Genomic DNA, 144,179 nt, shown 5'->3' on the forward strand with positions numbered 1-144,179 from the left:
GGCCTGGGTCATAGTTTATAATCAATAAATAGAATGAGCTTCAAGTGTCTAGGCAGAGTAGCTGCTCTTGGAAATGGATGTGCTGATTTGGGTAGCTGAGTCAGTGGCTCTACTCCTCGGGTGTGATGCTCCTGGAAGCGGGTTGTGAAATGTTTTGAGATGTAGGGAGGTTTGGGGCTGTGTAGTTGCATAGTATTATACGTCAGAGGTCTAGCGAATCCACAATCAGTTTTTATGATCAATAAATAGTGGCTTGTAATAGCGTCCAGGATTTAGGCATAATCAACTCACAATGGCCGCTCTTCTTGGAGATAGAGTGCCTTATTTGGGTTGCTGAGTCAGTGACTCTGCTCTTTGTATGAGATTGGGCTATGAGATGATTCAGCAGTGGATTGTGATGCACAGGGTTGAGTACTCCCAGTTGCATTTATGTGGGAAGTTGAATTGGGCCTGGATCATAGTTTATAATCAATAAATAGAATGAGCTTCCAGTGTCTAGGCAGAGTCTCTGCTCTTGGAAATGGAGGTGCTGATTTGGGTAGCTGAGTCAGTGGCTCTACTTCCTGGGTGTGATGCTGCTGGAACCAGGCTGAGAAGTGTTTCAAAATGCAGGCACGGTTGTGGCTGAGTAGTCGCATAGTATTATACGTTAGAGGTCTAGCGAATCCACAATCAATTTTATAATCAATAAATAGTGGATTGTATTAGCGTCTGGCATTTAGGCAGAATCAACTCACAATAGCCGCTCTTCTTGGAGATAGAGTGCCTGATTTGGGTTGCTGAGTCAGTGACTCTGCTCTTTGTATGAGATTGTGCTATGAGATGATTCAGCAGTGGATTGTAATGCACGGGGTTGAGTAGTCCCAGTCGCATTTAGGTGGGAAGTTGAATTGGGCCTGGATCATAGTTTATAATCAATAAATAGAATGAGCTTCGAGTGTCTAGGCAGAGTAGCTGCTCTTGGAAATGGAGGTGCTGATTTGGGTAGCTGAGTCAGTGGCTCTACTCCTCGGGTGTGATGCTCCTGGAAGCGGGTTGTGAAATGTTTCGAGATGTAGGGAGGTTTGGGGATGTGTAGTTGCATAGTATTATACGTCAGAGGTCTAACGAGTCCACAATCAGTTTTTATGATCAATAAATAGTGGCTTGTAATAGCGTCCAGGATTTAGACAGAATCAACTCACAATGGCCGCTCTTCTTGGAGATAGAGTGCCTGATTTGGGTTACTGAGTCAGTGACTCTGCTCTTTGTATGAGATTGGGCTATGAGATGATTCAGCAGTGGATTGTAATGCACGGGGTTGAGTACTCCCAGTTGCATTTATGTGGGAAGTTGAATTGGGCCTGGATCATAGTTTATAATCAATAAATAGAATGAGCTTCGAGTGTCTAGGCAGAGTAGCTGCTCTTGGAAATGGAGGTGCTGATTTGGGTAGCTGAGTCAGTGGCTCTACTCCTCGGGTGTGATGCTCCTGGAAGCGGGTTGTGAAATGTTTCGAGATGTAGGGAGGTTTGGGGATGTGTAGTTGCATAGTATTATACGTCAGAGGTCTAGCGAATCCACAATCAGTTTTTATGATCAATAAATAGTGGCTTGTAATAGCGTCCAGGATTTAGACAGAATCAACTCACAATGGCCGCTCTTCTTGGAGATAGAGTGCCTGATTTGGGTTGCTGAGTCAGTGACTCTGCTCTTTGTATGAGATTGTGCTATGAGATGATTCAGCAGTGGATTGTAATGCACGGGGTTGAGTAGTCCCAGTCGCATTTAGGTGGGAAGTTGAATTGGGCCTGGATCATAGTTAATAATCAATAAATAGAATGAGTTTCCAGTGTCTAGGCAGAGTCGCTGCTCTTGGAAATGGAGGTGCTGATTTGGGTAGCTGAGTCAGTGGCTCTACTCCTCGGGTGTGATGCTCCTGGAAGCGGGTTGTGAAGTGTTTCAAAATGCAGGGAGGTTTGGGGCAGTGTAGTCGCATACTATTATAGGTTAAAGGTATAGCGAATCCACAATCAGTTTTTATCATCAATAAATAGTGGCTTGTATTAGCGTCCAGGATTTAGGCAGAATCAACTCAAAATGGCCGCTCTTCTTGGAGATAGAGTACCTGATTTGGGTTGCTGAGTCAGTGACTCTTCTCTTTGTATGAGATTGTGCTATGAGATGATTCTGCAGTGGATTGTAATGCACGGGGTTGAGTACTCCCAGTTGCATTTATGTGGGAAGTTGAATTGGGCCTGGATCATAGTTTATAATCAATAAATAGAATGAGCTTCGAGTGTCTAGGCAGAGTAGCTGCTCTTGGAAATGGAGGTGCTGATTTGGGTAGCTGAGTCAGTGGCTCTACTCCTCGGGTGTGATGCTCCTGGAAGCGGGTTGTGAAATGTTTCGAGATGTAGGGAGGTTTGGGGATGTGTAGTTGCATAGTATTATACGTCAGAGGTCTAGCGAATCCACAATCAGTTTTTATGATCAATAAATAGTGGCTTGTAAAAGCGTCCAGGATTTAGACAGAATCAACTCACAATGGCCGCTCTTCTTGGAGATAGAGTCCCTGATTTGGGTTGCTGAGTCATTGACTCTGCTCTTTGTATGAGATTGGGCTATGAGATGATTCTGCAGTGGATTGTAATGCATGGGGTTGAGTACTGCCAGTTGCATTTATGTGGGAAGTTGAATTGGGCCTGGATCATAGTTTATAATCAATAAATAGAATGAGCTTCCAGTGTCTAGGCAGAGTCTCTGCTCTTGGAATTGGAGGTGCTGATTTGGGTAGCTGAATCAGTGGCTCTACTTCCTGGGTGTGATGCTGCTGGAACCAGGCTGAGAAGTGTTTCAAAATGCAGGCACGGTTGTGGCTGAGTAGTCACATAGTATTATACGTTAGAGGTCTAGCGAATCCACAATCAATTTTATAATCAATAAATAGTGGATTGTATTAGCGTCTGGGATTTAGGCAGAATCAACTCACAATGGCCGCTCTTCTTGGAGATAGAGTGCCTGATTTGGGTTGCTGAGTCAGTGACTGTGCTCTTTGTATGAGATTGGGCTATGAGATGATTCAGCAGTGGATTGTAATGCACGGGGTTGAGTAGTCCCAGTCGCATTTAGGCGGGAAGTTGAATTGGGCCTGGATCATATTTTACAATCAATAAATAGAATGAGTTTCCAGTGTCTAGGCATAGTCGATGCTCTTGGAAATGGAGGTGCTGATTTGGGTAGCTGAGTCAGTGGCTCTACTCCTCAGATGTGATGCTCCTGGAAGCGGGTTGTGAAGTGTTTCGAAATGCAGGGAGGTTTAGGGCAGTGTAGTCGCATACTATTATAGGTTAGAGGTATAGCAAATCCACAATCAGTTTTTATCATCAATACATAGTGGTTTGTATTAGCATCCAGGATTTAGGCAGAATCAACTCAAAATGGCCGCTCTTCTTGGAGATAGAGTACCTGATTTGGGTTGCTGAGTCAGTGACTCTTCTCTTTGTATGAGATTGTGCTATGAGATGATTCAGCAGTGGATTGTAATGCACGAGGTTGAGTACTCCCAGTTGCATTTATGTGGGAAGTTGAATTGGGCCTGGGTCATAGTTTATAATCAATAAATAGAATGAGCTTCAAGTGTCTAGGCAGAGTAGCTGCTCTTGGAAATGGATGTGCTGATTTGGGTAGCTGAGTCAGTGGCTCTACTCCTCGGGTGTGATGCTCCTGGAAGCGGGTTGTGAAATGTTTTGAGATGTAGGGAGGTTTGGGGCTGTGTAGTTGCATAGTATTATACGTCAGAGGTCTAGCGAATCCACAATCAGTTTTTATGATCAATAAATAGTGGCTTGTAATAGCGTCCAGGATTTAGGCATAATCAACTCACAATGGCCGCTCTTCTTGGAGATAGAGTGCCTTATTTGGGTTGCTGAGTCAGTGACTCTGCTCTTTGTATGAGATTGGGCTATAAGATGATTCAGCAGTGGATTGTGATGCACAGGGTTGAGTACTCCCAGTTGCATTTATGTGGGAAGTTGAATTGGGCCTGGATCATAGTTTATAATCAATAAATAGAATGAGCTTCCAGTGTCTAGGCAGAGTCTCTGCTCTTGGAAATGGAGGTGCTGATTTGGGTAGCTGAGTCAGTGGCTCTACTTCCTGGGTGTGATGCTGCTGGAACCAGGCTGAGAAGTGTTTCAAAATGCAGGCACGGTTGTGGCTGAGTAGTCGCATAGTATTATACGTTAGAGGTCTAGCGGATCCACAATCAATTTTATAATCAATAAATAGTGGATTGTATTAGCGTCTGGCATTTAGGCAGAATCAACTCACAATAGCCGCTCTTCTTGGAGATAGAGTGCCTGATTTGGGTTGCTGAGTCAGTGACTCTGCTCTTTGTATGAGATTGTGCTATGAGATGATTCAGCAGTGGATTGTAATGCACGGGGTTGAGTAGTCCCAGTCGCATTTAGGTGGGAAGTAGAATTGGGCCTGGATCATAGTTTATAATCAATAAATAGAATGAGCTTCGAGTGTCTAGGCAGAGTAGCTGCTCTTGGAAATGGAGGTGCTGATTTGGGTAGCTGAGTCAGTGGCTCTACTCCTCGGGTGTGATGCTCCTGGAAGCGGGTTGTGAAATGTTTCGAGATGTAGGGAGGTTTGGGTATGTGTAGTTGCATAGTATTATACGTCAGAGGTCTAACGAGTCCACAATCAGTTTTTATGATCAATAAATAGTGGCTTGTAATAGCGTCCAGGATTTAGACAGAATCAACTCACAATGGCCGCTCTTCTTGGAGATAGAGTGCCTGATTTGGGTTACTGAGTCAGTGACTCTGCTCTTTGTATGAGATTGGGCTATGAGATGATTCAGCAGTGGATTGTAATGCACGGGGTTGAGTACTCCCAGTTGCATTTATGTGGGAAGTTGAATTGGGCCTGGATCATAGTTTATAATCAATAAATAGAATGAGCTTCGAGTGTCTAGGCAGAGTAGCTGCTCTTGGAAATGGAGGTGCTGATTTGGGTAGCTGAGTCAGTGGCTCTACTCCTCGGGTGTGATGCTCCTGGAAGCGGGTTGTGAAATGTTTCGAAATGTAGGGAGGTTTGGGGATGTGTAGTTGCATAGTATTATACGTCAGAGGTCTAGCGAATCCACAATCAGTTTTTATGATCAATAAATAGTGGCTTGTAATAGCGTCCAGGATTTAGACAGAATCAACTCACAATGGCCGCTCTTCTTGGAGATAGAGTGCCTGATTTGGGTTGCTGAGTCAGTGACTCTGCTCTTTGTATGAGATTGGGCTATGAGATGATTCTGCAGTGGATTGTAATGCATGGGGTTGAGTACTCCCAGTTGCATTTATGTGGGAAGTTGAATTGGGCCTGGATCATAGTTTATAATCAATAAATAGAATGAGCTTCCAGTGTCTAGGCAGAGTCTCTGCTCTTGGAAATGGAGGTGCTGATTTGGGTAGCTGAGTCAGTGGCTCTACTCCTCGGGTGTGATGCTCCTGGAAGCGGGTTGTGAAGTGTTTCAAAATGCAGGGAGGTTTGGGGCAGTGTAGTCGCATACTATTATAGGTTAAAGGTATAGCGAATCCACAATCAGTTTTTATCATCAATAAATAGTGGCTTGTATTAGCGTCCAGGATTTAGGCAGAATCAACTCAAAATGGCCGCTCTTCTTGGATATAGAGTACCTGATTTGGGTTGCTGAGTCAGTGACTCTTCTCTTTGTATGAGATTGTGCTATGAGATGATTCTGCAGTGGATTGTAATGCACGGGGTTGAGTAGTCCCAGTCGCATTTAGGTGGGAAGATGAATTGGGCCTGGATCATAGTTAATAATCAATAAATAGAATGAGTTTCCAGTGTCTAGGCAGAGTCGCTGCTCTTGGAAATGGAGGTGCTGATTTGGGTAGCTGAGTCAGTGGCTCTACTCCTCAGGTGTGATGCTCCTGGAAGCGGGTTGTGAAGTGTTTCAAAATGCAGGGAGGTTTGGGGCAGTGTAGTCGCATACTATTATAGGTTAAAGGTATAGCGAATCCACAATCAGTTTTTATCATCAATAAATAGTGGCTTGTATTAGCGTCCAGGATTTAGGCAGAATCAACTCAAAATGGCCGCTCTTCTTGGAGATAGAGTACCTGATTTGGGTTGCTGAGTCAGTGACTCTTCTCTTTGTATGAGATTGTGCCATGAGATGATTCTGCAGTGGATTGTAATGCACGGGGTTGAGTACTCCCAGTTGCATTTATGTGGGAAGTTGAATTGGGCCTGGATCATAGTTTATAATCAATAAATAGAATGAGTTTCGAGTGTCTAGGCAGAGTAGCTGCTCTTGGAAATGGAGGTGCTGATTTGGGTAGCTGAGTCAGTGGCTCTACTCCTCGGGTGTGATGCTCCTGGAAGCGGGTTGTGAAATGTTTCGAGATGTAGGGAGGTTTGGGGATGTGTAGTTGCATAGTATTATACGTCAGAGGTCTAGCGAATCCACAATCAGTTTTTATGATCAATAAATAGTGGCTTGTAATAGCGTCCAGGATTTAGACAGAATCAACTCACAATGGCCGCTCTTCTTGGAGATAGAGTGCCTGATTTGGGTTGCTGAGTCAGTGACTCTGCTCTTTGTATGAGATTGGGCTATGAGATGATTCTGCAGTGGATTGTAATGCAAGGGGTTGAGTAGTCCCAGTCGCATTTAGGCAGGAAGTTGAATTGGGCCTGGATCATATTTTACAATCAATAAATAGAATGAGTTTCCAGTGTCTAGACATAGTCGCTGCTCTTGGAAATGGAGGTGCTGATTTGGGTAGCTGAGTCAGTGCCTTTACTCCTCGGATGTGATGCTCCTGGAAGCGGGTTGTGAAGTGTTTCGAAATGCAGGGAGGTTTAGGGCAGTGTAGTTGCATACTATTATAGGTTAAAGGTATAGGGAATCCACAGTCAGTTTTTATCATCAATAAATAGTGGCTTGTATTAGCGTCCAGTATTTAGGCAGAATCAACTCAAAATGGCCGCTCTTCTTGGAGATAGAGTACCTGATTTGGGTTGCTGAGTCAGTGACTCTTCTCTTTGTATGAGATTGTGCTATGAGATGATTCTGCAGTGGATTGTAATGCACGGGGTTGAGTACTCCCAGTTGCATTTATGTGGGAAGTTGAATTGGACCTGGATCATAGTTTATAATCAATAAATAGAATGAGCTTCGAGTGTCTAGGCAGAGTAGCTGCTCTTGGAAATGGAGGTGCTGATTTGGGTAGCTGAGTCAGTGGCTCTACTCCTCGGGTGTGATGCTACTGGAAGCGGGTTGTGAAATGTTTCGAGATGTAGGGAGGTTTGGGGATGTGTAGTTGCATAGTATTATACGTCAGAGGACTAACGAATCCACAATCAGTTTTTATGATCAATAAATAGTGGCTTGTAATAGCGTCCAGGATTTAGACAGAATCAACTCACAATGGCCGCTCTTCTTGGAGATAGAGTGCCTGATTTGGGTTGCTGAGTCAGTGACTCTGCTCTTTGTATGAGATTGGGCTATGAGATGATTCAGCAGTGGATTGTAATGCACAGGGTTGAGTACTCCCAGTTGCATTTATGTGGGAAGTTGAATTGGGCCTGGATCATAGTTTATAATCAATAAATAGAATGAGCTTCCTGTGTCTAGGCAGAGTCTCTGCTCTTGGAAATGGAGGTGCTGATTTGGGTAGCTGAGTCAGTGGCTCTACTTCCTGGGTGTGATGCTGCTGGAACCAGGCTGAGAAGTGTTTCAAAATGCAGGCACTGTTGTGGCTGAGTAGTCGCATAGTATTATACGTTAGAGGTCTAACGAATCCACAATCAATTTTATAATCAATAAATAGTGGATTGTATTCGCGTCTGGGATTTAGGCAGAATCAACTCACAATGGCCACTCTTCTTTGAGATAGAGTGCCTGATTTGGGTTGCTGAGTCAGTGACTCTGCTCTTTGTATGAGATTGTGCTATGAGATGATGGAGCAGTGGATTGTAATGCACGGGGTAGAGTAGTCCCAGTCGCATTTAGGTGGGAAGTTGAATTGGGCCTGGATCATAGTTAATAATCAATAAATAGAATGAGCTTCCAGTGTCTAGGCAGAGTCGCTGCTCTTGGAAATGGAGGTGCTGATTTGGGTAGCTGAGTCAGTGGCTCTACTCCTCGGGTGTGATGCTCCTGGAAGCGGGTTGTGAAGTGTTTCAAAATGCAGGGAGGTTTGGGGCAGTGTAGTCGCATACTATTATAGGTTAGAGATATAGCGAATCCACAATCAGTTTTTATCATCAATAAATAGTGGCTTGTATTAGCGTCTGGGATTTAGGCAGAATCAACTCAAAATGGCCGCTCTTGTTGGAGATAGAGTGCCTGCTTTGGGTTGCCCAGTCAGTGACTCTGCTCTTTGTATGATATTGTGCTATGAGATGATTCTGCAGTGGATTGTAATGCACAGGGTTGAGTACTCCCAGTGCATTTAGGTGGGAAGTTGAATTGGGCCTGGATCATAGTTTATAATCAATCAATAGAATGAGCTTCCAGTGTCTAGGCAGAGTCACTGCTCTTGGAAATGGATGGGCTTATTTGGGTAGCTGAGTCAGTGGCTCTACTCCTCGGGTTTGATGCTCCTGGAAGCGGGTTGTGAAAAGTTTCGAGATGTAGGGAGGTTTGGGGCTGTGTAGTTGCATAGTATTATACATTAGAGGTCTAGCGAATCCACAATCAGTTTTTATGATCAATAAATAGTGGCTTGTAATAGCGTCCAGGATTTAGGCAGAATGAACTCACAATGGCCGCTCTTCTTGGAGATAGAGTGCCTGATTTGGGTTGCTGAGTCAGTGACTCTGCTCTTTGTATGAGATTGGGCTATGAGATGATTCAGCAGTGGATTGTAATGCACGGGGTAGAGTAGTCCCAGTCGCATTTAGGTGGGAAGTTGAATTGGCCCTGGATCATAGTTAATAATCAATAAATAGAATGAGCTTCCAGTGTCTAGGCAGAGTCGCTGCTCTTGGAAATGGAGGTGCTGATTTGGGTAGCTGAGTAGGTGGCTCTACTTCTCGGGTGTGATGCTCCTGGAAGCGGGTTGTGAAGTGTTTCAAAATGCAGGGAGGTTTGGGGCAGTGTAGTCGCATACTATTATAGGTTAGAGATATAGCGAATCCACAATCAGTTTTTATGATCAATAAATAGTTGTTTGTTATAGCGTCCAGGATTTAGGCAGAATCAACTCACAATGGCCGCTCTTCTTGGAGATAGAGTGCCTGATTTGGGTTGCTGAGTCAGTGACTCTGCTCTTTGTATGAGATTGGGCTATGAGATGATTCAGCAGTGGATTGTAATGCACGGGGTTGAGTATTTCCAGTTGCATTTATGTGGGAAGTTGAATTGGGCCTGGATCATAGTTTATAATCAATAAATAGAATGAGCTTCCAGTGTCTAGGCAGAGTCGCTGCTCTTGGAAATGGAGGTGCTGATTTGGGTAGCTGAGTCAGTGGCTCTACTCCCTGGGTGTGATGCTGCTGGAACCAGGCTGAGAAGTGTTTCAAAATGCAGGCACGGTTGTGGCTGAGTAGTCGCATAGTATTATACGTTAGAGGTTTAGCGAATCCACAATCAATTTTATAATCAATAAATAGTGGATTGTATTAGCGTCTGGGATTTAGGCAGAATCAACTCACAATGGCCGCTCTTCTTGGAGATAGAGTGCCTGATTTGGGTTGCTGAGTCAGTGACTCTGCTCTTTGTATGAGATTGGGCTATGAGATGATTCAGCAGTGGATTGTAATGCAAGGGGTTGAGTAGTCCCAGTCGCATTTAGGCAGGAATATGAATTGGGCCTGGATCATATTTTACAATCAATAAATAGAATGAGTTTCCAGTGTCTAGACATAGTCGCTGCTCTTGGAAATGGAGGTGCTGATTTGGGTAGCTGAGTCAGTGCCTTTACTCCTCGGATGTGATGCTCCTGGAAGCGGGATGTGAAGTGTTTCGAAATGCAGGGAGGTTTAGGGCAGTGTAGTCGCATACTATTATAGGTTAAAGGTATAGCGAATACACAATCAGTTTTTATCATCAATAAATAGTGGCTTGTATTAGCGTCCATAATTTAAGCAGAATCAACTCAAAATGGCCGCTCTTCTTGGAGATAGAGTACCTGATTTGGGTTGCTGAGTCAGTGACTCTTCTCTTTGTATGAGATTGTGCTATGAGATGATTCTGCAGTGGATTGTAATGCACGGGGTTGAGTACTCCCAGTTGCATTTATGTGGGAAGTTGAATTGGTCCTGGATCACAGTTTATAATCAATAAATAGAATGAGCTTCGAGTGTCTAGGCAGAGTAGCTGCTCTTGGAAATGGAGGTGCTGATTTGGGTAGCTGAGTCAGTGGCTCTACTCCTCGGGTGTGATGCTCCTGGAAGCGGGTTGTGAAATGTTTCGAGATGTAGGGAGGTTTGGGGATGTGTAGTTGCATAGTATTATACGTCAGAGGTCTAGCGAATCCACAATCAGTTTTTATGATCAATAAATAGTGGCTTGTAATAGCGTCCAGGATTTAGACAGAATCAACTCACAATGGCCGCTCGTCTTGGAGATAGAGTGCCTGATTTGGGTTGCTGAGTCAGTGACTCTGCTCTTTGTATGAGATTGGGCTATGAGATGATTCTGCAGTGGATTGTAATGCATGAGGTTGAGTACTCCCAGTTGCATTTATGTGGGAAGTTGAATTGGGCCTGGATCATAGTTTATAATCAATAAATAGAATGAGCTTCCAGTGTCTAGGCAGAGTCTCTGCTCTTGGAATTGGAGGTGCTGATTTGGGTAGCTGAGTCAGTGGCTCTACTTCCTGGGTGTGATGCTGCTGGAACCAGGCTGAGAAGTGTTTCAAAATGCAGGCACGGTTGTGGCTGAGTAGTCGCATAGTATTATACGTTAGAGGTCTAGCGAATCCACAATCAATTTTATAATCAACAAATAGTGGATTGTATTAGCGTCTGGGATTTAGGCAGAATCAACTCACAATGGCCGCTCTTCTTGGAGATAGAGTGCCTGATTTGGGTTGCTGAGTCAGTGACTCTGCTCTTTGTATGAGATTGTGCTATGAGATGATTCAGCAGTGGATTGTAATGCACCGGTTTGAGTAGTCCCAGTCGCATTTAGGTGGGAAGTTGAATTGGGCCTGGATCATAGTTAATAATCAATAAATAGAATGAGTTTCCAGTGTCTAGGCAGAGTCGCTGCTCTTGGAAATGGAGGTGCTGATTTGGGTAGCTGAGTCAGTGGCTCTACTCCTCGGGTGTGATGCTCCTGGAAGCGGGTTGTGAAGTGTTTCAAAATGCTGGGAGGTTTGGGGCAGTGTAGTCGCATACTATTATAGGTTAAAGGTATAGCGAATCCACAATCAGTTTTTATCATCAATAAATAGTGGCTTGTATTAGCGTCCAGGATTTAGGCAGAATCAACTCAAAATGGCCGCTCTTCTTGGAGATAGAGTACCTGATTTGGGTTGCTGAGTCAGTGACTCTTCTCTTTGTATGAGATTGTGCTATGAGATGATTCTGCAGTGGATTGTAATGCACGGGGTTGAGTACACCCAGTTGCATTTATGTGGGAAGTTGAATTGGGCATGGATCATAGTTTATAATCAATAAATAGAATGAGCTTCGAGTGTCTAGGCAGAGTAGCTGATCTTGGAAATGGAGGTGCTGATTTGGGTAGCTGAGTCAGTGGCTCTACTCCTCGGGTGTGATGCTCCTGGAAGCGGGTTGTGAAATGTTTCGAGATGTAGGGAGGTTTGGGGATGTGTAGTTGCATAGTATTATACGTCAGAGGTCTAGCGAATCCACAATCAGTTTTTATGATCAATAAATAGTGGCTTGTAATAGCGTCCAGGATTTAGACAGAATCAACTCACAATGGCCGCTCTTCTTGGAGATAGAGTGCCTGATTTGGGTTGCTGAGTCAGTGAGTCTGCTCTTTGTATGAGATTGGGCTATGAGATGATTCTGCAGTGGATTGTAATGCATGGGGTTGAGTACTCCCAGTTGCATTTATGTGGGAAGTTGAATTGGGCCTGGATCATAGTTTATAATCAATAAATAGAATGAGCTTCCAGTGTCTAGGCAGAGTCTCTGCTCTTGGAACTGGAGGTGCTGATTTGGGTAGCTGAGTCAGTGGCTCTACTTCCTGAGTGTGATGCTGCTGGAACCAGGCTGAGAAGTGTTTCAAAATGCAGGCACGGTTGTGGCTGAGTAGTCGCATAGTATTATACGTTAGAGGTCTAGCAAATCCACAATCAATTTTATAATCAATAAATAGTGGATTGTATTAGCGTCTGGGATTTAGGCAGAATCAACTCACAATGGCCGCTCTTCTTGGAGATAGAGTGCCTGATTTGGGTTGCTGAGTCAGTGACTCTGCTCTTTGTATGAGATTGTGCTATGAGATGATTCAGCAGTGGATTGTAATGCACGGGGTTGAGTAGTCCCAGTCGCATTTAGGTGGGAAGTTGAATTGGGCCTGGATCATAGTTAATAATCAATAAATAGAATGAGTTTCCAGTGTCTAGGCAGAGTCGCTGCTCTTGGAAATGGAGGTGCTGATTTGGGTAGCTGAGTCAGTGGCTCTACTCCTCGGGTGTGATGCTCCTGGAAGCGGGTTGTGAAGTGTTTCAAAATGCAGGGAGGTTTGGGGCAGTGTAGTCGCATACTATTATAGGTTAGAGATATAGCGAATCCACAATCAGTTTTTATCATCAATAAATAGTGGCTTGTATTAGCGTCTGGGATTTAGGCAGAATCAACTCAAAATGGCCGCTCTTCTTGGAGATAGAGTACCTGATTTGGGTTACTGAGTCAGTGACTCTGCTCTTTGTATGATATTGTGCTATGAGATGATTCTGCAGTGGATTGTAATGCACGGGGTTGAGTACTCCCAGTGCATTTAGGTGGAAAGTTAGAGGTATAGCGAATCCACAATCAGTTTTTATGATCAATAAATAGTGGCTTGTAATAGCCCCAGGATTTAGGCAGAATCAACTCACAATGGCCGCTCTTCTTGGAGATAGAGTGCCTGATTTGGGTTGCTGAGTCAGTGACTCTGCTCTTTGTATGAGATTGGGCTATGAGATGATTCAGCAGTGGATTGTAATGCACGGGGTTGAGTACTCCCAGTTGCATATATGTGGGAAGTTGAATTGGGCCTGGATCATAGTTTATAATCAATAAATAGAATGAGCTTCCAGTGTCAAGGCAGAGTCGCTGCTCTTGGAAATAGAGGTGCTGATTTGGGTAGCTGAGTCAGTGGCTCTACTCCCTGGGTGTGATGCTGCTGGAACCAGGCTGAGAAGTGTTTCAAAATGCAGGCACGGTTGTGGCTGAGTAGTCACATAGTATTATAAGTTAGAGGTCTAGCGAATCCACAATCAATTTTATAATCAATAAATAGTGGATTGTATTAGCGTCTGGGATTTAGGCAGAATCAACTCACAATGGCCGCTCTTCTTGGAGATAGAGTGCCTGATTTGGGTTGCTGAGTCAGTGACTGTGCTCTTTGTATGAGATTGGGCTATGAGATGATTCAGCAGTGGATTGTAATGCACGGGGTTGAGTAGTCCCAGTTGCATTTAGGCGGGAAGTTGAATTGGGCCTGGATCACATTTTACAATCAATAAATAGAATGAGTTTCCAGTGTCTAGGCATAGTCGCTGCTCTTGGAAATGGAGGTGCTGATTTGGGTAGCTGAGTCAGTGGCTCTACTCCTCGGATGTGATGCTCCTGGAAGCGGGTTGTGAAGTGTTTCGAAATGCAGGGAGGTTTAGGGCAGTGTCGTCGCATACTATTACAGGTTAGAGGTATAGCGAATCCACAATCAGTTTTTATCATCAAAAAATAGTGGTTTGTATTAGCGTCCAGGATTTAGCCAGAATCAACTCAAAATGGCCGCTCTTCTTGGAGATAGAGTACCTGATTTGGGTTGCTGAGTCAGTGACTCAGCTCTTTGTATGAGATTGGGCTATGAGATGATTCAGCAGTGGATTGTAATGTACGGGGTTGAGTACTCCCAGTTGCATTTATGTGGGAAGTTGAATTGGGCCTGGATCATAGTTTATAATCAATAAATAGAATGAGCTTCCAGTGTCTAGGCAGAGTCGCTGCTCTTGGAAATGGAGGTCCTGATTTGGGTAGCTGAGTCAGTGGCTCTACTCCCTGGGTGTGATGCTGCTGGAACCAGGCTGAGAAGTGTTTCAAAATGCAGGAACGGTTGTGGCTGAGTAGTCGCATAGTATTATACGTTAGCAGTTTAGCGAATCCACAATCAATTTTATAATCAATAAATAGTGGATTGTATTAGCGTCTGGGATTTAGGCAGAATCAACTCACAATGGCCGCTCTTCTTGGAGATAGAGTGCCTGATTTAGGTTGCTGAGTCAGTGACTCTGCTCTTTGTATGAGATTGGGCTATGAGATGATTCAGCAGTGGATTGTAATACACGGGGTTGAGTAGTCCCAGTCGCATTTAGGCAGGAAGTTGAATTGGGCCTGGATCATATTTTACAATCAATAAATAGAATGAGTTTCCAGTGTCTAGACATAGTCGCTGCTCTTGGAAATGGAGGTGCTGATTTGGGTAGCTGAGTCAGTGCCTTTACTCCTCGGATGTGATGCTCCTGGAAGCGGGTTGTGAAGTGTTTCGAAATGCAGGGAGGTTTAGGGCAGTGTAGTCACATACTATTATAGGTTAGAGGTGTAGCGAATCCACAATCAGTTTTTATCATCAATAAATAGTGGCTTGTATTAGCGTCCAGGATTTAGGCAGAATCAACTCAAAATGGCCGCTCTTCTTGGAGATAGAGTACCTGATTTCGGTGGCTGAGTCAGTGACTCTTCTCTTTGTATGAGATTGTGCTATGAGATGATTCTGCAGTGGATTGTAATGCACGGGGTTGAGTACTCCCAGTTGCATTTATGTGGGAAGTTGAATTGGGCCTGGATCATAGTTTATAATCAATAAATAGAATGAGCATCGAGTGTCTAGGCAGAGTAGCTGCTCTTGGAAATGGAGGTGCTGATTTGGGTAGCTGAGTCAGTGGCTCTACTCCTCGGGTGTGATGCTCCTGGAAGCGGGTTGTAAAATGTTTCAAGATGTAGGGAGGTTTGGGGATGTGTAGTTGCATAGTATTATACGTCAGAGGTCTAGCGAATCCACAATCAGTTTTTATGATCAATAAATAGTGGCTTGTAATAGCGTCCAGGATTTAGACAGAATCAACTCACAATGGCCGCTCTTCTTGGCGATAGAGTGCCTGATTTGGGTTGCTGAGTCAGTGACTCTGCTCTTTGTATGAGATTGGGCTATGAGATGATTCAGCAGTGGATTGTAATGCACGGGGTTGAGTACTCCCAGTTGCATTTATGTGGGAAGTTGAATTGGGCCTGGATCATAGTTTATAATCAATAAATAGAATAAGCTTCCAGTGTCTAGGCAGAGTCTCTGCTCTTGGAAATGGAGGTGCTGATTTGGGTAGCTGAGTCAGTGGCTCTACTTCCTGGGTGTGATGCTGCTGGAACCAGGCTGAGAAGTGTTTCAAAATGCAGGCACGGTTGTGGCTGAGTAGTCGCATAGTATTATACGTTAGAGGTCTAGCGAATCCACAATCAATTTTATAATCAATAAATAGTGGATTGTATTAGCGTCTGGGATTTAGGCAGAATCAACTCACAATGGCCACTCTCTTTGAGATAGAGTGCCTGATTTGGGTTGCTGAGTCAGTGACTCTGCTCTTTGTATGAGATTGTGCTATGAGATGATTCAGCACTGGATTGTAATGCACGGGGTAGAGTAGTCCCAGTCGCATTTAGGTGGGAAGTTGAATTGGGCCTGGATCATAGTTAATAATCAATAAATGGAATGAGCTTCCAGTGTCTAGGCAGAGTCGCTGCTCTTGGAAATGGAGGTGCTGATTTGGGTAGCTGAGTCAGTGGCTCTACTCTTTGGGTGTGATGCTCCTGGAAGCGGGTTGTGAAGTGTTTCAAAATGCAGGGAGGTTTGGGGCAGTGTAGTCGCATACTATTATAGGTTAGAGATATAGCGAATCCTCAATCAGTATTTATCATCAATAAATAGTGGCTTGTATTAGCGTCTGGGATTTAGGCAGAATCAACTCAAAATGGCCGCTCTTCTTGGAGATAGAGTGCCTGATTTGGGTTGCTGAGTCAGTGACTCTGCTCTTTGTATGAGATTGGGCTATGAGATGATTCAGCAGTGGATTGTAATGCACGGGGTTGAATACTCCCAGTTGCATTTATGTGGGAAGTTGAATTGGGCCTGGATCATAGTTTATAATCAATTAATAGAATGAGCTTTCAATGTCTAGGCAGAGTCGCTGCTCTTGGAAATGGAGGTGCTGATTTGGGTAGCTGAGTCAGTGGCTCTACTCCCTGGGTGTGATGCTGCTGGAACCAGGCTGAGAAGTGTTTCAAAATGCAGGCACGGTTGTGGCTGAGTAGTCGCATAGTATTATACGTTAGAGGTTTAACGAATCCACAATCAATTTTATAATCAATAAATAGTGGATTGTATTAGCGTCTGGGATTTAGGCAGAATCAACTCACAATGGCCGCTCTTCTTGGAGATAGAGTGCCTGATTTGGGTTGCTGAGTCAGTGACTCTTCTCTTTGTATGAGATTGTGCTATGAGATGATTCTGCAGTGGATTGTAATGCACGGGGTTGAGTACTCCCAGTTGCATTTATGTGGGAAGTTGAATTGGGCCTGGATCATAGTTTATAATCAATAAATAGAATGAGCTTTGAGTGTCTAGGCAGAGTAGCTGCTCTTGGAAATGGAGGTGTTGATTTGCGTAGCTGAGTCAGTGGCTCTACTCCTCGGGTGTGATGCTCCTGGAAGCGGGTTGTGAAATGTTTCGAGATGTAGGGAGGTTTGGGGATGTGTAGTTGCATAGTATTATACGTCAGAGGTCTAGCGAATCCACAATCAGTTTTTATGATCAATAAATAGTGGCTTGTAATAGCGTCCAGGATTTAGGCAGAATCAACTCACAATGGCCGCTCTTCTTGGAGATAGAGTGCCTGATTTGGGTTGCTGAGTCAGTGACTCTTCTCTTTGTATGAGATTGTGCTATGAGATGATTCTGCAGTGGATTGTAATGCACGGGGTTGAGTACTCCCAGTTGCATTTATGTGGGAAGTTGAATTGGGCCTGGATCATAGTTTATAATCAATAAATAGAATGAGCTTTGAGTGTCTAGGCAGAGTAGCTGCTCTTGGAAATGGAGGTGTTGATTTGCGTAGCTGAGTCAGTGGCTCTACTCCTCGGGTGTGATGCTCCTGGAAGCGGGTTGTGAAATGTTTCGAGATGTAGGGAGGTTTGGGGATGTGTAGTTGCATAGTATTATACGTCAGAGGTCTAGCGAATCCACAATCAGTTTTTATGATCAATAAATAGTGGCTTGTAATAGCGTCCAGGATTTAGGCAGAATCAACTCACAATGGCCGCTCTTCTTGGAGATAGAGTGCCTTATTTGGGTTGCTGAGTCAGTGACTCTGCTCTTTGTATGAGATTGGGCTATGAGATGATTCAGCAGTGGATTGTAATGCACGGGGTAGAGTAGTCCCAGTCGCATTTAGGTGGGAAGTTGAATTGGGCCTGGATCATAGTTTATAATCAATAAATAGAATGAGCTTTGAGTGTCTAGGCAGAGTAGCTGCTCTTGGAAATGGAGGTGCTGATTTGCGTAGCTGAGTCAGTGGCTCTACTCCTCGGGTGTGATGCTCCTGGAAGCGGGTTGTGAAATGTTTCGAGATGTAGGGAGGTTTGGGGATGTGTAGTTGCATAGTATTATACGTCAGAGGTCTAGCGAATCCACAATCAGTTTTTATGATCAATAAATAGTGGCTTGTAATAGCGTCCAGGATTTAGGCAGAATCAACTCACAATGGCCGCTCTTCTTGGAGATAGAGTGACTTATTTGGGTTGCTGAGTCAGTGACTCTGCTCTTTGTATGAGATTGGGCTATGAGATGATTCAGCAGTGGATTGTAATGCACGGGGTAGAGTAGTCCCAGTCGCATTTAGGTGGGAAGTTGAATTGGGCCTGGATCATAGTTAATAATCAATAAATAGAATGAGCTTCCAGTGTCTAGGCAGAGTCTCTGCTCTTGGAAATGTAGGTGCTGATTTGGGTAGCTGACTCAGTGGCTCTACTTCCTGGGTGTGATGCTGCTGGAACCAGGCTGAGAAGTGTTTCAAAATGCAGGCACGGTTGTGGCTGAGTAGTCACATAGTATTATACGTTAGAGGTCTAACGAATCCACAATCAATTTTATAATCAATAAATAGTGGATTGTATTAGCGTCTGGGATTTAGGCAGAATCAACTCACAATGGCCACTCTTCTTGGAGAAAGAGTGTCTGATTTGGGTTGCTGAGTCAGTGACTCTGCTCTTTGTATGAAATTGGGCTATGAGATGATTCAGCAGTGGATTGTAATGCACGCGGTTGAGTAGTCCCAGTCGCATTTAGGCAGGAAGTTGAATTGGGCCTGGATCATATTTTACAATCAATAAATAGAATGAGTTTCCAGTGTCTAGACATAGTCGCTGCTCTTGGAAATGGAGGTGCTGATTTTGGTAGCTGAGTCAATGCCTTTACTCCTCGGATGTGATGCTCTTGGAAGCGGGTTGTGAAGTGTTTCGAAATGCAGGGAGGTTTAGGGCAGTGTAGTCGCATACTATTATAGGTTAGAGGTATAGCGAATCCACAATCAGTTTTTATCATCAATAAATAGTGGCTTGTATTAGCGTCCAGGATTTATGCAGAATCAACTCAAAATGGCCGCTCTTCTTGGAGATAGAGTACCTGATTTGGGTTGCTGAGTCAGTGACTCTTCTCTTTGTATGAGATTGTGCTATGAGATGATTCTGCAGTGGATTGTAATGCACGGGGTTGAGTACTCCCAGTTGCATTTATGTGGGAAGTTGATTTGGGCCTGGATCATAGTTTATAATCAATAAATAGAATGAGCTTCGAGTGTCTAGGCAGAGTAGCTGTTCTTGGAAATGGAGGTGCTGATTTGGGTAGCTGAGTCAGTGGCTCTACTCCTCGGGTGTGATGCTCCTGGAAGCGGGTTGTGAAATGTTTCGAGATGTAGGGAGTTTTGGGGATGTGTAGTTGCATAGTATTATACGTCAGAGGTCTAGCGAATCCACAATCAGTTTTTTTGATCAATAAATAGTGGCTTGTAATAGCGTCCAGGATTTAGAGAGAATCAACTCACAATGGCCGCTCTTCTTGGAGATAGAGTGCCTGATTTGGGTTGCGGAGTCAGTGACTCTGCTCTTTGTATGAGATTGGGCTATGAGATGATTCTGCAGTTGATTGTAATGCATGGGGTTGAGTACTCCCAGTTGCATTTATGTGGGAAGTTGAATTGGGCCTGGATCATAGTTTATAATCAATAAATAGAATGAGCTTCCAGTGTCTAGGCAGAGTCTCTGCTCTTGGAATTGGAGGTGCTGATTTGGGTAGCTGAGTCAGTGGCTCTACTTCCTGGGTGTGATGCTGCTGGAACCAGGCTGAAAAGTGTTTCAAAATGCAGGCACGGTTGTGGCTGAGTAGTCACATAGTATTATACGTGAGAGGTCTAGCGAATCTACAATCAATTTTATAATCAATAAATAGTGGATTGTATTAGCGTCTGGGATTTAGGCAGAATCAACTCACAATGCCCGCTCTTTTTGGAGATAGAGTGCCTGATTTGGGTTGCTGAGTCAGTGACTCTTCTCTTTGTATGAGATTGTGCTATGAGATGATTCAGCAGTGGATTGTGATGCACAGGGTTGAGTACTCCCAGTTGCATTTATGTGGGAAGTTGAATTGGGCCTGGATCATAGTTTATAATCAATAAATAGAATGAGCTGCCAGTGTCTAGGCAGAGTAGCTGCTCTTGGAAATGGAGGTGCTGATTTGGGTAGCTGAGTCAGTGGCTCTACTCCTCGGGTGTTATGCTCCTGGAAGCGGGTTGTGAAATGTTTCGAGATGTAGGGAGGTTTGGGGCTGTGTTGTTGCATAGTATTATACGTCAGAGGTCTAGCGAATCCTCATTCAATTTTATAATCAATAAATAGTGGTTTGTATTAGCGTCTGGGATTTAGGCAGAATCAACTCACAATGGCCACTCTTCTTGGAGATAGAGTGCCTGATTTGGGTTGCTGAGTCAGTGACTGTGCTCTTTGTATGAGATTGGGCTATGAGATGATTCAGCAGTGGATTGTAATGCACAGGGTTGAGTAGTCCCAGTCGCATTTAGGCGGGAAGTTGAATTGGGCCTGGATCATATTTTACAATCAGTAAATAGAATGAGTTTCCAGTGTCTAGGCATAGTCGCTGCTCTTGGAAATGGAGGTGCTGATTTGGGTAGCTGAGTCAGTGGCTCTACTCCTCAGATGTGATGCTCCTGGAAGCGGGTTGTGAAGTGTTTCGAAATGCAGGGAGGTTTAGGGCAGTGTAGTCGCATAATATTATAGGTTAGAGGTATGGCAAATCCACAATCAGTTTTTATCATCAATAAATAGTGGTTTGTATTAGCGTCCAGGATTTAGGCAGAATCAACTCAAAATGGCCGCTCTTCTTGGAGATAGAGTACCTGATTTGGGTTGCTGAGTCAGTGACTCTTCTCTGTGTATGAGATTGTGCTATGAGATGATTCAGCAGTGGATTGTAATGCACGAGGTTGAGTACTCCCAGCTGCATTTATGTGGGAAGTTGAATTGGGCCTGGGTCATAGTTTATAATCAATAAATAGAATGAGCTTCAAGTGTCTAGGCAGAGTAGCTGCTCTTGGAAATGGAGGTGCTGATTTGGGTAGCTGAGTCAGTGGCTCTACTCCTCGGGTGTGATGCTCCTGGAAGCGGGTTGTGAAATGTTTTGAGATGTAGGGAGGTTTGGGGCTGTGTAGTTGCATAGTATTATACGTCAGAGGTCTAGCGAATCCACAATCAGTTTTTATGATCAATAAATAGTGGCTTGTAATAGCGTCCAGGATTTTGGCATAATCAACTCACATTGGCCGTTCTTCTTGGAGATAGAGTGTCTTATTTGAGTTGCTGAGTCAGTGACTCTGCTCTTTGTATGAGATTGGGCTATGAGATGATTCAGCAGTGGATTGTGATGCACAGGGTTGAGTACTCCCAGTTGCATTTATGTGGGAAGTTGAATTGGGCCTGGATCATAGTTTATAATCAATAAATAGAATGAGCTGCCAGTGTCTAGGTAGAGTCTCTGCTCTTGGAAATGGAGGTGCTGATTTGGGTAGCTGAGTCAGTGGCTCTACTTCCTGGGTGTGATGCTGCTGGAACCAGGCTGAGAAGTGTTTCAAAATGCAGGCACGGTTGTGGCTGAGTAGTCGCATAGTATTATACGTTAGAGGTCTAGCGAATCCACAATCAATTTTATAATCAATAAATAGTGGATTGTATTAGCGTCTGGGATTTAGGCAGAATCAACTCACAATGGCCGCTCTTCTTGGAGATAGAGTGCCTGATTTGGGTTGCTGAGTCAGTGACTCTGCTCTTTGTATGAGATTGTGCTATGAGATGATTCAGCAGTGGATTGTAATGCACGGGGTTGAGTAGTCCCAGTCGCATTTAGGTGGGAAGTTGAATTGGGCCTGGATCATAGTTAATAATCAATAAATAGAATGAGTTTCCAGTGTCTAGGCAGAGTCGCTGCTCTTGGAAATGGAGGTGCTGATTTGGGTAGCTGAGTCAGTGGCTCTACTCCTCGGGTGTGATGCTCCTGGAAGCGGGTTGTGAAGTGTTTCAAAATGCAGATGGTTTGGGGCAGTGTAGTCGCATACTATTATAGGTTAAAGGTATAGCGAATCCACAATCAGTTTTTATCATCAATAAATAGTGGCTTGTATTAGCGTCCAGGATTTAGGCAGAATCAACTCAAAATGGCCGCTCTTCTTGGAGATAGAGTACCTGATTTGGGTTGCTGAGTCAGTGACTCTTCTCTTTGTATGAGATTGTGCTATGAGATGATTCTGCAGTGGATTGTAATGCACGGGGTTGAGTACTCCCAGTTGCATTTATGTGGGAAGTTGAATTGGGCCTGGATCATAGTTTATAATCAATAAATAGAATGAGCTTCGATTGTCTAGGCAGAGTAGCTGCTCTTGGAAATGGAGGTGCTGATTTGGGTAGCTGAGTCAGTGGCTCTACTCCTCGGGTGTGATGCTCCTGGAAGCGGGTTGTGAAATGTTTCGAGATGTAGGGAGGTTTGGGGATGTGTAGTTGCATAGTATTATACGTCAGAGGTCTAGCGAATCCACAATCAGTTTTTATGATCAATAAATAGTGGCTTGTAATAGCGTCCAGGATTTAGACAGAATCAACTCACAATGGCCGCTCTTCTTGGAGATAGAGTGCCTGATTTGGGTTGCTGAGTCAGTGACTCTGCTCTTTGTATGAGATTGGGCTATGAGATGTTTCTGCAGTGGATTGTAATGCATGGGGTTGAGTACTCCCAGTTGCATTTATGTGGGAAGTTGAATTGGGCCTGGATCATAGTTTATAATCAATAAATAGAATGAGCTTCCAGTGTCTAGGCAGAGTCTCTGCTCTTGGAATTGGAGGTGCTGATTTGGGTAGCTGAGTCAGTGGCTCTACTTCCTGGGTGTGATGCTGCTGGAACCAGGCTGAGAAGTGTTTCAAAATGCAGGCACGGTTGTGGCTGAGTAGTCGCATAGTATTATACGTTAGAGGTCTAGCGAATCCACAATCAATTTTATAATCAATAAATAGTGGATTGTATTAGCGTCTGGGATTTAGGCAGAATCAACTCACAATGGCCGCTCTTCTTGGAGACAGAGTGCCTGATTTGGGTTGCTGAGCCAGTGACTCTGCTCTTTGTATGAGATTGTGCTATGAGATGATTCAGCAGTGGATTGTAATGCACGGGGTTGAGTAATCCCAGTCGCATTTAGGTGGGAAGTTGAATTGGGCCTGGATCATAGTTAATAATCAATAAATAGAATGAGTTTCCAGTGTCTAGGCAGAGTCGCTGCTCTTGGAAATGGAGGTGCTGATTTGGGTAGCTGAGTCAGTGGCTCTACTCCTTGGGTGTGATGCTCCTGGAAGCGGGTTGTGAAGTGTTTCAAAATGCAGGGAGGTTTGGGGCAGTGTAGTCGCATACTATTATAGGTTAGAGATATAGCGAAACCACAATCAGTTTTTATCATCAATAAATAGGGGCTTGTATTAGCGTCTGGGATTTAGGCAGAATCAACTCAAAATGGCCGCTCTTCTTGGAGATAGAGTACCTGATTTGGGTTACTGAGTCAGTGACTCTGCTCTTTGTATGATATGTTGCTATGAGATGATTCTCCAGTGGATTGTAATGCACGGGGTTGAGTACTCCCAATGCATTTAGGTGGAAAGTTAGAGGTATAGCGAATCCACAATCAGTTTTTATGATCAATAAATGGTGGCTTGTAATAGCCCCAGGATTTAGGCAGAATCAACTCACAATGGCCGCTCTTCTTGGAGATAGAGTGCCTGATTTGGGTTGCTGAGTCAGTGAGTCTGCTCTTTGTATGAGATTGGGCTATGAGATGATTCTGCAGTGGATTGTAATGCATGGGGTTGAGTACTCCCAGTTGCATTTATGTGGGAAGTTGAATTGGGCCTGGATCATAGTTTATAATCAATAAATAGAATGAGCTTCCAGTGTCTAGGCAGAGTCTCTGCTCTTGGAATTGGAGGTGCTGATTTGGGTAGCTGAGTCAGTGGCTCTACTTCCTGGGTGTGATGCTGCTGGAACCAGGCTGAGAAGTGTTTCAAAATGCAGGCACGGTTGTGGCTGTTTAGTCGCATAGTATTATACGTTAGAGGTTTAGCGAATCCGCAATCAATTTTATAATCAATAAATATTGGATTGTATTAGCGTCTGGGATTTAGGCAGAATCAACTCACAATGGCCGCTCCTCTTGGAGATAGAGTGCCTGATTTGGGTTGCTGAGTCAGTGACTCTGCTCTTTGTATGAGATTGGGCTATGAGATGATTCAGCAGTGGATTGTAATGCACGGGGTTGAGTAGTCCCAGTCGCATTTAGGCAGGAAGTTGAATTGGGCCTGGATCATATTTTACAATCAATAAATAGAATGAGTTTCCAGTGTCTAGACATAGTCGCTGCTCTTGGAAATGGAGGTGCTGATTTGGGTAGCTGAGTCAGTGCCTTTACTCCTCGGATGTGATGCTCCTGGAAGCGGGTTGTGAAGTGTTTCGAAATGCAGGGAGGTTTAGGGCAGTGTAGTCGCATACTATTATAGGTTAGAGGTATAGCGAATCCACAATCAGTTTTTATCATCAATAAATAGTGGCTTGTATTAGCGTCCAGGATTTAGGCAGAATCAACTCAAAATGGCCGCTCTTCTTGGAGATAGAGTACCTGATTTGGGTTGCTGAGTCAGTGACTCTTCTCTTTGTATGTGATTGTGCTATGAGATGATTCTGCAGGGAATTGTAATGCACGGGGTTGAGTACTCCCAGTTGCATTTATGTGGGAAGTTGAATTGGGCCTGGATCATAGTTTATAATCAATAAATAGAATGAGCTTCGAGTGTCTAGGCAGAGTAGCTGCTCTTGGAAATGGAGGTGCTGATTTGGGTAGCTGAGTCAGTGGCTCTACTCCTCTGGTGTGATGCTCCTGGAAGCGGGTTGTGAAATGTTTCGAGATGTAGGGAGGTTTGGGGATGTGTAGTTGCATAGTATTTTACGTCAGAGGTCTAGCGAATCCACAATCAGTTTTTATGATCAATAAATAGTGGCTTGTAATAGCGTCCAGGATTTAGACAGAATCAACTCACAATGGCCGCTCTTCTTGGAGATAGAGTGCCTGATTTGGGTTGCTGAGTCAGTGACTCTGCTCTTTGTATGAGATTGTGCTATGAGATGATTCAGCAGTGGATTGTAATGCACGGGGTTGAGTAGTCCCAGTCGCATTTAGGTGGGAAGTTGAATTGGGCCTGGATCATAGTTAATAATCAATAAATAGAATGAGTTTCCAGTGTCTAGGCAGAGTCGCTGCTCTTGGAAATGGAGGTGCTGATTTGGGTAGCTGAGTCAGTGGCTCTACTCCTCGGGTGTGATGCTCCTGGAAGCGGGTTGTGAAGTGTTTCAAAATGCAGATGGTTTGGGGCAGTGTAGTCGCATACTATTATAGGTTAAAGGTATAGCGAATCCACAATCAGTTTTTATCATCAATAAATAGTGGCTTGTATTAGCGTCCAGGATTTAGGCAGAATCAACTCAAAATGGCCGCTCTTCTTGGAGATAGAGTACCTGATTTGGGTTGCTGAGTCAGTGACTCTTCTCTTTGTATGAGATTGTGCTATGAGATGATTCTGCAGTGGATTGTAATGCACGGGGTTGAGTACTCCCAGTTGCATTTATGTGGGAAGTTGAATTGGGCCTGGATCATAGTTTATAATCAATAAATAGAATGAGCTTCGATTGTCTAGGCAGAGTAGCTGCTCTTGGAAATGGAGGTGCTGATTTGGGTAGCTGAGTCAGTGGCTCTACTCCTCGGGTGTGATGCTCCTGGAAGCGGGTTGTGAAATGTTTCGAGATGTAGGGAGGTTTGGGGATGTGTAGTTGCATAGTATTATACGTCAGAGGTCTAGCGAATCCACAATCAGTTTTTATGATCAATAAATAGTGGCTTGTAATAGCGTCCAGGATTTAGACAGAATCAACTCACAATGGCCGCTCTTCTTGGAGATAGAGTGCCTGATTTGGGTTGCTGAGTCAGTGACTCTGCTCTTTGTATGAGATTGGGCTATGAGATGTTTCTGCAGTGGATTGTAATGCATGGGGTTGAGTACTCCCAGTTGCATTTATGTGGGAAGTTGAATTGGGCCTGGATCATAGTTTATAATCAATAAATAGAATGAGCTTCCAGTGTCTAGGCAGAGTCTCTGCTCTTGGAATTGGAGGTGCTGATTTGGGTAGCTGAGTCAGTGGCTCTACTTCCTGGGTGTGATGCTGCTGGAACCAGGCTGAGAAGTGTTTCAAAATGCAGGCACGGTTGTGGCTGAGTAGTCGCATAGTATTATACGTTAGAGGTCTAGCGAATCCACAATCAATTTTATAATCAATAAATAGTGGATTGTATTAGCGTCTGGGATTTAGGCAGAATCAACTCACAATGGCCGCTCTTCTTGGAGACAGAGTGCCTGATTTGGGTTGCTGAGCCAGTGACTCTGCTCTTTGTATGAGATTGTGCTATGAGATGATTCAGCAGTGGATTGTAATGCACGGGGTTGAGTAATCCCAGTCGCATTTAGGTGGGAAGTTGAATTGGGCCTGGATCATAGTTAATAATCAATAAATAGAATGAGTTTCCAGTGTCTAGGCAGAGTCGCTGCTCTTGGAAATGGAGGTGCTGATTTGGGTAGCTGAGTCAGTGGCTCTACTCCTTGGGTGTGATGCTCCTGGAAGCGGGTTGTGAAGTGTTTCAAAATGCAGGGAGGTTTGGGGCAGTGTAGTCGCATACTATTATAGGTTAGAGATATAGCGAAACCACAATCAGTTTTTATCATCAATAAATAGGGGCTTGTATTAGCGTCTGGGATTTAGGCAGAATCAACTCAAAATGGCCGCTCTTCTTGGAGATAGAGTACCTGATTTGGGTTACTGAGTCAGTGACTCTGCTCTTTGTATGATATGTTGCTATGAGATGATTCTCCAGTGGATTGTAATGCACGGGGTTGAGTACTCCCAATGCATTTAGGTGGAAAGTTAGAGGTATAGCGAATCCACAATCAGTTTTTATGATCAATAAATGGTGGCTTGTAATAGCCCCAGGATTTAGGCAGAATCAACTCACAATGGCCGCTCTTCTTGGAGATAGAGTGCCTGATTTGGGTTGCTGAGTCAGTGAGTCTGCTCTTTGTATGAGATTGGGCTATGAGATGATTCTGCAGTGGATTGTAATGCATGGGGTTGAGTACTCCCAGTTGCATTTATGTGGGAAGTTGAATTGGGCCTGGATCATAGTTTATAATCAATAAATAGAATGAGCTTCCAGTGTCTAGGCAGAGTCTCTGCTCTTGGAATTGGAGGTGCTGATTTGGGTAGCTGAGTCAGTGGCTCTACTTCCTGGGTGTGATGCTGCTGGAACCAGGCTGAGAAGTGTTTCAAAATGCAGGCACGGTTGTGGCTGTTTAGTCGCATAGTATTATACGTTAGAGGTTTAGCGAATCCGCAATCAATTTTATAATCAATAAATAGTGGATTGTATTAGCGTCTGGGATTTAGGCAGAATCAACTCACAATGGCCGCTCCTCTTGGAGATAGAGTGCCTGATTTGGGTTGCTGAGTCAGTGACTCTGCTCTTTGTATGAGATTGGGCTATGAGATGATTCAGCAGTGGATTGTAATGCACGGGGTTGAGTAGTCCCAGTCGCATTTAGGCAGGAAGTTGAATTGGGCCTGGATCATATTTTACAATCAATAAATAGAATGAGTTTCCAGTGTCTAGACATAGTCGCTGCTCTTGGAAATGGAGGTGCTGATTTGGGTAGCTGAGTCAGTGCCTTTACTCCTCGGATGTGATGCTCCTGGAAGCGGGTTGTGAAGTGTTTCGAAATGCAGGGAGGTTTAGGGCAGTGTAGTCGCATACTATTATAGGTTAGAGGTATAGCGAATCCACAATCAGTTTTTATCATCAATAAATAGTGGCTTGTATTAGCGTCCAGGATTTAGGCAGAATCAACTCAAAATGGCCGCTCTTCTTGGAGATAGAGTACCTGATTTGGGTTGCTGAGTCAGTGACTCTTCTCTTTGTATGTGATTGTGCTATGAGATGATTCTGCAGGGAATTGTAATGCACGGGGTTGAGTACTCCCAGTTGCATTTATGTGGGAAGTTGAATTGGGCCTGGATCATAGTTTATAATCAATAAATAGAATGAGCTTCGAGTGTCTAGGCAGAGTAGCTGCTCTTGGAAATGGAGGTGCTGATTTGGGTAGCTGAGTCAGTGGCTCTACTCCTCTGGTGTGATGCTCCTGGAAGCGGGTTGTGAAATGTTTCGAGATGTAGGGAGGTTTGGGGATGTGTAGTTGCATAGTATTTTACGTCAGAGGTCTAGCGAATCCACAATCAGTTTTTATGATCAATAAATAGTGGCTTGTAATAGCGTCCAGGATTTAGACAGAATCAACTCACAATGGCCGCTCTTCTTGGAGATAGAGTGCCTGATTTGGGTTGCTGAGTCAGTGACTCTGCTCTTTGTATGAGATTGGGCTATGAGATGATTCTGCAGTGGATTGTAATGCATGGGGTTGAGTACTCCCAGTTGCATTTATGTGGGAAGTTGAATTGGGCCTGGATCATAGTTTATAATCAATAAATAGAATGAGCTTCCAGTGTCTAGGCAGAGTCTCTGCTCTTGGAACTGGAGGTGCTGATTTGGGTAGCTGAGTCAGTGGCTCTACTTCCTGAGTGTGATGCTGCTGGAACCAGGCTGAGAAGTGTTTCAAAATGCAGGCACGGTTGTGGCTGAGTAGTCGCATAGTATTATACGTTAGAGGTCTAGCGAATCCACAATCAATTTTATAATCAATAAATAGTGGATTGTATTAGCGTCTGGGATTTAGGCAGAATCAACTCACAATGGCCGCTCTTCTTGGAGATAGAGTGCCTGATTTGGGTTGCTGAGTCAGTGACTCTGCTCTTTGTATGAGATTGTGCTATGAGATGATTCAGCAGTGGATTGTAATGCACGGAGTTGAGTAGTCCCAGTCGCATTTAGGTGGGAAGTTGAATTGGGCCTGGATCATAGTTAATAATCAATAAATAGAATGAGTTTCCAGTGTCTAGGCAGAGTCGCTGCTCTTGGAAATGGAGGTGCTGATTTGGGTAGCTGAGTCAGTGGCTCTACTCCTCGGGTGTGATGCTCCTGGAAGCGGGTTGTGAAGTGTTTCAAAATGCAGGGAGGTTTGGGGCAGTGTAGTCGCATACTATTATAGGTTAGAGATATAGCGAATCCACAATCAGTTTTTATCATCAATAAATAGTGGCTTGTATTAGCGTCTGGGATTTAGGCAGAATCAACTCAAAATGGCCGCTCTTCTTGGAGATAGAGTACCTGATTTGGGTTACTGAGTCAGTGACTCTGCTCTTTGTATGATATTGTGCTATGAGATGATTCTGCAGTGGATTGTAATGCACGGGGTTGAGTACTCCCAGTGCATTTAGGTGGAAAGTTAGAGGTATAGCGAATCCACAATCAGTTTTTATGATCAATAAATAGTGGCTTGTAATAGCCCCAGGATTTAGGCAGAATCAACTCACAATGGCCGCTCTTCTTGGAGATAGAGTGCCTGATTTGGGTTGCTGAGTCAGTGACTCTGCTCTTTGTATGAGATTGGGCTATGAGATGATTCAGCAGTGGATTGTAATGCACGGGGTTGAGTACTCCCAGTTGCATATATGTGGGAAGTTGAATTGGGCCTGGATCATAGTTTATAATCAATAAATAGAATGAGCTTCCAGTGTCAAGGCAGAGTCGCTGCCCTTGGAAATAGAGGTGCTGATTTGGGTAGCTGAGTCAGTGGCTCTACTCCCTGGGTGTGATGCTGCTGGAACCAGGCTGAGAAGTGTTTCAAAATGCAGGCACGGTTGTGGCTGTTTAGTCGCATAGTATTATACGTTAGAGGTTTAGCGAATCCGCAATCAATTTTATAATCAATAAATAGTGGATTGTATTAGCGTCTGGGATTTAGGCAGAATCAACTCACAATGGCCGCTCCTCTTGGAGATAGAGTGCCTGATTTGGGTTGCTGAGTCAGTGACTCTGCTCTTTGTATGAGATTGGGCTATGAGATGATTCAGCAGTGGATTGTAATGCACGGGGTTGAGTAGTCCCAGTCGCATTTAGGCAGGAAGTTGAATTGGGCCTGGATCATATTTTACAATCAATAAATAGAATGAGTTTCCAGTGTCTAGACATAGTCGCTGCTCTTGGAAATGGAGGTGCTGATTTGGGTAGCTGAGTCAGTGCCTTTACTCCTCGGATGTGATGCTCCTGGAAGCGGGTTGTGAAGTGTTTCGAAATGCAGGGAGGTTTAGGGCAGTGTAGTCGCATACTATTATAGGTTAGAGGTATAGCGAATCCACAATCAGTTTTTATCATCAATAAATAGTGGCTTGTATTAGCGTCCAGGATTTAGGCAGAATCAACTCAAAATGGCCGCTCTTCTTGGAGATAGAGTACCTGATTTGGGTTGCTGAGTCAGTGACTCTTCTCTTTGTATGTGATTGTGCTATGAGATGATTCTGCAGGGAATTGTAATGCACGGGGTTGAGTACTCCCAGTTGCATTTATGTGGGAAGTTGAATTGGGCCTGGATCATAGTTTATAATCAATAAATAGAATGAGCTTCGAGTGTCTAGGCAGAGTAGCTGCTCTTGGAAATGGAGGTGCTGATTTGGGTAGCTGAGTCAGTGGCTCTACTCCTCTGGTGTGATGCTCCTGGAAGCGGGTTGTGAAATGTTTCGAGATGTAGGGAGGTTTGGGGATGTGTAGTTGCATAGTATTTTACGTCAGAGGTCTAGCGAATCCACAATCAGTTTTTATGATCAATAAATAGTGGCTTGTAATAGCGTCCAGGATTTAGACAGAATCAACTCACAATGGCCGCTCTTCTTGGAGATAGAGTGCCTGATTTGGGTTGCTGAGTCAGTGACTCTGCTCTTTGTATGAGATTGGGCTATGAGTTGATTCTGCAGTGGATTGTAATGCATGGGGTTGAGTACTCCCAGTTGCATTTATGTGGGAAGTTGAATTGGGCCTGGATCATAGTTTATAATCAATAAATAGAATGAGCTTCCAGTGTCTAGGCAGAGTCTCTGCTCTTGGAACTGGAGGTGCTGATTTGGGTAGCTGAGTCAGTGGCTCTACTTCCTGAGTGTGATGCTGCTGGAACCAGGCTGAGAAGTGTTTCAAAATGCAGGCACGGTTGTGGCTGAGTAGTCGCATAGTATTATACGTTAGAGGTCTAGCGAATCCACAATCAATTTTATAATCAATAAATAGTGGATTGTATTAGCGTCTGGGATTTAGGCAGAATCAACTCACAATGGCCGCTCTTCTTGGAGATAGAGTGCCTGATTTGGGTTGCTGAGTCAGTGACTCTGCTCTTTGTATGAGATTGTGCTATGAGATGATTCAGCAGTGGATTGTAATGCACGGGGTTGAGTAGTCCCAGTCGCATTTAGGTGGGAAGTTGAATTGGGCCTGGATCATAGTTAATAATCAATAAATAGAATGAGTTTCCAGTGTCTAGGCAGAGTCGCTGCTCTTGGAAATGGAGGTGCTGATTTGGGTAGCTGAGTCAGTGGCTCTACTCCTCGGGTGTGATGCTCCTGGAAGCGGGTTGTGAAGTGTTTCAAAATGCAGGGAGGTTTGGGGCAGTGTAGTCGCATACTATTATAGGTTAGAGATATAGCGAATCCACAATCAGTTTTTATCATCAATAAATAGTGGCTTGTATTAGCGTCTGGGATTTAGGCAGAATCAACTCAAAATGGCCGCTCTTCTTGGAGATAGAGTACCTGATTTGGGTTACTGAGTCAGTGACTCTGCTCTTTGTATGATATTGTGCTATGAGATGATTCTGCAGTGGATTGTAATGCACGGGGTTGAGTACTCCCAGTGCATTTAGGTGGAAAGTTAGAGGTATAGCGAATCCACAATCAGTTTTTATGATCAATAAATAGTGGTTTGTAATAGCCCCAGGATTTAGGCAGAATCAACTCACAATGGCCGCTCTTCTTGGAGATAGAGTGCCTGATTTGGGTTGCTGAGTCAGTGACTCTGCTCTTTGTATGAGATTGGGCTATGAGATGATTCAGCAGTGGATTGTAATGCACGGGGTTGAGTACTCCCAGTTGCATATATGTGGGAAGTTGAATTGGGCCTGGATCATAGTTTATAATCAATAAATAGAATGAGCTTCCAGTGTCAAGGCAGAGTCGCTGCCCTTGGAAATAGAGGTGCTGATTTGGGTAGCTGAGTCAGTGGCTCTACTCCCTGGGTGTGATGCTGCTGGAACCAGGCTGAGAAGTGTTTCAAAATGCAGGCACGGTTGTGGCTGAGTAGTCACATAGTATTATAAGTTAGAGGTCTAGCGAATCCACAATCAATTTTATAATCAATAAATAGTGGATTGTATTAGCGTCTGGGATTTAGGCAGAATCAACTCACAATGGCCGCTCTTCTTGGAGATAGAGTGCCTGATTTGGGTTGCTGAGTCAGTGACTGTGCTCTTTGTATGAGATTGGGCTATGAGATGATTCAGCAGTGGATTGTAATGCACGGGGTTGAGTAGTCCCAGTTGCATTTAGGCGGGAAGTTGAATTGGGCCTGGATCACATTTTACAATCAATAAATAGAATGAGTTTCCAGTATCTAGGCATAGTCGCTGCTCTTGGAAATGGAGGTGCTGATTTGGGTAGCTGAGTCAGTGGCTCTACTCCTCGGATGTGATGCTCCTGGAAGCGGGTTGTGAAGTGTTTCGAAATGCAGGGAGGTTTAGGGCAGTGTCGTCGCATACTATTACAGGTTAGAGGTATAGCGAATCCACAATCAGTTTTTATCATCAAAAAATAGTGGTTTGTATTAGCGTCCAGGATTTAGCCAGAATCAACTCAAAATGGCCGCTCTTCTTGGAGATAGAGTACCTGATTTGGGTTGCTGAGTCAGTGACTCAGCTCTTTGTATGAGATTGGGCTATGAGATGATTCAGCAGTGGATTGTAATGCACGGGGTTGAGTACTCCCAGTTGCATTTATGTGGGAAGTTGAATTGGGCCTGGATCATAGTTTATAATCAATAAATAGAATGAGCTTCCAGTGTCTAGGCAGAGTCGCTGCTCTTGGAAATGGAGGTCCTGATTTGGGTAGCTGAGTCAGTGGCTCTACTCCCTGGGTGTGATGCTGCTGGAACCAGGCTGAGAAGTGTTTCAAAATGCAGGAACGGTTGTGGCTGAGTAGTCGCATAGTATTATACGTTAGCAGTTTAGCGAATCCACAATCAATTTTATAATCAATAAATAGTGGATTGTATTAGCGTCTGGGATTTAGGCAGAATCAACTCACAATGGCCGTTCTTCTTGGAGATAGAATGCCTGATTTAGGTTGCTGAGTCAGTGACTCTGCTCTTTGTATGAGATTGGGCTATGAGATGATTCAGCAGTGGATTGTAATACACGGGGTTGAGTAGTCCCAGTCGCATTTAGGCAGGAAGTTGAATTGGGCCTGGATCATATTTTACAATCAATAAATAGAATGAGTTTCCAGTGTCTAGACATAGTCGCTGCTCTTGGAAATGGAGGTGCTGATTTGGGTAGCTGAGTCAGTGCCTTTACTCCTCGGATGTGATGCTCCTGGAAGCGGGTTGTGAAGTGTTTCGAAATGCAGGGAGGTTTAGGGCAGTGTAGTCACATACTATTATAGGTTAGAGGTGTAGCGAATCCACAATCAGTTTTTATCATCAATAAATAGTGGCTTGTATTAGCGTCCAGGATTTAGGCAGAATCAACTCAAAATGGCCGCTCTTCTTGGAGATAGAGTACCTGATTTCGGTGGCTGAGTCAGTGACTCTTCTCTTTGTATGAGATTGTGCTATGAGATGATTCTGCAGTGGATTGTAATGCACGGGGTTGAGTACTCCCAGTTGCATTTATGTGGGAAGTTGAATTGGGCCTGGATCATAGTTTATAATCAATAAATAGAATGAGCATCGAGTGTCTAGGCAGAGTAGCTGCTCTTGGAAATGGAGGTGCTGATTTGGGTAGCTGAGTCAGTGGCTCTACTCCTCGGGTGTGATGCTCCTGGAAGCGGGTTGTGAAATGTTTCAAGATGTAGGGAGGTTTGGGGATGTGTAGTTGCATAGTATTATACGTCAGAGGTCTAGCGAATCCACAATCAGTTTTTATGATCAATAAATAGTGGCTTGTAATAGCGTCCAGGATTTAGACAGAATCAACTCACAATGGCCGCTCTTCTTGGCGATAGAGTGCCTGATTTGGGTTGCTGAGTCAGTGACTCTGCTCTTTGTATGAGATTGGGCTATGAGATGATTCAGCAGTGGATTGTAATGCACGGGGTTGAGTACTCCCAGTTGCATTTATGTGGGAAGTTGAATTGGGCCTGGATCATAGTTTATAATCAATAAATAGAATAAGCTTCCAGTGTCTAGGCAGAGTCTCTGCTCTTGGAAATGGAGGTGCTGATTTGGGTAGCTGAGTCAGTGGCTCTACTTCCTGGGTGTGATGCTGCTGGAACCAGGCTGAGAAGTGTTTCAAAATGCAGGCACGGTTGTGGCTGAGTAGTCGCCTAGTATTATACGTTAGAGGTCTAGCGAATCCACAATCAATTTTATAATCAATAAATAGTGGATTGTATTAGCGTCTGGGATTTAGGCAGAATCAACTCACAATGGCCACTCTTCTTTGAGATAGAGTGCCTGATTTGGGTTGCTGAGTCAGTGACTCTGCTCTTTGTATGAGATTGTGCTATGAGATGATTCAGCACTGGATTGTAATGCACGGGGTAGAGTAGTCCCAGTCGCATTTAGGTGGGAAGTTGAATTGGGCCTGGATCATAGTTAATAATCAATAAATAGAATGAGCTTCCAGTGTCTAGGCAGAGTCGCTGCTCTTGGAAATGGAGGTGCTGATTTCGGTAGCTGAGTCAGTGGCTCTACTCTTTGGGTGTGATGCTCCTGGAAGCGGGTTGTGAAGTGTTTCAAAATGCAGGGAGGTTTGGGGCAGTGTAGTCGCATACTATTATAGGTTAGAGATATAGCGAATCCTCAATCAGTATTTATGATCAATAAATAGTGGCTTGTATTAGCGTCTGGGATTTAGGCAGAATCAACTCAAAATGGCCGCTCTTCTTGGAGATAGAGTACCTGATTTGGGTTACTGAGTCAGTGACTCTGCTCTTTGTATGATATTGTGCTATGAGATGATTCTGCAGTGGATTGTAATGCACAGGGTTGAGTACTCCCAGTGCATTTAGGTGGGAAGTTGAATTGGGCCTGGATCATAGTTTATAATCAATCAATAGAATGAGCTTCCAGTGTCTAGGCAGAGTCACTGCTCTTGGAAATGGATGGGCTTATTTGGGTAGCTGAGTCAGTGCCTCTACTCCTCGGGTTTGACGCTCCTGGAAGCGGGTTGTGAAAAGTTTCGAGATGTAGGGAGGTTTGGGGCTGTGTAGTTGCATAGTATTATACATTAGAGGTCTAGCGAATCCACAATCGGTTTTTATGATCAATAAATAGTGGCTTGTAATAGCGTCCAGGATTTAGGCATAATCAACTCACAATGGCCGCTCTTCTTGGAGATAGAGTGCCTGATTTGGGTTGCTGAGTCAGTGACTCTGCTCTTTGTATGAGATTGGGCTATGAGATGATTCAGCAGTGGATTGTAATGCACGGGGTTGAGTACTCCCAGTTGCATTTATGTGGGAAGTTGAATTGGGCCTGGATCATAGTTTATAATCAATTAATAGAATGAGCTTTCAATGTCTAGGCAGAGTCGCTGCTCTTGGAAATGGAGGTGCTGATTTGGGTAGCTGAGTCAGTGGCTCTACTCCCTGGGTGTGAGGCTGCTGGAACCAGGCTGAGAAGTGTTTCAAAATGCAGGCACGGTTGTGGCTGAGTAGTCGCATAGTATTATACGTTAGAGGTTTAGCGAATCCACAATCAATTTTATAATCAATAAATAGTGGATTGTATTAGCGTCTGGGATTTAGGCAGAATCAACTCACAATGGCCGCTCTTCTTGGAGATAGAGTGCCTGATTTGGGTTGCTGAGTCAGTGACTCTTCTCTTTGTATGAGATTGTGCTATGAGATGATTCTGCAGTGGATTGTAATGCACGGGGTTGAGTACTCCCAGTTGCATTTATGTGGGAAGTTGAATTGGGCCTGGATCATAGTTTATAATCAATAAATAGAATGAGCTTTGAGTGTCTAGGCAGAGTAGCTGCTCTTGGAAATGGAGGTGTTGATTTGCGTAGCTGAGTCAGTGGCTCTACTCCTCGGGTGTGATGCTCCTGGAAGCGGGTTGTGAAATGTTTCGAGATGTAGGGAGGTTTGGGGATGTGTAGTTGCATAGTATTATACGTCAGAGGTCTAGCGAATCCACAATCAGTTTTTATGATCAATAAATAGTGGCTTGTAATAGCGTCCAGGATTTAGGCAGAATCAACTCACAATGGCCGCTCTTCTTGGAGATAGAGTGCCTTATTTGGGTTGCTGAGTCAGTGACTCTGCTCTTTGTATGAGATTGGGCTATGAGATGATTCAGCAGTGGATTGTAATGCACGGGGTAGAGTAGTCCCAGTCGCATTTAGGTGGGAAGTTGAATTGGGCCTGGATCATAGTTTATAATCAATAAATAGAATGAGCTTTGAGTGTCTAGGCAGAGTAGCTGCTCTTGGAAATGGAGGTGCTGATTTGCGTAGCTGAGTCAGTGGCTCTACTCCTCGGGTGTGATGCTCCTGGAAGCGGGTTGTGAAATGTTTCGAGATGTAGGGAGGTTTGGGGATGTGTAGTTGCATAGTATTTTACGTCAGAGGTCTAGCGAATCCACAATCAGTTTTTATGATCAATAAATAGTGGCTTGTAATAGCGTCCAGGATTTAGACAGAATCAACTCACAATGGCCGCTCTTCTTGGAGATAGAGTGCCTGATTTGGGTTGCTGAGTCAGTGACTCTGCTCTTTGTATGAGATTGGGCTATGAGATGATTCTGCAGTGGATTGTAATGCATGGGGTTGAGTACTCCCAGTTGCATTTATGTGGGAAGTTGAATTGGGCCTGGATCATAGTTTATAATCAATAAATAGAATGAGCTTCCAGTGTCTAGGCAGAGTCTCTGCTCTTGGAACTGGAGGTGCTGATTTGGGTAGCTGAGTCAGTGGCTCTACTTCCTGAGTGTGATGCTGCTGGAACCAGGCTGAGAAGTGTTTCAAAATGCAGGCACGGTTGTGGCTGAGTAGTCGCATAGTATTATACGTTAGAGGTCTAGCGAATCCACAATCAATTTTATAATCAATAAATAGTGGATTGTATTAGCGTCTGGGATTTAGGCAGAATCAACTCACAATGGCCGCTCTTCTTGGAGATAGAGTGCCTGATTTGGGTTGCTGAGTCAGTGACTCTGCTCTTTGTATGAGATTGTGCTATGAGATGATTCAGCAGTGGATTGTAATGCACGGGGTTGAGTAGTCCCAGTCGCATTTAGGTGGGAAGTTGAATTGGGCCTGGATCATAGTTAATAATCAATAAATAGAATGAGTTTCCAGTGTCTAGGCAGAGTCGCTGCTCTTGGAAATGGAGGTGCTGATTTGGGTAGCTGAGTCAGTGGCTCTACTCCTCGGGTGTGATGCTCCTGGAAGCGGGTTGTGAAGTGTTTCAAAATGCAGGGAGGTTTGGGGCAGTGTAGTCGCATACTATTATAGGTTAGAGATATAGCGAATCCACAATCAGTTTTTATCATCAATAAATAGTGGCTTGTATTAGCGTCTGGGATTTAGGCAGAATCAACTCAAAATGGCCGCTCTTCTTGGAGATAGAGTACCTGATTTGGGTTACTGAGTCAGTGACTCTGCTCTTTGTATGATATTGTGCTATGAGATGATTCTGCAGTGGATTGTAATGCACGGGGTTGAGTACTCCCAGTGCATTTAGGTGGAAAGTTAGAGGTATAGCGAATCCACAATCAGTTTTTATGATCAATAAATAGTGGCTTGTAATAGCCCCAGGATTTAGGCAGAATCAACTCACAATGGCCGCTCTTCTTGGAGATAGAGTGCCTGATTTGGGTTGCTGAGTCAGTGACTCTGCTCTTTGTATGAGATTGGGCTATGAGATGATTCAGCAGTGGATTGTAATGCACGGGGTTGAGTACTCCCAGTTGCATATATGTGGGAAGTTGAATTGGGCCTGGATCATAGTTTATAATCAATAAATAGAATGAGCTTCCAGTGTCAAGGCAGAGTCGCTGCTCTTGGAAATAGAGGTGCTGATTTGGGTAGCTGAGTCAGTGGCTCTACTCCCTGGGTGTGATGCTGCTGGAACCAGGCTGAGAAGTGTTTCAAAATGCAGGCACGGTTGTGGCTGAGTAGTCACATAGTATTATAAGTTAGAGGTCTAGCGAATCCACAATCAATTTTATAATCAATAAATAGTGGATTGTATTAGCGTCTGGGATTTAGGCAGAATCAACTCACAATGGCCGCTCTTCTTGGAGATAGAGTGCCTGATTTGGGTTGCTGAGTCAGTGACTGTGCTCTTTGTATGAGATTGGGCTATGAGATGATTCAGCAGTGGATTGTAATGCACGGGGTTGAGTAGTCCCAGTTGCATTTAGGCGGGAAGTTGAATTGGGCCTGGATCACATTTTACAATCAATAAATAGAATGAGTTTCCAGTGTCTAGGCATAGTCGCTGCTCTTGGAAATGGAGGTGCTGATTTGGGTAGCTGAGTCAGTGGCTCTACTCCTCGGATGTGATGCTCCTGGAAGCGGGTTGTGAAGTGTTTTGAAATGCAGGGAGGTTTAGGGCAGTGTCGTCGCATACTATTACAGGTTAGAGGTATAGCGAATCCACAATCAGTTTTTATCATCAAAAAATAGTGGTTTGTATTAGCGTCCAGGATTTAGCCAGAATCAACTCAAAATGGCCGCTCTTCTTGGAGATAGAGTACCTGATTTGGGTTGCTGAGTCAGTGACTCAGCTCTTTGTATGAGATTGGGCTATGAGATGATTCAGCAGTGGATTGTAATGCACGGGGTTGAGTACTCCCAGTTGCATTTATGTGGGAAGTTGAATTGGGCCTGGATCATAGTTTATAATCAATAAATAGAATGAGCTTCCAGTGTCTAGGCAGAGTCGCTGCTCTTGGAAATGGAGGTCCTGATTTGGGTAGCTGAGTCAGTGGCTCTACTCCCTGGGTGTGATGCTGCTGGAACCAGGCTGAGAAGTGTTTCAAAATGCAGGAACGGTTGTGGCTGAGTAGTCGCATAGTATTATACGTTAGCAGTTTAGCGAATCCACAATCAATTTTATAATCAATAAATAGTTGATTGTATTAGCGTCTGGGATTTAGGCAGAATCAACTCACAATCGCCGCTCTTCTTGGAGATAGAGTGCCTGATTTAGGTTGCTGAGTCAGTGACTCTGCTCTTTGTATGAGATTGGGCTATGAGATGATTCAGCAGTGGATTGTAATACACGGGGTTGAGTAGTCCCAGTCGCATTTAGGCAGGAAGTTGAATTGGGCCTGGATCATATTTTACAATCAATAAATAGAATGAGTTTCCAGTGTCTAGACATAGTCGCTGCTCTTGGAAATGGAGGTGCTGATTTGGGTAGCTGAGTCAGTGCCTTTACTCCTCGGATGTGATGCTCCTGGAAGCGGGTTGTGAAGTGTTTCGAAATGCAGGGAGGTTTAGGGCAGTGTAGTCACATACTATTATAGGTTAGAGGTGTAGCGAATCCACAATCAGTTTTTATCATCAAAAATAGTGGCTTGTATTAGCGTCCAGGATTTAGGCAGAATCAACTCAAAATGGCCGCTCTTCTTGGAGATAGACTACCTGATTTCGGTGGCTGAGTCAGTGACTCTTCTCTTTGTATGAGATTGTGCTATGAGATGATTCTGCAGTGGATTGTAATGCACGGGGTTGAGTACTCCCAGTTGCATTTATGTGGGAAGTTGAATTGGGCCTGGATCATAGTTTATAATCAATAAATAGAATGAGCATCGAGTGTCTAGGCAGAGTAGCTGCTCTTGGAAATGGAGGTGCTGATTTGGGTAGCTGAGTCAGTGGCTCTACTCCTCGGGTGTGATGCTCCTGGAAGCGGGTTGTGAAATGTTTCAAGATGTAGGGAGGTTTGGGGATGTGTAGTTGCATAGTATTATACGTCAGAGGTCTAGCGAATCCACAATCAGTTTTTATGATCAATAAATAGTGGCTTGTAATAGCGTCCAGGATTTAGACAGAATCAACTCACAATGGCCGCTCTTCTTGGCGATAGAGTGCCTGATTTGGGTTGCTGAGTCAGTGACTCTGCTCTTTGTATGAGATTGGGCTATGAGATGATTCAGCAGTGGATTGTAATGCACGGGGTTGAGTACTCCCAGTTGCATTTATGTGGGAAGTTGAATTGGGCCTGGATCATATTTTATAATCAATAAATAGAATGAGTTTCCAGTGTCTAGGCATAGCCACTGCTCTTGGAAGTGGAGGTGCTGATTTGGGTAGCTGAGTCAGTGACTCTACTCTTTGTATGATATTGTGCTATGAGATGATTCTGCAGTGGATTGCAATGCACGAGGTTGAGTACTCCCAGTTGCATTTATGTGGGAAGTTGAATTGGGCCTGGATCATAGTTAATAATCAATAAATAGAATGAGCTTCCAGTGTCTAGGCAGAGTCGCTGCTCTTGGAAATGGAGGTGCTGATTTGGGTAGCTGAGTCAGTGGCTCTACTCCTCGGGTGTGATGCTCCTGGAAGCGGGTTGGGAAATGTTTCGAGATGTAGGGAGGTTTGGGGCTCTGTAGTTGCATAGTATTATACATAAGAGGTCTAGCGAATCCACATTCAATTTTATAATCAATAAATAGTGGATTGTATTAGCGTCTGGGATTTAGGCAGAATCAACTCACAATGGCCGCTCTTCTTGGAGATAGAGTGCCTGATTTGGGTTGCTGAGTCAGTGACTCTGCTCTTTGTATGAGATTGTGCTATGAGATGATTCAGCAGTGGATTGTAATGCACGGGGTTGAGTAGTCCCAGTCGCATTTAGGTGGGAAGTTGAATTGGGCCTGGATCATAGTTAATAATCAATAAATAGAATGAGTTTCCAGTGTCTAGGCAGAGTCGCTGCTCTTGGAAATGGAGGTGCTGATTTGGGTAGCTGAGTCAGTGGCTCTACTCCTCGGGTGTGATGCTCCTGGAAGCGGGTTGTGAAGTGTTTCAAAATGCAGGGAGGTTTGGGGCAGTGTAGTCGCATACTATTATAGGTTAGAGATATAGCGAATCCACAATCAGTTTTTATCATCAATAAATAGTGGCTTGTATTAGCGTCTGGGATTTAGGCAGAATCAACTCAAAATGGCCGCTCTTCTTGGAGATAGAGTACCTGATTTGGGTTACTGAGTCAGTGACTCTGCTCTTTGTATGATATTGTGCTATGAGATGATTCTGCAGTGGATTGTAATGCACGGGGTTGAGTACTCCCAGTGCATTTAGGTGGAAAGTTAGAGGTATAGCGAATCCACAATCAGTTTTTATGATCAATAAATAGTGGCTTGTAATAGCCCCAGGATTTAGGCAGAATCAACTCACAATGGCCGCTCTTCTTGGAGATAGAGTGCCTGATTTGGGTTGCTGAGTCAGTGACTCTGCTCTTTGTATGAGATTGGGCTATGAGATGATTCAGCAGTGGATTGTAATGCACGGGGTTGAGTACTCCCAGTTGCATATATGTGGGAAGTTGAATTGGGCCTGGATCATAGTTTATAATCAATAAATAGAATGAGCTTCCAGTGTCAAGGCAGAGTCGCTGCTCTTGGAAATAGAGGTGCTGATTTGGGTAGCTGAGTCAGTGGCTCTACTCCCTGGGTGTGATGCTGCTGGAACCAGGCTGAGAAGTGTTTCAAAATGCAGGCACGGTTGTGGCTGAGTAGTCACATAGTATTATAAGTTAGAGGTCTAGCGAATCCACAATCAATTTTATAATCAATAAATAGTGGATTGTATTAGCGTCTGGGATTTAGGCAGAATCAACTCACAATGGCCGCTCTTCTTGGAGATAGAGTGCCTGATTTGGGTTGCTGAGTCAGTGACTGTGCTCTTTGTATGAGATTGGGCTATGAGATGATTCAGCAGTGGATTGTAATGCACGGGGTTGAGTAGTCCCAGTTGCATTTAGGCGGGAAGTTGAATTGGGCCTGGATCACATTTTACAATCAATAAATAGAATGAGTTTCCAGTGTCTAGGCATAGTCGCTGCTCTTGGAAATGGAGGTGCTGATTTGGGTAGCTGAGTCAGTGGCTCTACTCCTCGGATGTGATGCTCCTGGAAGCGGGTTGTGAAGTGTTTTGAAATGCAGGGAGGTTTAGGGCAGTGTCGTCGCATACTATTACAGGTTAGAGGTATAGCGAATCCACAATCAGTTTTTATCATCAAAAAATAGTGGTTTGTATTAGCGTCCAGGATTTAGCCAGAATCAACTCAAAATGGCCGCTCTTCTTGGAGATAGAGTACCTGATTTGGGTTGCTGAGTCAGTGACTCAGCTCTTTGTATGAGATTGGGCTATGAGATGATTCAGCAGTGGATTGTAATGCACGGGGTTGAGTACTCCCAGTTGCATTTATGTGGGAAGTTGAATTGGGCCTGGATCATATTTTATAATCAATAAATAGAATGAGTTTCCAGTGTCTAGGCATAGCCACTGCTCTTGGAAGTGGAGGTGCTGATTTGGGTAGCTGAGTCAGTGACTCTACTCTTTGTATGATATTGTGCTATGAGATGATTCTGCAGTGGATTGCAATGCACGAGGTTGAGTACTCCCAGTTGCATTTATGTGGGAAGTTGAATTGGGCCTGGATCATAGTTAATAATCAATAAATAGAATGAGCTTCCAGTGTCTAGGCAGAGTCGCTGCTCTTGGAAATGGAGGTGCTGATTTGGGTAGCTGAGTCAGTGGCTCTACTCCTCGGGTGTGATGCTCCTGGAAGCGGGTTGGGAAATGTTTCGAGATGTAGGGAGGTTTGGGGCTCTGTAGTTGCATAGTATTATACATAAGAGGTCTAGCGAATCCACATTCAATTTTATAATCAATAAATAGTGGATTGTATTAGCGTCTGGGATTTAGGCAGAATCAACTCACAATGGCCGCTCTTCTTGGAGATAGAGTGCCTGATTTGGGTTGCTGAGTCAGTGACTCTGCTCTTTGTATGAGATTGTGCTATGAGATGATTCAGCAGTGGATTGTAATGCACGGGGTTGAGTAGTCCCAGTCGCATTTAGGTGGGAAGTTGAATTGGGCCTGGATCATAGTTAATAATCAATAAATAGAATGAGTTTCCAGTGTCTAGGCAGAGTCGCTGCTCTTGGAAATGGAGGTGCTGATTTGGGTAGCTGAGTCAGTGGCTCTACTCCTCGGGTGTGATGCTCCTGGAAGCGGGTTGTGAAGTGTTTCAAAATGCAGGGAGGTTTGGGGCAGTGTAGTCGCATACTATTATAGGTTAGAGATATAGCGAATCCACAATCAGTTTTTATCATCAATAAATAGTGGCTTGTATTAGCGTCTGGGATTTAGGCAGAATCAACTCAAAATGGCCGCTCTTCTTGGAGATAGAGTACCTGATTTGGGTTACTGAGTCAGTGACTCTGCTCTTTGTATGATATTGTGCTATGAGATGATTCTGCAGTGGATTGTAATGCACGGGGTTGAGTACTCCCAGTGCATTTAGGTGGAAAGTTAGAGGTATAGCGAATCCACAATCAGTTTTTATGATCAATAAATAGTGGCTTGTAATAGCCCCAGGATTTAGGCAGAATCAACTCACAATGGCCGCTCTTCTTGGAGATAGAGTGCCTGATTTGGGTTGCTGAGTCAGTGACTCTGCTCTTTGTATGAGATTGGGCTATGAGATGATTCAGCAGTGGATTGTAATGCACGGGGTTGAGTACTCCCAGTTGCATATATGTGGGAAGTTGAATTGGGCCTGGATCATAGTTTATAATCAATAAATAGAATGAGCTTCCAGTGTCAAGGCAGAGTCGCTGCTCTTGGAAATAGAGGTGCTGATTTGGGTAGCTGAGTCAGTGGCTCTACTCCCTGGGTGTGATGCTGCTGGAACCAGGCTGAGAAGTGTTTCAAAATGCAGGCACGGTTGTGGCTGAGTAGTCACATAGTATTATAAGTTAGAGGTCTAGCGAATCCACAATCAATTTTATAATCAATAAATAGTGGATTGTATTAGCGTCTGGGATTTAGGCAGAATCAACTCACAATGGCCGCTCTTCTTGGAGATAGAGTGCCTGATTTGGGTTGCTGAGTCAGTGACTGTGCTCTTTGTATGAGATTGGGCTATGAGATGATTCAGCAGTGGATTGTAATGCACGGGGTTGAGTAGTCCCAGTTGCATTTAGGCGGGAAGTTGAATTGGGCCTGGATCACATTTTACAATCAATAAATAGAATGAGTTTCCAGTGTCTAGGCATAGTCGCTGCTCTTGGAAATGGAGGTGCTGATTTGGGTAGCTGAGTCAGTGGCTCTACTCCTCGGATGTGATGCTCCTGGAAGCGGGTTGTGAAGTGTTTTGAAATGCAGGGAGGTTTAGGGCAGTGTCGTCGCATACTATTACAGGTTAGAGGTATAGCGAATCCACAATCAGTTTTTATCATCAAAAAATAGTGGTTTGTATTAGCGTCCAGGATTTAGCCAGAATCAACTCAAAATGGCCGCTCTTCTTGGAGATAGAGTACCTGATTTGGGTTGCTGAGTCAGTGACTCAGCTCTTTGTATGAGATTGGGCTATGAGATGATTCAGCAGTGGATTGTAATGCACGGGGTTGAGTACTCCCAGTTGCATTTATGTGGGAAGTTGAATTGGGCCTGGATCATAGTTTATAATCAATAAATAGAATGAGCTTCCAGTGTCTAGGCAGAGTCGCTGCTCTTGGAAATGGAGGTCCTGATTTGGGTAGCTGAGTCAGTGGCTCTACTCCCTGGGTGTGATGCTGCTGGAACCAGGCTGAGAAGTGTTTCAAAATGCAGGAACGGTTGTGGCTGAGTAGTCGCATAGTATTATACGTTAGCAGTTTAGCGAATCCACAATCAATTTTATAATCAATAAATAGTTGATTGTATTAGCGTCTGGGATTTAGGCAGAATCAACTCACAATGGCCGCTCTTCTTGGAGATAGAGTGCCTGATTTAGGTTGCTGAGTCAGTGACTCTGCTCTTTGTATGAGATTGGGCTATGAGATGATTCAGCAGTGGATTGTAATACACGGGGTTGAGTAGTCCCAGTCGCATTTAGGCAGGAAGTTGAATTGGGCCTGGATCATATTTTACAATCAATAAATAGAATGAGTTTCCAGTGTCTAGACATAGTCGCTGCTCTTGGAAATGGAGGTGCTGATTTGGGTAGCTGAGTCAGTGCCTTTACTCCTCGGATGTGATGCTCCTGGAAGCGGGTTGTGAAGTGTTTCGAAATGCAGGGAGGTTTAGGGCAGTGTAGTCACATACTATTATAGGTTAGAGGTGTAGCGAATCCACAATCAGTTTTTATCATCAAAAATAGTGGCTTGTATTAGCGTCCAGGATTTAGGCAGAATCAACTCAAAATGGCCGCTCTTCTTGGAGATAGACTACCTGATTTCGGTGGCTGAGTCAGTGACTCTTCTCTTTGTATGAGATTGTGCTATGAGATGATTCTGCAGTGGATTGTAATGCACGGGGTTGAGTACTCCCAGTTGCATTTATGTGGGAAGTTGAATTGGGCCTGGATCATAGTTTATAATCAATAAATAGAATGAGCATCGAGTGTCTAGGCAGAGTAGCTGCTCTTGGAAATGGAGGTGCTGATTTGGGTAGCTGAGTCAGTGGCTCTACTCCTCGGGTGTGATGCTCCTGGAAGCGGGTTGTGAAATGTTTCAAGATGTAGGGAGGTTTGGGGATGTGTAGTTGCATAGTATTATACGTCAGAGGTCTAGCGAATCCACAATCAGTTTTTATGATCAATAAATAGTGGCTTGTAATAGCGTCCAGGATTTAGACAGAATCAACTCACAATGGCCGCTCTTCTTGGCGATAGAGTGCCTGATTTGGGTTGCTGAGTCAGTGACTCTGCTCTTTGTATGAGATTGGGCTATGAGATGATTCAGCAGTGGATTGTAATGCACGGGGTTGAGTACTCCCAGTTGCATTTATGTGGGAAGTTGAATTGGGCCTGGATCATAGTTTATAATCAATAAATAGAATAAGCTTCCAGTGTCTAGGCAGAGTCTCTGCTCTTGGAAATGGAGGTGCTGATTTGGGTAGCTGAGTCAGTGGCTCTACTTCCTGGGTGTGATGCTGCTGGAACCAGGCTGAGAAGTGTTTCAAAATGCAGGCACGGTTGTGGCTGAGTAGTCGCATAGTATTATACGTTAGAGGTCTAGCGAATCCACAATCAATTTTATAATCAATAAATAGTGGATTGTATTAGCGTCTGGGATTTAGGCAGAATCAACTCACAATGGCCACTCTTCTTTGAGATAGAGTGCCTGATTTGGGTTGCTGAGTCAGTGACTCTGCTCTTTGTATGAGATTGTGCTATGAGATGATTCAGCACTGGATTGTAATGCACGGGGTAGAGTAGTCCCAGTCGCATTTAGGTGGGAAGTTGAATTGGGCCTGGATCATAGTTAATAATCAATAAATAGAATGAGCTTCCAGTGTCTAGGCAGAGTCGCTGCTCTTGGAAATGGAGGTGCTGATTTGGGTAGCTGAGTCAGTGGCTCTACTCTTTGGGTGTGATGCTCCTGGAAGCGGGTTGTGAAGTGTTTCAAAATGCAGGGAGGTTTGGGGCAGTGTAGTCGCATACTATTATAGGTTAGAGATATAGCGAATCCTCAATCAGTATTTATCATCAATAAATAGTGGCTTGTATTAGCGTCTGGGATTTAGGCAGAATCAACTCAAAATGGCCGCTCTTCTTGGAGATAGAGTACCTGATTTGGGTTACTGAGTCAGTGACTCTGCTCTTTGTATGATATTGTGCTATGAGATGATTCTGCAGTGGATTGTAATGCACAGGGTTGAGTACTCCCAGTGCATTTAGGTGGGAAGTTGAATTGGGCCTGGATCATAGTTTATAATCAATCAATAGAATGAGCTTCCAGTGTCTAGGCAGAGTCACTGCTCTTGGAAATGGATGGGCTTATTTGGGTAGCTGAGTCAGTGCCTCTACTCCTCGGGTTTGACGCTCCTGGAAGCGGGTTGTGAAAAGTTTCGAGATGTAGGGAGGTTTGGGGCTGTGTAGTTGCATAGTATTATACATTAGAGGACTAGCGAATCCACAATCGGTTTTTATGATCAATAAATAGTGGCTTGTAATAGCGTCCAGGATTTAGGCATAATCAACTCACAATGGCCGCTCTTCTTGGAGATAGAGTGCCTGATTTGGGTTGCTGAGTCAGTGACTCTGCTCTTTGTATGAGATTGGGCTATGAGATGATTCAGCAGTGGATTGTAATGCACGGGGTTGAGTACTCCCAGTTGCATTTATGTGGGAAGTTGAATTGGGCCTGGATCATAGTTTATAATCAATTAATAGAATGAGCTTTCAATGTCTAGGCAGAGTCGCTGCTCTTGGAAATGGAGGTGCTGATTTGGGTAGCTGAGTCAGTGGCTCTACTCCCTGGGTGTGATGCTGCTGGAACCAGGCTGAGAAGTGTTTCAAAATGCAGGCACGGTTGTGGCTGAGTAGTCGCATAGTATTATACGTTAGAGGTTTAGCGAATCCACAATCAATTTTATAATCAATAAATAGTGGATTGTATTAGCGTCTGGGATTTAGGCAGAATCAACTCACAATGGCCGCTCTTCTTGGAGATAGAGTGCCTGATTTGGGTTGCTGAGTCAGTGACTCTTCTCTTTGTATGAGATTGTGCTATGAGATGATTCTGCAGTGGATTGTAATGCACGGGGTTGAGTACTCCCAGTTGCATTTATGTGGGAAGTTGAATTGGGCCTGGATCATAGTTTATAATCAATAAATAGAATGAGCTTTGAGTGTCTAGGCAGAGTAGCTGCTCTTGGAAATGGAGGTGTTGATTTGCGTAGCTGAGTCAGTGGCTCTACTCCTCGGGTGTGATGCTCCTGGAAGCGGGTTGTGAAATGTTTCGAGATGTAGGGAGGTTTGGGGATGTGTAGTTGCATAGTATTATACGTCAGAGGTCTAGCGAATCCACAATCAGTTTTTATGATCAATAAATAGTGGCTTGTAATAGCGTCCAGGATTTAGGCAGAATCAACTCACAATGGCCGCTCTTCTTGGAGATAGAGTGCCTTATTTGGGTTGCTGAGTCAGTGACTCTGCTCTTTGTATGAGATTGGGCTATGAGATGATTCAGCAGTGGATTGTAATGCACGGGGTAGAGTAGTCCCAGTCGCATTTAGGTGGGAAGTTGAATTGGGCCTGGATCATAGTTTATAATCAATAAATAGAATGAGCTTTGAGTGTCTAGGCAGAGTAGCTGCTCTTGGAAATGGAGGTGCTGATTTGCGTAGCTGAGTCAGTGGCTCTACTCCTCGGGTGTGATGCTCCTGGAAGCGGGTTGTGAAATGTTTCGAGATGTAGGGAGGTTTGGGGATGTGTAGTTGCATAGTATTATACGTCAGAGGTCTAGCGAATCCACAATCAGTTTTTATGATCAATAAATAGTGGCTTGTAATAGCGTCCAGGATTTAGGCAGAATCAACTCACAATGGCCGCTCTTCTTGGAGATAGAGTGACTTATTTGGGTTGCTGAGTCAGTGACTCTGCTCTTTGTATGAGATTGGGCTATGAGATGATTCAGCAGTGGATTGTAATGCACGGGGTAGAGTAGTCCCAGTCGCATTTAGGTGGGAAGTTGAATTGGGCCTGGATCATAGTTAATATCCAATAAATAGAATGAGCTTCCAGTGTCTAGGCAGAGTCTCTGCTCTTGGAAATGTAGGTGCTGATTTGGGTAGCTGACTCAGTGGCTCTACTTCCTGGGTGTGATGCTGCTGGAACCAGGCTGAGAAGTGTTTCAAAATGCAGGCACGGTTGTGGCTGAGTAGTCACATAGTATTATACGTTAGAGGTCTAACGAATCCACAATCAATTTTATAATCAATAAATAGTGGATTGTATTAGCGTCTGGGATTTAGGCAGAATCAACTCACAATGGCCACTCTTCTTGGAGAAAGAGTGTCTGATTTGGGTTGCTGAGTCAGTGACTCTGCTCTTTGTATGAGATTGGGCTATGAGATGATTCAGCAGTGGATTGTAATGCACGCGGTTGAGTAGTCCCAGTCGCATTTAGGCAGGAAGTTGAATTGGGCCTGGATCATATTTTACAATCAATAAATAGAATGAGTTTCCAGTGTCTAGACATAGTCGCTGCTCTTGGAAATGGAGGTGCTGATTTTGGTAGCTGAGTCAATGCCTTTACTCCTCGGATGTGATGCTCTTGGAAGCGGGTTGTGAAGTGTTTCGAAATGCAGGGAGGTTTAGGGCAGTGTAGTCGCATACTATTATAGGTTAGAGGTATAGCGAATCCACAATCAGTTTTTATCATCAATAAATAGTGGCTTGTATTAGCGTCCAGGATTTATGCAGAATCAACTCAAAATGGCCGCTCTTCTTGGAGATAGAGTACCTGATTTGGGTTGCTGAGTCAGTGACTCTTCTCTTTGTATGAGATTGTGCTATGAGATGATTCTGCAGTGGATTGTAATGCACGGGGTTGAGTACTCCCAGTTGCATTTATGTGGGAAGTTGATTTGGGCCTGGATCATAGTTTATAATCAATAAATAGAATGAGCTTCGAGTGTCTAGGCAGAGTAGCTATTCTTGGAAATGGAGGTGCTGATTTGGGTAGCTGAGTCAGTGGCTCTACTCCTCGGGTGTGATGCTCCTGGAAGCGGGTTGTGAAATGTTTCGAGATGTAGGGAGTTTTGGGGATGTGTAGTTGCATAGTATTATACGTCAGAGGTCTAGCGAATCCACAATCAGTTTTTTTGATCAATAAATAGTGGCTTGTAATAGCGTCCAGGATTTAGAGAGAATCAACTCACAATGGCCGCTCTTCTTGGAGATAGAGTGCCTGATTTGGGTTGCGGAGTCAGTGACTCTGCTCTTTGTATGAGATTGGGCTATGAGATGATTCTGCAGTGGATTGTAATGCATGGGGTTGAGTACTCCCAGTTGCATTTATGTGGGAAGTTGAATTGGGCCTGGATCATAGTTTATAATCAATAAATAGAATGAGCTTCCAGTGTCTAGGCAGAGTCTCTGCTCTTGGAATTGGAGGTGCTGATTTGGGTAGCTGAGTCAGTGGCTCTACTTCCTTGGTGTGATGCTGCTGGAACCAGGCTGAAAAGTGTTTCAAAATGCAGGCACGGTTGTGGCTGAGTAGTCACATAGTATTATACGTGAGAGGTCTAGCGAATCTACAATCAATTTTATAATCAATAAATAGTGGATTGTATTAGCGTCTGGGATTTAGGCAGAATCAACTCACAATGCCCGCTCTTTTTGGAGATAGAGTGCCTGATTTGGGTTGCTGAGTCAGTGACTCTTCTCTTTGTATGAGATTGTGCTATGAGATGATTCAGCAGTGGATTGTAGTGCACAGGGTTGAGTAGTCCCAGTCGCATTTAGGTGGGAAGTTGAATTGGGCCTGGATCATAGTTAATATTCAATAAATAGAATGAGTTTCCAGTGTCTAGGCAGAGTCGCTGCTCTTGGAAATGGAGGTGCTGATTTGGGTAGCTGAGTCAGTGGCTCTACTCCTCGGGTGTGATGCTCCTGGAAGCGGGTTGAGAAAAGTTTCGAGATGTAGGGAGGTTTGGGGCTGTGTAGTTGCATAGTATTATACGTTAGAGGTCTAGCGAATCCACAATCGGTTTTTATGATCAATAAATAGTGGCTTGTAATAGCGTCCAGGATTTAGGCAGAATCAACTTACAATGGCCGCTCTTCTTGGAGATAGAGTGCCTGATTTGGGTTGCTGAGTCAGTGACTCTGCTCTTTGTATGAGATTGGGCTATGAGATGATTCAGCAGTGGATTGTAATGCACGGGGTTGAGTACTCCCAGTTGCATTTATGTGGGAAGTTGAATTGGGCCTGGATCATAGTTTATAATCAATTAATAGAATGAGCTTTCAATGTCTAGGCAGAGTCGCTGCTCTTGGAAATGGAGGTGCTGATTTGGGTAGCTGAGTCAGTGGCTCTACTCCCTGGGTGTGATGCTGCTGGAACCAGGCTGAGAAGTGTTTCAAAATGCAGGCACGGTTGTGGCTGAGTAGTCGCATAGTATTATACGTTAGAGGTTTAGCGAATCCACAATCAATTTTATAATCAATAAATAGTGGATTGTATTAGCGTCTGGGATTTAGGCAGAATCAACTCACAATGGCCGCTCTTCTTGGAGATAGAGTGCCTGATTTGGGTTGCTGAGTCAGTGACTCTTCTCTTTGTATGAGATTGTGCTATGAGATGATTCTGCAGTGGATTGTAATGCACGGGGTTGAGTACTCCCAGTTGCATTTATGTGGGAAGTTGAATTGGGCCTGGATCATAGTTTATAATCAATAAATAGAATGAGCTTTGAGTGTCTAGGCAGAGTAGCTGCTCTTGGAAATGGAGGTGCTGATTTGCGTAGCTGAGTCAGTGGCTCTACTCCTCGGGTGTGATGCTCCTGGAAGCGGGTTGTGAAATGTTTCGAGATGTAGGGAGGTTTGGGGATGTGTAGTTGCATAGTATTATACGTCAGAGGTCTAGCGAATCCACAATCAGTTTTTATGATCAATAAATAGTGGCTTGTAATAGCGTCCAGGATTTAGGCAGAATCAACTCACAATGGCCGCTCTTCTTGGAGATAGAGTGCCTTATTTGGGTTGCTGAGTCAGTGACTCTGCTCTTTGTATGAGATTGGGCTATGAGATGATTCAGCTGTGGATTGTAATGCACGGGGTAGAGTAGTCCCAGTCGCATTTAGGTGGGAAGTTGAATTGGGCCTGGATCATAGTTTATAATCAATAAATAGAATGAGCTTTGAGTGTCTAGGCAGAGTAGCTGCTCTTGGAAATGGAGGTGCTGATTTGCGTAGCTGAGTCAGTGGCTCTACTCCTCGGGTGTGATGCTCCTGGAAGCGGGTTGTGAAATGTTTCGAGATGTAGGGAGGTTTGGGGATGTGTAGTTGCATAGTATTATACGTCAGAGGTCTAGCGAATCCACAATCAGTTTTTATGATCAATAAATAGTGGCTTGTAATAGCGTCCAGGATTTAGGCAGAATCAACTCACAATGGCCGCTCTTCTTGGAGATAGAGTGACTTATTTGGGTTGCTGAGTCAGTGACTCTGCTCTTTGTATGAGATTGGGCTATGAGATGATTCAGCAGTGGATTGTAATGCACGGGGTAGAGTAGTCCCAGTCGCATTTAGGTGGGAAGTTGAATTGGGCCTGGATCATAGTTAATAATCAATAAATAGAATGAGCTTCCAGTGTCTAGGCAGAGTCTCTGCTCTTGGAAATGTAGGTGCTGATTTGGGTAGCTGACTCAGTGGCTCTACTTCCTGGGTGTGATGCTGCTGGAACCAGGCTGAGAAGTGTTTCAAAATGCAGGCACGGTTGTGGCTGAGTAGTCACATAGTATTATACGTTAGAGGTCTAACGAATCCACAATCAATTTTATAATCAATAAATAGTGGATTGTATTAGCGTCTGGGATTTAGGCAGAATCAACTCACAATGGCCACTCTTCTTGGAGAAAGAGTGTCTGATTTGGGTTGCTGAGTCAGTGACTCTGCTCTTTGTATGAGATTGGGCTATGAGATGATTCAGCAGTGGATTGTAATGCACGCGGTTGAGTAGTCCCAGTCGCATTTAGGCAGGAAGTTGAATTGGGCCTGGATCATATTTTACAATCAATAAATAGAATGAGTTTCCAGTGTCTAGACATAGTCGCTGCTCTTGGAAATGGAGGTGCTGATTTTGGTAGCTGAGTCAATGCCTTTACTCCTCGGATGTGATGCTCTTGGAAGCGGGTTGTGAAGTGTTTCGAAATGCAGGGAGGTTTAGGGCAGTGTAGTCGCATACTATTATAGGTTAGAGGTATAGCGAATCCACAATCAGTTTTTATCATCAAAAAATAGTGGCTTGTATTAGCGTCCAGGATTTATGCAGAATCAACTCAAAATGGCCGCTCTTCTTGGAGATAGAGTACCTGATTTGGGTTGCTGAGTCAGTGACTCTTCTCTTTGTATGAGATTGTGCTATGAGATGATTCTGCAGTGGATTGTAATGCACGGGGTTGAGTACTCCCAGTTGCATTTATGTGGGAAGTTGATTTGGGCCTGGAACATAGTTTATAATCAATAAATAGAATGAGCTTCGAGTGTCTAGGCAGAGTAGCTGTTCTTGGAAATGGAGGTGCTGATTTGGGTAGCTGAGTCAGTGGCTCTACTCCTCGGGTGTGATGCTCCTGGAAGCGGGTTGTGAAATGTTTCGAGATGTAGGGAGTTTTGGGGATGTGTAGTTGCATAGTATTATACGTCAGAGGTCTAGCGAATCCACAATCAGTTTTTTTGATCAATAAAGAGTGGCTTGTAATAGCGTCCAGGATTTAGACAGAATCAACTCACAATGGCCGCTCTTCTTGGAGATAGAGTGCCTGATTTGGGTTACTGAGTCAGTGACTTTGCTCTTTGTATGATATTGTGCTATGAGATGATTCTGCAGTGGATTGTAATGCACGGGGTTGAGTACTCCCAGTGCATTTAGGTGGAAAGTTAGAGGTATAGCGAATCCACAATCAGTTTTTATGATCAATAAATAGTGGCTTGTAATAGCGCCAGGATTTAGGCAGAATCAACTCACAATGGCCGCTCTTCTTGGAGATAGAGTGCCTGATTTGGGTTGCTGAGTCAGTGACTCTGCTCTTTGTATGAGATTGGGCTATGAGATGATTCAGCAGTGGATTGTAATGCACGGGGTTGAGTACTCCCAGTTGCATATATGTGGGAAGTTGAATTGGGCCTGGATCATAGTTTATAATCAATAAATAGAATGAGCTTCCAGTGTCAAGGCAGAGTCGCTGCTCTTGGAAATAGAGGTGCTGATTTGGGTAGCTGAGTCAGTGGCTCTACTCCCTGGGTGTGATGCTGCTGGAACCAGGCTGAGAAGAGTTTCAAAATGCAGGCACGGTTGTGGTTGAGTAGTCACATAGCATTATACGTTAGAGGTCTAGCGAATCCACAATCAATTTTATAATCAATAAATAGTGGATTGTATTAGCGTCTGGGATTTAGGCAGAATCAACTCACAATGGCCGCTCTTCTTGGAGATAGAGTGCCTGATTTGGGTTGCTGAGTCAGTGACTGTGCTCTTTGTATGAGATTGGGCTATGAGATGATTCAGCAGTGGATTGTAATGCACGGGGTTGAGTAGTCCCAGTCGCATTTAGGTGGTAAGTTGAATTGGGCCTGGATCATAGTTAATAATCAATAAATAGAATGAGTTTCCAGTGTCTAGGCAGAGTCGCTGCTCTTGGAAATGGAGGTGCTGATTTAGGTAGCTGAGTCAGTGGCTCTACTCCTCGGGTGTGATGCTCCTGGAAGCGGGTTGTGAAATGTTTCGAGATGTAGGGAGGTTTGGGGATGTGTAGTTGCATAGTATTATACGTCAGAGGTCTAGCGAATCCACAATCAGTTTTTATGATCAATAAATAGTGGCTTGTAATAGCGTCCAGGATTTGGACAGAATCAACTCACAATGGCCGCTCTTCTTGGAGATAGAGTACCTGATTTGGGTTACTGAGTCAGTGACTCTGCTCTTTGTATGATATTGTGCTATGAGATGATTCTGCAGTGGATTGTAATGTACGGGGTTGAGTACTCCCAGTGCATTTAGGTAGAAAGTTAGAGGTATAGCGAATCCACAATCAGTTTTTATGATCAATAAATAGTGGCTTGTAATAGCCCCAGGATTTAGGCAGAATCAACTCACAATGGCCGCTCTTCTTGGAGATAGAGTGCCTGATTTGGGTTGCTGAGTCAGTGACTCTGCTCTTTGTATCAGATTGGGCTATGAGATGATTCAGCAGTGGATTGTAATGCACGGGGTTGAGTACTCCCAGTTGCATATATGTGGGAAGTTGAATTGGGCCTGGATCATAGTTTATAATCAATAAATAGAATGAGCTTCCAGTGTCAAGGCAGAGTCGCTGCTCTTGGAAATAGAGGTGCTGATTTGGGTAGCTGAGTCAGTGGCTCTACTCCCTGGGTGTGATGCTGCTGGAACCAGGCTGAGAAGTGTTTTAAAATGCAGGCATGGTTGTGGCTGAGTAGTCGCATAGTATTATACGTTAGAGGTTTAGCGAATCCACAATCAATTTTAAAATTAATAAATAGTGGATTGTATTAGCGTCTGGGATTTAGGCAGAATCAACTCACAATGGCCGCTCCTCTTGGAGATAGATTGCCTGATTTGGGTTGCTGAGTCAGTGACTCTGCTCTTTGTATGAGATTGGGCTATGAGATGATTCAGCAGTGGATTGTAATGCACGGGGTTGAGTAGTCCCAGTCGCATTTAGGCAGGAAGTTGAATTGGGCCTGGATCATATTTTACAATCAATAAATAGAATGAGTTTCCAGTGTCTAGACATAGTCGCTGCTCTTGGAAATGGAGGTGTTGATTTGGGTAGCTGAGTCAGTGCCTTTACTCCTCGGATGTGATGCTCCTGGAAGCGGGTTGTGAAGTGTTTCGAAATGCAGGGAGGTTTAGGGCAGTGAAGTCGCTTACTATTATAGGTTAGAGGTATAGCGAATCCACAATCAGTTTTTATCATCAATAAATAGTGGCTTGTATTAGCGTCCAGGATTTAGGCAGAATCAACTCAAAATGGCCGCTCTTCTTGGAGATAGAGTACCTGATTTGGGTTGCTGAGTCAGTGACTCTTCTCTTTGTATGAGATTGTGCTATGAGATGATTCTGCAGTGGATTGTAATGCACGGGGTTGAGTACTCCCAGTTGCATTTATGTTGGAAGTTGAATTGGGCCTGGATCATAGTTTATAATCAATAAATAGAATGAGCTTCGAGTATCTAGGCAGAGTAGCTGCTCTTGGAAATGGAGGTGCTGATTTGGGTAGCTGAGTCAGTGGCTCTACTCCTCGGGTGTGATACTCCTGGAAGCGGGTTGTGAAATGTTTCGAGATGTAGGGAGGTTTGGGGATGTGTAGTTGCATAGTATTATACGTCAGAGGTCTAGCGAATCCACAATCAGTTTTTATGATCAATAAATAGTGGCTTGTAATAGCGTCCAGGATTTAGACAGAATCAACTCACAATGGCCGCTCTTCTTGGAGATAGAGTCCCTGATTTGGGTTGCTGAGTCATTGACTCTGCTCTTTGTATGAGATTGGGCTATGAGATGATTCTGCAGTGGATTGTAATGCATGGGGTTGAGTACTCCCAGTTGCATTTATGTGGGAAGTTGAATTGGGCCTGGATCATAGTTTATAATCAATAAATAGAATGAGCTTCCAGTGTCTAGGCAGAGTCTCTGCTCTTGGAACTGGAGGTGCTGATTTGGGTAGCTGAGTCAGTGGCTCTACTTCCTGGGTGTGATGCTGCTGGAACCAGGCTGAGAAGTGTTTCAAAATGCAGGCACGGTTGTGGCTGAGTAGTCGCATAGTATTATACGTTAGAGGTCTAGCGAATCCCCAATCAATTTTATAATCAATAAATAGTGGATTGTATTAGCATCTGGGATTTAGGCAGAATCAACTCACAATGGCCGCTCTTCTTGGAGATAGAGTGTCTGATTTGGGAGCTGAGTCAGTGACTCTGCTCTTTGTATGAGAATGTGCTATGAGATGATTCAGCAGTGGATTGTAATGCACGGGGTTGAGTAGTCCCAGTCGCATTTAGGTGGGAAGTTGAATTGGGCCTGGATCATAGTTAATAATCAATAAATAGAATGAGTTTCCTGTGTCTAGGCAGAGTCGCTGCTCTTGGAAATGGAGGTGCTGATTTGGGTAGCTGAGTCAGTGGCTCTACTCCTCGGGTGTGATGCTCCTGGAAGCGGGTTGTGAAGTGTTTAAAAATGCAGGGAGGTTTGGGGCAGTGTAGTCGCATACTATTATAGGTTAGAGATATAGCGAATCCACAATCAGTTTTTATCATCAATAAATAGTGGCTTGTATTAGCGTCTGGGATTTAGGCAGAATCAACTCAAAATGGCCGCTCTTCTTGGAGATAGAGTACCTGATTTGGGTTACTGAGTCAGTGACTCTGCTCTTTGTATGATATTGTGCTATGAGATGATTCTGCAGTGGATTGTAATGCACGGGGTTGAGTACTCCCAGTGCATTTAGGTGGAAAGTTAGAGGTATAGCGAATCCACAATCAGTTTTTATGATCAATAAATAGTGGCTTGTAATAGCCCCAGGATTTAGGCAGAATCAACTCACAATGGCCGCTCTTCTTGGAGATAGAGTGCCTGATTTGGGTTGCTGAGTCAGTGACTGTGCTCTTTGTATGAGATTGGGCTATGAGATGATTCAGCAGTGGATTGTAATGCACGGGGTTGAGTAGTCCCAGTCGCATTTAGGTGGGAAGTTGAATTGGGCCTGGATCATAGTTAATAATCAATAAATAGAATGAGTTTCCTGTGTCTAGGCAGAGTCGCTGCTCTTGGAAATGGAGGTGCTGATTTGGGTAGCTGAGTCAGTGGCTCTACTCCTCGGGTGTGATGCTGCTGGAACCAGGCTGAGAATGGTTTCAAAATGCAGGCACGGTTGTGGCTGAGTAGTCGCATAGTATTATACGTTAGAGGTCTAGCAAATCCACAATCAATTTTATAATCAATAAATAGTGGATTGTATTAGCGTCTGGGATTTAGGCAAAATCAACTCACAATGGCCGCTCTTCTTGGAGATAGAGTGCCTGATTTGGGTTGCTGAGTCAGTGACTGTGCTCTTTGTATGAGATTGGGCTATGAGATGATTCAGCAGTGGATTGTAATGCACGGGGTTGAGTAGTCCCAGTCGCATTTAGGCGGGAAGTTGAATTGGGCCTGGATCATATTTTACAATCAATAAATAGAATGAGTTTCCAGTGTCTAGGCATAGTCGCTGCTCTGGGAAATGGAGGTGCTGATTTGGGTAGCTGAGTCAGTGGCTCTACTCCTCGGATGTGATGCTCCTGGAAGCGGGTTGTGAAGTGTTTCGAAATGCAGGGAGGTTTAGGGCAGTGTAGTCGCATACTATTACAGGTTAGAGGTATAGCGAATACACAATCAGTTTTTATCATCAATAAATAGTGGTTTGTATTAGCGTCCAGGATTTAGGCAGAATCAACTCAAAATGGCCGCTCTTCTTGGAGATAGAGTACCTGATTTGGGTTGCTGAGTCAGTGACTCTGCTCTTTGTATGAGATTGGGCTATGAGATGATTCAGCAGTGGATTGTAATGCACAAGGTTGAGTACTCCCAGTTGCATTTATGTGGGAAGTTGAATTGGGCCTGGGTCATAGTTTATAATCAATAAATAGAATGAGCTTCAAGTGTCTAGGCAGAGTAGCTGCTCTTGGAAATGGAGGTGCTGATTTGGGTAGCTGAGTCAGTGGCTCTACTCCTCGGATGTGATGCTCCTGGAAGCGGGTTGTGAAATGTTTTGAGATTTAGGGAGGTTTGGGGCTGTGTAGTTGCATAGTATTATACGTCAGAGGTCTAGCAAATCCACAATCAGTTTTTATCATCAATAAATAGTGGTTTGTATTAGCGTCCAGGATTTAGGCAGAATCAACTCAAAATGGCCGCTCTTCTTGGAGATAGAGTACCTGATTTGGGTTGCTGAGTCAGTGACTCTGCTCTTTGTATGAGATTGGGCTATGAGATGATTCAGCAGTGGATTGTAATGCATGGGGTTGAGTACTCCCAGTTGCATTTATGTGGGAAGTTGAATTGGGCCTGGATCATAGTTTATAATCAATAAACAGAATGAGCTTCCAGTGTCTAGGCAGAGTCTCTGCTCTTGGAATTGGAGATGCTGATTTGCGTAGCTGAGTCAGTGGCTCCACTTCCTGGGTGTGATGCTGCTGGAACCAGGCTGAGAATGGTTTCAAAATGCAGGCACGGTTGTGGCTGAGTAGTCGCATAGTATTAGAGGTCTAGCGAATCCACAATCAATTTTATAATCAATAAATAGTGGATTGTATTAGCGTCTGGGATTTAGGCAGAATCAACTCACAATGGCCGCTCTTCTTGGAGATAGAGTGCCTGATTTGGGTTGCTGAGTCAGTGACTGTGCTCTTTGTATGAGATTGGGCTATGAGATGATTCAGCAGTGGATTGTAATGCACGGGGTTGAGTAGTCCCAGTCGCATTTAGGCGGGAAGTTGAATTGGGCCTGGATCATATTTTACAATCAATAAATAGAATGAGTTTCCAGTGTCTAGGCACAGTCGCTGCTCTGGGAAATGGAGGTGCTGATTTGGGTAGCTGAGTCAGTGGCTCTACTCCTTGGATGTGATGCTCCTGGAAGCGAGTTGTGAAGTGTTTCGAAATGCAGGGAGGTTTAGGGCAGTGTAGTCGCATACTATTACAGGTTAGAGGTATAGCGAATCCACAATCAGTTTTTATTATCAATAAATAGTGGTTTGTATTAGCGTCCAGGATTTAGGCAGAATCAACTCAAAATGGCCGCTCTTCTTGGAGATAGAGTACCTGATTTGGGTTGCTGAGTCAGTGACTCTTCTCTTTGTATGAGATTGTGCTATGAGATGATTCAGCAGTGGATTGTAATGCACGAGGTTGAGTACTCCCAGTTGCATTTATGTGGGAAGTTGAATTGGGCCTGGGTCATAGTTTATAATCAATAAATAGAATGAGCTTCAAGTGTCTAGGCAGAGTAGCTGCTCTTGGAAATGGAGGTGCTGATTTGGGTAGCTGAGTCAGTGGCTCTACTCCTCGGATGTGATGCTCCTGGAAGCGGGTTGTGAAATGTTTTGAGATGTAGGGAGGTTTGGGGCTGTGTAGTTGCATAGTATTATACGTCAGAGGTCTAGCAAATCCACAATCAGTTTTTATCATCAATAAATAGTGGTTTGTATTAGCGTCCAGGATTTAGGTAGAATCAACTCAAAATGGCCGCTCTTCTTGGAGATAGAGTACCTGATTTGGGTTGCTGAGTCAGTGACTCTGCTCTTTGTATGAGATTGGGCTATGAGATGATTCAGCAGTGGATTGTAATGCATGGGGTTGAGTACTCCCAGTTGCATTTATGTGGGAAGTTGAATTGGGCCTGGATCATAGTTTATAATCAATAAACAGAATGAGCTTCCAGTGTCTAGGCAGAGTCTCTGCTCTTGGAATTGGAGGTGCTGATTTGGGTAGCTGAGTCAGTGGCTCTACTTCCTGGGTGTGATGCTGCTGGAACCAGGCTGAGAATAGTTTCAAAATGCAGGCACGGTTGTGGCTGAGTAGTCGCATAGTATTATACGTTAGAGGTCTAGCGAATCCACAATCAATTTTATAATCAATAAATAGTGGATTGAATTAGCGTCTGGGATTTAGGCAGAATCAACTCACAATGGCCGCTCTTCTTGGAGATAGAGTGCCTGATTTGGGTTGCTGAGTCAGTGACTCTGCTCTTTGTATGAGATTGTGCTATGAGATGATTCAGCAGTGGATTGTAATGCACGAGGTTGAGTAGTCCCAGTCGCATTTAGGTGGGAAGTTGAATTGGGCCTTGATCATAGTTAATAATCAATAAATAGAATGAGTTTCCAGTGTCTAGGCAGAGTCGCTGCTCTTGGAAATGGAGGTGCTGATTTGGGTAGCTGAGTCAGTGGCTCTACTCCTCGGGTGTGATGCTCCTGGAAGCGGGTTGTTAGGTGTTTCAAAATGCAGGGAGGTTTGGGGCAGTGTAGTCGCATACTATTATAGGTTAGAGATATAGCGAATTCACAATCAGTTTTTATCATCAATAAATAGTGGCTTGTATTAGCGTCTGGGATTTAGGCAGAATCAACTCAAAATGGCCGCTCTTCTTGGAGATAGAGTACCTGATTTGGGTTACTGAGTCAGTGACTCTGCTCTTTGTATGATATTGTGCTATGAGATGATTCTGCAGTGGATTGTAATGCACAGGGTTGAGTACTCCCAGTTGCATTCATGTGGGAAGTTGAATTGGGCCTGGATTATAGTTTATAATCAATAAATAGAATGAGCTTCGAGTGTCTAGGCAGAGTAGCTGCTCTTGGAAATGGAGGTGCTGATTTGGGTAGCTGAGTCAGTGGCTCTACTCCTCGGGTGTGAGGCTCCTGGAAGCGGGATGTGAAATGTTTCGAGATGTAGGGAGGTTTGGGGATGTGTAGTTGCATAGTATTATACGTCAGAGGTCTAGCGAATCCACAATCAGTTTTTATGATCAATAAATAGTGGCTTGTAATAGCGTCCAGGATTTAGACAGAATCAACTCACAATGGCCGCTCTTCTTGGAGATAGAGTGCCTGATTTGGGTTGCTGAGTCATTGACTCTGCTCTTTGTATGAGATTGGGCTATGAGATGATTCTGCAGTGGATTGTAATGCATGGGGTTGAGTACTCCCAGTTGCATATATGTGGGAAGTTGAATTGGGCCTGGATCATAGTTTATAATCAATAAATAGAATGAGCTTCCAGTGTCAAGGCAGAGTCGCTGCTCTTGGAAATAGAGGTGCTGATTTGGCTAGCTGAGTCAGTGGCTCTACTCCCTGGGTGTGATGCTGCTGGAACCAGGCTGAGAAGTGTTTCAAAATGCAGGCACGGTTGTGGCTGAGTAGTCACATAGTATTATACGTTAGAGGTCTAGCAAATCCACAATCAATTTTATAATCAATAACTAGTGGATTGTATTAGCGTCTGGGATTTAGGCAGAATCAACTCACAATGGCCGCTCTTCTTGGAGATAGAGTGCCTGATTTGGGTTGCTGAGTCAGTGACTGTGCTCTTTGTATGAGATTGGGCTATGAGATGATTCAGCAGTGGATTGTAATGCACGGGGTTGAGTAGTCCCAGTCGCATTTAGGCGGGAAGTTGAATTGGGCCTGGATCATATTTTACAATCAATAAATAGAATGAATTTCCAGTGTCTAGGCATAGTCGCTGCTCTTGGAAATGGAGGTGCTGATTTGGGTAGCTGAGTCAGTGGCTCTACTCCTCGGATGTGATTCTCCTGGATGCGGGTTGTGAAGTGTTTCGAAATGCAGGGAGGTTTAGGGCACTGTAGTCGCATACTATTATAGGTTAGAGGTATAGCGAATCCACAATCAGTTTTTATCATCAATAAATAGTGGTTTGTATTAGCGTCCAGGATTTAGGCAGAATCAACTCAAAATGGCCGCTCTTCTTGGAGATAGAGTACCTGATTTGGGTTGCTGAGTCAGTGACTCTTCTCTTTGTATGAGATTGTGCTATGAGATGATTCAGCAGTGGATTGTAATGCACGAGGTTGACTACTCCCAGTTGCATTTATGTGGGAAGTTGAATTGGGCCTGGATCATAGTTTATAATCAATAAATAGAATGAGTTTCCAGTGTCTAGGCAGAGTCGCTGCTCTTGGAAATGGAGGTGCTGATTTGGGTAGCTGAGTCAGTGGCTCTACTCCTCGGGTGTGATGCTCCTGGAAGCGGGTTGTGAAGTGTTTCAAAATGCAGGGAGGTTTGGGGCAGTGTAGTCGCATACTATTATAGGTTAGAGATATAGCGAATTCACAATCAGTTTTTATCATCATTAAATAGTGGCTTGTATTAGCGTCTGGGATTTAGGCAGAATCAACTCAAAATGGCCGCTCTTCTTGGAGATAGAGTACCTGATTTGGGTTACTGAGTCAGTGACTCTGCTCTTTGTATGATATTGTGCTATGAGATGATTCTGCAGTGGATTGTAATGCACGGGGTTGAGTACTCCCAGTGCATTTAGGTAGAAAGTTAGAGGTATAGCGAATCCACAATCAGTTTTTATGATCAATAAATAGTGGCTTGTAATAGCCCCAGGATTTAGGCAGAATCAACTCACAATGGCCGCTCTTCTTGGAGATAGAGTGCCTGATTTGGGTTGCTGAGTCAGTGACTCTGCTCTTTGTATGAGATTGGGCTATGAGATGATTCAGCAGTGGATTGTAATGCACGGGGTTGAGTACTCCCAGTTGCATATATGTGGGAAGTTGAATTGGGCCTGGATCATAGTTTATAATCAATAAATAGAATGAGCTTCCAGTGTCAAGGCAGAGTCGCTGCTCTTGGAAATAGAGGTGCTGATTTGGGTAGCTGAGTCAGTGGCTCTACTCCCTGGGTGTGATGCTGCTGGAACCAGGCTGAGAAGTGTTTCAAAATGCAGGCACGGTTGTGGCTGAGTAGTCACATAGTATTATACGTTAGAGGTCTAGCAAATCCACAATCAATTTTATAATCAATAACTAGTGGATTGTATTAGCGTCTGGGATTTAGGCAGAATCAACTCACAATGGCCGCTCTTCTTGGAGATAGAGTGCCTGATTTGGGTTGCTGAGTCAGTGACTGTGCTCTTTGTATGAGATTGGGCTATGAGATGATTCAGCAGTGGATTGTAATGCACGGGGTTGAGTAGTCCCAGTCGCATTTAAGGCGGGAAGTTGAATTGGGCCTGGATCATATTTTACAATCAATAAATAGAATGAATTTCCAGTGTCTAGGCATAGTCGCTGCTCTTGGAAATGGAGGTGCTGATTTGGGTAGCTGAGTCAGTGGCTCTACTCCTCGGATGTGATTCTCCTGGAAGCGGGTTGTGAAGTGTTTCGAAATGCAGGGAGGTTTAGGGCACTGTAGTCGCATACTATTATAGGTTAGAGGTATAGCGAATCCACAATCAGTTTTTATCATCAATAAATAGTGGTTTGTATTAGCGTCCAGGATTTAGGCAGAATCAACTCAAAATGGCCGCTCTTCTTGGAGATAGAGTACCTGATTTGGGTTGCTGAGTCAGTGACTCTTCTCTTTGTATGAGATTGTGCTATGAGATGATTCAGCAGTGGATTGTAATGCACGAGGTTGACTACTCCCAGTTGCATTTATGTGGGAAGTTGAATTGGGCCTGGATCATAGTTTATAATCAATAAATAGAATGAGTTTCCAGTGTCTAGGCAGAGTCGCTGCTCTTGGAAATGGAGGTGCTGATTTGGGTAGCTGAGTCAGTGGCTCTACTCCTCGGGTGTGATGCTCCTGGAAGCGGGTTGTGAAGTGTTTCAAAATGCAGGGAGGTTTGGGGCAGTGTAGTCGCATACTATTATAGGTTAGAGATATAGCGAATTCACAATCAGTTTTTATCATCATTAAATAGTGGCTTGTATTAGCGTCTGGGATTTAGGCAGAATCAACTCAAAATGGCCGCTCTTCTTGGAGATAGAGTACCTGATTTGGGTTACTGAGTCAGTGACTCTGCTCTTTGTATGATATTGTGCTATGAGATGATTCTGCAGTGGATTGTAATGCACGGGGTTGAGTACTCCCAGTGCATTTAGGTAGAAAGTTAGAGGTATAGCGAATCCACAATCAGTTTTTATGATCAATAAATAGTGGCTTGTAATAGCCCCAGGATTTAGGCAGAATCAACTCACAATGGCCGCTCTTCTTGGAGATAGAGTGCCTGATTTGGGTTGCTGAGTCAGTGACTCTGCTCTTTGTATGAGATTGGGCTATGAGATGATTCAGCAGTGGATTGTAATGCACGGGGTTGAGTACTCCCAGTTGCATATATGTGGGAAGTTGAATTGGGCCTGGATCATAGTTTATAATCAATAAATAGAATGAGCTTCCAGTGTCAAGGCAGAGTCGCTGCTCTTGGAAATAGAGGTGCTGATTTGGGTAGCTGAGTCAGTGGCTCTACTCCCTGGGTGTGATGCTGCTGGAACCAGGCTAAGAAGTGTTTTAAAATGCAGGCATGGTTGTGGCTGAGTAGTCGCATAGTATTATACGTTAGAGGTTTAGCGAATGCACAATCAATTTTAAAATTAATAAATAGTGGATTGTATTAGCGTCTGGGATTTAGGCAGAATCAACTCACAATGGCCGCTCCTCTTGGAGATAGATTGCCTGATTTGGGTTGCTGAATCAGTGACTCTGCTCTTTGTATGAGATTGGGCTATGAGATGATTCAGCAGTGGATTGTAATGCACGGGGTTGAGTAGTCCCAGTCGCATTTAGGCAGGAAGTTGAATTGGGCCTGGATCATATTTTACAATCAATAAATACAATGAGTTTCCAGTGTCTAGACATAGTCGCTGCTCTTGGAAATGGAGCTGTTGATTTGGGTAGCTGAGTCAGTGCCTTTACTCCTCGGATGTGATGCTCCTGGAAGCGGGTTGTGAAGTGTTTCGAAATGCAGGGAGGTTTAGGGCAGTGTAGTCGCTTACTATTATAGGTTAGAGGTATAGCGAATCCACAATCAGTTTTTATCATCAATAAATAGTGGCTTGTATTAGCGTCCAGGATTTAGGCAGAATCAACTCAAAATGGCCGCTCTTCTTGGAGATAGAGTACCTGATTTGGGTTGCTGAGTCAGTGACTCTTCTCTTTGTATGAGATTGTGCTATGAGATGATTCTGCAGTGGATTGTAATGCACGGGGTTGAGTACTCCCAGTTGCATTTATGTGGGAAGTTGAATTGGGCCTGGATCATAGTTTATAATCAATAAATAGAATGAGCTTCGAGTATCTAGGCAGAGTAGCTGCTCTTGGAAATGGAGGTGCTGATTTGGGTAGCTGAGTCAGTGGCTCTACTCCTCGGGTGTGATGCTGCTGGAACCAGGCTGAGAATGGTTTCAAAATGCAGGCACGGTTGTGGCTGAGTAGTCGCATAGTATTATACGTTAGAGGTATAGCGAATCCACAATCAATTTTATAATCAATAAATAGTGGATTGTATTAGCGTCTGGGATTTAGGCAGAATCAACTCAAAATGGCCGCTCTTCTTGGAGATAGAGTACCTGATTTGGGTTACTGAGTCAGTGACTCTGCTCTTTGTGTGATATTGTGCTATGAGATGATTCTGCAGTGGATTGTAATGCACGGGGTTGAGTACTCCCAGTGCATTTAGGTGGAAAGTTAGAGGTATAGCAAATCCACAATCAGTTTTTATGATCAATAAATAGTGGCTTGTAATAGCCCCAGGATTTAGGCAGAATCAACTCACAACGGCCGCTCTTCTTGGAGATAGAGTGCCTGATTTGGGTTGCTGAGTCAGTGACTCTCTTCTTTGTATGAGATTGTGCTATGAGATGATTCAGCAGTGGATTGTAATGCACGGGGTTGAGTAGTCCCAGTCGCATTTAGGTGGGAAGTTGAATTGGGCCTGGATCATATTTAATAATCAATAAATAGAATGAGTTTCCAGTGTCTAGGCAGAGTCGCTGCTCTTGGAAATGGAGGTGCTGATTTGGGTAGCTGAGTCAGTGGCTCTACTCCTCGGATGTGATTCTCCTGGAAGCGGGTTGTGAAGTGTTTCGAAATGCAGGGAGGTTTAGGGCACTGTAGTCGCATACTATTATAGGTTAGAGGTATAGCGAATCCACAATCAGTTTTTATCATTAATAAATAGTGGTTTGTATTAGCGTCCAGGATTTAGGCAGAATCAACTAAAAATGGCCGCTCTTCTTGGAGATAGAGTACCTGATTTGGGTTGCTGAGTCAGTGACTCTTCTCTTTGTATGAGATTGTGCTATGAGATGATTCAGCAGTGGATTGTAATGCACGAGGTTGAGTACTCCCAGTTGCATTTATGTGGGAAGTTGAATTGGGCCTGGATCATAGTTTATAATCAATAAATAGAATGAGCTTCGAGTGTCTAGGCAGAGTAGCTGCTCTTGGAAATGGAGGTGTAGATTTGGGTAGCTGAGTCAGTGGCTCTACTCCTCGGGTGTGATGCTCCTGGAAGCGGGTTGTGAAGTGTTTCAAAATGCAGGGAGGTTTGGGGCAGTGTAGTCGCATACTATTATAGGTTAGAGATATAGCGAATTCACAATCAGTTTTTATCATCAATAAATAGTGGCTTGTAATAGCGTCCAGGATTTAGACAGAATCAACTCACAATGGCCGCTCTTCTTGGAGATAGAGTGCCTGATTTGGGTTGCTGAGTCAGTGACTCTGCTCTTTGTATGAGATTGGGCTATGAGATGATTCTGCAGTGGATTGTAATGCATGGGGTTGAGTACTCCCAGTTGCATTTATGTGGGAAGTTGAATTGGGCCTGGATCATAGTTTATAATCAATAAATAGAATGAGCTTCCAGTGTCTAGGCAGAGTCTCTGCTCTTGGAATTGGAGGTGCTGATTTGGGTAGCTGAGTCAGTGGCTCTACTTCCTGGGTGTGATGCTGCTGGAACCAGGCTGAGAAGTGTTTCAAAATGCAGGCACGGTTGTGGCTGAGTAGTCGCATAGTATTATACGTTAGAGGTCTAGCGAATCCACAATCAATTTTATAATCAATAAATAGTGGATTGTATTAGCGTCTGTGATTTAGGCAGAATCAACTCACAATGGCCGCTCTTCTTGGAGATAGAGTGCCTGATTTGGGTTGCTGAGTCAGTGACTGTGCTCTTTGTATGAGATTGGGCTATAAGATGATTCAGCAGTGGATTGCAATGCACGGGGTTGAGTACTCCCAGTGCATTTAGGTGGAAAGTTAGAGGTATAGCGAATCCACAATCAGTTTTTATGATCAATAAATAGTGGCTTGTAATAGCCCCAGGATTTATGCAGAATCAACTCACAATGGCCGCTCTTCTTGGAGATAGAGTGCCTGATTTGGGTTGCTGAGTCAGTGACTCTGCTCTTTGTATGAGATTGGGCTATGAGATGATTCAGCAGTGGATTGTAATGCACGGGGTTGAGTACTCCCAGTTGCATATATGTGGGAAGTTGAATTGGGCCTGGATCATAGTTTATAATCAATAAATAGAATGAGCTTCCAGTGTCAAGGCAGAGTCGCTGCTCTTGGAAATAGAGGTGCTGATTTGGGTAGCTGAGTCAGTGGCTCTACTCCCTGGGTGTGATGCTGCTGGAACCAGGCTGAGAAGTGTTTAAAAATGCAGGCACGGTTGTGGCTGAGTAGTCACATAGTATTATACGTTAGAGGTCTAGCAAATCCACAATCAATTTTATAATCAATAAATAGTGGATTATATTAGCGTCTGGGATTTAGGCAGAATCAACTCACAATGGCCGCTCTTGGAGATAGAGTGCCTGATTTGGGTTGCTGAGTCAGTGACTGTGCTCTTTGTATGAGATTGGGCTATGAGATGATTCAGCAGTCGATTGTAATGCACGGGGTTGAGTAGTCCCAATCGCATTTAGGCGGGAAGTTGAATTGGGCCTGGATCATATTTTACAATCAATAAATAGAATGAGTTTCCAGTGTCTAGGCATAGTCGCTGCTCTTGGAAATGGAGGTGCTGATTTGGGTAGCTGAGTCAGTGGCTCTACTCCTCGGATGTGATTCTCCTGGAAGCGGGTTGTGAAGTGTTTCGAAATGCAGGGAGGTTTAGGGCACTGTAGTCGCATACTATTATAGGTTAGAGGTATAGCGAATCCACAATCAGTTTTTATCATCCATAAATAGTGGTTTGTATTAGCGTCCAGGATTTAGGCAGAATCAACTCAAAATGGCCGCTCTTGTTGGAGATAGACTACCTGATTTGGGTTGCTGAGTCAGTCTTTGTATGAGATTGTGCTATGAGATGATTCAGCAGTGGATTGTAATGCACGAGGTTGAGTACTCCCAGTTGCATTTATGTGGGAAGTTGAATTGAGCCTGGATCATAGTTTATAATCAATAAATAGAATGAGCTTCGAGTGTCTAGGCAGAGTAGCTGCTCTTGGAAATGGAGGTGTTGATTTGGGTAGCTGAGTCAGTGGCTCTACTCCTCGGGTGTGATGCTCCTGGAAGCGGGTTGTGAAATGTTTCGAGATGTAGGGAGGTTTGGGGATGTGTAGTTGCATAGGATTATACGTCAGAGGTCTAGCGAATCCACAATCAGTTTTTATGATCAATAAATAGTGGCTTGTAATAGCGTCCAGGATTTAGACAGAATCAACTCACAATGGCCGCTCTTCTTGGAGATAGAGTGCCTGATTTGGGTTGCTGAGTCAGTGACTCTGCTCTTTGTATGAGATTGGGCTATGAGATGATTCTGCAGTGGATTGTAATGCATGGGGTTGAGTACTCCCAGTTGCATTTATGTGGGAAGTTGAATTGGGCCTGGATCATAGTTTATAATCAATAAATAGAATGAGCTTCCAGTGTCTAGGCAGAGTCTCTGCTCTTGGAATTGGAGGTGCTGATTTGGGTAGCTGAGTCAGTGGCTCTACTTCCTGGGTGTGATGCTGCTGGAACCAGGCTGAGAAGTGTTTCAAAATGCAGGCACGGTTGTGGCTGAGTAGTCGCATAGTATTATACGTTAGAGGTCTAGCGAATCCACAATCAATTTTATAATCAATAAATAGTGGATTGTATTAGCGTCTGTGATTTAGGCAGAATCAACTCACAATGGCCGCTCTTCTTGGAGATAGAGTGCCTGATTTGGGTTGCTGAGTCAGTGACTCTGTTCTTTGTATGAGATTGTGCTATGAGATGATTCAGCAGTGGATTGTAATGCACGGGGTTGAGTAGTCCCAGTCGCATTTAGGTGGGAAGTTGAATTGGGCCTGGATCATAGTTAATAATCAATAAATAGAATGAGTTTCCAGTGTCTAGGCAGAGTCGCTGCTCTTGGAAATGGAGGTGCTGATTTGGGTAGCTGAGTCAGTGGCTCTACTCCTCGGGTGTGATGCTCCTGGAAGCGGGTTGTGAAGTGTTTCAAAATGCAGGGAGGTTTGGGGCAGTGTAGTCGCATACTATTATAGGTTAGAGATATTGCGAATTCACAATCAGTTTTTATCATCAATAAATAGTGGCTTGTATTAGCGTCTGGGATTTAGGCAGAATCAACTCAAAATGGCCGCTCTTCTTGGAGATAGAGTACCTGATTTGGGTTACTGAGTCAGTGACTCTGCTCTTTGTATGATATTGTGCTATGAGATGATTCTGCAGTGGATTGTAATGCACGGGTTTGAGTACTCCCAGTGCATTTAGGTGGAAAGTTAGAGGTATAGCAAATCCACAATCAGTTTTTATGATCAATAAATAGTGGCTTGTAATAGCCCCAGGATTTAGGCAGAATCAACTCACAATGGCCGCTCTTCTTGGAGATAGAGTGCCTGATTTGGGTTGCTGAGTCAGTGACTCTGCTCTTTGTATGAGATTGGGCTATGAGATGATTCAGCAGTGGATTGTAATGCACGGGGTTGAGTACTCCCAGTTGCATATATGTGGGAAGTTGAATTGGGCCTGGATCATAGTTTATAATCAATAAATAGAATGAGCTTCCAGTGTCAAGGCAGAGTCGCTGCTCTTGGAAATAGAGGTGCTGATTTGGGTAGCTGAGTCAGTGGCTCTACTCCCTGGGTGTGATGCTGCTGGAACCAGGCTGAGAAGTGTTTCAAAATGCAGGCACGTTTGTTGCTGAGTAGTCGCATATTATTATACGTTAGAGGTCAAGCAAATCCACAATCAATTTTATAATCAATAAATAGTGGATTGTATTAGCGTCTCAGATTTAGGCAGAATCAACTCACAATGGCCGCTCTTCTTGGAGATAGAGTGCCTTATTTTGGTTGCTGAGTCAGTGACTCTGCTCTTTGTATGAGATTGTGCTATGAGATGATTCAGCAGTGTATTGTAATGCACGGGGTTGAGTAGTCCAAGTCGCATTTAGTCGGGAAGTTGAATTGGGCCTGGATCATATTTTATAATCAATAAATAGAATGAGTTTCCAGTGTCTAGGCATAGTAGCTGCTCTTGGAAGTGGAGGTGCTGATTTGGGTAGCTGAGTCAGTGGCTCTACTCCTCGGATGTGATGCTCCTGGAAGCGGGTTCTGAAGTGTTTCGAAATGCAGGGAGGTTTAGGGCAGTGTAGTCGCATACTATTTTAGGTTAGAGGTATAGCGAATCCACAATCAGTTTTTATCGTCAATAAATAGTGGCTTGTATTAGCGTCCATGATTTAGGCAGAATCAACTCAAAATGGCCGATCTTCTTGGAGATAGAGTACCTGATTTGGGTTGCTGAGTCAGTGACTCTACTCTTTGTATGAGATTGTGCTATGAGATGATTCTGCAGTGGATTGCAATGCACGAGGTTGAGTACTCCCAGTTGCATTTGAGTGGGAAGTTGAATTGGGCCTGGATCATAGTTTATAATCAATAAATGGAATGAGCTTCCAGTGTCTAGGCAGAGTCGCTGCTCTTGGAAATGGAGGTGCTGATTTGGGTAGCTGAGTCAGTGGCTCTACTCCTCGGGAATGATGCTCCAGGAAGCGGGTTGTAAAATGTTTCGAGATGTAGGGAGGTTTGGGGCTGTGTAGTTGCATAGTATTATACGTCAGAGGTCTAGCGAATCCACATTCAATTTTATAATCAATAAATAGTGGTTTGTATTAGCGTCTGGGATTTAGGCAGAATCAACTCACAATCGCCACTCTTCTTTGAGATAGAGTACCTGATTTGGGTTGCTGAGTCAGTGAATCTGCTCTTTGTATGATATTGTGCTATGAGATGATTCTGCAGTGGATTGTAATGCACGGGGTTGAGTACTCCCAGTGCATTTAGGTGGGAAGTTGAATTGGGCCTGGATCATAGTTAATAATCAATAAATAGAATGAGCTTCCAGTGTCTAGGCATAGTCGCTGCCCTTGGAAATGGAGGTGCTGATTTGGGTAGCTGAGTCAGTGGCTCTACTCCTCGGATGTGATGCTCCTGGAAGCGGGTTGTGAAGTGTTTCGAAATGTAGGGAGGTTTAAGGCAGTGTAGTCGCATACTATTATAGGTTAGAGGTATAGCGAATCCACATTCAGTTTTTAGCGTCAATAAATAGTGGCTTGTATTAGCGTCCAGGATTTAGGCAGAATCAACTCAAAATGGCCGCTCTTCTTGGAGATAGAGTACCTGATTTGGGTTGCTGAGTCAGTGACTCTTCTCTTTGTATGAGATTGTGCTATGAGATGATTCTGCAGTGGATTGCAATGCACGAGGTTGAGTACTCCCAGTTGCATTTGTGTGGGAAGTTGAATTGGGCCTGGATCATAGTTTATAATCAATAAATAGAATGAGCTTCCAGTGTCTAGGCAGAGTAGCTGCTCTTGGAAATGGAGGTGCTGATTTGGGTAGCTGAGTCAGTGGCTCTACTCCTCGGGTGTGATGCTCCTGGAAGCGGGTTGTGAAATGTTTCGAGATGTAGGGAGGTTTGGGGATGTGTAGTTGCATAGTATTATACGTCAGAGGTCTAGCGAATCCACATTCAATTTTATAATCAATAAATAGTGGTTTGTATTAGCGTCTGGGATTTAGGCAGAATCAACTCACAATGGCCACTCTTCTTTGAGATAGAGTACCTGATTTGGGTTGCTGAGTCAGTGACTCTGCTCTTTGCATGATATTGTGCTATGAGATGATTCTGCAGTGGATTGTAATGCACGGGGTAGAGTACTCCCAGTGCATTTAGGTGGGAAGTTGAATTGGGCCTGGATCATAGTTCATAATCAATAAATAGAATGAGCTTCCAGTGTCTAGGCAGAGTCGCTGCTCTTGGAAATGGAGGTGCTGATTTGGGTAGCTGAGTCAGTGGCTCTACTCCTCGGGTGTGATGCTCCTGGCAGCGGGTTGTGAAGTGTTTCAAAATACAGGGAGGTTTGGGGCAGTGTAGTCGCATACTATTATAGGTTAGAGATATAGCGAATCCACAATCAGTTTTTATCATCAATAAATAGTGGCTTGTATTAGCGTCTGCGATTTAGGCAGAATCAACTCAAAATGGCCGCTCTTCTTGGAGATAGAGTACCTGATTTGGGTTGCTGAGTCAGTGACTCTGCTCTTGGTATGATATTGTGCTATGAGATGATTCTGCAGTGGATTGCAATGCACGAGGTTGAGTACTCCCAGTTGCATTTGTGTGGGAAGTTGAATTGGGCCTGGATCATAGTTTATAATCAATAAATAGAATGAGCTTCCAGTGTCTAGGCAGAGTCGCTGCTCTTGGAAATGGAGGTGCTGATTTGGGTAGCTGAGTCAGTGGCTCTACTCCTCGGGAATGATGCTCCAGGAAGCGGGTTGTAAAATGTTTCGAGATGTAGGGAGGTTTGGGGCTCTGTAGTTGCATAGTATTATACGTCAGAGGTCTAGCGAATCCACATTCAATTTTATAATCAATAAATAGTGGTTTGTATTAGCGTCTGGGATTTAGGCAGAATCAACTCACAATGGCCACTCTTCTTTGAGATAGAGTACCTGATTTGGGTTGCTGAGTCAGTGACTCTGCTCTTTGCATGATATTGTGCTATGAGATGATTCTGCAGTGGATTGTAATGCACGGGGTTGAGTAGTCCCAGTCGCATTTAGTCGGGAAGTTGAATTGGGCCTGGATCATATTTTATAATCAATAAATAGAATGAGTTTCCAGTGTCTAGGCATAGCCACTGCTCTTGGAAGTGGAGGTGCTGATTTGGGTAGCTGAGTCAGTGGCTCTACTCCCTGGGTGTGATGCTGCTGGAACCAGGCTGAGAAGTGTTTCAAAATGCAGGCACGGATGTGGCTGAGTAGTCGCATAGTATTATACGTTAGAGGTCAAGCGAATCCATAATCAATTTTATAATCAATAAATAGTGGATTGTATTAGCGTCTGGGATTTAGGCAGAATCAACTCACAATGGCCACTCTTCTTGGAGATAGAGTGCCTGATTTGGGTTGCTGAGTCAGTGACTCTGCTCTTTGTATGAGATTGTGCTATGAGATGATTCAGCAGTGGATTGTAATGCACGGGGTTGAGTAGTCCCAGTCGCATTTAGTCGGGAAGTTGAATTGGGCCTGGATCATATTTTATAATCAATAAATAGAATGAGTTTCCAGTGTCTAGGCATAGCCACTGCTCTTGGAAGTGGAGGTGCTGATTTGGGTAGCTGAGTCAGTGGCTCTACTCCTCGGATGTGATGCTCCTGGAAGCGGGTTGTGAAGTGTTTCGAAATGTAGGGAGGTTTAAGGCAGTGTAGTCGCATACTATTATAGGTTAGAGGTATAGCGAATCCACATTCAGTTTTTAGCGTCAATAAATAGTGGCTTGTATTAGCGTCCAGGATTTAGGCAGAATCAACTCAAAATGGCCGCTCTTCTTGGAGATAGAGTACCTGATTTGGGTTGCTGAGTCAGTGACTCTTCTCTTTGTATGAGATTGTGCTATGAGATGATTCTGCAGTGGATTGCAATGCACGAGGTTGAGTACTCCCAGTTGCATTTGTGTGGGAAGTTGAATTGGGCCTGGATCATAGTTTATAATCAATAAATAGAATGAGCTTCCAGTGTCTAGGCAGAGTAGCTGCTCTTGGAAATGGAGGTGCTGATTTGGGTAGCTGAGTCAGTGGCTCTACTCCTCGGGTGTGATGCTCCTGGAAGCGGGTTGTGAAATGTTTCGAGATGTAGGGAGGTTTGGGGATGTGTAGTTGCATAGTATTATACGTCAGAGGTCTAGCGAATCCACATTCAATTTTATAATCAATAAATAGTGGTTTGTATTAGCGTCTGGGATTTAGGCAGAATCAACTCACAATGGCCACTCTTCTTTGAGATAGAGTACCTGATTTGGGTTGCTGAGTCAGTGACTCTGCTCTTTGCATGATATTGTGCTATGAGATGATTCTGCAGTGGATTGTAATGCACGGGGTTGAGTACTCCCAGTGCATTTAGGTGGGAAGTTGAATTGGGCCTGGATCATAGTTCATAATCAATAAATAGAATGAGCTTCCAGTGTCTAGGCAGAGTCGCTGCTCTTGGAAATGGAGGTGCTGATTTGGGTAGCTGAGTCAGTGGCTCTACTCCTCGGGTGTGATGCTCCTGGCAGCGGGTTGTGAAGTGTTTCAAAATACAGGGAGGTTTGGGGCAGTGTAGTCGCATACTATTATAGGTTAGAGATATAGCGAATCCACAATCAGTTTTTATCATCAATAAATAGTGGCTAGTATTAGCGTCTGCGATTTAGGCAGAATCAACTCAAAATGGCCGCTCTTCTTGGAGATAGAGTACCTGATTTGGGTTGCTGAGTCAGTGACTCTGCTCTTGGTATGATATTGTGCTATGAGATGATTCTGCAGTGGATTGCAATGCACGAGGTTGAGTACTCCCAGTTGCATTTGTGTGGGAAGTTGAATTGGGCCTGGATCATAGTTTATAATCAATAAATAGAATGAGCTTCCAGTGTCTAGGCAGAGTCGCTGCTCTTGGAAATGGAGGTGCTGATTTGGGTAGCTGAGTCAGTGGCTCTACTCCTCGGGAATGATGCTCCAGGAAGCGGGTTGTAAAATGTTTCGAGATGTAGGGAGGTTTGGGGCTCTGTAGTTGCATAGTATTATACGTCAGAGGTCTAGCGAATCCACATTCAATTTTATAATCAATAAATAGTGGTTTGTATTAGCGTCTGGGATTTAGGCAGAATCAACTCACAATGGCCACTCTTCTTTGAGATAGAGTACCTGATTTGGGTTGCTGAGTCAGTGACTCTGCTCTTTGCATGATATTGTGCTATGAGATGATTCTGCAGTGGATTGTAATGCACGGGGTTGAGTAGTCCCAGTCGCATTTAGTCGGGAAGTTGAATTGGGCCTGGATCATATTTTATAATCAATAAATAGAATGAGTTTCCAGTGTCTAGGCATAGCCACTGCTCTTGGAAGTGGAGGTGCTGATTTGGGTAGCTGAGTCAGTGGCTCTACTCCCTGGGTGTGATGCTGCTGGAACCAGGCTGAGAAGTGTTTCAAAATGCAGGCACGTATGTGGCTGAGTAGTCGCATAGTATTATACGTTAGAGGTCAAGCGAATCCATAATCAATTTTATAATCAATAAATAGTGGATTGTATTAGCGTCTGGGATTTAGGCAGAATCAACTCACAATGGCCACTCTTCTTGGAGATAGAGTGCCTGATTTGGGTTGCTGAGTCAGTGACTCTGCTCTTTGTATGAGATTGTGCTATGAGATGATTCAGCAGTGGATTGTAATGCACGGGGTTGAGTAGTCCCAGTCGCATTTAGTCGGGAAGTTGAATTGGGCCTGGATCATATTTTATAATCAATAAATAGAATGAGTTTCCAGTGTCTAGGCATAGCCACTGCTCTTGGAAGTGGAGGTGCTGATTTGGGTAGCTGAGTCAGTGACTCTACTCTTTGTATGATATTGTGCTATGAGATGATTCTGCAGTGGATTGCAATGCACGAGGTTGAGTACTCCCAGTTGCATTTATGTGGGAAGTTGAATTGGGCCTGGATCATAGTTAATAATCAATAAATAGAATGAGCTTCCAGTGTCTAGGCAGAGTCGCTGCTCTTGGAAATGGAGGTGCTGATTTGGGTAGCTGAGTCAGTGGCTCTACTCCTCGGGTGTGATGCTCCTGGAAGCGGGTTGGGAAATGTTTCGAGATGTAGGGAGGTTTGGGGCTCTGTAGTTGCATAGTATTATACATAAGAGGTCTAGCGAATCCACATTCAATTTTATAATCAATACATAGTGGTTTGTATTAGCGTCTGGGATTTAGGCAGAATCAACTCACAATGGCCACTCTTCTTTGAGATAGAGTGCCTGATTTGGGTTGCTGAGTCAGTGATTCTGCTCTTTGTATGAGATTGTGCTATGAGATGATTCAGCAGTGGATTGTAATGCACGGGGTAGAGTAGTCCCAGTCGCAATTAGGTGGGAAGTTGAATTGGGCCTGGATCATAGTTAATAATCAATAAATAGAATGAGCTTCCAGTGTCTAGGCAGAGTCTCTGCTCTTGGAAATGGAGGTGCTGATTTGGGTAGCTGAGTCAGTGGCTCTACTCCCTGGGTGTGATGCTGCTGGAACCAGGCTGAGAAGTGTTTCAAAATGCAGGCACGTATGTGGCTGAGTAGTCGCATAGTATTATACGTTAGAGGTCAAGCGAATCCATAATCAATTTTATAATCAATAAATAGTGGATTGTATTAGCGTCTGGGATTTAGGCAGAATCAACTCACAATGGCCACTCTTCTTGGAGATAGAGTGCCTGATTTGGGTTGCTGAGTCAGTGACTCTGCTCTTTGTATGAGATTGTGCTATGAGATGATTCAGCAGTGGATTGTAATGCACGGGGTTGAGTAGTCCCAGTCGCATTTAGTCGGGAAGTTGAATTGGGCCTGGATCATATTTTATAATCAATAAATAGAATGAGTTTCCAGTGTCTAGGCATAGCCACTGCTCTTGGAAGTGGAGGTGCTGATTTGGGTAGCTGAGTCAGTGGCTCTACTCCTCGGATGTGATGCTCCTAGAAGCGGGTTGTGAAGTGTTTAGAAATGCAGGGAGGTTTAGGGCAGTGTAGTCGCATACTATTATAGGTTAGAGGTATAGCGAATCCACAATCAGTTTTTATCGTCAATAAATAGTGGCTTGTATTAGCGTCCATGATTTAGGCAGAATCAACTCAAAATGGCCGCTCTTCTTGGAGATAGAGTACCTGATTTGGGTTGCTGAGTCAGTGACTCTTCTCTTTGTATGAGATTGTAATATGAGATGATTCTGCAGTGGATTGTAATGCACGGGGTTGAGTACTCCCAGTTGCATTTATGTGGGAAGTTGAATTGGGCCTGGATCATAGTTAATAATCAATAAATAGAATGAGCTTCCAGTGTCTAGGCAGAGTCGCTGCTCTTGGAAATGGAGGTGCTGATTTGGGTAGCTGAGTCAGTGGCTCTACTCCTCGGGTGTGATGCTCCTGGAAGCGGGTTGTGAAGTGTTTCAAAATGCAGGGAGGTTTGGGGCAGTGTAGTCGCATACTATTATAGGTTAGAGATATAGCGAATCCACAATCAGTTTTTATCATCAATAAATAGTGGCTTGTATTAGCGTCTGGGATTTAGGCAGAATCAACTCACAATGGCCACTCTTCTTTGAGATAGAGTACCTGATTTGGGTTGCTGAGTCAGTGACTCTGCTCTTTGTATGATATTGTGCTATGAGATGATTCTGCAGTGGATTGTAATGCACGGGGTTGAGTACTCCCAGTGCATTTAGGTGGGAAGTTGAATTGGGCCTGGATCATAGTTAATAATCAATAATTAGAATGAGCTTCCAGTGTCTAGGCAGAGTCGCTTCTCTTGGAAATGGAGGTGCTGATTTGGGTAGCTGAGTCAGTGGCTCTACTCCTCGGGTGTGATGCTCCTGGAAGCGGGTTGTGAAGTGTTTCAAAATGCAGGGAGGTTTGGGGCAGTGTAGTCGCATACTATTATAGGTTAGAGATATAGCGAATCCACAATCAGTTTTTATCATCAATAAATAGTGGCTTGTATTAGCGTCTGGGATTTAGGCAGAATCAACTCAAAATGGTCGCTCTTCTTGGAGATAGAGTACCTGATTTGGGTTGCTGAGTCAGTGACTCTGCTCTTTGTATGATATTGTACTATGAGATGATTCTGCAGTGGATTGTAATGCACGGGGTTGAGTACTCCCAGTTGCATTTATGTGGGAAGTTGAATTGGGCCTGGATCATAGTTTATAATCAATAAATAGAATGAGCTTCCAGTGTCTAGGCAGAGTAGCTGCTCTTGGAAATGGAGGTGCTGATTTCGGTAGCTGAGTCAGTGGCTCTACTCATCGGGAATGATGCTCCTGGAAGCGGGTTGTGAAATGTTTCGAGATGTAGGGAGGTTTGGGGCTGTGTAGTTGCATATTATTATACGTCAGAGGTCTAGCGAATCCACATTCAATTTTATAATCAATAAATAGTGGTTTGTATTAGCGTCTGGGATTTAGGCAGAATCAACTCACAATGGCCACTCTTCTTTGAGATAGAGTACCAGATTTGGGTTGCTGAGTCAGTGAATCTGCTCTTTGTATGATATTGTGCTATGAGATGATTCTGCAATGGATTGTAATGCACGGGGTTGAGTACTCCCAGTGCATTTAGGTGGGAAGTTGAATTGGGCCTGGATCATAGTTAATAATCAATAAATAGAATGAGTTTCCAGTGTCTAGGCATAGTCGCTGCTCTTGGAAATGGAGGTGCTGATTTGGGTAGCTGAGTCAGTGGCTCTACTCCTCGGATGTGATGCTCCTGGAAGCGGGTTGTGAAGTGTTTCGAAATGCAGGGAGGTTTAGGGCAGTGTAGTCGCATACTATTATAGGTTAGAGGTATAGCGAATCCACATTCAGTTTTTAGCGTCAATAAATAGTGGCTTGTATTAGCGTCTGGGATTTAGGCAGAATCAACTCAAAATGGCCGCTCTTCTTGGAGATAGAGTACCTGATTTGGATTGCTGAGTCAGTGACTCTGCTCTTTGTATGATATTGTACTATGAGATGATTCTGCAGTGGATTGTAATGCACGGGGTTGAGTACTCCCAGTGCATTTAGGTGGGAAGTTGAATTGGGCCTGGATCATAGTTTATAATCAATCAATAGAATTAGCTACCAGTGTCTAGGCAGAGTCGCTGCTCTTGGAAATGGAGGTGCTGATTTGGGTAGCTGAGTCAGTGGCTCTACTCCTCGGGTGTTATGCTCCTGGAAGCGGGTTGTGAAGTGTTTCAAAATGCAGGGAGGTTTGGGGAAGTGTAGTCTTATACTATTATAAGTTAGAGATATAGCGAATCCACAATCAGTTTTTATCATCAATAAATAGTGGCTTGTATTAGCGTCTGGGATTTAGGCAGAATCAACTCAAAATGGCCGCTCTTCTTGGAGATAGAGTACCTGATTTGGGTTGCTGAGTCAGTGACTCTGCTCTTTGTATGATATTGTACTATGAGATGATTCTGCAGTGGATTGTAATGCACGGGGTTGAGTACTCCCAGTGCATTTAGGTGGGAAGTTGAATTGGGCCTGTATCATAGTTTATAATCAATAAATAGAATGAGCTTCCAGTGTCTAGGCAGAGTCGCTGCTCTTGGAAATGGAGGTGCTGATTTGGGTAGCTGAGTCAGTGGGTCTACTCCTCGGGTGTGATGCTCCTGGAAGTGGGTTGTGAAGTGTTTCAAAATGCAGGGAGGTTTGGGGAAGTGTAGTCTTATACTATTATAAGTTAGAGATATAGCGAATCCACAATCAGTTTTTATCATCAATAAATAGTGGCTTGTATTAGCGTCTGGGATTTAGGCAGAATCAACTCAAAATGGCCGCTCTTCTTGGAGATAGAGTACCTGATTTGGGTTGCTGAGTCAGTGACTCTGCTCTTTGTATGAGATTGTGCTATGAGATGATTCAGCAGTGGATTGTAATGCACGGGGTAGAGTAGTCCCAGTCGCATTTAGATGGGAAGTTGAATTGGGCCTGGATCATAGTTAATAATCAATAAATAGAATGAGCTTCCAGTGTCTAGGTAGAGTCGCTGCTCTTGGAAATGGAGGTGCTGATTTGGGTAGCTGAGTCAGTGGCTCTACTCCTCGGGTGTGATGCTCCTGAAAGCGGGTTGGGAAATGTTTTGAGATGTAGGGAGGTTTGGGGCTCTGTAGTTGCATAGTATTATACATCAGAGGTCTAGCGAATCCACCTTCAATTTTATAATCAATAAATAGTGGTTTGTATTAGAGTCTGGGATTTAGGCAGAATCAACTCACAATGGCCACTCTTCTTTGAGATAGAGCCCCAGATTTGGGTTGCTGAGTCAGTGAATCTGCTCTTTGTATGATATTGTGCTATGAGATGATTCTGCAATGGATTGTAATGCACGGGGTTGAGTACTCCCAGTGCATTTAGGTGGGAAGTTGAATTGGGCCTGGATCATAGTTTATAATCAATCAATAGAATGAGCTACCAGTGTCTAGGCAGAGTCGCTGCTCTTGGAAATGGAGGTGCTGATTTGGGTAGCTGAGTCAGTGGCTCTACTCCTCGGGTGTGATGCTCCTGGAAGCGGGTTGTGAAGTGTTTCAAAATGCAGGGAGGTTTGGGGCAGTGTAGTCGCATACTATTATAAGTTAGAGATATAGCGAATCCACAATCAGTTTTTATCATCAATAAATAGTGGCTTGTATTAGCGTCTGGGATTCAGACAGAATCCACTCAAAATGGCCGCTCTTCTTGGAGATAGAGTACCTGATTTGGGTTGCTGAGTCAGTGACTCTGCTCTTTGTATGATATTGTGCTATGAGATGATTCTGCAGTGGATTGTAATGCACAGGGTGAGTACTCCCAGTGCATTTAGGTGGGAAGTTGAATTGGGCCTGGATCATAGTTTATAATCAATCAATAGAATGAGCTTCCAGTGTCTAGGCAGAGTCACTGCTCTTGGAAAGGGATGGGCTTATTTGGGTAGCTGAGTCAGTGCCTCTACCCCTCGGGTGTGATGCTCCTGGAAGCGGGTTGTGAAAAGTTTCGAGATGTATGGAGGTTTGAGGCTGTGTAGTTGCATAGTATTATACGTCAGAGGTCTAGCGAATCCACATTCAATTTTATAATCAATAAATAGTGGTTTGTATTAGCGTCTGGGATTTAGGCAGAATCAACTCACAATGGCCACACTTCTTTGAGATAGAGTGCCTGATTTGGGTTGCTGAGTCAGTGACTCTGCTCTTTGTATGAGATTGTGCTATGAGATGATTCTGCAATGGATTGTAATGCACGGGGTAGAGTAGTCCCAGTCGCATTTAGATGGGAAGTTGAATTGGGCCTGGATCATAGTTAATAATCAATAAATAGAATGAGCTTCCAGGGTCTAGGTAGAGTCGCTGCTCTTGGAAATGGAGGTGCTGATTTGGGTAGCTGAGTCAGTGGCTCTACTCCTCGGGTGTGATGCTCCTGGAAGCGGGTTGGGAAATGTTTTGTGATGTAGGGAGGTTTGGGGCTCTGTAGTTGCATAGTATTATACGTCAGAGGTCTAGCGAATCCACCTTCAATTTTATAATCAATAAATAGTGGTTTGTATTAGCGTCTGGGATTTAGGCATCATCAACTCACAATGGCCACTCTTCTTTGAGATAGAGTGCCTGATTTGGGTTACTGAGTCAGTGACTCTGCTCTTTGTATGAGATTGTGCTATGAGATGATTCTGCAATGGATTGTAATGCACGGGGTAGAGTAGTCCCAGTCGCATTTAGATGGGAAGTTGAATTGGGCCTGGATCATAGTTAATAATCAATAAATAGAATGAGCTTCCAGTGTCTAGGCAGAGTCACTGCTCTTGGAAATGGAGGTGCTGATTTGGGTAGCTGAGTCAGTGGCTCTACTCCTCGGGTGTGATGCTCCAGGAAGCGGGTTGTGAAGTGTTTCAAAATGCAGGGAGGTTTGGGGCAGTGTAGTCGCATACTATTATAGGTTAGAGATATAGCGAATCCACAATCAGTTTTTATCATCATTAAATAGTGGCTTGTATTAGCGTCTGGGATTTAGGCAGAATCAACTCAAAATGGCCGCTCTTCTTGGAGATAGAGTACCTGATTTGGGTTGCTGAGTCAGTGACTCTGCTCTTTGTATGATATTGTACTATGAGATGATTCTGCAGTGGATTGTAATGCACGGGGTTGAGTACTCCCAGTTGCATTTATGTGGGAAGTTGAATTGGGCCTGGATCATAGTTAACAATCAATAAATAGAATGAGCTTCCAGTGTCTAGGCAGAGTCACTGCTCTTGGAAATGGAGGTGCTGATTTGGGTAGCTGAGTCAGTGGCTCTACTCCTCGGGTGTGATGCTCCTGGAAGCGGGTTGGGAAATGTTTCGAGATGTAGGGAGGTTTGGGGCTCTGTAGTTGCATAGTATTATACGTCAGAGGTCTAGCGAATCCACATTCAATTTTATAATCAATAAATAGTGGTTTGTATTAGCGTCTGGGATTTAGGCAGAATCAACTCACAATGGCCACTCTTCTTTGAGATAGAGTGCCTGATTTGGGTTGCTGAGTCAGTGATTCTGCTCTTTGTATGAGATTGTGCTATGAGATGATTCAGCAGTGGATTGTAATGCACGGGGTAGAGTAGTCCCAGTCGCATTTAGGTGGGAAGTTGAATTGGGCCTGGATCATAGTTAATAATCAATAAATAGAATGAGCTTCCAGTGTCTAGGCAGAGTAGCTGCTCTTGGAAATGGAGGTGCTGATTTGGATAGCTGAGTCAGTGACTTTACTCCTCGGGAATGATGCTCCTGGAAGCCGGTTGTGAAATGTTTCGAGATGTAGGGAGGTTTGGGGCTGTGTAGTTGCATAGTATTATACGTCAGAGATCTAGCGAATCCTCATTCAATTTTATAATCAATAAATAGTGGTTTGTATTAGCGTCTGGGATTTAGGCAGAATCAACTCACAATGGCCACTCTTCTTTGAGATAGAGTACCTGATTTGGGTTGCTGAGTCAGTGACTCTGCTCTTTGTATGATATTGTGCTATGAGATGATTCTGCAGTGGATTGTAATGCACAGGGTTGAGTACTCCCAGTGCATTTAGGTGGGAAGTTGAATTGGGCCAGGATCATAGTTAATAATCAATAAATAGAATGAGCTTCCAGTGTCTAGGCAGAGTCGCTTCTCTTGGAAATGGAGGTGCTGATTTGGGTAGCTGAGTCAGTGGCTCTACTCCTCGGGTGTGATGCTCCAGGAAGCGGGTTGTGAAGTGTTTCAAAATGCAGGGAGGTTTGGGGCAGTGTAGTCGCATACTATTATAGGTTAGAGATATAGCGAATCCACAATCAGTTTTTATCATCATTAAATAGTGGCTTGTATTAGCGTCTGGGATTTAGGCAGAATCAACTCAAAATGGCCGCTCTTCTTGGAGATAGAGTACCTGATTTGGGTTGCTGAGTCAGTGACTCTGCTCTTTGTATGATATTGTACTATGAGATGATTCTGCAGTGGATTGTAATGCACGGGGTTGAGTACTCCCAGTTGCATTTATGTGGGAAGTTGAATTGGGCCTGGATCATAGTTTATAATCAATAAATAGAATGAGCTTCCAGTGTCTAGGCAGAGTAGCTGCTCTTGGAAATGGAGGTGCTGATTTGGGTAGCTGAGTCAGTGGCTCTACTCCTCAGGAATGATGCTCCTGGAAGCGGGTTGTGAAATGTTTCGAGATGTAGGGAGGTTTGGGGCTGTGTAGTTGCATAGTATTATACGTCAGAGGTCTAGCGAATCCACATTCAATTTTATAATCAATAAATAGTGGTTTGTATTAGCGTCTGGGATCTAGGCAGAATCAACTCACAATGGCCACTCTTCTTTGAGATAGAGTACCTGATTTGGGTTGCTGAGTCAGTGACTCTGCTCTTTGCATGATATTGTGCTATGAGATGATTCTGCAGTGGATTGTAATGCACGGGGTTGAGTAGTCCCAGTCGCATTTAGTCGGGAAGTTGAATTGGGCCTGGATCATATTTTATAATCAATAAATAGAATGAGTTTCCAGTGTCTAGGCATAGCCACTGCTCTTGGAAGTGGAGGTGCTGATTTGGGTAGCTGAGTCAGTGGCTCTACTCCCTGGGTGTGATGCTGCTGGAACCAGGCTGAGAAGTGTTTCAAAATGCAGGCACGTATGTGGCTGAGTAGTCGCATAGTATTATACATTAGAGGTCAAGCGAATCCATAATCAATTTTATAATCAATAAATAGTGGATTGTATTAGCGTCTGGGATTTAGGCAGAATCAACTCACAATGGCCACTCTTCTTGGAGATAGAGTGCCTGATTTGGGTTGCTGAGTCAGTGACTCTGCTCTTTGTATGAGATTGTGCTATGAGATGATTCAGCAGTGGATTGTAATGCACGGGGTTGAGTAGTCCCAGTCGCATTTAGTCGGGAAGTTGAATTGGGCCTGGATCATATTTTATAATCAATAAATAGAATGAGTTTCCAGTGTCTAGGCATAGCCACTGCTCTTGGAAGTGGAGGTGCTGATTTGGGTAGCTGAGTCAGTGACTCTACTCTTTGTATGATATTGTGCTATGAGATGATTCTGCAGTGGATTGCAATGCACGAGGTTGAGTACTCCCAGTTGCATTTATGTGGGAAGTTGAATTGGGCCTGGATCATAGTTAATAATCAATAAATAGAATGAGCTTCCAGTGTCTAGGCAGAGTCGCTGCTCTTGGAAATGGAGGTGCTGATTTGGGTAGCTGAGTCAGTGGCTCTACTCCTCGGGTGTGATGCTCCTGGAAGTGGGTTGGGAAATGTTTCGAGATGTAGGGAGGTTTGGGGCTCTGTAGTTGCATAGTATTATACATAAGAGGTCTAGCGAATCCACATTCAATTTTATAATCAATACATAGTGGTTTGTATTAGCGTCTGGGATTTAGGCAGAATCAACTCACAATGGCCACTCTTCTTTGAGATAGAGTGCCTGATTTGGGTTGCTGAGTCAGTGATTCTGCTCTTTGTATGAGATTGTGCTATGAGATGATTCAGCAGTGGATTGTAATGCACGGGGTAGAGTAGTCCCAGTCGCAATTAGGTGGGAAGTTGAATTGGGCCTGGATCATAGTTAATAATCAATAAATAGAATGAGCTTCCAGTGTCTAGGCAGAGTCTCTGCTCTTGGAAATGGAGGTGCTGATTTGGGTAGCTGAGTCAGTGGCTCTACTCCCTGGGTGTGATGCTGCTGGAACCAGGCTGAGAAGTGTTTCAAAATGCAGGCACGTATGTGGCTGAGTAGTCGCATAGTATTATACGTTAGAGGTCAAGCGAATCCATAATCAATTTTATAATCAATAAATAGTGGATTGTATTAGCGTCTGGGATTTAGGCAGAATCAACTCACAATGGCCACTCTTCTTGGAGATAGAGTGCCTGATTTGGGTTGCTGAGTCAGTGACTCTGCTCTTTGTATGAGATTGTGCTATGAGATGATTCAGCAGTGGATTGTAATGCACAGGGTTGAGTAGTCCCAGTCGCATTTAGTCGGGAAGTTTAATTGGGCCTGGATCATATTTTATAATCAATAAATAGAATGAGTTTCCAGTGTCTAGGCATAGCCACTGCTCTTGGAAGTGGAGGTGCTGATTTGGGTAGCTGAGTCAGTGGCTCTACTCCTCGGATGTGATGCTCCTAGAAGCGGGTTGTGAAGTGTTTAGAAATGCAGGGAGGTTTAGGGCAGTGTAGTCGCATACTATTATAGGTTAGAGGTATAGCGAATCCACAATCAGTTTTTATCGTCAATAAATAGTGGCTTGTATTAGCGTCCATGATTTAGGCAGAATCAACTCAAAATGGCCGCTCTTCTTGGAGATAGAGTACATGATTTGGGTTGCTGAGTCAGTGACTCTTCTCTTTGTATGAGATTGTAATATGAGATGATTCTGCAGTGGATTGTAATGCACGGGGTTGAGTACTCCCAGTTGCATTTATGTGGGAAGTTGAATTGGGCCTGGATCATAGTTAATAATCAATAAATAGAATGAGCTTCCAGTGTCTAGGCAGAGTCGCTGCTCTTGGAAATGGAGGTGCTGATTTGGGTAGCTGAGTCAGTGGCTCTACTCCTCAGGTGTGATGCTCCTGGAAGCGGGTTGTGAAGTGTTTCAAAATGCAGGGAGGTTTGGGGCAGTGTAGTCGCATACTATTATAGGTTAGAGATATAGCGAATCCACAATCAGTTTTTATCATCAATAAATAGTGGCTTGTATTAGCGTCTGGGATTTAGGCAGAATCAACTCACAATGGCCACTCTTCTTTGAGATAGAGTACCTGATTTGGGTTGCTGAGTCAGTGATTCTGCTCTTTGCATGATATTGTGCTATGAGATGATTCTGCAGTGGATTGTAATGCACGGGGTTGAGTAGTCCCAGTCGCATTTAGTCGGGAAGTTGAATTGGGCCTGGATCATATTTTATAATCAATAAATAGAATGAGTTTCCAGTGTCTAGGCATAGCCACTGCTCTTGGAAGTGGAGGTGCTGATTTGGGTAGCTGAGTCAGTGGCTCTACTCCCTGGGTGTGATGCTGCTGGAACCAGGCTGAGAAGTGTTTCAAAATGCAGGCACGTATGTGGCTGAGTAGTCGCATAGTATTATACGTTAGAGGTCAAGCGAATCCATAATTAATTTTATAATCAATAAATAGTGGATTGTATTAGCGTCTGGGATTTAGGCAGAATCAACTCACAATGGCCACTCTTCTTGGAGATAGAGTGCCTGATTTGGGTTGATGAGTCAGTGACTCTGCTCTTTGTATGAGATTGTGCTATGAGATGATTCAGCAGTGGATTGTAATGCACGGGGTTGAGTAGTCCCAGTCGCATTTAGTCGGGAAGTTGAATTGGGCCTGGATCATATTTTATAATCAATAAATAGAATGAGTTTCCAGTGTCTAGGCATAGCCACTGCTCTTGGAAGTGGAGGTGCTGATTTCGGTAGCTGAGTCAGTGACTCTACTCTTTGTATGAAATTGTGCTATGAGATGATTCTGCAGTGGATTGCAATGCACGAGGTTGAGTACTCCCAGTTGCATTTATGTGGGAAGTTGAATTGGGCCTGGATCATAGTTAATAATCAATAAATAGAATGAGCTTCCAGTGTCTAGGCAGAGTCGCTGCTCTTGGAAATGGAGGTGCTGATTTGGGTAGCTGAGTCAGTGGCTCTACTCCTCGGGTGTGATGCTCCTGGAAGCGGGTTGGGAAATGTTTCGAGATGTAGGGAGGTTTGGGGCTCTGTAGTTGCATAGTATTATACATAAGAGGTCTAGCGAATCCACATTCAATTTTATAATCAATACATAGTGGTTTGTATTAGCGTCTGGGATTTAGGCAGAATCAACTCACAATGGCCACTCTTCTTTGAGATAGAGTGCCTGATTTGGGTTGCTGAGTCAGTGATTCTGCTCTTTGTATGAGATTGTGCTATGAGATGATTCAGCAGTGGATTGTAATGCACGGGGTAGAGTAGTCCCAGTCGCAATTAGGTGGGAAGTTGAATTGGGCCTGGATCATAGTTAATAATCAATAAATAGAATGAGCTTCCAGTGTCTAGGCAGAGTCTCTGCTCTTGGAAATGGAGGTGCTGATTTGGGTAGCTGAGTCAGTGGCTCTACTCCCTGGGTGTGATGCTGCTGGAACCAGGCTGAGAAGTGTTTCAAAATGCAGGCACGTATGTGGCTGAGTAGTCGCATAGTATTATACGTTAGAGGTCAAGCGAATCCATAATCAATTTTATAATCAATAAATAGTGGATTGTATTAGCGTCTGGGATTTAGGCAGAATCAACTCACAATGGCCACTCTTCTTGGAGATAGAGTGCCTGATTTGGGTTGCTGAGTCAGTGACTCTGCTCTTTGTATGAGATTGTGCTATGAGATGATTCAGCAGTGGATTGTAATGCACGGGGTTGAGTAGTCCCAGTCGCATTTAGTCGGGAAGTTGAATTGGGCCTGGATCATATTTTATAATCAATAAATAGAATGAGTTTCCAGTGTCTAGGCATAGCCACTGCTCTTGGAAGTGGAGGTGCTGATTTGGGTAGCTGAGTCAGTGGCTCTACTCCTCGGATGTGATGCTCCTAGAAGCGGGTTGTGAAGTGTTTAGAAATGCAGGGAGGTTTAGGGCAGTGTAGTCGCATACTATTATAGGTTAGAGGTATAGCGAATCCACAATCAGTTTTTATCGTCAATAAATAGTGGCTTGTATTAGCGTCCATGATTTAGGCAGAATCAACTCAAAATGGCCGCTCTTCTTGGAGATAGAGTACCTGATTTGGGTTGCTGAGTCAGTGACTCTGCTCTTTGTATGATATTGTACTATGAGATGATTCTGCAGTGGATTGTAATGCACGGGGTTGAGTACTCCCAGTTGCATTTATGTGGGAAGTTGAATTGGGCCTGGATCATAGTTAACAATCAATAAATAGAATGAGCTTCCAGTGTCTAGGCAGAGTCACTGCTCTTGGAAATGGAGGTGCTGATTTGGGTAGCTGAGTCAGTGGCTCTACTCCTCGGGTGTGATGCTCCTGGAAGCGGGTTGGGAAATGTTTCGAGATGTAGGGAGGTTTGGGGCTCTGTAGTTGCATAGTATTATACGTCAGAGGTCTAGCGAATCCACATTCAATTTTATAATCAATAAATAGTGGTTTGTATTAGCGTCTGGGATTTAGGCAGAATCAACTCACAATGGCCACTCTTCTTTGAGATAGAGTGCCTGATTTGGGTTGCTGAGTCAGTGATTCTGCTCTTTGTATGAGATTGTGCTATGAGATGATTCAGCAGTGGATTGTAATGCACGGGGTAGAGTAGTCCCAGTCGCATTTAGGTGGGAAGTTGAATTGGGCCTGGATCATAGTTAATAATCAATAAATAGAATGAGCTTCCAGTGTCTAGGCAGAGTAGCTGCTCTTGGAAATGGAGGTGCTGATTTGGATAGCTGAGTCAGTGACTTTACTCCTCGGGAATGATGCTCCTGGAAGCCGGTTGTGAAATGTTTCGAGATGTAGGGAGGTTTGGGGCTGTGTAGTTGCATAGTATTATACGTCAGAGATCTAGCGAATCCTCATTCAATTTTATAATCAATAAATAGTGGTTTGTATTAGCGTCTGGGATTTAGGCAGAATCAACTCACAATGGCCACTCTTCTTTGAGATAGAGTACCTGATTTGGGTTGCTGAGTCAGTGACTCTGCTCTTTGTATGATATTGTGCTATGAGATGATTCTGCAGTGGATTGTAATGCACAGGGTTGAGTACTCCCAGTGCATTTAGGTGGGAAGTTGAATTGGGCCTGGATCATAGTTAATAATCAATAAATAGAATGAGCTTCCAGTGTCTAGGCAGAGTCGCTTCTCTTGGAAATGGAGGTGCTGATTTGGGTAGCTGAGTCAGTGGCTCTACTCCTCGGGTGTGATGCTCCAGGAAGCGGGTTGTGAAGTGTTTCAAAATGCAGGGAGGTTTGGGGCAGTGTAGTCGCATACTATTATAGGTTAGAGATATAGCGAATCCACAATCAGTTTTTATCATCATTAAATAGTGGCTTGTATTAGCGTCTGGGATTTAGGCAGAATCAACTCAAAATGGCCGCTCTTCTTGGAGATAGAGTACCTGATTTGGGTTGCTGAGTCAGTGACTCTGCTCTTTGTATGATATTGTACTATGAGATGATTCTGCAGTGGATTGTAATGCACGGGGTTGAGTACTCCCAGTTGCATTTATGTGGGAAGTTGAATTGGGCCTGGATCATAGTTTATAATCAATAAATAGAATGAGCTTCCAGTGTCTAGGCAGAGTAGCTGCTCTTGGAAATGGAGGTGCTGATTTGGGTAGCTGAGTCAGTGGCTTTACTCCTCGGGAATGATGCTCCTGGAAGCGGGTTGTGAAATGTTTCGAGATGTAGGGAGGTTTGGGGCTGTGTAGTTGCATAGTATTATACGTCAGAGGTCTAGCGAATCCACATTCAATTTTATAATCAATAAATAGTGGTTTGTATTAGCGTCTGGGATTTAGGCAGAATCAACTCACAATGGCCACTCTTCTTTGAGATAGAGTACCAGATTTGGGTTGCTGAGTCAGTGAATCTGCTCTTTGTATGATATTGTGCTATGAGATGATTCTGCAATGGATTGTAATGCACGGGGTTGAGTACTCCCAGTGCATTTAGGTGGGAAGTTGAATTGGGCCTGGATCATAGTTAATAATCAATAAATAGAATGAGTTTCCAGTGTCTAGGCATAGTCGCTGCTCTTGGAAATGGAGGTGCTGATTTGGGTAGCTGAGTCAGTGGCTCTACTCCTCGGATGTGATGCTCCTGGAAGCGGGTTGTGAAGTGTTTCGAAATGCAGGGAGGTTTAGGGCAGAGTAGTCGCATACTAATATAGGTTAGAGGTATAGCGAATCCACATTCAGTTTTTAGCGTCAATAAATAGTGGCTTGTATTAGCGTCCATGATTTAGGCAGAATCAACTCAAAATGGCCGCTCTTCTTGGAGATAGAGTACCTGATTTGGGTTGCTGAGTCAGTGACTCTTCTCTTTGTATGAGATTGTGCTATGAGATGATTCTGCACTGGATTGCAATGCACGGGGTTGAGTACTCCCAGTTGCATTTATGTGGGAAGTTGAATTGGGCCTGGATCATAGTTTATAAACAATAAATAGAATGGGCTTACAGTGTCTAGGCAGAGTAGCTGCTCTTGGAAATGGAGGTGCTGATTTGGATAGCTGAGTCAGTGGCTCTACTCCTCGGGAATGATGCTCCTGGAAGCGGGTTGTGAAATGTTTCGAGATGTAGGGAGGTTTGGGGCTGTGTAGTTGCATAGTATTATACGTCAGAGGTCTAGCGAATCCACAATCAGTTTTTATCATCAATAAATAGTGGGTTGTATTAGCGTCTGGGATTTAGGCAGAATCAACTCAAAATGGCCGCTCTTCTTGGAGATAGAGTACCTGATTTGGGTTGCTGAGTCAGTGACTCTGCTCTTTGTATGATATTGTACTATGAGATGATTCTGCAGTGGATTGTAATGCACGGGGTTGAGTACTCCCAGTTGTATTTATGTGGGAAGTTGAATTGGGCCTGGATCATAGTTTATAATCAATAAATAGAATGAGTTTCCAGTGTCTAGGCAGAGTAGCTGCTCTTGGAAATGGAGGTGCTGATTTGGGTAGCTGAGTCAGTGGCTCTACTCCTCGGGATTGATGCTCCTGGAAGCGGGTTGTGAAATGTTTCGAGATGTAGGGAGGTTTGGGGCTGTGTATTTGCATAGTATTATACGTCAGAGGTCTAGCGAATCCACATTTAAATTTATAATCAATAAATAGTGGTTTGTATTAGCGTCTGGGATTTAGGCAGAATCAACTCACAATGGCCACTCTTCTTTGAGATAGAGTACCAGATTTGGGTTGCTGAGTCAGTGAATCTGCTCTTTGTATGATATTGTGCTATGAGATGATTCTGCAATGGATTGTAATGCACGGGGTTTAGTACTCCCAGTGCATTTAGGTGGGAAGTTGAATTGGGCCTGGATCATAGTTAATAATCAATAAATAGAATGAGTTTCCAGTGTCTAGGCATAGTCGCTGCTCTTGGAAATGGAGGTGCTGATTTGGGTAGCTGAGTCAGTGGCTCTACTCCTCGGATGTGATGCTCCTGGAAGCGGGTTGTGAAGTGTTTCGAAATGCAGGGAGGTTTAGGGCAGTGTAGTCGCATACTATTATAGGTTAGAGGTATAGCGAATCCACATTCAGTTTTTAGCGTCAATAAATAGTGGCTTGTATTAGCGTCCATGATTTAGGCAGAATCAACTCAAAATGGCCGCTCTTCTTGGAGATAGAGTACCTGATTTGGGTTGCTGAGTCAGTGACTCTTATCTTTGTATGAGATTGTGCTATGAGATGATTCTGCAGTGGATTGCAATGCACGGGGTTGAGTACTCCCAGTTGCATTTATGTGGGAAGTTGAATTTGGCCTGGATCATAGTTTATAATCAATAAATAGAATGAACTTCCAGTGTCTAGGCAGAGTAGCTGCTCTTGGAAATGGAGGTGCTGATTTGGATAGCTGAGTCAGTGGCTTTACTCCTCGGGAATGATGCTCCTGGAAGCCGGTTGTGAAATGTTTCGAGATGTAGGAAGGTTTGGGGCTGTGTAGTTGCATAGTATTATACGTCAGAGATCTAGCGAATCCTCATTCAATTTTATAATCAATAAATAGTGGTTTGTATTAGCGTCTGGGATTTAGGCAGAATCAACTCACAATGGCCACTCTTCTTTGAGATAGAGTACCTGATTTGGGTTGCTGAGTCAGTGACTCTGCTCTTTGTATGATATTGTGCTATGAGATGATTCTGCAGTGGATTGTAATGCACAGGGTTGAGTACTCCCAGTGCATTTAGGTGGGAAGTTGAATTGGGCCTGGATCATAGTTAATAATCAATAAATAGAATGAGCTTCCAGTGTCTAGGCAGAGTCGCTTCTCTTGGAAATGGAGGTGCTGATTTGGGTAGCTGAGTCAGTGGCTCTACTCCTCGGGTGTGATGCTCCAGGAAGCGGGTTGTGAAGTGTTTCAAAATGCAGGGAGGTTTGGGGCAGTGTAGTCGCATACTATTATAGGTTAGAGATATAGCGAATCCACAATCAGTTTTTATCATCATTAAATAGTGGCTTGTATTAGCGTCTGGGATTTAGGCAGAATCAACTCAAAATGGCCGCTCTTCTTGGAGATAGAGTACCTGATTTGGGTTGCTGAGTCAGTGACTCTGCTCTTTGTATGATATTGTACTATGAGATGATTCTGCAGTGGATTGTAATGCACGGGGTTGAGTACTCCCAGTTGCATTTATGTGGGAAGTTGAATTGGGCCTGGATCATAGTTTATAATCAATAAATAGAATGAGCTTCCAGTGTCTAGGCAGAGTAGCTGCTCTTGGAAATGGAGGTGCTGATTTGGGTAGCTGAGTCAGTGGCTTTACTCCTCGGGAATGATGCTCCTGGAAGCGGGTTGTGAAATGTTTCGAGATGTAGGGAGGTTTGGGGCTGTGTAGTTGCATAGTATTATACGTCAGAGGTCTAGCGAATCCACATTCAATTTTATAATCAATAAATAGTGGTTTGTATTAGCGTCTGGGATTTAGGCAGAATCAACTCACAATGGCCACTCTTCTTTGAGATAGAGTACCAGATTTGGGTTGCTGAGTCAGTGAATCTGCTCTTTGTATGATATTGTGCTATGAGATGATTCTGCAATGGATTGTAATGCACGGGGTTGAGTACTCCCAGTGCATTTAGGTGGGAAGTTGAATTGGGCCTGGATCATAGTTAATAATCAATAAATAGAATGAGTTTCCAGTGTCTAGGCATAGTCGCTGCTCTTGGAAATGGAGGTGCTGATTTGGGTAGCTGAGTCAGTGGCTCTACTCCTCGGATGTGATGCTCCTGGAAGCGGGTTGTGAAGTGTTTCGAAATGCAGGGAGGTTTAGGGCAGAGTAGTCGCATACTATTATAGGTTAGAGGTATAGCGAATCCACATTCAGTTTTTAGCGTCAATAAATAGTGGCTTGTATTAGCGTCCATGATTTAGGCAGAATCAACTCAAAATGGCCGCTCTTCTTGGAGATAGAGTACCTGATTTGGGTTGCTGAGTCAGTGACTCTTCTCTTTGTATGAGATTGTGCTATGAGATGATTCTGCAGTGGATTGCAATGCACGGGGTTGAGTACTCCCAGTTGCATTTATGTGGGAAGTTGAATTGGGCCTGCATCATAGTTTATAATCAATAAATAGAATGGGCTTACAGTGTCTAGGCAGTGTAGCTGCTCTTGGAAATGGAGGTGCTGATTTGGATAGCTGAGTCAGTGGCTCTACTCCTCGGGAATGATGCTCCTGGAAGCGGGTTGTGAAATGTTTCGAGATGTAGGGAGGTTTGGGGCTGTGTAGTTGCATAGTATTATACGTCAGAGGTCTAGCGAATCCACAATCAGTTTTTATCATCAATAAATAGTGGGTTGTATTAGCGTCTGGGATTTAGGCAGAATCAACTCAAAATGGCCGCTCTTCTTGGAGATAGAGTACCTGATTTGGGTTGCTGAGTCAGTGACTCTGCTCTTTGTATGATATTGTACTATGAGATGATTCTGCAGTGGATTGTAATGCACGGGGTTGAGTACTCCCAGTTGCATTTATGTGGGAAGTTGAATTGGGCCTGGATCATAGTTTATAATCAATAAATAGAATGAGCTTCCAGTGTCTAGGCAGAGTAGCTGCTCTTGGAAATGGAGGTGCTGATTTGGGTAGCTGAGTCAGTGGCTCTACTCCTCGGGAATGATGCTCCTGGAAGCGGGTTGTGAAATGTTTCGAGATGTAGGGAGGTTTGGGGCTGTGTAGTTGCATAGTATTATACGTCAGAGGTCTAGCGAATCCACATTCAATTTTATAATCAATAAATAGTGGTTTGTATTAGCGTCTGGGATTTAGGCAGAATCAACTCACAATGGCCACTCTTCTTTGAGATAGAGTACCAGATTTGGGTTGCTGAGTCAGTGAATCTGCTCTTTGTATGATATTGTGCTATGAGATGATTCTGCAATGGATTGTAATGCACGGGGTTGAGTACTCCCAGTGCATTTACGTGGGAAGTTGAATTGGGCCTGGATCATAGTTAATAATCAATAAATAGAATGAGTTTCCAGTGTCTAGGCATAGTCGCTGCTCTTGGAAATGGAGGTGCTGATTTGGGTAGCTGAGTCAGTGGCTCTACTCCTCGGATGTGATGCTCCTGGAAGCGGGTTGTGAAGTGTTTCGAAATGCAGGGAGGTTTAGGGCAGAGTAGTCGCATACTAATATAGGTTAGAGGTATAGCGAATCCACATTCAGTTTTTAGCGTCAATAAATAGTGGCTTGTATTAGCGTCCATGATTTAGGCAGAATCAACTCAAAATGGCCGCTCTTCTTGGAGATAGAGTACCTGATTTGGGTTGCTGAGTCAGTGACTCTTCTCTTTGTATGAGATTGTGCTATGAGATGATTCTGCACTGGATTGCAATGCACGGGGTTGAGTACTCCCAGTTGCATTTATGTGGGAAGTTGAATTGGGCCTGGATCATAGTTTATAATCAATAAATAGAATGGGCTTACAGTGTCTAGGCAGAGTAGCTGCTCTTGGAAATGGAGGTGCTGATTTGGATAGCTGAGTCAGTGGCTCTACTCCTCGGGAATGATGCTCCTGGAAGCGGGTTGTGAAATGTTTCGAGATGTAGGGAGGTTTGGGGCTGTGTAGTTGCATAGTATTATACGTCAGAGGTCTAGCGAATCCACAATCAGTTTTTATCATCAATAAATAGTGGGTTGTATTAGCGTCTGGGATTTAGGCAGAATCAACTCAAAATGGCCGCTCTTCTTGGAGATAGAGTACCTGATTTGGGTTGCTGAGTCAGTGACTCTGCTCTTTGTATGATATTGTACTATGAGATGATTCTGCAGTGGATTGTAATGCACGGGGTTGAGTACTCCCAGTTGCATTTATGTGGGAAGTTGAATTGGGCCTGGATCATAGTTTATAATCAATAAATAGAATGAGTTTCCAGTGTCTAGGCAGAGTAGCTGCTCTTGGAAATGGAGGTGCTGATTTGGGTAGCTGAGTCAGTGGCTCTACTCCTCGGGATTGATGCTCCTGGAAGCGGGTTGTGAAATGTTTCGAGATGTAGGGAGGTTTGGGGCTGTGTATTTGCATAGTATTATACGTCAGAGGTCTAGCGAATCCACATTTAATTTTATAATCAATAAATAGTGGTTTGTATTAGCGTCTGGGATTTAGGCAGAATCAACTCACAATGGCCACTCTTCTTTGAGATAGAGTACCAGATTTGGGTTGCTGAGTCAGTGAATCTGCTCTTTGTATGATATTGTGCTATGAGATGATTCTGCAATGGATTGTAATGCACGGGGTTTAGTACTCCCAGTGCATTTAGGTGGGAAGTTGAATTGGGCCTGGATCATAGTTAATAATCAATAAATAGAATGAGTTTCCAGTGTCTAGGCATAGTCGCTGCTCTTGGAAATGGAGGTGCTGATTTGGGTAGCTGAGTCAGTGGCTCTACTCCTCGGATGTGATGCTCCTGGAAGCGGGTTGTGAAGTGTTTCGAAATGCAGGGAGGTTTAGGGCAGTGTAGTCGCATACTATTATAGGTTAGAGGTATAGCGAATCCACATTCAGTTTTTAGCGTCAATAAATAGTGGCTTGTATTAGCGTCCATGATTTAGGCAGAATCAACTCAAAATGGCCGCTCTTCTTGGAGATAGAGTACCTGATTTGGATTGCTGAGTCAGTGACTCTTATCTTTGTATGAGATTGTGCTATGAGATGATTCTGCAGTGGATTGCAATGCACGGGGTTGAGTACTCCCAGTTGCATTTATGTGGGAAGTTGAATTTGGCCTGGATCATAGTTTATAATCAATAAATAGAATGAACTTCCAGTGTCTAGGCAGAGTAGCTGCTCTTGGAAATGGAGGTGCTGATTTGGATAGCTGAGTCAGTGGCTTTACTCCTCGGGAATGATGCTCCTGGAAGCCGGTTGTGAAATGTTTCGAGATGTAGGGAGGTTTGGGGCTGTGTAGTTGCATAGTATTATACGTCAGAGATCTAGCGAATCCTCATTCAATTTTATAATCAATAAATAGTGGTTTGTATTAGCGTCTGGGATTTAGGCAGAATCAACTCACAATGGCCACTCTTCTTTGAGATAGAGTACCTGATTTGGGTTGCTGAGTCAGTGACTCTGCTCTTTGTATGATATTGTGCTATGAGATGATTCTGCAGTGGATTGTAATGCACAGGGTTGAGTACTCCCAGTGCATTTACGTGGGAAGTTGAATTGGGCCTGGATCATAGTTAATAATCAATAAATAGAATGAGTTTCCAGTGTCTAGGCAGAGTCGCTTCTCTTGGAAATGGAGGTGCTGATTTGGGTAGCTGAGTCAGTGGCTCTACTCCTCGGGTGTGATGCTCCAGGAAGCGGGTTGTGAAGTGTTTCAAAATGCAGGGAGGTTTGGGGCAGTGTAGTCGCATACTATTATAGGTTAGAGATATAGCGAATCCACAATCAGTTTTTATCATCATTAAATAGTGGCTTGTATTAGCGTCTGGGATTTAGGCAGAATCAACTCAAAATGGCCGCTCTTCTTGGAGATAGAGTACCTGATTTGGGTTGCTGAGTCAGTGACTCTGCTCTTTGTATGATATTGTACTATGAGATGATTCTGCAGTGGATTGTAATGCACGGGGTTGAGTACTCCCAGTTGCATTTATGTGGGAAGTTGAATTGGGCCTGGATCATAGTTTATAATCAATAAATAGAATGAGCTTCCAGTGTCTAGGCAGAGTAGCTGCTCTTGGAAATGGAGGTGCTGATTTGGGTAGCTGAGTCAGTGGCTCTACTCCTCGGGAATGATGCTCCTGGAAGCGGGTTGTGAAATGTTTCGAGATGTAGGGAGGTTTGGGGCTGTGTATTTGCATAGTATTATACGTCAGAGGTCTAGCGAATCCACATTTAATTTTATAATCAATAAATAGTGGTTTGTATTAGCGTCTGGGATTTAGGCAGAATCAACTCACAATGGCCACTCTTCTTTGAGATAGAGTACCAGATTTGGGTTGCTGAGTCAGTGAATCTGCTCTTTGTATGATATTGTGCTATGAGATGATTCTGCAATGGATTGTAATGCACGGGGTTTAGTACTCCCAGTGCATTTAGGTGGGAAGTTGAATTGGGCCTGGATCATAGTTAATAATCAATAAATAGAATGAGTTTCCAGTGTCTAGGCATAGTCGCTGCTCTTGGAAATGGAGGTGCTGATTTGGGTAGCTGAGTCAGTGGCTCTACTCCTCGGATGTGATGCTCCTGGAAGCGGGTTGTGAAGTGTTTCGAAATGCAGGGAGGTTTAGGGCAGTGTAGTCGCATACTATTATAGGTTAGAGGTATAGCGAATCCACATTCAGTTTTTAGCGTCAATAAATAGTGGCTTGTATTAGCGTCCATGATATAGGCAGAATCAACTCAAAATGGCCGCTCTTCTTGGAGATAGAGTACCTGATTTGGGTTGCTGAGTCAGTGACTCTTCTCTTTGTATGAGATTGTGCTATGAGATGATTCTGCAGTGGATTGCAATGCACGGGGTTGAGTACTCCCAGTTGCATTTATGTGGGAAGTTGAATTGGGCCTGGATCATAGTTTATAATCAATAAATAGAATGGGCTTCCAGTGTCTAGGCAGAGTAGCTGCTCTTGGAAATGGAGGTGCTGATTTGGATAGCTGAGTCAGTGGCTCTACTCCTCGGGAATGATGCTCCTGGAAGCGGGTTGTGAAATGTTTCGCGATCTAGGGAGGTTTGGGGCTGTGTAGTTGCATAGTATTAAACGTCAGAGGTCTAGCGAATCCTCATTCAATTTTATAATCAATAAATAGTGGTTTGTATTAGCGTCTGGGATTTAGGCAGAATCAACTCACAATGGCCACTCTTTTTTGAGATAGAGTACCAGATTTGGGTTGCTGAGTCAGTGAATCTGCTCTTTGTATGATATTGTGCTATGAGATGATTCTGCAATGGATTGTAATGCACGGGGTTGAGTACTCCCAGTGCATTTAGGTGGGAAGTTGAATTGGGCCTGGATCATAGTTAATTATCAATAAATAGAATGAGTTTCCAGTGTCTAGGCATAGTCGCTGCTCTTGGAAATGGAGGTGCTGATTTGGGTAGCTGAGTCAGTGGCTCTACTCCTCGGATGTGATGCTCCTGGAAGCGGGTTGTGAAGTGTTTCGAAATGCAGGGAGGTTTAGGGCAGTGTAGTCGCATACTATTATAGGTTAGAGGTATAGCGAATCCACATTCAGTTTTTAGCGTCAATAAATAGTGGCTTGTATTAGCGTCCATGATTTAGGCAGAATCAACTCAAAATGGCCGCTCTTCTTGGAGATAGAGTACCTGATTTGGGTTGCTGAGTCAGTGACTCTTCTCTTTGTATGAGATTGTGCTATGAGATGATTCTGCAGTGGATTGCAATGCACGGGGTTGAGTACTCCCAGTTGCATTTATGTGGGAAGTTGAATTGGGCCTGGATCATAGTTTATAATCAATAAATAGAATGGGCTTACAGTGTCTAGGCAGAGTAGCTGCTCTTGGAAATGGAGGTGCTGATTTGGATAGCTGAGTCAGTGGCTCTACTCCTCGGGAATGATGCTCCTGGAAGCGGGTTGTGAAATGTTTCGAGATGTAGGGAGGTTTGGGGCTGTGTAGTTGCATAGTATTATACGTCAGAGGTCTAGCGAATCCACATTCAATTTTATAATCAATAAATAGTGGTTTGTATTAGCGTCTGGGATTTAGGCAGAATCAACTCACAATGGCCACTCTTCTTTGAGATAGAGTACCAGATTTGGGTTGCTGAGTCAGTGAATCTGCTCTTTGTATGATATTGTGCTATGAGATGATTCTGCAATGGATTGTAATGCACGGGGTTGAGTACTCCCAGTGCATTTAGGTGGGAAGTTGAATTGGGCCTGGATCATAGTTAATAATCAATAAATAGAATGAGTTTCCAGTGTCTAGGCATAGTCGCTGCTCTTGGAAATGGAGGTGCTGATTTGGGTAGCTGAGTCAGTGGCTCTACTCCTCGGATGTGATGCTCCTGGAAGAGGGTTGTGAACTGTTTCGAAATGCAGGGAGGTTTAGGGCAGAGTAGTCGCATACTATTATAGGTTAGAGGTATAGCGAATCCGCATTCAGTTTTTAGCGTCAATAAATAGTGGCTTGTATTAGCGTCCATGATTTAGGCAGAATCAACTCAAAATGGCCGCTCTTCTTGGAGATAGAGTACCTGATTTGGGTTGCTGAGTCAGTGACTCTGCTCTTTGTATGATATTGTACTATGAGATGATTCTGCAGTGGATTGTAATGCACGGGGTTGAGTACTCCCAGTTGCATTTATGTGGGAAGTTGAATTGGGCCTGGATCATAGTTTATAATCAATAAATAGAATGAGCTTCCAGTGTCTAGGCAGAGTAGCTGCTCTTGGAAATGGAGGTGCTGATTTGGGTAGCTGAGTCAGTGGCTCTACTCCTCGGGAATGATGCTCCTGGAAGCGGGTTGTGAAATGTTTCGAGATGTAGGGAGGTTTGGGGCTGTGTATTTGCATAGTATTATACGTCAGAGGTCTAGCGAATCCACATTTAATTTTATAATCAATAAATAGTGGTTTGTATTAGCGTCTGGGATTTAGGCAGAATCAACTCACAATGGCCACTCTTCTTTGAGATAGAGTACCAGATTTGGGTTGCTGAGTCAGTGAATCTGCTCTTTGTATGATATTGTACTATGAGATGATTCTGCAGTGGATTGTAATGCACGGGGTTGAGTACTCCCAGTTGCATTTATGTGGGAAGTTGAATTGGGCCTGGATCATAGTTTATAATCAATAAATAGAATGAGCTTCCAGTGTCTAGGCAGAGTAGCTGCTCTTGGAAATGGAGGTGCTGATTTGGGTAGCTGAGTCAGTGGCTCTACTCCTCGGGAATGATGCTCCTGGAAGCGGGTTGTGAAATGTTTCGAGATGTAGGGAGGTTTGGGGCTGTGTATTTGCATAGTATTATACGTCAGAGGTCTAGCGAATCCACATTTAATTTTATAATCAATAAATAGTGGTTTGTATTAGCGTCTGGGATTTAGGCAGAATCAACTCACAATGGCCACTCTTCTTTGAGATAGAGTACCAGATTTGGGTTGCTGAGTCAGTGAATCTGCTCTTTGTATGATATTGTGCTATGAGATGATTCTGCAATGGATTGTAATGCACGGGGTTTAGTACTCCCAGTGCATTTAGGTGGGAAGTTGAATTGGGCCTGGATCATAGTTAATAATCAATAAATAGAATGAGTTTCCAGTGTCTAGGCATAGTCGCTGCTCTTGGAAATGGAGGTGCTGATTTGGGTAGCTGAGTCAGTGGCTCTACTCCTCGGATGTGATGCTCCTGGAAGCGGGTTGTGAAGTGTTTCGAAATGCAGGGAGGTTTAGGGCAGTGTAGTCGCATACTATTATAGGTTAGAGGTATAGCGAATCCACATTCAGTTTTTAGCGTCAATAAATAGTGGCTTGTATTAGCGTCCATGATATAGGCAGAATCAACTCAAAATGGCCGCTCTTCTTGGAGATAGAGTACCTGATTTGGGTTGCTGAGTCAGTGACTCTTCTCTTTGTATGAGATTGTGCTATGAGATGATTCTGCAGTGGATTGCAATGCACGGGGTTGAGTACTCCCAGTTGCATTTATGTGGGAAGTTGAATTGGGCCTGGATCATAGTTTATAATCAATAAATAGAATGGGCTTCCAGTGTCTAGGCAGAGTAGCTGCTCTTGGAAATGGAGGTGCTGATTTGGATAGCTGAGTCAGTGGCTCTACTCCTCGGGAATGATGCTCCTGGAAGCGGGTTGTGAAATGTTTCGCGATCTAGGGAGGTTTGGGGCTGTGTAGTTGCATAGTATTAAACGTCAGAGGTCTAGCGAATCCTCATTCAATTTTATAATCAATAAATAGTGGTTTGTATTAGCGTCTGGGATTTAGGCAGAATCAACTCACAATGGCCACTCTTTTTTGAGATAGAGTACCAGATTTGGGTTGCTGAGTCAGTGAATCTGCTCTTTGTATGATATTGTGCTATGAGATGATTCTGCAATGGATTGTAATGCACGGGGTTGAGTACTCCCAGTGCATTTAGGTGGGAAGTTGAATTGGGCCTGGATCATAGTTAATTATCAATAAATAGAATGAGTTTCCAGTGTCTAGGCATAGTCGCTGCTCTTGGAAATGGAGGTGCTGATTTGGGTAGCTGAGTCAGTGGCTCTACTCCTCGGATGTGATGCTCCTGGAAGCGGGTTGTGAAGTGTTTCGAAATGCAGGGAGGTTTAGGGCAGTGTAGTCGCATACTATTATAGGTTAGAGGTATAGCGAATCCACATTCAGTTTTTAGCGTCAATAAATAGTGGCTTGTATTAGCGTCCATGATTTAGGCAGAATCAACTCAAAATGGCCGCTCTTCTTGGAGATAGAGTACCTGATTTGGGTTGCTGAGTCAGTGACTCTGCTCTTTGTATGATATTGTACTATGAGATGATTCTGCAGTGGATTGTAATGCACGGGGTTGAGTACTCCCAGTTGCATTTATGTGGGAAGTTGAATTGGGCCTGGATCATAGTTTATAATCAATAAATAGAATGAGCTTCCAGTGTCTAGGCAGAGTAGCTGCTCTTGGAAATGGAGGTGCTGATTTGGGTAGCTGAGTCAGTGGCTCTACTCCTCGGGAATGATGCTCCTGGAAGCGGGTTGTGAAATGTTTCGAGATGTAGGGAGGTTTGGGGCTGTGTAGTTGCATAGTATTATACGTCAGAGGTCTAGCGAATCCACATTCAATTTTATAATCAATAAATAGTGGTTTGTATTAGCGTCTGGGATTTAGGCAGAATCAACTCACAATGGCCACTCTTCTTTGAGATAGAGTACCAGATTTGGGTTGCTGAGTCAGTGAATCTGCTCTTTGTATGATATTGTGCTATGAGATGATTCTGCAATGGATTGTAATGCACGGGGTTGAGTACTCCCAGTGCATTTAGGTGGGAAGTTGAATTGGCCTGGATCATAGTTAATAATCAATAAATAGAATGAGTTTCCAGTGTCTAGGCATAGTCGCTGCTCTTGGAAATGGAGGTGCTGATTTGGGTAGCTGAGTCAGTGGCTCTACTCCTCGGATGTGATGCTCCTGGAAGCGGGTTGTGAAGTGTTTCGAAATGCAGGGAGGTTTAGGGCAGAGTAGTCGCATACTAATATAGGTTAGAGGTATAGCGAATCCACATTCAGTTTTTAGCGTCAATAAATAGTGGCTTGTATTAGCGTCCATGATTTAGGCAGAATCAACTCAAAATGGCCGCTCTTCTTGGAGATAGAGTACCTGATTTGGGTTGCTGAGTCAGTGACTCTTCTCTTTGTATGAGATTGTGCTATGAGATGATTCTGCACTGGATTGCAATGCACGGGGTTGAGTACTCCCAGTTGCATTTATGTGGGAAGTTGAATTGGGCCTGGATCATAGTTTATAATCAATAAATAGAATGGGCTTACAGTGTCTAGGCAGAGTAGCTGCTCTTGGAAATGGAGGTGCTGATTTGGATAGCTGAGTCAGTGGCTCTACTCCTCGGGAATGATGCTCCTGGAAGCGGGTTGTGAAATGTTTCGAGATGTAGGGAGGTTTGGGGCTGTGTAGTTGCATAGTATTATACGTCAGAGGTCTAGCGAATCCACAATCAGTTTTTATCATCAATAAATAGTGGGTTGTATTAGCGTCTGGGATTTAGGCAGAATCAACTCAAAATGGCCGCTCTTCTTGGAGATAGAGTACCTGATTTGGGTTGCTGAGTCAGTGACTCTGCTCTTTGTATGATATTGTACTATGAGATGATTCTGCAGTGGATTGTAATGCACGGGGTTGAGTACTCCCAGTTGCATTTATGTGGGAAGTTGAATTGGGCCTGGATCATAGTTTATAATCAATAAATAGAATGAGTTTCCAGTGTCTAGGCAGAGTAGCTGCTCTTGGAAATGGAGGTGCTGATTTGGGTAGCTGAGTCAGTGGCTCTACTCCTCGGGATTGATGCTCCTGGAAGCGGGTTGTGAAATGTTTCGAGATGTAGGGAGGTTTGGGGCTGTGTATTTGCATAGTATTATACGTCAGAGGTCTAGCGAATCCACATTTAATTTTATAATCAATAAATAGTGGTTTGTATTAGCGTCTGGGATTTAGGCAGAATCAACTCACAATGGCCACTCTTCTTTGAGATAGAGTACCAGATTTGGGTTGCTGAGTCAGTGAATCTGCTCTTTGTATGATATTGTGCTATGAGATGATTCTGCAATGGATTGTAATGCACGGGGTTTAGTACTCCCAGTGCATTTAGGTGGGAAGTTGAATTGGGCCTGGATCATAGTTAATAATCAATAAATAGAATGAGTTTCCAGTGTCTAGGCATAGTCGCTGCTCTTGGAAATGGAGGTGCTGATTTGGGTAGCTGAGTCAGTGGCTCTACTCCTCGGATGTGATGCTCCTGGAAGCGGGTTGTGAAGTGTTTCGAAATGCAGGGAGGTTTAGGGCAGTGTAGTCGCATACTATTATAGGTTAGAGGTATAGCGAATCCACATTCAGTTTTTAGCGTCAATAAATAGTGGCTTGTATTAGCGTCCATGATTTAGGCAGAATCAACTCAAAATGGCCGCTCTTCTTGGAGATAGAGTACCTGATTTGGGTTGCTGAGTCAGTGACTCTTATCTTTGTATGAGATTGTGCTATGAGATGATTCTGCAGTGGATTGCAATGCACGGGGTTGAGTACTCCCAGTTGCATTTATGTGGGAAGTTGAATTTGGCCTGGATCATAGTTTATAATCAATAAATAGAATGAACTTCCAGTGTCTAGGCAGAGTAGCTGCTCTTGGAAATGGAGGTGCTGATTTGGATAGCTGAGTCAGTGGCTTTACTCCTCGGGAATGATGCTCCTGGAAGCCGGTTGTGAAATGTTTCGAGATGTAGGGAGGTTTGGGGCTGTGTAGTTGCATAGTATTATACGTCAGAGATCTAGCGAATCCTCATTCAATTTTATAATCAATAAATAGTGGTTTGTATTAGCGTCTGGGATTTAGGCAGAATCAACTCACAATGGCCACTCTTCTTTGAGATAGAGTACCTGATTTGGGTTGCTGAGTCAGTGACTCTGCTCTTTGTATGATATTGTGCTATGAGATGATTCTGCAGTGGATTGTAATGCACAGGGTTGAGTACTCCCAGTGCATTTAGGTGGGAAGTTGAATTGGGCCTGGATCATAGTTAATAATCAATAAATAGAATGAGCTTCCAGTGTCTAGGCAGAGTCGCTTCTCTTGGAAATGGAGGTGCTGATTTGGGTAGCTGAGTAAGTGGCTCTACTCCTCGGGTGTGGTGCTCCAGGAAGCGGGTTGTGAAGTGTTTCAAAATGCAGGGAGGTTTGGGGCAGTGTAGTCGCATACTATTATAGGTTAGAGATATAGCGAATCCACAATCAGTTTTTATCATCATTAAATAGTGGCTTGTATTAGCGTCTGGGATTTAGGCAGAATCAACTCAAAATGGCCGCTCTTCTTGGAGATAGAGTACCTGATTTGGGTTGCTGAGTCAGTGACTCTGCTCTTTGTATGATATTGTACTATGAGATGATTCTGCAGTGGATTGTAATGCACGGGGTTGAGTACTCCCAGTTGCATTTATGTGGGAAGTTGAATTGGGCCTGGATCATAGTTTATAATCAATAAATAGAATGAGCTTCCAGTGTCTAGGCAGAGTAGCTGCTCTTGGAAATGGAGGTGCTGATTTGGGTAGCTGAGCCAGTGGCTCTACTCCTCGGGAATGATGCTCCTGGAAGCGGGTTGTGAAATGTTTCGAGATGTAGGGAGGTTTGGGGCTGTGTATTTGCATAGTATTATACGTCAGAGGTCTAGCGAATCCACATTTAATTTTATAATCAATAAATAGTGGTTTGTATTAGCGTCTGGGATTTAGGCAGAATCAACTCACAATGGCCACTCTTCTTTGAGATAGAGTACCAGATTTGGGTTGCTGAGTCAGTGAATCTGCTCTTTGTATGATATTGTGCTATGAGATGATTCTGCAATGGATTGTAATGCACGGGGTTTAGTACTCCCAGTGCATTTAGGTGGGAAGTTGAATTGGGCCTGGATCATAGTTAATTATCAATAAATAGAATGAGTTTCCAGTGTCTAGGCATAGTCGCTGCTCTTGGAAATGGAGGTGCTGATTTGGGTAGCTGAGTCAGTGGCTCTACTCCTCGGATGTGATGCTCCTGGAAGCGGGTTGTGAAGTGTTTCGAAATGCAGGGAGGTTTAGGGCAGTGTAGTCGCATACTATTATAGGTTAGAGGTATAGCGAATCCACATTCAGTTTTTAGCGTCAATAAATAGTGGCTTGTATTAGCGTCCATGATTTAGGCAGAATCAACTAAAAATGGCCGCTCTTCTTGGAGATAGAGTACCTGATTTGGGTTGCTGAGTCAGTGACTCTTCTCTTTGTATGAGATTGTGCTATGAGATGATTCTGCAGTGGATTGCAATGCACGGGGTTGAGTACTCCCAGTTGCATTTATGTGGGAAGTTGAATTGGGCCTGGATCATAGTTTATAATCAATAAATAGAATGGGCTTACAGTGTCTAGGCAGAGTAGCTGCTCTTGGAAATGGAGGTGCTGATTTGGATAGCTGAGTCAGTGGCTCTACTCCTCGGGAATGATGCTCCTGGAAGCGGGTTGTGAAATGTTTCGAGATGTAGGGAGGTTTGGGGCTGTGTAGTTGCATAGTATTATACGTCAGAGGTCTAGCGAATCCACAATCAGTTTTTATCATCAATAAATAGTGGGTTGTATTAGCGTCTGGGATTTAGGCAGAATCAACTCAAAATGGCCGCTCTTCTTGGAGATAGAGTACCTGATTTGGGTTGCTGAGTCAGTGACTCTGCTCTTTGTTTGATATTGTACTATGAGATGATTCTGCAGTGGATTGTAATGCACGGGGTTGAGTACTCCCAGTTGCATTTATGTGGGAAGTTGAATTGGGCCTGGATCATAGTTTATAATCAATAAATAGAATGAGCTTCCAGTGTCTAGGCAGAGTAGCTGCTCTTGGAAATGGAGGTGCTGATTTGGGTAGCTGAGTCAGTGGCTCTACTCCTCGGGATTGATGCTCCTGGAAGCGGGTTGTGAAATGTTTCGAGATGTAGGGAGGTTTGGGGCTGTGTATTTGCATAGTATTATACGTCAGAGGTCTAGCGAATCCACATTCAATTTTATAATCAATAAATAGTGGTTTGTATTAGCGTCTGGGATTTAGGCAGAATCAACTCACAATGGCCACTCTTCTTTGAGATAGAGTACCTGATTTGGGTTGCTGAGTCAGTGAATCTGCTCTTTGTATGATATTGTGCTATGAGATGATTCCGCAATGGATTGTAATGCACGGGGTTGAGTACTCCCAGTGCATTTAGGTGGGAAGTTGAATTGGGCCTGGATCATAGTTAATAATCAATAAATAGAATGAGTTTCCAGTGTCTAGGCATAGTCGCTGCTCTTGGAAATGGAGGTGCTGATTTGGGTAGCTGAGTCAGTGGCTCTACTCCTCGGATGTGATGCTCCTGGAAGCGGGTTGTGAAGTGTTTCGAAATGCAGGGAGGTTTAGGGCAGTGTAGTCGCATACTATTATAGGTTAGAGGTATAGCGAATCCACATTCAGTTTTTAGCGTCAATAAATAGTGGCTTGTATTAGCGTCCATGATTTAGGCAGAATCAACTCAAAATGGCCGCTCTTCTTGGAGATAGAGTACCTGATTTGGGTTGCTGAGTCAGTGACTCTTCTCTTTGTATGAGATTGTGCTATGAGATGATTCTGCAGTGGATTGCAATGCACGGGGTGGAGTACTCCCAGTTGCATTTATGTGGGAAGTTGAATTGGGCCTGGATCATAGTTTATAATCAATAAATAGAATGGGCTTCCAGTGTCTAGGCAGAGTAGCTGCTCTTGGAAATGGAGGTGCTGATTTGGATAGCTGAGTCAGTGGCTCTACTCCTCGGGAATGATGCTCCTGGAAGCGGGTTGTGAAATGTTTCGCGATCTAGGGAGGTTTGGGGCTGTGTAGTTGCATAGTATTATACGTCAGAGGTCTAGCGAATCCTCATTCCATTTTATAATCAATAAATAGTGGTTTGTATTAGCGTCTGGGATTTAGGCAGAATCAACTCACAATGGCCACTCTTCTTTGAGATAGAGTACCTGATTTGGGTTGCTGAGTCAGTGACTCTGCTCTTTGTATGATATTGTGCTATGAGATGATTCTGCAGTGGATTGTAATGCACCGGGTTGAGTACTCCCAGTGCATTTAGATGGGAAGTTGAATTGGGCCTGGATCATAGTTAATAATCAATAAATAGAATGAGCTTCCAGTGTCTAGGCAGAGTCGCTTCTCTTGGAAATGGAGGTGCTGATTTGGGAAGCTGAGTCAGTGGCTCTACTCCTCGGGTGTGATGCTCCTGGAAGCGCGTTGTGAAGTGTTTCAAAATGCAGGGAGGTATGGGGCAGTGTAGTCGCATACTATTATAGGTTAGAGATATAGCGAATCCACAATCAGTTTTTATCATCAATAAATAGTGGCTTGTATTAGCGTCTGGGATTTAGGCAGAATCAACTCAAAATGGCCGCTCTTCTTGGAGATAGAGTACCTGATTTGGGTTGCTGAGTCAGCGACTCTGCTCTTTGTATGATATTGTACTATGAGATTATTCTGCAGTGGATTGTAATTCACGGGGTTGAGTACTCCCAGAGCATTTAGGTGGGAAGATGAATTGGGCCTGGATCATAGTTTATAATCGATCAATAGAATGAGCTACCAGTGTCTAGGCAGAGTCGCTGCTCTTGGAAATGGAGGTGCTGATTTGGGTAGCTGAGTCAGTGGCTCTACTCCTCGGGTGTGATGCTCCTGGAAGCGGGTTGTGAAGTGTTTCAAAATGCAGGGAGGTTTGGGGCAGTGTAGTCGCATACTATTATAAGTTAGAGATATAGCGAATCCACAATCAGTTTTTATCATCAATAAATAGTGGCTTGTATTAGCTTCTGGGATTCAGGCAGAATTAACTCAAAATGGCCGCTCTTCTTGGAGATAGAGTACCTAATTTGGGTTGCTGAGTCAGTGACTCTGCTCTTTGTATGATATTGTGCTATGAGATGATTCTGCAGTGGATTGTAATGCACAGGGTTGAGTACTCCCAGTGCATTTAGGTGGGAAGTTGAATTGGGCCTGGATCATAGTTTATAATCAATCAATAGAATAAGCTTCCAGTGTCTAGGCAGAGTCTCTGCTCTTGGAAATGGATGGGCTTATTTGGGTAGCTGAGTCAGTGCCTCTACCCCTCGGGTGTGATGCTCCTGGAAGCGGGTTGTGAAAAGTTTTGAGATGTATGTAGGTTTGAGGCTGTGTAGTTGCATAGTATTATACGTCAGAGGTGTAGCGAATCTATATTCAATTTTATAATCAATAAATAGTGGTTTGTATTAGCGTCTGGGATTTAGGCAGAATCAACTCACAATGGCCACACTTCTTTTAGATAGAGTGCCTGATTTGGGTTGCTGAGTCAGTGACTCTGCTCTTTGTATGAGATTGTGCTATGAGATGATTCAGCAGTGGATTGTAATGCACGGGGTAGAGTAGTCCCAGTCGCATTTAGATGGGAAGTTGAATTGGGCCTGGATCATAGTTAATAATCAATAAATAGAATGAGCTTCCAGTGTCTAGGCAGAGTCGCTGCTCTTGGAAATGGAGGTGCTGATTTGGGTAGCTGAGTCAGTGGGTCTACTCCTCGGGTATGATGCTCCTGGAAGCGGGTTGGGAAATGTTTTGAGATGTAGGGAGGTTTGGGGCTCTGTAGTTGCATAGTATTATACGTCAGAGGTCTAGCGAATCCACCTTCAATTTTATAATCAATAAATAGTGGTTTGTATTAGCGTCTGGGATTTAGGCAGAATCAACTCACAATGGCCACTCTTCTTTGAGATAGAGTGCCTGATTTGGGTTGCTGAATCAGTGATTCTGCTCTTTGTATGAGATTGTGCTATGAGATGATTCAGCAGTGGATTGTAATGCACGGGGTAGAGTAGTCCCAGTCGCATTTAGGTGGGAAGTTGAATTGGGCCTGGATCATAGTTAATAATCAATAAATAGAATGAGCTTCCAGTGTCTAGGCAGAGTCTCTGCTCTTGGAAATGGAGGTGCTGATTTGGGTAGCTGAGTCAGTGGCTCTACTCCCTGGGTGTGATGATGCTGGAACCAGGCTGAGAAGCGTTTCAAAATGCAGGCACGTTTGTGGCTGAGTAGTCGCATAGTATTATACGTTAGAGGTCAAGCGAATCCACAATCAATTTTATAATCAATAAATAGTGGATTGTATTAGCGTCTGGGATTTAGGCAGAATCAACTCACAATGGCCACTCTTCTTGGAGATAGAGTGCCTGATTTGGGTTGCTGAGTCAGTGACTCTGCTCTTTGTATGAGATTGTGCTATGAGATGATTCTGCAATGGATTGTAATGCACGGGGTTGAGTACTCCCAGTGCATTTAGGTGGGAAGTTGAATTGGGCCTGGATCATAGTTAATAATCAATAAATAGAATGAGTTTCCAGTGTCTAGGCATAGTCGCTGCTCTTGGAAATGGAGGTGCTGATTTGGGTAGCTGAGTCAGTGGCTCTACTCCTCGGATGTGATGCTCCTGGAAGCGAGTTGTGAAGTGTTTCGAAATGCAGGGAGGTTTAGGGCAGTGTAGTCGCATACTATTATAGGTTAGAGGTATAGCGAATCCACATTCAGTTTTTAGCGTCAATAAATAGTGACTTGTATTAGCGTCCATGATTTAGGCAGAATCAACTCAAAATGGCCGCTCTTCTTGGAGATAGAGTACCTGATTTGGGTTGCTGAGTCAGTGGCTCTACTCCTCGGGATTGATGCTCCTGGAAGCGGGTTGTGAAATGTTTCGAGATGTAGGGAGGTTTGGGGCTGTGTAGTTGCATAGTATTATACGTCAGTGGTCTAGCGAATCCTCATTCAATTTTATAATCAATAAATAGTGGTTTGTATTAGCGTCTGGGATTTAGGCAGAATCAACTCACAATGGCCACTCTTCTTTGAGATAGAGTACCTGATTTGGGTTGCTGAGGCAGTGACTCTGCTCTTTGTATGATATTGTGCTATGAGATGATTCTGCAGTGGATTGTAATGCACGGGGTTGAGTACTCCCAGTGCATTTAGGTGGGAAGTTGAATTGTGCCTGGATCATAGTTAATAATCAATAAATAGAATGAGCTTCCAGTGTCTAGGCAGAGTCGCTTCTCTTGGAAATGGAGGTGCTGATTTGGGTTGCTGAGTCAGTGGCTCTACTCCTCGGGTGTGATGCTCCTGGAAGCGGGTTGTGAAGTGTTTCAAAATGCAGGGAGGTTTGGGGCAGTGTAGTCGCATACTATTATAGGTTAGAGATATAGCGAATCCACAATCAGTTTTTATCATCAATAAATAGTGGCTTGTATTAGCATCTGGGATTTAGGCAGAATCAACTCAAAATGGCCGCTCTTCTTGGAGATAGAGTACCTGATTTGGGTTGCTGAGTCAGTGACTCTGCTCTTTGTATGATATTGTACTATGAGATGATTCTGCAGTGGATTGTAATGCACGGGGTTGAGTACTCCCAGTTGCATTTATGTGGGAAGTTGAATTGGGCCTGGATCATAGTTTATAATCAATAAATAGAATGAGCTTCCAGTGTCTAGGCAGAGTAGCTGCTCTTGGAAATGGAGGTGCTGATTTGGGTAGCTGAGCCAGTGGCTCTACTCCTCGGGAATGATGCTCCTGGAAGCGGGTTGTGAAATGTTTCGAGATGTAGGGAGGTTTGGGGCTGTGTATTTGCATAGTATTATACGTCAGAGGTCTAGCGAATCCACATTTAATTTTATAATCAATAAATAGTGGTTTGTATTAGCGTCTGGGATTTAGGCAGAATCAACTCACAATGGCCACTCTTCTTTGAGATAGAGTACCAGATTTGGGTTGCTGAGTCAGTGAATCTGCTCTTTGTATGATATTGTGCTATGAGATGATTCTGCAATGGATTGTAATGCACGGGGTTTAGTACTCCCAGTGCATTTAGGTGGGAAGTTGAATTGGGCCTGGATCATAGTTAATTATCAATAAATAGAATGAGTTTCCAGTGTCTAGGCATAGTCGCTGCTCTTGGAAATGGAGGTGCTGATTTGGGTAGCTGAGTCAGTGGCTCTACTCCTCGGATGTGATGCTCCTGGAAGCGGGTTGTGAAGTGTTTCGAAATGCAGGGAGGTTTAGGGCAGTGTAGTCGCATACTATTATAGGTTAGAGGTATAGCGAATCCACATTCAGTTTTTAGCGTCAATAAATAGTGGCTTGTATTAGCGTCCATGATTTAGGCAGAATCAACTAAAAATGGCCGCTCTTCTTGGAGATAGAGTACCTGATTTGGGTTGCTGAGTCAGTGACTCTTCTCTTTGTATGAGATTGTGCTATGAGATGATTCTGCAGTGGATTGCAATGCACGGGGTTGAGTACTCCCAGTTGCATTTATGTGGGAAGTTGAATTGGGCCTGGATCATAGTTTATAATCAATAAATAGAATGGGCTTACAGTGTCTAGGCAGAGTAGCTGCTCTTGGAAATGGAGGTGCTGATTTGGATAGCTGAGTCAGTGGCTCTACTCCTCGGGAATGATGCTCCTGGAAGCGGGTTGTGAAATGTTTCGAGATGTAGGGAGGTTTGGGGCTGTGTAGTTGCATAGTATTATACGTCAGAGGTCTAGCGAATCCACAATCAGTTTTTATCATCAATAAATAGTGGGTTGTATTAGCGTCTGGGATTTAGGCAGAATCAACTCAAAATGGCCGCTCTTCTTGGAGATAGAGTACCTGATTTGGGTTGCTGAGTCAGTGACTCTGCTCTTTGTTTGATATTGTACTATGAGATGATTCTGCAGTGGATTGTAATGCACGGGGTTGAGTACTCCCAGTTGCATTTATGTGGGAAGTTGAATTGGGCCTGGATCATAGTTTATAATCAATAAATAGAATGAGCTTCCAGTGTCTAGGCAGAGTAGCTGCTCTTGGAAATGGAGGTGCTGATTTGGGTAGCTGAGTCAGTGGCTCTACTCCTCGGGATTGATGCTCCTGGAAGCGGGTTGTGAAATGTTTCGAGATGTAGGGAGGTTTGGGGCTGTGTATTTGCATAGTATTATACGTCAGAGGTCTAGCGAATCCACATTCAATTTTATAATCAATAAATAGTGGTTTGTATTAGCGTCTGGGATTTAGGCAGAATCAACTCACAATGGCCACTCTTCTTTGAGATAGAGTACCTGATTTGGGTTGCTGAGTCAGTGAATCTGCTCTTTGTATGATATTGTGCTATGAGATGATTCCGCAATGGATTGTAATGCACGGGGTTGAGTACTCCCAGTGCATTTAGGTGGGAAGTTGAATTGGGCCTGGATCATAGTTAATAATCAATAAATAGAATGAGTTTCCAGTGTCTAGGCATAGTCGCTGCTCTTGGAAATGGAGGTGCTGATTTGGGTAGCTGAGTCAGTGGCTCTACTCCTCGGATGTGATGCTCCTGGAAGCGGGTTGTGAAGTGTTTCGAAATGCAGGGAGGTTTAGGGCAGTGTAGTCGCATACTATTATAGGTTAGAGGTATAGCGAATCCACATTCAGTTTTTAGCGTCAATAAATAGTGGCTTGTATTAGCGTCCATGATTTAGGCAGAATCAACTCAAAATGGCCGCTCTTCTTGGAGATAGAGTACCTGATTTGGGTTGCTGAGTCAGTGACTCTTCTCTTTGTATGAGATTGTGCTATGAGATGATTCTGCAGTGGATTGCAATGCACGGGGTGGAGTACTCCCAGTTGCATTTATGTGGGAAGTTGAATTGGGCCTGGATCATAGTTTATAATCAATAAATAGAATGGGCTTCCAGTGTCTAGGCAGAGTAGCTGCTCTTGGAAATGGAGGTGCTGATTTGGATAGCTGAGTCAGTGGCTCTACTCCTCGGGAATGATGCTCCTGGAAGCGGGTTGTGAAATGTTTCGCGATCTAGGGAGGTTTGGGGCTGTGTAGTTGCATAGTATTATACGTCAGAGGTCTAGCGAATCCTCATTCCATTTTATAATCAATAAATAGTGGTTTGTATTAGCGTCTGGGATTTAGGCAGAATCAACTCACAATGGCCACTCTTCTTTGAGATAGAGTACCTGATTTGGGTTGCTGAGTCAGTGACTCTGCTCTTTGTATGATATTGTGCTATGAGATGATTCTGCAGTGGATTGTAATGCACCGGGTTGAGTACTCCCAGTGCATTTAGATGGGAAGTTGAATTGGGCCTGGATCATAGTTAATAATCAATAAATAGAATGAGCTTCCAGTGTCTAGGCAGAGTCGCTTCTCTTGGAAATGGAGGTGCTGATTTGGGAAGCTGAGTCAGTGGCTCTACTCCTCGGGTGTGATGCTCCTGGAAGCGCGTTGTGAAGTGTTTCAAAATGCAGGGAGGTATGGGGCAGTGTAGTCGCATACTATTATAGGTTAGAGATATAGCGAATCCACAATCAGTTTTTATCATCAATAAATAGTGGCTTGTATTAGCGTCTGGGATTTAGGCAGAATCAACTCAAAATGGCCGCTCTTCTTGGAGATAGAGTACCTGATTTGGGTTGCTGAGTCAGCGACTCTGCTCTTTGTATGATATTGTACTATGAGATTATTCTGCAGTGGATTGTAATTCACGGGGTTGAGTACTCCCAGAGCATTTAGGTGGGAAGATGAATTGGGCCTGGATCATAGTTTATAATCGATCAATAGAATGAGCTACCAGTGTCTAGGCAGAGTCGCTGCTCTTGGAAATGGAGGTGCTGATTTGGGTAGCTGAGTCAGTGGCTCTACTCCTCGGGTGTGATGCTCCTGGAAGCGGGTTGTGAAGTGTTTCAAAATGCAGGGAGGTTTGGGGCAGTGTAGTCGCATACTATTATAAGTTAGAGATATAGCGAATCCACAATCAGTTTTTATCATCAATAAATAGTGGCTTGTATTAGCTTCTGGGATTCAGGCAGAATTAACTCAAAATGGCCGCTCTTCTTGGAGATAGAGTACCTAATTTGGGTTGCTGAGTCAGTGACTCTGCTCTTTGTATGATATTGTGCTATGAGATGATTCTGCAGTGGATTGTAATGCACAGGGTTGAGTACTCCCAGTGCATTTAGGTGGGAAGTTGAATTGGGCCTGGATCATAGTTTATAATCAATCAATAGAATAAGCTTCCAGTGTCTAGGCAGAGTCTCTGCTCTTGGAAATGGATGGGCTTATTTGGGTAGCTGAGTCAGTGCCTCTACCCCTCGGGTGTGATGCTCCTGGAAGCGGGTTGTGAAAAGTTTTGAGATGTATGTAGGTTTGAGGCTGTGTAGTTGCATAGTATTATACGTCAGAGGTGTAGCGAATCTATATTCAATTTTATAATCAATAAATAGTGGTTTGTATTAGCGTCTGGGATTTAGGCAGAATCAACTCACAATGGCCACACTTCTTTTAGATAGAGTGCCTGATTTGGGTTGCTGAGTCAGTGACTCTGCTCTTTGTATGAGATTGTGCTATGAGATGATTCAGCAGTGGATTGTAATGCACGGGGTAGAGTAGTCCCAGTCGCATTTAGATGGGAAGTTGAATTGGGCCTGGATCATAGTTAATAATCAATAAATAGAATGAGCTTCCAGTGTCTAGGCAGAGTCGCTGCTCTTGGAAATGGAGGTGCTGATTTGGGTAGCTGAGTCAGTGGGTCTACTCCTCGGGTATGATGCTCCTGGAAGCGGGTTGGGAAATGTTTTGAGATGTAGGGAGGTTTGGGGCTCTGTAGTTGCATAGTATTATACGTCAGAGGTCTAGCGAATCCACCTTCAATTTTATAATCAATAAATAGTGGTTTGTATTAGCGTCTGGGATTTAGGCAGAATCAACTCACAATGGCCACTCTTCTTTGAGATAGAGTGCCTGATTTGGGTTGCTGAATCAGTGATTCTGCTCTTTGTATGAGATTGTGCTATGAGATGATTCAGCAGTGGATTGTAATGCACGGGGTAGAGTAGTCCCAGTCGCATTTAGGTGGGAAGTTGAATTGGGCCTGGATCATAGTTAATAATCAATAAATAGAATGAGCTTCCAGTGTCTAGGCAGAGTCTCTGCTCTTGGAAATGGAGGTGCTGATTTGGGTAGCTGAGTCAGTGGCTCTACTCCCTGGGTGTGATGATGCTGGAACCAGGCTGAGAAGCGTTTCAAAATGCAGGCACGTTTGTGGCTGAGTAGTCGCATAGTATTATACGTTAGAGGTCAAGCGAATCCACAATCAATTTTATAATCAATAAATAGTGGATTGTATTAGCGTCTGGGATTTAGGCAGAATCAACTCACAATGGCCACTCTTCTTGGAGATAGAGTGCCTGATTTGGGTTGCTGAGTCAGTGACTCTGCTCTTTGTATGAGATTGTGCTATGAGATGATTCTGCAATGGATTGTAATGCACGGGGTTGAGTACTCCCAGTGCATTTAGGTGGGAAGTTGAATTGGGCCTGGATCATAGTTAATAATCAATAAATAGAATGAGTTTCCAGTGTCTAGGCATAGTCGCTGCTCTTGGAAATGGAGGTGCTGATTTGGGTAGCTGAGTCAGTGGCTCTACTCCTCGGATGTGATGCTCCTGGAAGCGAGTTGTGAAGTGTTTCGAAATGCAGGGAGGTTTAGGGCAGTGTAGTCGCATACTATTATAGGTTAGAGGTATAGCGAATCCACATTCAGTTTTTAGCGTCAATAAATAGTGACTTGTATTAGCGTCCATGATTTAGGCAGAATCAACTCAAAATGGCCGCTCTTCTTGGAGATAGAGTACCTGATTTGGGTTGCTGAGTCAGTGGCTCTACTCCTCGGGATTGATGCTCCTGGAAGCGGGTTGTGAAATGTTTCGAGATGTAGGGAGGTTTGGGGCTGTGTAGTTGCATAGTATTATACGTCAGTGGTCTAGCGAATCCTCATTCAATTTTATAATCAATAAATAGTGGTTTGTATTAGCGTCTGGGATTTAGGCAGAATCAACTCACAATGGCCACTCTTCTTTGAGATAGAGTACCTGATTTGGGTTGCTGAGGCAGTGACTCTGCTCTTTGTATGATATTGTGCTATGAGATGATTCTGCAGTGGATTGTAATGCACGGGGTTGAGTACTCCCAGTGCATTTAGGTGGGAAGTTGAATTGTGCCTGGATCATAGTTAATAATCAATAAATAGAATGAGCTTCCAGTGTCTAGGCAGAGTCGCTTCTCTTGGAAATGGAGGTGCTGATTTGGGTTGCTGAGTCAGTGGCTCTACTCCTCGGGTGTGATGCTCCTGGAAGCGGGTTGTGAAGTGTTTCAAAATGCAGGGAGGTTTGGGGCAGTGTAGTCGCATACTATTATAGGTTAGAGATATAGCGAATCCACAATCAGTTTTTATCATCAATAAATAGTGGCTTGTATTAGCATCTGGGATTTAGGCAGAATCAACTCAAAATGGCCGCTCTTCTTGGAGATAGAGTACCTGATTTGGGTTGCTGAGTCAGTGACTCTGCTCTTTGTATGATATTGTACTATGAGATGATTCTGCAGTGGATTGTAATGCACGGGGTTGAGCACTCCCAGTTGCATTTATGTGGGAAGTTGAATTGGGCCTGGATCATAGTTCATAATCAATAAATAGAATGAGCTTCCAGTGTCTAGGCAGAGTAGCTGCTCTTGGAAATGGAGGTGCTGATTTGGGTAGCTGAGTCAGTGGCTCTACTCCTCGGGAATGATGCTCCTGGAAGCGGGTTGTGAAATGTTTCGAGATGTAGGGAGGTTTGGGGCTGTGTAGTTGCATAGTATTATACGTCAGAGGTCTAGCGAATCCACATTCAATTTTATAATCAATAAATAGTGGTTTGTATTAGCGTCTGGGATTTAGGCAGAATCAACTCACAATGGCCACTCTTCTTTGAGATAGAGTACCAGATTTGGGTTGCTGAGTCAGTGAATCTGCTCTTTGTATGATATTGTGCTATGAGATGATTCTGCAATGGATTGTAATGCACGGGGTTGAGTACTCCCAGTGCATTTAGGTGGGAAGTTGAATTGGGCCTAGATCATAGTTAATAATCAATAAATAGAATGAGTTTCCAGTGTCTAGGCATAGTCGCTGCTCTTGGAAATGGAGGTGCTGAGTTGGGTAGCTGAGTCAGTGGCTCTACTCCTCGGATGTGATGCTCTTGGAAGCGGGTTGTGAAGTGTTTCGAAATGCAGGGAGGTTTAGGGCAGTGTAGTCGCATACTATTATAGGTTAGAGGTATAGCGAATCCACATTCAGTTTTTAGCGTCAATAAATAGTGGCTTGTATTAGCGTCTGGGATTTAGGCAGAATCAACTCAAAATAGCCGCTCTTCTTGGAGATAGAGTACCTGATTTGGGTTGCTGAGTCAGTGACTCTGCTCTTTGTATGATATTGTACTATGAGATGATTCTGCAGTGGATTGTAATGCACGGGGGTGAGTACTCCCAGTGCATTTAGGTGGGAAGTTGAATTGGGCCTGGATCATAGTTTATAATCAATCAATAGAATTAGCTACCAGTGTCTAGGCAGAGTCGCTGCTCTTGGAAATGGAGGTGCTGATTTGGGTAGCTGAGTCAGTGGCTCTACTCCTCAAGTGTGATGCTCCTGGAAGCGGGATGTGAAGTGTTTCAAAATGCAGGGAGGTTTGGGGCAGTGTAGTCGCATACTATTATAAGTTAGAGATATAGCGAATCCACAATCAGTTTTTATCATCAATAAATAGTGGCTTGTATTAGCGTCTGGGATTCAGGCAGAATCAACTCAAAATGGCCGCTCTTCTTGGAGATAGAGTACCTGATTTGGGTTGCTGAGTCAGTGACTCTGCTCTTTGTATGATATTGTGCTATGAGATGATTCTGCAGTGGATTGTAATGCACAGGGTTGAGTACTCCCAGTGCATTTAGGTGGGAAGTTGAATTGGGCCTGGATCATAGTTTATAATCAATCAATAGAATGAACTTCCAGTGTCTAGGCAGAGTCACTGCTCTTGGAAATGGATGGGCTTATTTGGGTAGCTGAGTCAGTGCCTCTAACCCTCGGGTGTGATGCTCCTGGAAGCGGGTTGTGAAAAGTTTTGAGATGTATGGAGGTTTGAGGCTGTGTAGTTGCATAGTATTATACGTCAGAGGTCTAGCGAATCCACATTCAATTTTATAATCAATAAATAGTGGTTTGTATTAGCGTCTGGGATTTAGGCAGAATCAACTCACAATGGCCACACTTCTTTGAGATAGAGTGCCTGATTTGGGTTGCTGAGTCAGTGACTCTGCTCTTTGTATGAGATTGTGCTATGAGATGATTCAGCAGTGGATTGTAATGCACGGGGTAGAGTAGTCCCAGTCGCATTTAGATGGGAAGTTGAATTGGGCCTGGATCATAGTTAATAATCAATAAATAGAATGAGCTTCCAGTGTCTAGGTAGAGTCGCTGCTCTTGGAAATGGAGGTGCTGATTTGGGTAGCTGAGTCAGTGGCTCTACTCCTCGGGTGTGATGCTCCTGGAAGCGGGTTGGGAAATGTTTTGAGATGTAGGGAGGTTTGGGGCTCTGTAGTTGCATAGTATTATACGTCAGATGTCTAGCGAATCCACCTTCAATTTTATAATCAATAAATAGTGGTTTGTATTAGCGTCTGGGATTTAGGCAGAATCAACTCACAATGGCCACTCTTCTTTGAGATAGAGTGCCTGATTTGGGTTGCTGAGTCAGTGATTCTTCTCTTTGTATGAGATTGTGCTATGAGATGATTGAGCAGTGGATTGTAATGCACGGGGTAGAGTAGTCCCAGTCGCATTTAGGTGGGAAGTTGAATTGGGCCTGGATCATAGTTAATAATCAATAAATAGAATGAGCTTCCAGTGTCTAGGCAGAGTCTCTGCTCTTGGAAATGGAGGTGCTGATTTGGGTAGCTGAGTCAGTGGCTCTACTCCCTGGGTGTGATGCTGCTGGAACCAGGCTGAGAAGTGTTTCAAAATGCAGGCACGTTTGTGGCTGAGTAGTCGCATAGTATTATACGTTAGAGGTCAAGCGAATCCACAATCAATTTTATAATCAATAAATAGTGGATTGTATTAGCGTCTGGGATTTAGGCAGAATCAACTCACAATGGCCACTCTTCTTGGAGATAGAGTGCCTGATTTGGGTTGCTGAGTCAGTGACTCTGCTCTTTGTATGAGATTGTGCTATGAGATGATTCAGCAGTGGATTGTAATGCACGGGGTTGAGTAGTCCCAGTCGCATTTAGTCGGGAAGTTGAATTGGGCCTGGATCATATTTTATAATCAATAAATAGAATGAGTTTCCAGTGTCTAGGCATAGCCACTGCTCCTGGAAGTGGAGGTGCTGATTTGGGTAGCTGAGTCAGTGGCTCTATTCCTCGGATTTGATGCTCCTGGAAGCGGGTTGTGAAGTGTTTAGAAATGCAGGGAGGTTTAGGGCAGTGTAGTCGCATACTATTATAGGTTAGAGGTATAGCGAATCCACAATCAGTTTTTATCGTCAATAAATAGTGGCTTGTATTAGCGTCCATGATTTAGGCAGAATCAACTCAAAATGGCTGCTCTTCTTGGAGATAGAGTACCTGATTTGGGTTGCTGAGTCAGTGACTCTTCTCTTTGTATGAGATTGTGCTATGAGATGATTCTGCAGTGGACTGTAATGCACTGGGTTGAGTACTCCCAGTTGCATTTATGTGGGAAGTTGAATTGGGCCTGGATCATAGTTAATAATCAATAAATAGAATGAGCTTCCAGTGTCTAGGCAGAGTCGCTGCTTTTGGAAATGGAGGTGCTGATTTGGGTAGCTGAGTCAGTGGCTCTACTCCTCGGTGTGATGCTCCTGGAAGCGGGTTGGGAAATGTTTCGAGATGTAGGGACGTTTGGGGCTCTGTAGTTGCATAGTATTATACGTCAGAGGTCTAGCGAATCCACATTCAATTTTATAATCAATAAATAGTGGTTTGTATTAGCGTCTGGGATTTAGGCAGAATCAACTCACAATGGCCACTCTTCTTTGAGATAGAGTGCCTGATTTGGGTTGCTGAGTCAGTGATTCTGCTCTTTGTATGAGATTGTGCTATGAGATGATTCAGCAGTGGATTGTAATGCACGGGGTAGAGTAGTCCCAGTCGCATTTAGGTGGGAAGTTGAATTGGGCCTGGATCATAGTTAATAATCAATAAATAGAATGAGCTTCCAGTGTCTAGGCAGAGTCTCTGCTCTTGGAAATGGAGGTGCTGATTTGGGTAGCTGAGTCAGTGGCTCTACTCCCTGGGTGTGATGCTGCTGGAACCAGGCTGAGAAGTATTTCAAAATGCAGGCACGTATGTGGCTGAGTAGTCGCATAGTATTATACGTTAGAGGTCAAGCGAATCCACAATCAATTTTATAATCAATAAATAGTGGATTGTATTAGCGTCTGGGATTTAGGCAGAATCAACTCACAATGGCCACTCTTCTTGGAGATAGAGTGCCTGATTTGGGTTGCTGAGTCAGTGACTCTGTTCTTTGTATGAGATTGTGCTATGAGATGATTCAGCAGTGGATTGTAATGCACGGGGTTGAGTAGTCCCAGTCGCATTTAGTCGGGAAGTTGAATTGGGACTGGATCATATTTTATAATCAATAAATAGAATGAGTTTCCAGTGTCTAGGCATAGCCACTGCTCTTGGAAGTGGAGGTTCTGATTTGGGTAGCTGAGTCAGTGGCTCTACTCCTCGGATGTGATGCTCCTGGAAGCGGGTTGTGAAGTGTTTAGAAATGCAGGGAGGTTTAGGGCAGTGTAGTCGCATACTATTATTGGTTAGAGGTATAGCGAATCCACAATCAGTTTTTATCGTCAATAAATAGTGGCTTGTATTAGCGTCCATGATTTAGGCAGAATCAACTCAAAAGGGCCGCTCTTCTTGGAGATAGAGTACCTGATTTGGGTTGCTGAGTCAGTGACTCTTCTCTTTGTATGAGATTGTGCAATGAGATGATTCTGCAGTGGATTGTAATGCACGGGGTTGAGTACTCCCAGTTGCATTTATGTGGGAAGTTGAATTGGGACTGGATCATTGTTAATAATCAATAAATAGAATGAGCTTCCAGTGTCTAGGCAGAGTCGCTGCTCTTGGAAATGGAGGTGCTGATTTGGGTAGCTGAGTCAGTGGCTCTACTCCTCGGGTGTGATGCTCCTGGAAGCGGGTTGTGAAATTTTTCGAGATGTAGGGAGGTTTGGGGCTGTGTAGTTGCATAGTATTATACGTCAGAGATCTAGCGAATCCTCATTCAATTTTATAATCAATAAATAATGGTTTGTATTAGCGTCTGGGATTTAGGCAGAATCAACTCACAATGGCCACTCTTCTTTGAGATAGAGTACCTGATTTGGGTTGCTGAGTCAGTGACTCTGCTCTTTGTATGATATTGTGCTATGAGATGATTCTGCAGTGGATTGTATTGCACGGGGTTGAGTACTCCCAGTGCATTTAGGTGGGAAGTTGAATTGGGCCTGGATCATAGTTAATAATCAATAAATAGAATGAGCTTCCAGTGTCTAGGCAGAGTCGCTTCTCTTGGAAATGGAGGTGCTGATTTGGGTAGCTGAGTCAGTGGCTCTACTCCTCGGGTGTGATGCTCCTGGAAGCGGGTTGTGAAGTGTTTCAAAATGCAGGGAGGTTTGGGGCAGTGTAGTCGCATACTATTATAGGTTAGAGATATAGCGAATTCAAAATCAGTTTTTATCGTCAATAAATAGTGGCTTGTATTAGCGTCTGGGATTGGCAGAATCAACTCAAAATGGCCGCTCTTCTTGGAGATAGAGTACCTGATTTGGGTTGCTGAGTCAGTGACTCTGCTCTTTGTATGATATTGTACTATGAGATGATTCTGCAGTGGATTGTAATGCACGGGGTTGAGTACTCCCAGTTGCATTTATGTGGGAAGTTGAATTGGGCCTGGATCATAGTTTATAATCAATAAATAGAATGAGCTTCCAGTGTCTAGGCAGACTAGCTGCTCTTGGAAATGGAGGTGCTGATTTGGGTAGCTGAGTCAGTGGCTCTACTCCTCGGGAATGATGCTTCTGGAAGCGGGTTGTGAAATGTTTCGAGATGTAGGGAGGTTTGGGGCTGTGTAGTTGCATAGTATTATACGGCAGAGGTCTAGCGAATCCACATTCAATTTTATTATCAATAAATAGTGGTTTGTATTAGTGTCTGGGATTTAGGCAGAATCAACTCACAATGGCCACTCTTCTTTGAGATAGAGTACCAGATTTGGGTTGCTGAGTCAGTGAATCTGCTCTTTGTATGATATTGTGCTATGAGATGATTATGCAATGGATTGTAATGCACGGGGTTGAGTACTCCCAGTGCATTTAGGTGGGAAGTTGAATTGGGCCTGGATCATAGTTAATAATCAATAAATAGAATGAGTTTCCAGTGTCTAGGCATAGTCGCTGCTCTTGGAAATGGAGGTGCTGATTTGGGTAGCTGAGTCAGTGGCTCTACTCCTCAGATGTGATGCTTCTGGAAGCGGGTTGTGAAGTGTTTCGAAATGCAGGGAGGTTTAGGGCAGTGTAGTCGCATACTATTATAGGTTAGAGGTATAGCGAATCCACATTCAGTTTTTAGCGTCAATAAATAGTGGCTTGTATTAGCGTCCATGATTTAGGCAGAATCAACTCAAAATGGCCGCTCTTCTTGGAGATAGAGTACCTGATTTGGGTTGCTGAGTCAGTGACTCTTCTCTTTGTATGAGATTGTGCTATGAGATGATTCTGCAGTGGATTGCAATGCACGGGGTTGAGTACTCCCAGTTGCATTTATGTGGGAAGTTGAATTGGGCCTGGATCATAGTTTATAATCAATAAATAGAATGGACTTCCAGTGTCTAGGCAGAGTAGCTGCTCTTGGAAATGGAGGTGCTGATCTGGATAGCTGAGTCAGTGGCTCTACTCCTCGGATGTGATGCTCTTGGAAGCGGGTTGTGAAGTGTTTCGAAATGCAGGGAGGTTTAGGGCAGTGTAGTCGCATACTATTATAGGTTAGAGGTATAGCGAATCCACATTCAGTTTTTAGCGTCAATAAATAGTGGCTTGTATTAGCGTCTGGGATTTAGGCAGAATCAACTCAAAATAGCCGCTCTTCTTGGAGATAGAGTACCTGATTTGGGTTGCTGAGTCAGTGACTCTGCTCTTTGTATGATATTGTACTATGAGATGATTCTGCAGTGGATTGTAATGCACGGGGTTGAGTACTCCCAGTGCATTTAGGTGGGAAGTTGAATTGGGCCTGGATCATAGTTTATAATCAATCAATAGAATTAGCTACCAGTGTCTAGGCAGAGTCGCTGCTCTTGGAAATGGAGGTGCTGATTTGGGTATCTGAGTCAGTGGCTCTACTCCTCGGGTGTGATGCTCCTGGAAGCGGGATGTGAAGTGTTTCAAAATGCAGGGAGGTTTGGGGCAGTGTAGTCGCATACTATTATAAGTTAGAGATATAGCGAATCCACAATCAGTTTTTATCATCAATAAATAGTGGCTTGTATTAGCGTCTGGGATTCAGGCAGAATCAACTCAAAATGGCCGCTCTTCTTGGAGATAGAGTACCTGATTTGGGTTGCTGAGTCAGTGACTCTGCTCTTTGTATGATATTGTGCTATGAGATGATTCTGCAGTGGATTGTAATGCACAGGGTTGAGTACTCCCAGTGCATTTAGGTGGGAAGTTGAATTGGGCCTGGATCATAGTTTATAATCAATCAATAGAATGAACTTCCAGTGTCTAGGCAGAGTCACTGCTCTTGGAAATGGATGGGCTTATTTGGGTAGCTGAGTCAGTGCCTCTAACCCTCGGGTGTGATGCTCCTGGAAGCGGGTTGTGAAAAGTTTTGAGATGTATGGAGGTTTGAGGCTGTGTAGTTGCATAGTATTATACGTCAGAGGTCTAGCGAATCCACATTCAATTTTATAATCAATAAATAGTGGTTTGTATTAGCGTCTGGGATTTAGGCAGAATCAACTCACAATGGCCACACTTCTTTGAGATAGAGTGCCTGATTTGGGTTGCTGAGTCAGTGACTCTGCTCTTTGTATGAGATTGTGCTATGAGATGATTCAGCAGTGGATTGTAATGCACGGGGTAGAGTAGTCCCAGTCGCATTTAGATGGGAAGTTGAATTGGGCCTGGATCATAGTTAATAATCAATAAATAGAATGAGCTTCCAGTGTCTAGGTAGAGTCGCTGCTCTTGGAAATGGAGGTGCTGATTTGGGTAGCTGAGTCAGTGGCTCTACTCCTCGGGTGTGATGCTCCTGGAAGCGGGTTGGGAAATGTTTTGAGATGTAGGGAGGTTTGGGGCTCTGTAGTTGCATAGTATTATACGTCAGAGGTCTAGAGAATCCACCTTCAATTTTATAATCAATAAATAGTGGTTTGTATTAGCGTCTGGGATTTAGGCAGAATCAACTCACAATGGCCACTCTTCTTTGAGATAGAGTGCCTGATTTGGGTTGCTGAGTCAGTGATTCTGCTCTTTGTATGAGATTGTGCTATGAGATGATTGAGCAGTGGATTGTAATGCACGGGGTAGAGTAGTCCCAGTCGCATTTAGGTGGGAAGTTGAATTGGGCCTGGATCATAGTTAATAATCAATAAATAGAATGAGCTTCCAGTGTCTAGGCAGAGTCTCTGCTCTTGGAAATGGAGGTGCTGATTTGGGTAGCTGAGTCAGTGGCTCTACTCCCTGGGTGTGATGCTGCTGGAACCAGGCTGAGAAGTATTTCAAAATGCAGGCACGTATGTGGCTGAGTAGTCGCATAGTATTATACGTTAGAGGTCAAGCGAATCCACAATCAATTTTATAATCAATAAATAGTGGATTGTATTAGCGTCTGGGATTTAGGCAGAATCAACTCACAATGGCCACTCTTCTTGGAGATAGAGTGCCTGATTTGGGTTGCTGAGTCAGTGACTCTGCTCTTTGTATGAGATTGTGCTATGAGATGATTCAGCAGTGGATTGTAATGCACGGGGTTGAGTAGTCCCAGTCGCATTTAGTCGGGAAGTTGAATTGGGACTGGATCATATTTTATAATCAATAAATAGAATGAGTTTCCAGTGTCTAGGCATAGCCACTGCTCTTGGAAGTGGAGGTTCTGATTTGGGTAGCTGAGTCAGTGGCTCTACTCCTCGGATGTGATGCTCCTGGAAGCGGGTTGTGAAGTGTTTAGAAATGCAGGGAGGTTTAGGGCAGTGTAGTCGCATACTATTATTGGTTAGAGGTATAGCGAATCCACAATCAGTTTTTATCGTCAATAAATAGTGGCTTGTATTAGCGTCCATGATTTAGGCAGAATCAACTCAAAAGGGCCGCTCTTCTTGGAGATAGAGTACCTGATTTGGGTTGCTGAGTCAGTGACTCTTCTCTTTGTATGAGATTGTGCAATGAGATGATTCTGCAGTGGATTGTAATGCACGGGGTTGAGTACTCCCAGTTGCATTTATGTGGGAAGTTGAATTGGGACTGGATCATTGTTAATAATCAATAAATAGAATGAGCTTCCAGTGTCTAGGCAGAGTCGCTGCTCTTGGAAATGGAGGTGCTGATTTGGGTAGCTGAGTCAGTGGCTCTACTCCTCGGGTGTGATGCTCCTGGAAGCGGGTTGTGAAATTTTTCGAGATGTAGGGAGGTTTGGGGCTGTGTAGTTGCATAGTATTATACGTCAGAGATCTAGCGAATCCTCATTCAATTTTATAATCAATAAATAATGGTTTGTATTAGCGTCTGGGATTTAGGCAGAATCAACTCACAATGGCCACTCTTCTTTGAGATAGAGTACCTGATTTGGGTTGCTGAGTCAGTGACTCTGCTCTTTGTATGATATTGTGCTATGAGATGATTCTGCAGTGGATTGTATTGCACGGGGTTGAGTACTCCCAGTGCATTTAGGTGGGAAGTTGAATTGGGCCTGGATCATAGTTAATAATCAATAAATAGAATGAGCTTCCAGTGTCTAGGCAGAGTCGCTTCTCTTGGAAATGGAGGTGCTGATTTGGGTAGCTGAGTCAGTGGCTCTACTCCTCGGGTGTGATGCTCCTGGAAGCGGGTTGTGAAGTGTTTCAAAATGCAGGGAGGTTTGGGGCAGTGTAGTCGCATACTATTATAGGTTAGAGATATAGCGAATTCAAAATCAGTTTTTATCATCAATAAATAGTGGCTTGTATTAGCGTCTGGGATTTAGGCAGAATCAACTCAAAATGGCCGCTCTTCTTGGAGATAGAGTACCTGATTTGGGTTGCTGAGTCAGTGACTCTGCTCTTTGTATGATATTGTACTATGAGATGATTCTGCAGTGGATTGTAATGCACGGGGTTGAGTACTCCCAGTTGCATTTATGTGGGAAGTTGAATTGGGCCTGGATCATAGTTTATAATCAATAAATAGAATGAGCTTCCAGTGTCTAGGCAGACTAGCTGCTCTTGGAAATGGAGGTGCTGATTTGGGTAGCTGAGTCAGTGGCTCTACTCCTCGGGAATGATGCTTCTGGAAGCGGGTTGTGAAATGTTTCGAGATGTAGGGAGGTTTGGGGCTGTGTAGTTGCATAGTATTATACGGCAGAGGTCTAGCGAATCCACATTCAATTTTATTATCAATAAATAGTGGTTTGTATTAGCGTCTGGGATTTAGGCAGAATCAACTCACAATGGCCACTCTTCTTTGAGATAGAGTACCAGATTTGGGTTGCTGAGTCAGTGAATCTGCTCTTTGTATGATATTGTGCTATGAGATGATTATGCAATGGATTGTAATGCACAGGGTTGAGTACTCCCAGTTGCATTTATGTGGGAAGTTGAATTGGGCCTGGATCATAGTTTATAATCAATAAATAGAATGAGCTTCCAGTGTCTAGGCATAGTCGCTGCTCTTGGAAATGGAGGTGCTGATTTGGGTAGCTGAGTCAGTGGCTCTACTCCTCAGATGTGATGCTCCTGGAAGCGGGTTGTGAAGTGTTTCGAAATGCAGGGAGGTTTAGGGCAGTGTAGTCGCATACTATTATAGGTTAGAGGTATAGCGAATCCACATTCAGTTTTTAGCGTCAATAAATAGTGACTTGTATTAGCGTCCATGATTTAGGCAGAATCAACTCAAAATGGCCGCTCTTCTTGGAGATAGAGTACCTGATTTGGGTTGCTGAGTCAGTGACTCTTCTCTTTGTATGAGATTGTGCTATGAGATGATTCTGCAGTGGATTGCAATGCACGGGGTTGAGTACTCCCAGTTGCATTTATGTGGGAAGTTGAATTGGGCCTGGATCATAGTTTATAATCAATAAATAGAATGGACTTCCAGTGTCTAGGCAGAGTAGCTGCTCTTGGAAATGGAGGTGCTGATCTGGATAGCTGAGTCAGTGGCTCTACTCCTCGGGAATGATGCTCCTGGAAGCGGGTTGTGAAATGTTTCGAGATGTAGGGAGGTTTGGGGCTGTGTAGTTGCATAGTATTATACGTCAGAGGTCTAGCGAATCCACAGTCAGTTTTTATCATCAATAAATAGTGGGTTGTATTAGCGTCTGGGATTTAGGCAGAATCAACTCAAATTGGCCGCTCTTCTTGGAGATAGAGCACCTGATTTGGGTTGCTGAGTCAGTGACTCTGCTCTTTGTATTATATTGTACTATGAGATGATTCTGAAGTGGATTGTAATGCACAGGGTTGAGTACTCCCAGTTGCATTTATGTGGGAAGTTGAATTGGGCCTGGATCATAGTTTATAATCAATAAATAGAATGAGCTTCCAGTGTCTAGGCAGAGTCGCTGCTCTTGGAAATGGAGGTGCTGATTTGGGTAGCTGAGTCAGTGGCTCTACTCCTCGGGTGTGATGCTCCTGGAAGCGGGTTGTGAAGTGTTTCAAAATGCAGGGAGGTTTGGGGCAGTGTAGTCGCATACTATTATAAGTTAGAGATATAGCGAATCCACAATCAGTTTTCATCATCAATAAATAGTGGCTTGTATTAGCGTCTGGGATTCAGGCAGAATCAACTCAAAATGGCCGCTCTTCTTGGAGATAGAGTACCTGATTTGGGTTGCTGAGTCAGTGACTCTGCTCTTTGTATGATATTGTGCTATGAGATGATTCTGCAGTGGATTGTAATGCACAGGGTTGAGTACTCCCAGTGCATTTAGGTGGGAAGTTGAATTGGGCCTGGATCATACTTTATAATCAATCAATAGAATAAGCTTCCACTGTCTAGGCAGAGTCACTGCTCTTGGAAATGGATGGGCTTATTTGGGTAGCTGAGTCAGTGCCTCTACCCCTCGGGTGTGATGCACCTGGAAGCGGGTTGTGAAAAGTTTCGAGATGTATGGAGGTTTGAGGCTGTGTAGTTGCATAGTATTATACGTCAGAGGTCTAGCGAATCCACATTCAATTTTATAATCAATAAATAGTGGTTTGTATTAGCGTCTGGGATTTAGGCAGAATCAACTCACAATGGCCACACTTCTTTGAGATAGAGTGCCTGATTTGGGTTGCTGAGTCAGTGACTCTGCTCTTTGTATGAGATTGTGCTATGAGATGATTCAGCAGTGGATTGTAATGCACGGGGTAGAGTAGTCCCAGTCGCATTTAGAAGGGAAGTTGAATTGGGCCTGGATCATAGTTAATAATCAATAAATAGAATGAGCTTAAAGTGTCTAGGCAGAGTCTCTGCTCTTGGATATGGAGGTGCTGATTTGGGTAGCTGAGTCAGTGGCTCTACTCCCTGGGTGTGATGCTGCTGGAACCAGGCTGAGAAGCGTTTCAAAATGCAGGCACGTTTGTGGCTGAGTAGTCGCATAGTATTATACGTTAGAGGTCAAGCGAATCCACAATCAATTTTATAATCAATAAATAGTGGATTGTATTAGCGTCTGGGATTTAGGCAGAATCAACTCACAATGGCCACTCTTCTTGGAGATAGAGTGCCTGATTTGGGTTGCTGAGTCAGTGACTCTGCTCTTTGTATGAGATTGTGCTATGAGATGATTCAGCAGTGGATTGTAATGCACGGGGATGAGTAGTCCCAGTCGCATTTAGTCGGGAAGTTGAATTGGGCCTGGATCATATTTTATAATCAATAAATAGAATGAGTTTCCAGTGTCTAGGCATAGCCACTGCTCTTGGAAGTGGAGGTGCTGATTTGGGTAGCTGAGTCAGTGGCTCTACTCCTCGGATGTGATGCTCCTGGAAGCGGGTTGTGAAGTGTTTAGAAATGCAGGGAGGTTTAGGGCAGTGTAGTCGCTTACTATTATAGGTTAGAGGTATAGCGAATCTACAATCAGTTTTTATCGTCAATAAAGAGTGGCTTGTATTAGCGTCCATGATTTAGGCAGAATCAACTCAAAATGGCCGCTCTTCTTGGAGATAGAGTACCTGATTTGGGTTGCTGAGTCAGTGACTCTTCTCTTTGTATGAGATTGTGCTATGAGATGATTCTGCAGTGGATTGTAATGCACGGGGTTGAGTACTCCCAGTTGCATTTATGTGGGAAGTTGAATTGGGCCTGGATCATAGTTAATAATCAATAAATAGAATGAGCTTCCAGTGTCTAGGCAGAGTCGCTGCTCTTGGAAATGGAGGTGCTGATTTGGGTAGCTGAGTCAGTGGCTCTACTCCTCGGGTGTGATGCTCCTGGAAGCGGGTTGGGAAATGTTTTGAGATGTAGGGAGGTATGGGGCTCTGTAGTTGCATAGTATTATACGTCAGAGGTCTAGCGAATCCACATTCGATTTTAGAATCAATAAATAGTGGTTTGTATTAGCGTCTGGGATTTAGGCAGAATCAACTCACAATGGCCACTCTTCTTTGAGATAGAGTGCCTGATTTGGGTTGCTGAGTCAGTGATTCTGCTCTTTGTATGAGATTGTGCTATGAGATGATTCAGCAGTGGATTGTAATGCACGGGGTAGAGTAGTCCCAGTCGCATTTAGGTGGGAAGTAGAATTGGGCCTGGATCTTAGTTAATAATCAATAAATAGAATGAGCTTCCAGTGTCTAGGCAGAGTCTCTGCTCTTGGAAATGGAGGTGCTGATTTGGGTAGCTGAGTCAGTGGCTCTACTCCCTGGGTGTGATGCTGCTGGAATCAGGCTGAGAAGTGTTTCAAAATGCAGGCACTTATGTGGCTGAGTAGTCGCATAGTATTATACGTTAGAGGTCAAGCGAATCCACAATCAATTTTATAATCAATAAATAGTGGATTGTATTAGCGTCTGGGATTTAGGCAGAATCAACTCACAATGGCCACTCTTCTTGGAGATAGAGTGCCTGATTTGGGTTGCTGAGTCAGTGACTCTGCTCTTTGTATGAGATTGTGCTATGAGATGATTCAGCAGTGGATTGTAATGCACGGGGTTGAGTAGTCCCAGTCGCATTTAGTCGGGAAGTTGAATTGGGCCTGGATCATATTTTATAATCAATAAATAGAATGAGTTTCCAGTGTCTAGGCATAGCCACTGCTCTTGGAAGTGGAGGTGCTGATTTGGGTAGCTGAGTCAGTTGCTCTACTCCTCGGATGTGATGCTCCTGGAAGCGGGTTGTGAAGTGTTTAGAAATGCAGGGAGGTTTAGGGCAGTGTAGTCGCATACTATTATAGGTTAGAGGTATAGCGAATCCACAATCAGTTTTTATCGTCAATAAATAGTGGCTTGTATTAGCGTCCATGATTTAGGCAGAATCAACTGAAAATGGCCGCTCTTCTTGGAGATAGAGTACCTGATTTGGGTTGCTGAGTCAGTGACTCTTCTCTTTGTATGAGATTGTGCTATGAGATGATTCTGCAGTGGATTGTAATGCACGGGGTTGAGTACTCCCAGTTGCATTTATGTGGGAAGTTGAATTGGGCCTGTATCATAGTTAATAATCAATAAATAGAATGAGCTTCCAGTGTCTAGGAAGAGTCGCTGCTCTTGGAAATGGAGGTGCTGATTTGGGTAGCTGAGTCAGTGGCTCTACTCCTCGGGTGTGATGCTCCTGGAAGCGGGTTGGGAAATGTTTCGAGATGTAGGGAGGTTTGGGGCTCTGTAGTTGCATAGTATTATACGTCAGAGGTCTAGCAAATCCTCATTCAATTTTATAATCAATAAGTAGTGGTTTGTATTAGCGTCTGGGATTTAGGCAGAATCAACTCACAATGGCCACTCTTCTTTGAGATAGAGTACCAGATTTGGGTTGCTGAGTCATTGAATCTGCACTTTGTATGATATTGTGCTATGAGATGATTCTGCAATGGATTGTAATGCACGGGGTTGAGTATTCCCAGTGCATTTAGGTGGGAAGTTGAATTGGGCCTGGATCATAGTTAATAATCAATAAATAGAATGAGTTTCCAGTGTCTAGGCATAGTCGCTGCTCTTGGAAATGGAGGTGCTGATTTGGGTAGCTGAGTCAGTGGCTCTACTCCTCGGATGTGATGCTCCTGGAAGCGGGTTGTGAAGTGTTTCGAAATGCAGGGAGGTTTAGGGCAGTGTAGTCGCATACTATTATAGGTTAGAGGTATAGCGAATCCACATTCAGTTTTTATCGTCAATAAATAGTGGCTTGTATTAGCGTCCATGATTTAGGCAGAATCAACTCAAAATGGCCGCTCTTCTTGGAGATAGAGTACCTAATTTGGGTTGCTGAGTCAGTGGCTCTACTCCTCGGGAATGATGCTCCTGGAAGCGGGTTGTGAAATGTTTCGAGATGTAGGGAGGTTTGGGGCTGTGTAGTTGCATAGTATTATACGTCAGAGGTCTAGCGAATCCTCATTCAATTTTATAATCAATAAATAGTGGTTTGTATTAGCGTCTGGGATTTAGGCAGAATCAACTCACAATGGCCACTCTTCTTTGAGATAGAGTACCTGATTTGGGTTGCTGAGTCAGTGACTCTGCTCTTTGTATGATATTGTGCTATGAGATGATTCTGCAGTGGATTGTAATGCACGGGGTTGAGTACTCCCAGTGCATTTAGGTGGGAAGTTGAATTGGGCCTGGATCATAGTTAATAATCAATAAATAGAATGAGCTTCCAGTGTCTAGGCAGAGTCGCTTCTCTTGGAAATGGAGGTGCTGATTTGGGTAGCTGAGTCAGTGGCTCTACTCCTCGGATGTGATGCTCCTGGAAGCGGGTTGTGAAGTGTTTCAAAATGCAGGGAGGTTTGGGGCAGTGTAGTCGCATACTATTATAGGTTAGAGATATAGCGAATCCACAATCAGTTTTTATCATCAATAAATAGTGGCTTGTATTAGCGTCTGGGATTTAGGCAGAATCAACTAAAAATGGCCGCTCTTCTTGGAGATAGAGTACCTGATTTGGGTTGCTGAGTCAGTGACTCTGCTCTTTGTATGATATTGTACTATGAGATGATTCTGCAGTGGATTGTAATGCACGGGGTTGAGTACTCCCAGTTGCATTTATGTGGGAAGTTGAATTGGGCCTGGATCATAGTTTATAATCAATAAATAGAATGAGCTTCCAGTGTCTAGGCAGACTAGCTGCTCTTGGAAATGGAGGTGCTGATTTGGGTAGCTGAGTCAGTGGCTCTACTCCTCGGGAATGATGCTTCTGGAAGCGGGTTGTGAAATGTTTCGAGATGTAGGGAGGTTTGGGGCTGTGTAGTTGCATAGTATTATACGGCAGAGGTCTAGCGAATCCCCATTCAATTTTATTATCAATAAATAGTGGTTTGTATTAGCGTCTGGGATTTAGGCAGAATCAACTCACAATGGCCACTCTTCTTTGAGATAGAGTACCAGATTTGGGTTGCTGAGTCAGTGAATCTGCTCTTTGTATGATATTGTGCTATGAGATGATTATGCAATGGATTGTAATGCACGGGGTTGAGTACTCCCAGTGCATTTAGGTGGGAAGTTGAATTGGGCCTGGATCATAGTTAATAATCAATAAATAGAACGAGTTTCCAGTGTCTAGGCATAGTCGCTGCTCTTGGAAATGGAGGTGCTGATTTGGGTAGCTGAGTCAGTGGCTCTACTCCTCAGATGTGATGCTTCTGGAAGCGGGTTGTGAAGTGTTTCGAAATGCAGGGAGGTTTAGGGCAGTGTAGTCGCATACTATTATAGGTTAGAGGTATAGCGAATCCACATTCAGTTTTTAGCGTCAATAAATAGTGGCTTGTATTAGCGTCCATGATTTAGGCAGAATCAACTCAAAATGGCCGCTCTTCTTGGAGATAGAGTACCTGATTTGGGTTGCTGAGTCAGTGACTCTTCTCTTTGTATGAGATTGTGCTATGAGATGATTCTGCAGTGGATTGCAATGCACGGGGTTGAGTACTCCCAGTTGCATTTATGTGGGAAGTTGAATTGGGCCTGGATCATAGTTTATAATCAATAAATAGAATGGACTTCCAGTGTCTAGGCAGAGTAGCTGCTCTTGGAAATGGAGGTGCTGATCTGGATAGCTGAGTCAGTGGCTCTACTCCTCGGATGTGATGCTCTTGGAAGCGGGTTGTGAAGTGTTTCGAAATGCAGGGAGGTTTAGGGCAGTGTAGTCGCATACTATTATAGGTTAGAGGTATAGCGAATCCACATTCAGTTTTTAGCGTCAATAAATAGTGGCTTGTATTAGCGTCTGGGATTTAGGCAGAATCAACTCAAAATAGCCGCTCTTCTTGGAGATAGAGTACCTGATTTGGGTTGCTGAGTCAGTGACTCTGCTCTTTGTATGATATTGTACTATGAGATGATTCTGCAGTGGATTGTAATGCACGGGGTTGAGTACTCCCAGTGCATTTAGGTGGAAAGTTGAATTGGGCCTGGATCATAGTTTATAATTAATCAATAGAATTAGCTACCAGTGTCTAGGCAGAGTCGCTGCTCTTGGAAATGGAGGTGCTGATTTGGGTATCTGAGTCAGTGGCTCTACTCCTCGGGTGTGATGCTCCTGGAAGCGGGATGTGAAGTGTTTCAAAATGCAGGGAGGTTTGAGGCAGTGTAGTCGCATACTATTATAAGTTAGAGATATAGCGAATCCACAATCAGTTTTTATCATCAATAAATAGTGGCTTGTATTAGCGTCTGGGATTCAGGCAGAATCAACTCAAAATGGCCGCTCTTCTTGGAGATAGAGTACCTGATTTGGGTTGCTGAGTCAGTGACTCTGCTCTTTGTATGATATTGTGCTATGAGATGATTCTGCAGTGGATTGTAATGCACAGGGTTGAGTACTCCCAGTGCATTTAGGTGGGAAGTTGAATTGGGCCTGGATCATAGTTTATAATCAATCAATAGAATGAACTTCCAGTGTCTAGGCAGAGTCACTGCTCTTGGAAATGGATGGGCTTATTTGGGTAGCTGAGTCAGTGCCTCTAACCCTCGGGTGTGATGCTCCTGGAAGCGGGTTGTGAAAAGTTTTGAGATGTATGGAGGTTTGAGGCTGTGTAGTTGCATAGTATTATACGTCAGAGGTCTAGCGAATCCACATTCAATTTTATAATCAATAAATAGTGGTTTGTATTAGCGTCTGGGATTTAGGCAGAATCAACTCACAATGGCCACACTTCTTTGAGATAGAGTGCCTGATTTGGGTTGCTGAGTCAGTGACTCTGCTCTTTGTATGAGATTGTGCTATGAGATGATTCAGCAGTGGATTGTAATGCACGGGGTAGAGTAGTCCCAGTCGCATTTAGATGGGAAGTTGAATTGGGCCTGGATCATAGTTAATAATCAATAAATAGAATGAGCTTCCAGTGTCTAGGTAGAGTCGCTGCTCTTGGAAATGGAGGTGCTGATTTGGGTAGCTGAGTCAGTGGCTCTACTCCTCGGGTGTGATGCTCCTGGAAGCGGGTTGGGAAATGTTTTGAGATGTAGGGAGGTTTGGGGCTCTGTAGTTGCATAGTATTATACGTCAGAGGTCTAGAGAATCCACCTTCAATTTTATAATCAATAAATAGTGGTTTGTATTAGCGTCTGGGATTTAGGCAGAATCAACTCACAATGGCCACTCTTCTTTGAGATAGAGTGCCTGATTTGGGTTGCTGAGTCAGTGATTCTGCTCTTTGTATGAGATTGTGCTATGAGATGATTGAGCAGTGGATTGTAATGCACGGGGTAGAGTAGTCCCAGTCGCATTTAGGTGGGAAGTTGAATTGGGCCTGGATCATAGTTAATAATCAATAAATAGAATGAGCTTCCAGTGTCTAGGCAGAGTCTCTGCTCTTGGAAATGGAGGTGCTGATTTGGGTAGCTGAGTCAGTGGCTCTACTCCCTGGGTGTGATGCTGCTGGAACCAGGCTGAGAAGTATTTCAAAATGCAGGCACGTATGTGGCTGAGTAGTCGCATAGTATTATACGTTAGAGGTCAAGCGAATCCACAATCAATTTTATAATCAATAAATAGTGGATTGTATTAGCGTCTGGGATTTAGGCAGAATCAACTCACAATGGCCACTCTTCTTGGAGATAGAGTGCCTGATTTGGGTTGCTGAGTCAGTGACTCTGCTCTTTGTATGAGATTGTGCTATGAGATGATTCAGCAGTGGATTGTAATGCACGGGGTTGAGTAGTCCCAGTCGCATTTAGTCGGGAAGTTGAATTGGGACTGGATCATATTTTATAATCAATAAATAGAATGAGTTTCCAGTGTCTAGGCATAGCCACTGCTCTTGGAAGTGGAGGTTCTGATTTGGGTAGCTGAGTCAGTGGCTCTACTCCTCGGATGTGATGCTCCTGGAAGCGGGTTGTGAAGTGTTTAGAAATGCAGGGAGGTTTAGGGCAGTGTAGTCGCATACTAGTATTGGTTAGAGGTATAGCGAATCCACAATCAGTTTTTATCGTCAATAAATAGTGGCTTGTATTAGCGTCCATGATTTAGGCAGAATCAACTCAAAAGGGCCGCTCTTCTTGGAGATAGAGTACCTGATTTGGGTTGCTGAGTCAGTGACTCTTCTCTTTGTATGAGATTGTGCAATGAGATGATTCTGCAGTGGATTGTAATGCACGGGGTTGAGTACTCCCAGTTGCATTTATGTGGGAAGTTGAATTGGGACTGGATCATTGTTAATAATCAATAAATAGAATGAGCTTCCAGTGTCTAGGCAGAGTCGCTGCTCTTGGAAATGGAGGTGCTGATTTGGGTAGCTGAGTCAGTGGCTCTACTCCTCGGGTGTGATGCTCCTGGAAGCGGGTTGTGAAATTTTTCGAGATGTAGGGAGGTTTGGGGCTGTGTAGTTGCATAGTATTATACGTCAGAGATCTAGCGAATCCTCATTCAATTTTATAATCAATAAATAATGGTTTGTATTAGCGTCTGGGATTTAGGCAGAATCAACTCACAATGGCCACTCTTCTTTGAGATAGAGTACCTGATTTGGGTTGCTGAGTCAGTGACTCTGCTCTTTGTATGATATTGTGCTATGAGATGATTCTGCAGTGGATTGTATTGCACGGGGTTGAGTACTCCCAGTGCATTTAGGTGGGAAGTTGAATTGGGCCTGGATCATAGTTAATAATCAATAAATAGAATGAGCTTCCAGTGTCTAGGCAGAGTCGCTTCTCTTGGAAATGGAGGTGCTGATTTGGGTAGCTGAGTCAGTGGCTCTACTCCTCGGGTGTGATGCTCCTGGAAGCGGGTTGTGAAGTGTTTCAAAATGCAGGGAGGTTTGGGGCAGTGTAGTCGCATACTATTATAGGTTAGAGATATAGCGAATTCAAAATCAGTTTTTATCATCAATAAATAGTGGCTTGTATTAGCGTCTGGGATTTAGGCAGAATCAACTCAAAATGGCCGCTCTTCTTGGAGATAGAGTACCTGATTTGGGTTGCTGAGTCAGTGACTCTGCTCTTTGTATGATATTGTACTATGAGATGATTCTGCAGTGGATTGTAATGCACGGGGTTGAGTACTCCCAGTTGCATTTATGTGGGAAGTTGAATTGGGCCTGGATCATAGTTTATAATCAATAAATAGAATGAGCTTCCAGTGTCTAGGCAGACTAGCTGCTCTTGGAAATGGAGGTGCTGATTTGGGTAGCTGAGTCAGTGGCTCTACTCCTCGGGAATGATGCTTCTGGAAGCGGGTTGTGAAATGTTTCGAGATGTAGGGAGGTTTGGGGCTGTGTAGTTGCATAGTATTATACGGCAGAGGTCTAGCGAATCCACATTCAATTTTATTATCAATAAATAGTGGTTTGTATTAGCGTCTGGGATTTAGGCAGAATCAACTCACAATGGCCACTCTTCTTTGAGATAGAGTACCAGATTTGGGTTGCTGAGTCAGTGAATCTGCTCTTTGTATGATATTGTGCTATGAGATGATTATGCAATGGATTGTAATGCACGGGGTTGAGTACTCCCAGTGCACTTAGGTGGGAAGTTGAATTGGGCCTGGATCATAGTTAATAATCAATAAATAGAATGAGTTTCCAGTGTCTAGGCATAGTCGCTGCTCTTGGAAATGGAGGTGCTGATTTGGGTAGCTGAGTCAGTGGCTCTACTCCTCAGATGTGATGCTCCTGGAAGCGGGTTGTGAAGTGTTTCGAAATGCAGGGAGGTTTAGGGCAGTGTAGTCGCATACTATTATAGGTTAGAGGTATAGCGAATCCACATTCAGTTTTTAGCGTCAATAAATAGTGGCTTGTATTAGCGTCCATGATTTAGGCAGAATCAACTCAAAATGGCCGCTCTTCTTGGAGATAGAGTACCTGATTTGGGTTGCTGAGTCAGTGACTCTTCTCTTTGTATGAGATTGTGCTATGAGATGATTCTGCAGTGGATTGCAATGCACGGGGTTGAGTACTCCCAGTTGCATTTATGTGGGAAGTTGAATTGGGCCTGGATCATAGTTTATAATCAATAAATAGAATGGACTTCCAGTGTCTAGGCAGAGTAGCTGCTCTTGGAAATGGAGGTGCTGATCTGGATAGCTGAGTCAGTGGCTCTACTCCTCGGGAATGATGCTCCTGGAAGCGGGTTGTGAAATGTTTCGAGATGTAGGGAGGTTTGGGGCTGTGTAGTTGCATAGTATTATACGTCAGAGGTCTAGCGAATCCACAGTCAGTTTTTATCATCAATAAATAGTGGGTTGTATTAGCGTCTGGGATTTAGGCAGAATCAACTCAAATTGGCCGCTCTTCTTGGAGATAGAGCACCTGATTTGGGTTGCTGAGTCAGTGACTCTGCTCTTTGTATTATATTGTACTATGAGATGATTCTGAAGTGGATTGTAATGCACAGGGTTGAGTACTCCCAGTTGCATTTATGTGGGAAGTTGAATTGGGCCTGGATCATAGTTTATAATCAATAAATAGAATGAGCTTCCAGTGTCTAGGCAGAGTAGCTGCTCTTGGAAATGGAGGTGCTGATTTGGGTAGCTGAGTCAGTGGCTCTACTCCTCGGGAATGATGCTCCTGGAAGCGGGTTGTGAAATGTTTCGAGATGTAGGGAGGTTTGGGGCTGTGTAGTTGCATAGTATTATACGTCAGAGGTCTAGCGAATCCACATTCAATTTTATAATCAATAAATAGTGGTTTGTATTAGCGTCTGGGATTTAGGCAGAATCAACTCACAATGGCCACTCTTCTTTGAGATAGAGTACCAGATTTGGGTTGCTGAGTCAGTGAATCTGCTCTTTGTATGATATTGTGCTATGAGATGATTCTCAATGGATTGTAATGCACGGGGTTGAGTACTCCCAGTGCATTTAGGTGGGAAGTTGAATTGGGCCTGGATCATAGTTAATAATCAATAAATAGAATGAGTTTCCAGTGTCTAGGCATAGTCGCTGCTCTTGGAAATGGAGGTGCTGATTTGGGTAGCTGAGTCAGTGGCTCTACTCCTCGGATGTGATGCTCCTGTAAGTGCGTTGTGAAGTGTTTCAAAATGCAGGGAGGTATGGGGCAGTGTAGTCGCATACTGTTATAGGTTAGAGATATAGCGAATCCACAATCAGTTTTTATCATCAGTAAATAGTGGCTTGTATCAATAAATAGAATGAGCTTAAAGTGTCTAGGCAGAGTCTCTGCTCTTGGATATGGAGGTGCTGATTTGGGTAGCTGAGTCAGTGGCTCTACTCCCTGGGTGTGATGCTGCTGGAACCAGGCTGAGAAGCGTTTCAAAATGCAGGCACGTTTGTGGCTGAGTAGTCGCATAGTATTATACGTTAGAGGTCAAGCGAATCCACAATCAATTTTATAATCAATAAATAGTGGATTTTATTAGCGTCTGGGATTTAGGCAGAATCAACTCACAATGGCCACTCTTCTTGGAGATAGAGTGCCTGATTTGGGTTGCTGAGTCAGTGACTCTGCTCTTTGTATGAGATTGTGCTATGAGATGATTCAGCAGTGGATTGTAATGCACGGGGATGAGTAGTCCCAGTCGCATTTAGTCGGGAAGTTGAATTGGGCCTGGATCATATTTTATAATCAATAAATAGAATGAGTTTCCAGTGTCTAGGCATAGCCACTGCTCTTGGAAGTGGAGGTGCTGATTTGGGTAGCTGAGTCAGTGGCTCTACTCCTCGGATGTGATGCTCCTGGAAGCGGGTTGTGAAGTGTTTAGAAATGCAGGGAGGTTTAGGGCAGTGTAGTCGCATACTATTATAGGTTAGAGGTATAGCGAATCTACAATCAGTTTTTATCGTCAATAAATAGTGGCTTGTATTAGCGTCCATGATTTAGGCAGAATCAACTCAAAATGGCCGCTCTTCTTGGAGATAGAGTACCTGATTTGGGTTGCTGAGTCAGTGACTCTTCTCTTTGTATGAGATTGTGCTATGAGATGATTCTGCAGTGGATTGTAATGCACGGGGTTGAGTACTCCCAGTTGCATTTATGTGGGAAGTTGAATTGGGCCTGGATCATAGTTAATAATCAATAAATAGAATGAGCTTCCAGTGTCTAGGCAGAGTCGCTGCTCTTGGAAATGGAGGTGCTGATTTGGGTAGCTGAGTCAGTGGCTCTACTCCTCGGGTGTGATGCTCCTGGAAGCGGGTTGGGAAATGTTTCGAGATGTAGGGAGGTATGGGGCTCTGTAGTTGCATAGTATTATACATCAGAGGTCTAGCGAATCCACATTCAATTTTAGAATCAATAAATAGTGGTTTGTATTAGCGTCTGGGATTTAGGCAGAATCAACTCACAATGGCCACTCTTCTTTGAGATAGAGTGCCTGATTTGGGTTGCTGAGTCAGTGACTCTTCTCTTTGTATGAGATTGTGCTATGAGATGATTGTGCAGTGGATTGCAATGCACGAGGTTGAGTACTCCCAGTTGCTTTTATGTGGGAAGTTGAATTGGGCCTGGATCATAGTTTATAATCAATAAATAGAATGAGCTTCCAGTGTCTAGGCAGAGTAGCTGCTCTTGGAAATGGAGGTGCTGATTTGGGTAGCTGAGTCAGTGGCTCTACTCCTCGGGAATGATGCTCCTGGAAGCGGGTTGTGAAATGTTTCGATATGTAGGGAGATTTGGGGCTGTGTAGTTGCATAGTATTATACGTCAGAGGTCTAGCGAATCCACATTCAATTTTATAATCAATAAATAGTGGTTTGTATTAGTGTCTGGGATTTAGGCAGAATCAACTCACAATGGCCACTCTTCTTTGAGATAGAGTACCTGATTTGGGTTGCTGAGTCAGTGATTCTTCTCTTTGTATGAGATTGTGCTATGAGATGATTCTGCAGTGGATTGCAATGCACGAGGTTGAGTACTCCCAGTTGCATTTATGTGGGAAGTTGAATTGGGCCTGGATCATAGTTTATAATCAATCAATAGAATGAACTTCCAGTGTCTAGGCAGAGTCACTGCTCTTGGAAATGGATGGGCTTATTTGGGTAGCTGAGTCAGTGCCTCTACCCCTCGGGTGTGATGCTCCTGGAAGCAGGTTGTGAAAAGTTTCGAGATGTAGGGAGGTTATAGGCTGTGTAGTTGCATAGTATTATACGTCAGAGGTCTAGCGAATCCACAATCAGTTTTTATTATCAATAAATAGTGGCTTGTATGAGCGTCTGCGATTTAGGCAGAATCAACTCAAAATGGCCGCTCTTCTTGGAGATAGAGTTCCTGATTTGGGTTGCTGAGTCAGTGACTCTGCTCTTTGTATGATATTGTGCTATGAGATGATTCTGCAGTGGATTGTAATGCACGGGGTTGAGTACTCCCAGTGCATTTAGGTGGGAAGTTGAATTGGGCCTGGATCATAGTTTATAATCAATCAATAGAATGAGCTTCCAGTGTCTAGGTAGAGTCACTGCTCTTGGAAATGGATGGGCTTATTTGGGTAGCTGAGTCAGTGGCTCTACTCCTCGGGTGGAATGCTCCTGGAAGCGGGTTGTGAAATGTTTCGAGATGTAGGGAGGTTTGGGGCTCTGTAGTTGCATAGTATTATACGTCAGAGGTCTAGCGAATCCTCATTCAATTTTATAATCAATAAATAGTGGTTTGTATTAGCGTCTGGGATTTAGGCAGAATCAACTCACAATGGCCACTCTTCTTTGAGATAGAGTACCTGATTTGGGTTGCTGAGTCAGTGACTCTGCTCTTTGTATGATATTGTGCTATGAGATGATTCTGCAGTGGATTGTAATGCACGGGGTTGAGTACTCCCAGTGCATTTAGATGGGAAGTTGAATTGGGCCTGGATCATAGTTAATAATCAATAAATAGAATGAGCTTCCAGTGTCTAGGCAGAGTCGCTGCTCTTGGAAATGGAGGTGCTGATTTGGGTAGCTGCGTCTGTGGCTCTACTCCTCGGGTGTGATGCTCCTGGAAGCGCGTTGTGAAGTGTTTCAAAATGCAGGGAGGTTTGGGGCAGTGTAGTCGCATACTATTATAAGTTAGAGATATAGCGAATCCACAATCAGTTTTTATCATCAATAAATAGTGGCTTGTATTAGCTTCTGGGATTCAGGCAGAATCAACTCAAAATGGCCGCTCTTCTTGGAGATAGAGTACCTGATTTGGGTTGCTGAGTCAGTGACTCTGCTCTTTGTATGATATTGTGCTATGAGATGATTCTGCAGTGGATTGTAATGCACAGGGTTGAGTACTCCCAGTGCATTTAGGTGGGAAGTTGAAATGGGCCTGGATCATAGTTTATAATCAATCAATAGAATAAGCTTCCAGTGTCTAGGCAGAGTCACTGCTCTTGGAAATGGATGGGCTTATTTGGGTAGCTGAGTCAGTGCCTCTACCCCTCGGGTGTGATGCTCCTGGAAGCGGGTTGTGAAAAGTTGCGAGATGTATGGAGGTTTGAGGTTGTGTAGTTGCATAGTATTATACGTCAGAGGTCTAGCGAATCCACATTCAATTTTATAATCAATAAATAGTGGTTTGTATTAGCGTCTGGGATTTAGGCAGAATCAACTCACAATGGCCACTCTTCTTTGAGATAGAGTGCCTGATTTGGGTTGCTGCGTCAGTGATTCTGCTCTTTGTATGAGAATGTGCTATGAGATGATTCAGCAGTGGATTGTAATGCACGGGGTAGAGTAGTCCCAGTCGCATTTAGGTGGGAAGTTGAATTGGGCCTGGATCATAGTTAATAATCAATAAATAGAATGAGCTTCCAGTGTCTAGGCAGAGTAGCTGCTCTTGGAAATGGAGGTGCTGATTTGGGTAGCTGAGTCAGTGGCTCTACTCCTCGGGAATGATGCTCCTGGAAGCGGGTTGTGAAATTTTTCGATATGTAGGGAGATTTGGGGCTGTGTAGTTGCATAGTATTATACGTCAGAGGTCTAGCGAATCCACATTCAATTTTATAATCAATAAATAGTGGTTTGTATTAGCGTCTGGGATTTAGGCAGAATCAACTCACAATGGCCACTCTTCTTTGAGATAGAGTACCTGATTTGGGTTGCTGAGTCAGTGACTCTTCTCTTTGTATGAGATTGTGCTATGAGATGATTCTGCAGTGGATTGCAATGCACGAGGTTGAGTACTCCCAGTTGCATTTATGTGGGAAGTTGAATTGGGCCTGGATCATAGTTTATAATCAATCAATAGAATGAACTTCCAGTGTCTAGGCAGAGTCACTGCTCTTGGAAATGGATGGGCTTA

This window comes from Lissotriton helveticus, chromosome 8, assembly GCF_964261635.1.
Source record: "Lissotriton helveticus chromosome 8, aLisHel1.1, whole genome shotgun sequence".
NCBI classification, from domain to species: domain Eukaryota; kingdom Metazoa; phylum Chordata; class Amphibia; order Caudata; family Salamandridae; genus Lissotriton; species Lissotriton helveticus.